The sequence below is a fragment of the Rhinolophus sinicus genome, chromosome 1 (assembly GCF_057876585.1).
Source record: "Rhinolophus sinicus isolate RSI-liver-muscle chromosome 1, RSI-T2T, whole genome shotgun sequence".
Classification (NCBI taxonomy): Eukaryota; Metazoa; Chordata; class Mammalia; order Chiroptera; family Rhinolophidae; genus Rhinolophus; species Rhinolophus sinicus.
Window position 1 is genome coordinate 85,382,417 of NC_142501.1, and position 144,179 is coordinate 85,526,595.

A 144,179-nucleotide genomic window follows, 5' to 3' on the forward strand; every position below is an offset into this window, starting at 1 on the left:
GAGTCAGAAATGAGCATGATCCAGAACTGTGAGGAAACCAGCCAGTGTGAAACAATGAGTTATTTTCATTTATTCAATAAAAATTTATTGAGTAACTACTAGTTTCTAGTAACCTAGTAGGTGAGAGAGAAACGTGATAAATAATGTATTGTTTTGTTCTCAAAAACCTCATTTGTCTAGCTAGAGAAACTCTATTGGTAAGGAATTGTGTTCAATTTCCTGAAGAAGCAATATGACTGTTACGGGCTGAGTCAGAGATTCCAAACAGATGTACTGTATAGCACATTCCTATTTTGCCAATGGGTTATAGGTGTGACAAGATAATGCCCACCCCCCATTCCTCTACTGAAAGTGGAGAGAACATTTTGAATATTCAACTTTGTCTATGAGTTGCCTTTTCCTTAAAAGTGTCAAATATTATCATTTTTCTATATTTTGTGATGTAAAAAAAAAATCAGGAACACTGGCTTTACCAAACGTCTGATATTTTGTCATATTCAAAAAATTCATAGTACACAGCCAGAATGATACAGAAGTTTCATAATGTCACAATAGCTTCCTTTTATTTTTTTGTTTCATCATTCTTCATATACGGCTTTATTTCCATGGTTGCCACATGACTTCAAAATGGCCGCTCTGTGTCTAGTCTCTCATCTATAGTCCTAACATGCCCATATTAGGAAACCAAAGTTTATTCAGAAATCACCAATGCTCCAAATTGTTCTCACTGATCAGAAATGCATCATGTGAGTAACCTTAGCTGCCAGAGATTCTGGAGAATATAGGTTTTTAGCTGAATACAGACTACTCAAAATATAATGATACTAATTTTAGTAAGAACAAAGGGGGGATCACTTTTCTCCACATCCTTGCCAACACTTGTTTGTTGATTTATTGATGATAGTCATTCTGACATGTGTGAAGTGGTATCTCATCACAGTTCTAATTGGCATTTCTCTGAAGGTTAGGGATGTTTAGCATCTTTTCATATGTCAATTGGCTAGCTGTATTTCCTCTTTAGAGAAATGTCTATTCAGATTTTCAGCTCATTTTTTAATCAGATTGACTTGTTTTTTTGTGATGTTAAGCTGTATGAGGTCTTTACATCACTTGGATATTAACCCCTTGTAGGATGTATCATTGACAAATATCTTCTCCCATTCAGATAAAGACAAATACCATATGATCTCACTTATATGTGGAATCTTAAGAGCAAAATAAATGAACAACAACAACAAAAAAAACCAGAAACATACTCATAGATACAGAGAACAAACTGATGGTTGCCACCTGAGAGGGAGTTTAGGAGGGCTAGGTGACAAAGGTGAAAGGATTAAGAAGTACAAAATGGCAGTTACAAAATAGTCTTGGGATGTCAAGTACAGCATAGGGAATATAGTCAATGATATTGTAATAACTGTGTATGCCAAGTGGGTACTAGATTTATTGGAGAAATTATTTTGTAAGTTATATAAATGCCTAACTACTATGCTATATATCTGAAACTAACACAATATTGAATGTCAATTGTAATTGAAAAATAAGAAAACATTAATTTTTTTAATAATATTTTTAAAAAGACAAATAAATAAATTAAATAAAAGATAAAATGTAGGAATGATAATTGGTCTGTTGGGTCTGCTCCAGAGGCTAATAAATAAGCAAACAATTACAATGGCATGTATTAACTTAAGCAATATACAGAATATCTTGGGGCGAAAAGTGAAGGCATACACTAATTTTGCCTGAAGAGATAATAGATGTTTTATAAATGGCAGGGAAATTGAACAGAGTCTTGAATCTAAAGAATTAACTTAGTATAAACCCAAACTAAGACAGGACATAAATCCCAAGGAAGTGAAATATATGGCTGGAAATTTGAGTTTCATAGCCAAAAAGTCGAAGACATCTGCTAATCTTTGTTTTTTGAGGTCCAGAAGCTTATATCTGCACAAGGATGCTTCCTTTGTATTTCTGGATCTGTTATTTGTGGCTCCAGGACCAATGCTTGGAGAAGAAAAATTTTACAAAGAGAATCAATGGCAGACCTCAATAAGAGTGGCATAGCTCATCCACTGGGATGACTACTATTGACAACATAGAAAATAAGTCCTGGTAAGAACGTGGAGACATTGGCACCCTTGTTCACTGTTGGTAGGAATGTCAAATGGCACAGCTATTGTGGAAAACCATATGGTGGTTCCTCAAAAAATTAAGAATCTGAGATAGCAATTCCACTACTGGTTATATACCAAAAAGAACTGAAAGCAGAGTCTCAAAGAGGTATTTGTACAGCCATGTTTATAGCAGCATATTCGCAATAGCCAAAAGATGGAAGCAACCTTAGTATCCATCAGCAGATAAATGGATAAAAGTAAACAAAATGTGGCATATACATATATGGAATATTATTCTGCTTTAAAAAGGGAGGAAATTCTGAAACATACAACAACATAGATAAGCCTTGAAGACAATATGCTAAGCAAAATAGGATAGTCACAAAAAGACAAATGCAATGTGATTCTACTTATATATGAGGTACCTCGAGCAGTCAACATCATAGAGACAGAAAATAGAATGGTGGTTTCCAGGGGCTGGTGGGAGAGAGGAATCAGTAGTGATGGTTTAATATTTATAGAATCTTAGTTTTGCAAGGTGAAAGAGTACTGGAGATTAGTTGAACACAGTATGAATGTATTTAACTGCTACTGAGTAGTACACTTAAAAAGAGTTAAGATGGTAAAATAAAGAAATTTAAGGTTGAATGCTTCACACTACAACAATTTTCCATTATCCCAGAGCTTTATACCTCTAGAATTTTTGTAGTAGTGTATGTTTAGTCATGATTTTAAAATATTACTTTTTAATATTGCATATAATGTATTTTTCAAACATTGGTACTATAAAAGAAATATCCTAGAAAATAGGGAGAGAAAAAAAAGAGTAGCGGCACATGTTGCATGATTTTCTACCTTGTCTACCATTTTAACACCATGGTGAAAACATTGCTCACACAGTCAGGGGTTGCTTTGGAATGAAAGTTATTATTCTAGAGATAAGTTCAAAATAGAAATCTAATTCTTTCCTACTTGTCTGGAGTAGGAAGTGACAAGTACCTGAAGGAGAAATGAATTGTCTTTACAGAGGTACCCGTGTTTTTTGTTGTTGTTGTTGTTTTGTTGTTTTGGTTGTTTTTTGGTTTCTTTTTGCAAGAAGAATGCAGGCAGGACAGAGTATGAAAGGAACACTGTTTCTGGGAAAAGAAAGAGTATGTGCTAAAGCATGGAGGCATCAGAGAGGATGGCATTTCAGAATGTGAAAATGATGCAATATGACAAGTCCTTAAGGTGCATAAGAAAGAGTTACTAGAAATGAGATCAGAAAGGTAGGCAGAGATGTTGAGTGCTTCCTATGTGTCAACCACGTACATGTGTTACTTTGATTCATCCTTACAACTCTCCCATGAGAGAGGTACTATTAACGTCCCCATACTACAGATGAATAAAGTAAAACATGGGGAGATAAAGTGACAGTTAATATTATAAGAATGATTTGCCTCAGGCAGTGTGGGATTAATCGGCTTCATCTATGAGGGTATTGTCTTTTATGAAAAAGGCAATTCAATATAGCCAACAGCTAATACATATTTATTGGATGCAAGGTAGTCTAACTAATCCTTTACGTGTGTATCAGTACTGTCCAAAAAGAACTTTCCAGCACCAAGAAATAGATAGTTGAGTGGAATTCTTCCCAACTTATAGGGTCCCATTTAGAGGGACTGAGTTATCAGAGAGCGATGAATGGTAGGGGTATAACTTGAATCTAGGTCTTCTGTATTTTTCTACTAAAACAGCCTCATTTCTCTATAAGTTTGTTTGTTTGCTTGTTTTTTTGTGTGTTTGCTTGTTTCCTTTTCCACATCCATTACCTCTTTACATAGGTAAGAGGGTATGGCATATTGTTTGGTCTCATTAGCAACCTTTCAAAGGATTTATAGTAGTAGATCATATCTCTGAGATGACAATGAAAGCCACAGATGCTTCTCATGGTGATTTCTATTACTGATCGCAATTCAGTCCACTAAATGCCCAACCAAAGCTAATATGTGACTTGCAATTCTACTTTATTTCAGAAACATCCTTAACTTTACCATATATTTTTTCTATGATTCCTGTTTTGTGTAATCATATTTACTTTTTTCTTACAAGAAATTATCAAAAGGCTTTACTGGAACTCTGATGAAATATGTAGAGAGCTATTGACCCAAGTCATGATTTAATACCATGTTTTCCCCAAAATAAGACCTAACTGGAAAATAAGCCCTAGCATGATTTTTCAGGATGACATCCCCTGAACATAAGCCCTAATGCATCTTTTAGAGGAAAAATTAATATAAGACCCGGTCTTATTTTCGGGGAAACGGTACAGAGGAAAAAAGAACAAAGTGGAATAGGATAATTCATGGATAATTTTAATTTGGATATAAATTGAATTGTTTTAAAGATGAGAAAGCCTTGTTGAGAATTAATGGCTAATGCAAATTATAGAAAATTTTAAAATATTTATATCAGATAATTTAAATCCATCCACAATTAGCAGATTTTAATTAAGCACTTAATTAATATACCAGGTAATGAATAATATTACCAGGTAATATACCAGGTAATCTTTATCCACAAGCCTGGCTAGAACATTGGAAATAAAATGGTAATAGAGGGGATACAGCAGGCATGACAGAAGGCAGAGCACCGGAGGCAACATTAAGCGGGTGAGGGTGAGCCCTCCAGGTCCACGTGCTATGTGACTCCAGGAATACTTGCAGCCAAGCATAAGCCTCTTCTCACCTCTACCCTATGCAAGCACAGGCAAAAGAGTGTCTGGAGCAAACAGAAATGAAACAATCATAAGAGATGGGGCTGGGGGAGTTAAAACAAGAGGAGATGGGTTTTGGGATTAGAAGGAAAAAGGAAGAGAAGAAAAAGAAAGACTGAACAGTAATGTCAGATGCCAAGGTGATCAAGTGGAACGAGACAGGGAAATGGTTTAATTTACCAGTTAGAAAGTCATCGCTGACTTTCATGAGGGCCTTTTTTAGTAGAACAGTTTGGCTAGGAGCTGGGTTGAAATAGGTGGAGAACAAATAAGCAGAGGACAAGGAAGTGGAATGTAGTATGATTCGCTCTTCGAGATGTTTTTGTTAAGCGAGTGAGAGAGGACTGAATTTGTGAGGATTTGGGCTTTCTATGGCCTTCACCTTTTTCATACCTAATGGACGAGGTTATCCGGTGACAGTAAGGATGATGCAGGCAGAGCATGGAAGTCAGAATGGTTGAAAACTGAAGGGAACATGTGAGCAGTGTGTGCTTTAAAAGGCAAGGAGTATGTATATCAAAATGACAGAATTGCTCTGTGTTTATTTCTTAAAAACTGGATCTGTGGACGCAGAGTGCCTATGCTACAATGTATTTTGATGCACTATTTAGTACTCTCTGCCTAGAAGCAGGGAGCTCTTTGTTCCATGTGCCACAGGATTCCTGTTCCATTAAAGCTGTATTATGTCCAATATTAACACAAAAAATCTGAGATGCACAATTCCCAGACATGAAGAGCACATTTTGACAGACATATATGTAACAGAAGGCAGTATCCACTCAATATTATCAAAAATAAATGTGCACACCAGTTTCCCGAAGGCCAAAAGAACCTTTCAAAGTAAATTGATGGAGTTATAGACACTCTTTTTTAAATGAGGTGAAGAATCCATTTAAAACAATTTTATTAGACTTGTTTGATCTCTAGAACCTTCCTAGAATAAATGAATTCATTCTTTTGTACCAATTATCAAGTCCTAACTTGGGTAACTGTGATGTAGTCCACAGCCCATGAATTGTCTTTAATCTGCCCTTGGAAAAGCACCAAAGCACTACAAAGACTTAAACTGAAATTAAATTGTCTTCAAGCTGCAGACCAGACCAAAGTATGAGCTGGGAAATGCCATGTTAATACAATCTATTCTTTTAAATACTAGCCTAGACTAGAATTGCGTATTGTGGGTTTTCTTACCATTTATAACATGATCTCCAGCTATTTAGTGTAACTTTAGTTCACGAATAAATACTTTTCTTCCCATATGAGTATATCATGCCATCATTTGTGGGCTACAAACCTCTGTCAATCAGAGCATTGTACCAGACAGTCTGTACTTCCATTCTCCCTTGTAAAATTGCCACGGATTACGTCAAGTTGCAATTCCCCTCTGCGCACCAGATAATGAGCTGGCACATGTAGGAAAGATCAATGTCAAACAGAAGGGGGAGATAGTTTTGAAGCTATCACTTTCAGTTGCCATTTGATTCCACTTGCAGAAATCAATCTCCTCCTCCTTGACAACTCTGAATGTGTTATCACTTGCAGCTTTAGTTCATTGGATAACCAAGAGCTCCCTTTCACTCAGGAGAACATTTTCCATTAGAGTAAAATTGAAATGGAAAATTTTTGCAGTGGTGGGAAAAGAAGGTGGAACAAACAAGTAATCTATTGTATGTGTGAAAATGACGTATGCATGAGTATGTATGTAGGTATACATGTGTGGCTACAGAGTGGTTATGCATGAAAATAGCTACAAAGCTGATACCATCAACATTTACTTCTGAAAAACTCTCTGTGCTTGGAGACTGAAAGCAACTGCAACTGGGTCACAGCCTATTGTGTAAATGTTCAGTCTTACCCATGTGGATAATGGATATTAGTCAACTTTTAATTCACTGCGCTAATCCAGGAACAGAAACAAAAAATCTAGTATCTATTTGCTTTCATTTATGGTTGAGTTTTTATATTTGGAGAGAGAAAGTTCCCTGGTGATCTAAAAATGGATAATACTCCAAGAGAAATAATGAGACCAAATACAAACATCTTAACTACTGAACTTGGCCCTAGCTGACAAGCAAAAATAGATTTCAATACAAACTTGAAGGGTCAAAGCTGTAGAAGCCAAAGACCAAGTGGAGAAGGGAAGGATCTGCTGTTGCAGAAACCCTGCTTTGGAACACCCATCACAGAACAGTGTGAGAAGGCATTATGTGTATATTGCAACGGCCAACAGAAAGGAAAGTATAATTAGCAAAGGGATTAACCCATGCCAACTGAGAATTAAGACACTGATACAGGTAGAGGATCAAACCAAAGTGTGTAATTAAGGATAAAAGCAAGGATGCAGAAAGAAAGCATGAGCCATGGATATGCAGCATCAACTTCTGAAAACACTTAGGGAAGCCTAGGACGGTAAAGAAGGCAAATTATGTCTTGTGGTTACATTGGAAATTATCTACCATCAACCCACACTTGTTGGAGTAAAGTCATACCCTTCCTGTTCTGAAAGTGCCCTGTTCCTGTCAGAGCAAATAGCTGTGTTTGTCCTAGAACCAAATTGGTCTAATCACCTCATCACCCCATTCAAGGGGGAGAGATTCTGCCATAAGGTTATGGGGATGGCCAAACACCTGACAGTGGACAGGTGAGATTGACTGCAGTTTGTTAGTCACATATACTCACAGCCCAGGTTGGAGAACTGCACATGCAATGTAGGAATAGATGGGGGTTGCACTCGGGAGCAGAGTGAACCACTGGGTCCTGTGGGAGGTTTGTAGTATCAAGAGGGTGGGAGGACCCTTGGTGCTGTGGGAGAATGAGATTGGCATGTTTGAATAATCCCATGGGCTGGCAGGGAACTAAAAGCCACTACTCGGCATAAGCAGACCCTTTACTTGGTCCCCTTGATAAGGAGAGTTGTTTAGCCAGGAGATCTTATCTGTGGGAGCAGAATTGGGTGGGGAATCTGTGATGAGGCCATTTGAGGTCCTCCTGGTTTCACCAGATGTCAAGGTAGCAAACAATACTGGGCTTTAATGTCAGGTCTTACGCCACACACCTAAAGGGGACCAGAGTACCGGCCAACGTACCACTCCTGCTTTCTCCATTTAAAGCTTCCTTATTTCTTATCTCTGTGCTTGGAATATGTAACCTGTCTGACTGAGAAACATGATCTACCTAATCTCCCATCTTTCCCTCTACACTCAACTCACAGTTTGCAGGAGGCTATAAAATACAATGAAAATTTTGGTTTCTAGCAGCTTGCCTGCTGCTTTCATGGCTGTATGAGAAGCAGAAACAGATAGAGGTAGGAAAATAAGACAACAAAGTTCTTAATGTGATAGCAGCAAGTATTTGAAAATAAGATTTGGTATGCATGTGTTGCTGTGAAACTGCCTGGAGGGTGTGAGCACTTATTGCTGTTTTGGTTTTTTTTTCTTTCCAATACATCTTGAAAAATCCTCACTTAACTAGACAATATAAAAGGCGATGAAAAGGAAATTGATATCCATTGAATTACTCATTAGATAATATGTTATACAAAACAGGTGATACAACTAATTAGACAAAGTGCTACATGTGTGAAATATTCTACTTTTGGTGCATACAGTGCATTAATTCTTGTTTGTCTCTATTTGTACTTGGGGGTAATTCCCCATGTTGTCTCCCTGAAGATATTTAGCTTTCAACAATCGCATATACATTCAGATCTCATACACATATACATTCAGAAATTTTACTCTAGTAACTTGACATCATTTTTGTACTAAACACAAAATACTATCTACTTTAAAATTTTAGCAACTCCTTTACTGAGTCCCTCAAGCAGAAGTGATTGTGCCGTTATCTGATATTTAAAGTGCTCTGTTCCATTCTTTATCCCAGCACTAATCACACTGTAATGATGCCTTGTTGTGCCTGCCTCCCCTCTAGATGATGAACGTCTTAAAACCAGGCATGACCTTACTTCCTCCTCGTATTAACATCCTCATCATTAACAGTTGTCTAACATACAATATAGTCTAGTAATAAGTTTTTGTGGAATGAGTGAATGAGTTAATAAATGTCATCCGTCTAAACTTTGAATTACATAAACAAATGTCTATTTCACATTTCCACTGGAATATTAATTAGAGACTTCAAACTTAAGATATACAAAAGGCATCTTAATTTCCATTCCCTCACATATTATCAGCACTTCCTTTCTCCGGAAACGGCAGCACTACACACAGTTGCCCAAGCAAAACACTGTTCACCTCAACTAGAGGGACCTGTTCCCCAAGTCCATAATCCCCCCAACAGCACGTGCTGCCTACGTCCAGCGTGTAACACATATCCATGCACATATCTCCATTGCTGGTATCATCCCGTTAGTCCAAGCCACCGCCATTTTTTTGCCAGATCTCCTAATTTCCACTATTGCCCCAGTCTGGTCTCCACATAGCCTCGGGAAGGATCTTTTTAAAACATAAATCATATGTTACTTTTCTTCTTGATGCCCTCCATTAAATTTCCAGTATTTCCTGCATGAAAATACCTTGGCCTAAAGTGCCTTATATGTAGATCCTTTCTATTTTGCTTCCTTCATGTTCCTCTGACTGAATTTCCCTCAGTCTGTTCCAAATCCACTGGCCTCAGAGATCCTCAGATAGGTCCAGCTCATGTCATCATGTTGCTTTATTGATGAGTTGTTTCCTTTTCATGAATTACCTGCCCTCTAAATGTGTTCATGACACGTTGACTTTTGTCACTGAGGAGTCTGCTTAATTTCCATCTCCTAATTAATACCTTTCTGATGCCTCAATGTAAAGCAGCCCCTAGGTCATTCTCTTTAACGTCATCTGGCTTTATTTTGATCATATTTGTGATCATCTAAAATATTACTTGTTTACTTCTGCTGGTCTTTACTGTTCACAGCTAAATTCCCATGGCTTTGAATAGTGCCTAGCACATAAAAGACTTCCAGTAAATGATGTTTGGGAATGAATAAGTTCATGAATGCATTAAGAAACTGAATCGATGAATATATAAATGAGCTTGTGAATAAATGCATGGATAAAGGAATTTTATTTCTTGACATTTATATTATTTTGATTATATCACTGCTATATGAAATATTATGTATTACTAATTATGATTTATTCATCTCTATGAACTTTATGTGACCTATATACATTAATAAAATCTGATAAAAAGCAACCTTATAAACTCAGATGTATTGAGATTAAGAAAGACCCTTGACTTACTTTTTTTCCACTGCCATAATTCATAAGTATATTTTTTGAACTTCCTATTGCAAGTAGCTTTATTCTATTCTTCTTACCTTCTCTTTTCTTTATCCTTTATAACTTTCTAATGCTGAAGAATTCTCCTTTCCCCCCAGTTTTCTTCAAGAGTAAGATTATCAGGTGGGCAGTATTAGAGAGTATTTGAATCTTCTCAGGTAATCTAAATATTACTATATTTACTGAAGAAATTGAATTTGAAGTTAAAATCTTCTCCAAAAGAATTCTCCAGGCTCAGGTAGCCTCACTGATTAAGTCTACTAAACATCTAAGAAGCAAATAATACAAATTCTATACGAATTCTGCCAGAAAATTGTAGCGGAGGAAAACTTTCCAACTCCTTATGAGGCAAGTATTATTCTAATATCAAAATCAGGCAAAGATATAAGAAAAGTACAGATCAATATCTCTTGTGAACAAAGATAAAAAAAAATTCCTAATAAAATGTTAACAAATTGAATTGAATAATATATTAAAAGAATACATCATGAAAAAGTGGGTTTTATCTCAAAGGCGCAAGAAGCTTAATGCTTGAAAACAAGTCAATGTAATTCACTCTATTAACAGATTAAAAAAGAATACATATATATATATATATATATATATATATATATATATATATATATATATATGATCATCTCACTAGATACAGAAAAATTATTTGATGAAATCCAACACCCATTCTTTATTAAAAAATAAACAAAACTCCACTAATGAGGAATGGAAATTATTTTTAATTTAATAAAGGGGATCTATAATAAACTTACATCTAACATCATTCTTGATCGTGAAAGATTGAACTTACTTCCTAATATCACAAGCAAGGCCAGGACATCCACTATTCCTACTTCTATTGAACCTTGCACTGGAGATTTTAGCTAGAGCAGTAAGATAAGGAAAGGAAATAAAAGCAACCAGGAAATTTAAAAACTTTATGACAATATGATATTGGCATGAAAATAAACAAATAACTCAGTGTAAAGAAAATAGAATCCAGAAATAGACCCTCACATACGTGATCATTTAATTTTCAATAAAAGAGAAGAATATTCAGTGGAAAAGGATTGCCTTTTCAACAGATATATTGGAATAACTGGATTTCCATGTGAAAAAATAGTAATAATAAAGTTTGATCCATGCATCACTCCATACCCAAAAATGAACTCAATGTGCAGCATAGATCTAAATGTGAAATCAAAAACTAAAAACCTCTAGAAGAAAATACAGAAAAAGTCTTTGTGACTGTGGTAACTGAACAATAGGGAAAACATCCCAGCAACCATGGTTCTTATTTTTTAGTTGGGAATTTAAAATGGCATCAATAAGTTATTTCCTAATAGAATTAATTTACAAATATTAATAATTTACAAAAGTAAACGTTGGAAATATTTAGGTTTAGCATAATGAAGATTCTGCTCTAAGGTTCACTAATAATAAGTTTCTATTTTGTTTCCATTTTCTGCATATATTAAATTGGGCATATATTAAATAAGGGAAAGAAAGACATAGAACTAATTTATTGAGCAGAATAATGTCTATAGTTTTTCAAATAATTTTACCAACATTATTTTTTTTTTCACCTCAGCTCTTTGCATTCCCTGGAAATCTCTGGCTATTTCTCAACCTATATCTATGACAAGTTCCCTTCAGCTTACAGCTTTTCCCAGTGATATCCAGAACAGCTAGGAAACCAACCATTCAACAATGTTCCATGAGAAAACTCAGAGACACTTGGTTTTCCAAAGCTCTAAGAGGCGCCAACATCACTGAGAAGCTTGCCATCTGGCGGTGGAAGATGCTGTTACAGAACTGATATCAATGGAATATGATAAGATCTCAAAATAATAAAGACCAGCTGGTGGTGTTTAACTGTGAGAAGGCAGGTGGCTGCAATTATAGAAATAAGCAACAAACTTTGAAAGGCAGCCAGAAAATGGGGGTAGTGCTGACCTACAGAGAGATATGGAAATGGTTATATAGAATGCAATGCCCTAGAAGCAAGATGGACGGGCAATCCACAAGGGTTATTGCTCAATCTGTACAATAAAAATAACTCAAGGATGGATGATCAGGAAGCTAGGGGCATCCACTTCAATAAAAAAATATGACCCCTTGCCAGTTTCCAGAACTGAGCTGGATTTTAGACCCAGAACCAATTGGCTGAAGGAGAAGCCAGGTGCTCTTGAAGAGAACTCTGTAACACCATTACAAGTGTATATTGTGATTATTCTCTTGGTCTTTCTCCAAAGAAAACTATAGTATTTGATATAGGTAACTGCACTGGGAGAAGAGGAATATTCAGACTACTCAGACATTTGAAAATGTCTGACACAGAATCTGACTTGATACTGATATTTGGGAACTTGGAAGCCTTATTATGATGCCCCTGTTAGAATGAGGATGTATAGGGACCAGCTAACAGAATTCTGATTTAGGTTCAGCTCACCAGTAGGTCCATGGAGCTCATGGATCCACCCAGTGGTCATTTCCCCAGCCACCAAATGAATAATTAGAATGGTCATATTCTCTAGTTGGCAGAACTGATACATTTATTCTTTTGTCTGTGAGGTAAGAGCTATCAGAGTAGGGAAAGATAAGAGGAAGACTGAAAACTTCCCCCCTATTCAATCTGGCTAAGATACTAAACGTAAAATGATATGTACCCTGGGGATTGGCAAAGAGTGGCTCCACCTTTAAAGTACTAAATGATGCAGAGGTGATGGTACTGATGATATCTCCAAAAATAGCCTGGTTCCTACAAATATTACAATGATTTGGGTGGATTGCAGTAGATTACTTCAAACTCTACCGAGTAGTAGCTGCTGTTAAAGATGCAGCGAAGGTTACAGAAGAGATTGAAACAGTCTCAGTACATAGTATGTAGTTCTCTACGTGGCAAATGCATTCATTTTCATCCTTATTGCGAAGCAGAAGCAGAAGCAGGAGCAGAAGCAGACTGCCTTCTTATGGGACAGGAAATATTTTGCTAACTCTCCTACTCTTTGTCATAAGAGAGGCTGTACACACACACACACACACACACACACACACACACACACACACTCACGAATGAATGGCCTGGAAGCTTCATCAGGGGACTGAAATGAAAAGAAAAAATGATATATACACACACATACACATAGCTAGGATAAGGAGGCCTTGAGAAGAGGCACATGGATGGACATAAAGTAGATGTCACAAAGCAGGAGGATTTTTGTTTGATATGTTAATGCCTACTAAAGACTGTCCATCATTGAAAAGGCACTAAATAAACAATGCGACCAGTTGATGTCAATCGGTCCCTGCATCAACCACCCCAATGTTGGCACAATGGTACCCATGGTAGATATGATGGAAACTACTTATGACCAAAAGTATAGGCTTGTCCTCACCAAATCTGATCAAGTTACTGCGGAATGCCGACTTTGTCAGCAACGGAGCTCCTGATATGGTACCTCAGTGAAACAAACCAGCACTTAGTGGCAAGTAGATTCATTATATGGGGCCCCTCTACCCTGAAAGGAGCAACATATCATCTAGATTATTGACACACTTTTGTATTGGTTTGACTCTTCTATCCACAGGGTCCCAGCTCACAAAATGTGTTCTACCAACAAGGAATTCCACATAGTATCACTACAGTCCAAGGACACGCCTTATAGCAAAGGAGGTGCAGCAGTGATGTCTTATCCTAGGACCCACGGGTCACACCACATACTGTACCACTCAAACAGGCACAGATTCAGGGTGATGACCAAAAAGAATAGGGTCGCATTTTCCAGGTCACAAGAGACACTCTAATTTAACAATAATTGTATGGCGCTGTGGCCCAACAAATAGAGTACAGTATATGAACCCAAGAACCAAGAGATAGAAATAGGAGATTACCCTCATGTTTGGGGAATATACTCTTTTCCTTCTTGCGGCTCCATGCTCTGTGGACCTAGATGTTCTGGTTCCCAGAGAGAAACACTTTCACCATGGGATGCCACAATGTTTCCATGAAATTTTAAGCCATGACTTCCCTCTACTCACTTCAGGCTCCTCCAGTTAAAAAAAAAAAAAAAAAAAGAAGCAGTCCAGGAAAGGAGACACAATCTATAGTCTGGGGTAGCATCTCTTGGTCCTGTACTCATCAAACTCAATGGTAAATTAAAAAGTGTAGATTTTATATCCTGTACTATGGGTTCAGACCCCAAATGGATGTTAGTGTCACCAAGACCAGCAGACATGCCAGATGAACTTGAGGGGTGTCTAGAATTGGTAGTAATATAGGAAGATGGAGACTATCAGTTGTGGTCCGAAGAATAACTATAGCAAGGACTGTAGTATGTCCCACCAAATTTTCTGGAGATGCTGTTCCTAGATGAGTGAACGTATTTCATGAATTAAGTGGAGTTGAGTAACTGAAGGTGCAGATTATAGTGTAAACTGTGCTGCACCCCTCCCTTTCCTCTCAGGCCTGAGAAACTCATTCTCTCAGTTATTGGCAGTGTTCCCTGTCTGTGACTAACCATTGAGTCCCTGTCTAGAAATTATGCTTGGCCAAAGGGAAGTGCTTCACTCAAGGTTATGCCACCTCCCGGTGTTAGTCCTTGCCCAAAATCTGTCTAGTCAATGTGTTTGTATGAAGGTCCTACCCCATTGCTTCAATTTTGGACATATCTGAAAGGCCATCCTAGCTTCAGAGATCCCTCTGGAATCGACAAAGGCTTTTGTTGAAACTGTATCACGGTTAAACTTCTCCCTCTGCTCAATCCTCCCTCCTCCCTTCCCTAAAATTGTTCGAGAGCCCACCCCAATAAACCTCCTGCACACAAATCATCATTTAAAAGCTTATTTCTTGGGGAAATGAAATTATGAGACTGACAGATAATTTTCGTCCAATCAGAGATACCCTTTTGATCAGTAAATTTAACTTATTTACATTTATTGCAACTACAGTTGTATTATGACTGTCTTTAGCCACTTTATCTTATGTTTCATATTCAGCACATTTTCTATTTTCTTCTTTTTACCTACTTTTTGTTAATTTGAAAGTTACACATTTATTTATATTTTTTTCAATTGGACTTAATTCATTTAAGACTCATATTTATGTTTAATATTTCATATCAATTTTCTAAATGTATTATTATTTATATCTTCCTCATGGGAAAGATAAGTACTTAGTAGTGTATCCTACTTCTACGTCATGTTTGTACCATAGCATTTTGGTTCTGGATTGTCATTTATACACATTTTAGAGCACACTTTTTTAAAGAAAATATTAAATTCCACTAAATTATTTACTCAGCCTTACTTCCCATATATTGTCACATCCTCCTGGAATACTTACTCTTATTTTTAATGAGATACTTCCTCTGAGATTCTTTTTAAATACTATATTTCTGTGGTAAAAATTCTGAGGTCTTATATGCCTCAGAATAAGTGTTATGTTATTCTCACATTTATATAAAATTAGTCAAATACAAAATTCTACGTTACAGTTTCTTTTCTTTCTTTTGTAAACATTATTTCATTGTATCCTTATTTTAAAACTTTTTAAGAAGTTTTATATCAATATAAATCTTGTACCTATGGAAGTAATCTATTTTTTTTTAATCTATAAGATTTTAGAGCCTTCCCTTCCTCCTTCAAAGAATCAATATTCTTAAAATTCAGTTTAATGTTCTTAAGGTTTTTTTGTTGTTGCTGTTGTTGTTAGTTTTACAATGTTCTGTGTATTCTTTTTTGTTTGGCATTTTATATACTCAAAATAATGGTTTCTTCTTTTAATCTGAGAAATTAGGATAAATTATATTTTCCCATTTATTTCCTCCCATTTATTCATTGTTTATTTTGTTCTCTGTCATGGAAAATCCATCTTCTGAGACTTCTTCTAGCCTCCATATGTTTTACCTCTCCAGTTTTTATTTTGCACCTCTCTATATCCCTTATTTATCCCTTTCTAAGAGTTATTAAGAGCTTCTAAACCTAATCTTTCAATCCACTAATTTATTATTTGGCTATTTTCTTTCTGCTGTTCAATCTATTCATTGAGTTATTTGTTCAAATTATATATCTTATACCCAGTATTTTGAATTAGTCCTTGTTTATAACTGCATACTCCCTGCCATACCAGTATTTTTCTTTATCTCTTTGAAAACATTTTTGGTTTAATTCTTCTTTCATCTGGTCAAGGAATTCAGCTTCTTCTCATACAAGCTGTCGAATGTGTTGTCCCTTTTCAGTAGTGATTGCCTTTCTTCAGATAAGTTGTTATGCTCCCTGTGGTCAGTTTTTCCCCTGAACATATCAGCCATTGAGCCGATGACAAGTATGGTAGGAAGTAGCTAAAGCAGCTGAGACCCTACCTGGCAGCCTCCCATAAGTTTAGGACTTGGGAATGGAAGAGCCTTAAGGTAGATAGCCTTCACAAACTTGCCCACACCAGGAAATTCCTTGCATCTCCACCAATATTATCTTACTGGAATATAATTTTCTCACCTTCAGGCTTAGAAAAAGAGGTAGAGGTAGTAGTAAATGGCTGTGTCCAGCTAGTCTACTTTCACTTCTTGTTATCTGCACCTCACCTCAGCTAGGTATTACAATACAATTCCACCTTCAAGTTGAAATGACACTGCTATTTTTCATTCTTGCATTAATTACTGGCTAGGCAATGAAATGATATCGCCCAGGAAATATTGATTGCAGGAAGGGAGCAGGGAGATATTACAAGTAAAAATCTGCCTTTGTACCTCTGTCTCTCTCATTGTACCGGTCCTCTTCCACCTTGGGGGAAAGGCTATTTCCAACATTACACCTGAATATAACCAACTTCTGTTTCCCAAGATTGTTTCATAGTAAATGAATACTAATATCAAGAAATGAAAAGTACTGAATATTTAACAAGTCTGTAATGCAAACATTCTACTTAGATTCATCAATCTCCCTCCTGCTTCTGTGCCTCTCTAGAATTGGGCTCCGTGAGTGAGGCATAGCAGCTCATGTTAGTATGTCACCCTGTTCATCATTATTTGATCTGTGTCATTTAGACATATTCTTTAAAAATCAGATTTTTGAAAGCTCTTTCAAATTCTGAAAATATATAAATAACACCCATTTTTATATGTGAATTTCTTACCTGAAAATGGCATACATTAATCTATATACTTCATTTAATAGAAATAGAGACAAAGAAAAAACCTGAGGCAAATTAAGCATAAAACACCTCAAGCTTTAATTTTGGCACTATTTCAATTTTCAGTTTTTGTTTATGAGTCATATAATAATTTGCTTTAGATAAATTAATTAGTTGTATGTGTCAAGCTAGTTAAATGCATGCTAAATATTTTCCCAAGAGAACTAAGTTGAAACTGGGTGCTATTAAAACCTTCAAATGAACAAAACAAGTCACACATTATTAATTAGAACTGGTTAGTGAGACATATTTTTGGATGCTTGCCAAAGATAATTATGGAACTTCTTTTTTTATTGGAATAAGATGAGTTAATCAAGAAAAGGTAACTTAGCTCACTGTGGCCAAAGCTTGAAAGCATGGCCATAAACTATTCACCTTATCAGTATGGGTTAGAGTTGAAAAGCAAGTGAGGTCCAGAGATAATTCTTATGCTATACCTGATGTCCAATTTCTTCATTTTAAGTAAGTAAAAAATTGGATATCCAGGAAAATGATGTTATTGACCCAAAGTCACACTGCTAGTTGGTGGCAGAGCCAGAATTATGAAATAAATTTTATTCCTACCATGCTAAAAACACTGCTTATTCTGTGAGTTTTATTATACCTCATTCTACATTAAATCTAAATCATACTTTAATTTTGAAAAATTGTTATAAAATTTGTATAAAACTTTTAATAAAAATATGTTTCCAAATAATTGAGTCATTGCCAGGAAGGACTCATTGTCTTTCATAATGGATTTTTTTTCTGATTTATGCTTACTTAGAATCCACTCCCTCTTCTCTTCTTCTTTTGGTAGTTTAAAGAATTATTTTGCTCCATGATGCACAGCCATGGCAGGACTCTATTCAATATGTCCACTCCCTATTCCCTAACTCAATGAGTTCAATCAGATTCTCTCTTTCAAGGCTTTAAATCTTGAAAAGCATGATATAATGGCAGGAAAAAATTATCGGTTGGAGCATGTTCATTCTGAGTAGTTATGGCTATCTAGACCCACAGAAATTCCCCAAGTCTTAACTTTCTGGGAGTTTGATTCTCTGGTCTTGTCATCAAACTTCTAATTAAACTTCTCATTGCTCTTCTCGTCATCCAGCTAATTGATGTCCTTTTTTCTCTGCATACATTAATTAGACTCAGATTCTGTCTCTTGCAATCACTGGGTCTAACTGATGCAATTTCTATCTCTGTGCTTGAGGCAGGATGCAACCCTAATCAGATTGTGTGTGGCCAAGAGTGATATTGCTCTCAATAAGAATTGAGCCGGCACTCTTCATTTGTCCTACTGTTTCATTTGTTTTATTTTTTTGTTAAAAGCACAAACAACATACAATTGACAGAAAATCTTTACTTGTTAGCAAAACCTATCTATGACTACTGGAAATACCTAGCCATTATACTCACTTTAACTCAGTATCCAAATGAAAAGAAGTACTGTCTTAGTGCATGAGGCTCAAGAGAAATACATACGTCTTAAGGGGACTCTCCAAAGAAGACTCATAAAATGAAAATCTTAGACCTAGAAGGATTTAGTAATTCTGCTTTTAGTACTGAATTTTTACATGTCCATGATAGCATATACATATTTGAAAGAAATGGCAAACTGAATACATTTGTTTCAAGCAGATTCAAATAAGCCTAGACTGACCTGGGAACAGTCGAAAAATTATTCCAAGTCTACAACAAGCACTCACTAATTATTTTCAATCAGGGAAGTAGTTGGTAAAGGAGATGTGGGCAGAAGCATGCCAATATGGGAGAGTGAACAATGCTTTTGGAAACTGTAAGACATCCTGTTCTTTCCATTCTAACTGAAGAAATTGAATTACAAAGAGAAAAGAAGGAAGATGTGGAGGAGAATGAGAAGACAATGAAGAATAGGAAGAAACTAAAATTTATTACAGATATTAAGAATCTACTATGTGTCAGGTACATTCTAGGTGATAATATTAATTATCTCACTTATTCCTAACTACGCTGTGAGACATATTATTACGGTCATTTTATAGCTGAAGAAATCAGGGCTGGAAGAGATTAACTTTCCTAAGGTCACAAAACCTGTGAGTGAAAGATAGTTTTTAGAGTCTGATTAGAGTCTGTCCGATTCAAATTCCATGCTTATGCGACTGTTTCAGCTACTACTCAACTAATATTGCCACCATTACTACCATTACTATTAAGGCATAACTAGAAAGACTTCATATAAAGTGAGTGAGGAGTTGGTTGGAAAAACTTTACTAAAAGAAATGTACCTTCCGTCAGTGTGTCTTATGTACTGTTATGTTTTATCTGCTAGAATCTGATGTGCCAGAATCTGTATACTCTAGCTGAATTCTTGACCATTCTTCTTTCTCTTTCTCTTTTTTAGCACTCTTTTATTGAGCTAAAATTTTTTTTTAATTTAAAATTACTTCATTATAACAAATTTTGGCAAGGTGATTTTTGCTACCAAACCATAATAAGACCCAGTTGTATAGTCTATCTCTCCTTCGTTTTACTGAAACCAACACAGGCAGAACTGAGTCTTAAGAGCAGCATAGGAGTGGTGTGGTAGAAAGGAGGCATAGCAAATATTCATGTCACTTAATTACACTTATCTCCTGAAAACAGTCAAAAGTGGACCCTGTGTTACTTAAACTTTCTTCTGTCAGCAGTATAACATAATGGTTATGAGAGATGGATCAAAATACTTGATTCAAATCTGATTTTAAACTTAAAAAAAAAATTCTGTCTATACCTCAGGTTTCTCATCTACAAAGGATGCATAGGTTAAAAGAAGTCAATACATGAAAAATATTTGATGTTGTAGCTAGCAAATAGTACCTCTTAATAACTGTTACCTGTTATTTAAATTGGGATTATGCTAGCAGAGTACATGTTGCTTTTGGAAAATGTCAGGTATCCTGCTCATTCTATTCTAATTGAAGAATTGAATGACAAAGAGAAAAGGAGGAGGAGAGGGGCAGGGAGAGGAGGATTCTCTTTTCTTTGGGAAACCCTGAGTGGATCTCTAGGAGAGAGTAAAAACAACTGGCTTCCACTTTTTATACCTCTTCTGAGTGGTTATGTTGGACTGAGAATGAGATCGAATTCTTTATTTGAGGCAACATGTTTACTGTACATCAAAAGATGGTAAACAGAATTAAAATATGAATGCATGGAATAGATTAAAATGCGAGATAAAGTTTGGACTAATCTAATAAAAAACACATTTGAGTGAAAGAAATAAAAATAAAATCTGCATCTTCATGGATGAAATTTTAAATGAGTCTTTAAAAATGGTTCCAAACTTGTATCCATTCATCACATCAGAAGATCTTAAAAGATAAAAGGACGCACTAGCAATTTACAAGTATGCTTGGACTGGAAGTCCTTGATGATTCTATTAACACAGGCTTTGAAGTAGCTTAATACAAAGCACATACACTGTAGATTCAGCTTATGGTTGGCAAATATTCTAATAAAATTGATTCTGTTCATACCAAGGGAAATGGTCTAGTGATGGATCAAAAGGCCTTTAAAAAACAGTAAAATATTTTAGTATCTATATCTGCTTTCACAAATGTCAAAATATCAGCCAAAAAAAGTCTAAGCCTTTGTATAACTAAATCTCTTTATCAAGTGTGCCAGTATATTCCCTGGCAGAAAGAATAGGGCCTTGGGGAGAGAGAGGAAAAAGGCAAGGAGGAGGTGAGGGGAGACAAAGAGGGAGGAGATGAAATCATCCTTAAGAAAAAGTGCAGCTACCAGACTAGCCAGAACTAGATTTTGGTGGCGGAGAATGGACGCAGGATTCCATTTTGTCACTTTAGAGGAACTCTAGTTAATTATAGTGGCTTATAGTATTATTAGCATGGCAGCCAAGAAAAATCTCCAGTCCCTGAGTCACCATGATAGTTCCAACAAGAGCCAAATTAGTACAAAAATCCCTCCTCCCAACAGGAAGGAGTGGTCAGCGAGAACCCGCCTAGGAAGGCCCATAGTGCCACCCCTAAATCTTGAATATTTCATGCCCTCACCTAAGCCTTTTTGTCCTTCGGAACAGTTGCTCTTCTCCAGACTTGCCCATTCTCCCATCTTGAGTCTACTGAACTTTGTAAAATAAATCTACTGCTTGCTTGGCTCATTTGGTGGGTACTGGAATTCTTTCCTGCGATGAAAACCAAGAACCCATTTTTGGTAAAAGAAGTTCGAGCTGGGTGACCGCCCCAACTTGCCACTTCGGACAGGTGCCCCGTGCAAGGAGAGTGGGCAGGGAGTATCAACTTGACAGGATTAGTGTGAGGATCAAATCAGATTATCCATATAAAGTGCTTAGCGCGGTGTCTGGCACATAGTAAGCACTTAGTAAACGGTAGCAATTATTTTATTATACTCTATAGACAATGGGTATTCAAAGAAAATTATTGTTAATCATTGCAGTATTGTTTTTAAGCCTAAGATTTTGAAATAATTTAAATATCCTTCAATGGGAGGTAGTTTAAACAAAATCTAGTACAGCCTTGAAATTCTATAAACTTTATTTTTCTCCATTTCTCTGTTGTAAAATACACATAGCACAAACTTTACTACTTAACCATTTTTAAGTGTACAGTTCGGTGTTATTAAGTGTATCCGTATTGTTGAGCAACCATCACCACCATCCATGTCCAGAACTCTTCAACTTGTAAAAACTGAAACTCTATAAATTTAAAAAATGAGATGGATCTATAGATAATATCATAGAAACTTGTCTGTGATGTATTTCTAGAAGGAAAGTTATGGTATACTCTGAGTACATTTTTCATGAGGGAGAGAGAATGAATTACATATGGGATTATTCTGTCAGTACTATTATTCTGGAAATTTATTTTCCTCCTATTCAGTGGTTAATACAGGAGCTTCTCTGTTAGTGCAATGTGATAGTATAATAATAATAGTTACTATCTCATCATTATATTGATTAAAGGAATTAATACTTATATAGCAGTTAGATCACTGCTGGGCACTTAAGTGTCACAGAAATGTTTCTATTGATACAATGCAAATTTGGGAAAGACCTTTTAAGATAGATAGGAGAATAACAGACACTAAGTTACCTTTCAATTACCTTGATTTTATAAAACTGCTGCTACTATTACTAAGAATAAGAATAAAACAATGACAACAACAATAAAAGTAATAGCTAATATTTCTTGAACACCCCTTGTGTCAGGCACATAACCAGCATTATCTTATACAATGTTTACAAGGTTTTGGGATAGAATCTAATATCTCTGTTCCACATGTGAAGAAATGAATGCTAAGAGGCTAAGTAACTTGTTATCACATAGCTAACAAGTGTTAGAGCCAGGTTATAAGGTCACAAGTGTCCTTCTTCCAAAGGGTCCTTCTTAATTATCACTAAGCATCATGACACCATAATATACTGTATAAGTATATAAATGTCAATACACACTTGTGTGTTTATTGTACGTGTGTGTTCACACACACATATGTATTGTAATGTAACATAGAATCAGATCCAGGTACCCTGTTTCCCTGAAAATAAGCCATAGCTGGACAATAAGCTTCAATCCGTCTTTTGGAGCAAAAATTAATATAAGACCTGGCATCATATCATATCATATCATATCATATCATATCATATCATATCATATCATATCATATCATATCATATCATATCATATTATATGACCCGGTCTTATACTAAAAGACCGGGTGTTATATTAATTTTTGCTCTAAAAGACACATTAGAGCTGATTATCTGGCTAGGTCTTATTTTCGGGAAACACGGTATATGCCAAGTTTTAGAATGTTAAATAATTGACATTTCTAACAATGTGGTCTGAAGATACAAAAGGTTCACTCCATACTTCTTATTGTACTATAGTTATTTATTTATGTGCAGTCTTTCCTGGACAGGTACAGTTTTTTTCATCTTCTGGCTTAACATGTATCCTTCTGGCTTAACAAGTAGTGAGCACATAATAAATTTCACTAAATTTTGTAATACTGAAATAAAATTTAAAATTGGTTTAAAATAGCAAATCCTATAGTCTCCATTGTGCTTACATTTTTAGAGACCTTTCTATTTGGGATGTGACTTTCAAACTGAACCTCCTCTGTCTGCAGCTTCCTCAGGGTCCCTTCCCTTGTATATTTTCTGCACTGGTCCCTTATGAAGTTATCTATATGTGCCCTGTCCAGTGACCAAGACCTGTCTGGACATTTCCTAAGAAATTTCCACTTACTCAATTCACTAATTTGCTTCCCCCAAACTAAGATGCTAGGATTGACACTTTATGACTGAATATCTGTTTTTAATTTAAGACTTATTCTCCATTTCAGAATACCACTAGCCAAAACAGAACTTCTTCAAAATAACATTATAAACTCATTCCTCCATTCACGTCCCAAATTTTAGTCTTTCAACTCAAAAGAAATCCTCTGTGTTTTCAGATATTCAGGTCCATTTCCAAAGCTTCACTACAACATAAGGTCAAACACTTAGAGATAACTTCTTTGTATCTTTGCTTTTTGTCTGGAATGAGCAAAAGTTTCACAATTTGCTTCTGAAACTTAACCAGAAGAAATGCTTCATATTCTGTTGTAATTTCCCTGCTTCCTCTCTGCTGCTTTGTCTACTCTAATATATATCAGAAAAAAAAGAAAGAAAAAAACCCATATGCATAGATATGTGGTAAGCTGGATTTCTGTGAATTTTTGAATTGCCATTTCCCATTTCGGAGGAATCTCACAATGACCTTTATATCTCAACACTTTGGCCATCCCTCTGCATAGGGGGCTCTGTTTATATTGTGTTGGTCCCCCAGCGAACACATAAAATAAACTTTGTTCAGAACTTATCATTTTTTAAGCTTATGATAAAAAAGATGCATTCTAAAGCAAGGAAGAAAGTGATTTTATTCAACAGCAGTAAGGGTGACAGTTGTAGTAACCCTCTCTCCTCCCCCTCCTTCCCCTCCACCTTCTCCTCCTCCTTCGTCTCCTCCCCCTCCTCCTCCTCCTCCACCTTCTCCACCCCCTCCTTCTCCTCCACTTCCTCCTCCTCTCCTTCTCTTCCTCCTCCTCCTCCTTTCTCTTCTTCTTCTTCCTTTCCTCCTTCTTCTTCTTCCTCTCCTGCTCCTTCTCCTATTTATTGAGAGCAGATGCCAAGACAAGCACATTACATGTATCGTCTCAATTAATTTTTACAACTTCATTAAGTAAATAGTATCCGCATTTTATTGCTGAGAAACTGAGGCTCAGAGAGATTAATTGCCAAAGTGACACAATTAACTGCTTACCAATACGTGAGCCAAGGCCTCTTTGACTGTAATGCCAACATTAGTACTTACTATGATTCAATATTTTGTTTTTTTAATAATATGGTGGTTCTGCAGAAATGATAAGTAAATGAATCATCTCCAAGGTAAAGTTAATCATAAATCTCCTGGGGGATATGTTGTTACGTAACACGTCAATCGGTTCTGAATTCTAAAGGGTAAAACGAATGTGAAGAGGCAAGAACCAATACATGTAAGGTCAGTGTTTGCTGCTATTTGCTCTACTTCCAAAATTAAATGCTAATAAACTGACCAGGATTTCAAGGTCTTACTTGCCTTTCAATCTCACCTGGCTCCATTTTTCCCTTTACTTGTCTCTCCCCTCTCCAACATAAATGTCTTAATCTTTCTCCAACACAACAGTCTCAGGAATTTTACACACTATTCTCTTCTCCAGTATTCGACCATTCTCCTATCTCCTTGAATATTTAAACAGTTGACTCTTTCTTTAATTCTTGAAGTTTTCATGTAATCGTCACTTTCTGAAATGCTATTCCTGATCAATATACCTAAGAATGTCCCATCTTCCATTGCACACTGTTACACTGTTTGTTTCCCTCATAAGTGATAATTTGTGTTTTTTGTTTTGTTTTGTTTTTCCCCCCTAACTTTTTGTCTGCCTGGAAGCTTATTGGTTGACTGAGTGTCTGTTACCCTCTGTAAGCTTATAACATAGTAAAGAACAAAGCAAGACAAGAACTCAGGACATAAGGATGGTACTGTAGCGTTAGATAGCAAATGGTAAGTCCTGCAATACATGTTAAAAGAGTTTTTGAGCACTTTCCCATTTACTTTGGTGAGCTTCCTATTATTTAATTGTCTTAAATATGTTTCTAGATCAATTCAATATTTCCTGTTTACGTTTATGAGAATATTAATGACTTGTGATGGTACTGGCTTCTGAGTGAAAATGCAACTCTATTCATTTTGTTAACTTCATCTTGAAAATGCAGACCTTAATTGCTACACAAAGAATATGCCATGTTTTTGCCAGAACTGCTATATTTTTTGGTCTACTTAGCATATTGCACTTAAAACTACAACTGGATAATCTATGTTGATATTCTACTTCACATTGTGTCAGCAATAAAATTTTACGATGTTTTGTTTTGCCAACCAATTCAGTAGGGTAGTCTTGGTAATAATTTTTTTAAAGTTAATTAGGCCTGTGATGTGTCTGTGACACCTGCAAATATACCCAACTAATTTTGTCTTCAGATTGTCCTATTTCTCTCTAACATTTCTAATAGTCATTGGTTTAAGGAATGAATACACAACATTTTCTGATGTTAATTATCTTCAGACTGTGCCTATATAAATCAAGTACAACTGATATTTGGGGTATTTATGTAGATAATTACTGAGACAATTTGTTTACATAAAACTTATCCAGATAATTCAAGTTTAGGGCACATTTGTATGATTTGTTCTCATGGAAAAATACATATCTCAAACATATGTTATTTATGTGTGTGTGTGTGTGTGTGTGTGTGTGTAACAAAATTCAATAATTAATCCATTAAGTAAATAGTTATTGAGCACCTATAATATACCAGGTAGTGTTATAAGTCCTTCGGATAGTGTGTGTGTGGGGGTCGAAACAGACAAAAATACTCTTGGAACTTATTTTCCATGAAGGAAGAAGTTAGATAAAACATGTTAAATTAATAAAATATAAAATATGTTAAATGGTGATAACTGCCAAGGAGAAAACATAGAGCTGGAGAGAGGAAGACACAATTTAGGTGGACTGTAATTTTAGGGAAAATGGAGAAAATTTCACAGCAAGGGTGCATTTTGGTAAACTTATGAACAAAGTGAGCGTTCTGGGGTTTCACAATTCTGGGAAGAATCACTCTTGGCGGTGGAAACAGTGAGTTCAATGGTCCCAAAGGAATGTGCCTGGGATGCCAAGGAACAGGGCAAGTGGAGCGAACTGAGGTAATAGAGGAGGTCAGAGAGATGGGGGAGGGGTGCTGCAAATAGAGGATAGGGAAATGACAAAAATTAGTTAAAGAGACTTGAGAAGTGTGTCTATAAAGGTAGGAAAATACAGCAAATATGTTTCCTGGCAAAGTCACCACCATGGATAGATAAAATGAAGCCTGAGAAATGACCACTGAATGTAGCCATATAGATCTTATCTTCTGCATAAAAACTGTTATTTCTCCATAGTACTCTACATAGTCGTATAAAAATGAATCTCAAAAAAATATTGTAACAAGAGGAATGTAATCATTTACTTAAATTTTTATTATGTCTACTACTGCCTCAAATTGCTCTAGATTGAACTTTGAACATAGAAGCTGGTAGAAGAACAATTTCATACACGCCACCATCTTTAAAATAAACTAATATTTACAGAACACTTAATATCTATAATGGTTTATAAGTACATTATTGAATGTGTGATATTCTCCATGTGGGAATAGTAAATATTATCATTATTGTTTGTGTCGTTCTACAAATAATATTATCTGTAGTGTCATTCTACAGATACGGGACGAGAGCCTCTAAAGCAGGCAGTAGGCAGTTTCACTTTGCATGTATTGGAAATGGAGTTAAATTCCTGTCATCTGACTCCAAAAGCTCATTTTTTCCTCTGATACCATGCTGCTTTTGGTGTAAAACTGCATCCATTGACACAGAAAAGTAGAATATATATGTGTATGTGTGTAAGTTTATACAATGTGTATGTGTGTGTAAGTTTATACACATATGTGTGTATATATGTATGTATGTGTGTATGCACATACACGCTCGTATGTATATTCATATATAGTTGTCATTGTATCTGTCTTTTTATTGATCTGCTAACATTCTCTTAATCATTTTCCCCATCACCATCAGCAAGCAAGCATCTTGGAAGGAGACAGGGATTGCAATCTCTGTTGCAGGAGATAGAGCAAGTGCTTTGGAACCAGGGGCTAAAATTCCAGCTATTGCAATTTCTACCATTTGACCTCGGTCCAGTCGCTTATCATTTCTGGCTTCAATTTCTTTATCTGTATAATGAGGATTGTCATGTCTACTTTAAAATATTTTAAGCAGTCAAGACACACAATGTGTAAATCTATCTACTTACCCCTTCTAAAAGCTCTTCTAGTTACCATCAGTGTGTTTTCCCATACCACCCTTTCTCAGCATTTATCCCCCTTCATTATAACTATGAGCCTCCTGCATTGGCATTTGGAAGACAATCACTGCCATTTTCCCCATTTCCTCCCAAGAATATGGTAAAATGAAGATTACATAATAAGCCCATAGCATATGTTAAGTGTACAATAAATGATGATCAGTGTCATTATTATATTATCTAGATTCACAAAAAAATCAAACCCCTAATTTTAGTCGCAATGATAAAAGAGCTGATTGACAGAACTGCATTGTCATAGCAAGCATTTTGTATCCAATTTGAACCTTTTATCTACCATATGGCCGTGTTCCTGAATGACCTCGTAAAGATAATTGAGCGCTGCTGCTAGAACAAATCACTTCTAAACTAATCCTACAGAAAGCAAAACTCAAATTAAAGGTATCTAACTTTAGCTAGATATTCACTATTCGTAATATCTTCCAAGCTTCCTGGGCCACCATTCCTCTAAATGTTCCATGAATCTATCTGTCAGCTGCTCTTAAAGCAGAGCTGAATACATACTGCTGAACAAATGCTTGATGAGAAAATTAAAGAATAGGGGAATGAATAAATAAATGTGACAGTGATAATTTTTAGCAAAATCAAAATTAAAAAATAGAAATATTTGATATTTTTCTATCAAATTCCAGAAGAAGGACATTCCTGCTTTTTTTCTACAAAGAACATAATCTTTTTCTTCTAAAGCTGTGCATGCATGGTATAAAATGTTTTTCTCTTATTAATTTCCTTTCTACACCCAGTTTTTAGACAGCTGAAAATTATGAGTTTACAGAACAAGATGTACTTTCCATTCTTATTTTATGGCCAAGTACTATGGCCTGCACTATTATAAAAACAATTCTCAACTGTGCCTTATTAGACTATATTGTGCAATTTATATTCAGAAGATACTATCAGCACCAGGAAACAGACAAATTTAATGAAAGACATGGTGTTCCTGTTGTCCTAATAGTTATTAAAATGGAACTCTTCCCAGAAGACCTTTACAGTGTCTTTTCAAAGATATTCTGCATGTACTTTGATGGATCAATCGGGGACTCCAGATATGAATAGCAACATCAGAGATCTTAGAAACATACTGTACTTAGCTGGAAGGAGCCCTTATATTCATCCAGGCTGACTCCTTCATTTTACAGGTGAGACACTGAGGCTGACAAAGAATAACTATACAACCTATTTCATGTCTAAACTGTGGCTGGAATGGAGGGCCCCTGACAGCAAATCAAGGGTTCCTTTCATTTGTATTGTCATTAATGATAATAGTCTGGTAGGGCACATAAGCATTGCCAGATATATCCATGTCATCCTTAAAACAGCTCCAAAGGGCAGAGAGGAAAGATCTAATTTTCACCTTTTCTCAGATCAGAAACCACAGTCATAAGGGGAGAAGTAACTTAGTTACTATCTACTATTATATTCATGATTTATCTGTTTATGAATTTTTGTCTGTCCCTTGATAGACTGTAAGTTCCATGAGAGCAGGAAGCATGCTCATTCGGGGTACTGCTCGAACATGTCTAACACATAGAATTTATTCAATAAATATTTGTTAAATAAATGAATGTAAATTTACTAGATATGATAGGGGTTACAAAAATTTGTTAAAACTTAGGACTGACCTCTAAGATACAGACACACACACACACACACACACACACACTCACAGCATAAGACAGAATGTACTAAATGCCACACAAATGGCATAAAAAAGTTGTAAGACAGTTAAAACAGTTACTGGCACTCTTGCACTAGGGAGTGTGTGAAAATTGCTAAGTAGCTATGAAGCTTAAGTAACAAAGTAAGACAAATGTAGAAGACCCCTCAGAATTTGGTGATACCTTTCAGTTAAGCTCACTGACCCTGGGTGCTGGAGGGTAAGGATGGGCAGACTTGATGTAGGGAAACTGAGCCTGTGTGGAGCCTACAGAGAGAGTAAAACTCATGATCAATTGTGACGGTATTTGGAAGGCTAACCACATGCAGCCTAAGAATGATTAAAACATGTTTGATACATAAACCAACATTTTTTTCAGGGCTGTAGAGCAAAACTGGTAGGCAAATATTAAATAAGAGACTATTGATAATAAGAGTCTGGTTATGATTTATTGCCACGTCTTTGTGAAGAGAAGGTAGAAAAAAGGGAAAAGAGGGATAGGAGAAATGAAGGAAGGAAGGGAGGGAGGGAGGGAGTGAGGCAGGGAGGAAGGAAGGAAGGAAGGAGGGAAGGAAGGAAGGAAGGAAGGAAGGAAGGAAGGAAGGAAGGAAGGAAGGAAGGAAGGAAAGAAGAGAATAATGGAGGGAAAGAAAGAGAGGAGAAAGGAAGAAAAGAAGGAAGAGAGGTGTAGAGGGGGAGAGGGAGGGAAGGAGGATGAGGAGAGCAAGAATAAGGGAAGAAATCAACTATTTTGGGGACACCTACTCTACACCCAATACTGTGTACACAGTGCTTTTACGTATGGTTTTTATTTAATCCTCACTACAACTCTCCACATTTAGATAAGAAAATTAATGTTCAAAGTAGTTAAGTCAACCTTCCAAATATCCTTAGAGTGAAGTAGAAACAGTATTCAATGGGAGTCTGTCAGCTCCAAAACCATTTCACCACATGCACTTTCCATCCACTTTGTACAGTTGCATTATACAGTTTTACATTAAAAAAAAAAAAAAGCTTCAGCAATTACAGAGCCTCTTCACATAATAGCCATATCCCGACTTTTTAATAACCCTTAAGATGGTGTGTTCTTATCCTTATTTTATAGGTGAAGAAACTAAAGATCAAAGAGGTGGTTTAAAGGCACATGCTTACATATAGCTACACGGGGATCAAAGCCATGGTTTGTGACTCTCACTGGACGATCTTTCATACCATGACATGTATTGAAATCCATTACACATGTTCATAGCACGTCCATACCCACAGAGCGCCTGCTACAGGGCCTTTCCAAGTCTGGTCCTCGCAAAAAACTCAAAAAGAAGCCAATTCATTTGCATTTCATAGATGACAACACTGGCACAGATCTCTCTATTCATAACTACTCTATAAAAACAGAAAAATGTAAAGTAAATATTGAAATTCAAAGACAGAAATAGAGAGGAGGAGGAAGAAGAGGAGGAGAGAAATTCTCAGGACATAAAGGGCAATGTTTTACTTATCATGCCACATCGTGCCTCGTTGTCAAGTTAACTAAGCTAATACTTTAAGCTTTTCTCCACCACTCATAATCATCCTTTAGCTACATTCAAAAAGTTATCAAATCTCGAGGAGTCCCTATAGAACAGTAATAAACCCAGAGTTGGTGAGTCTTAGCCTAAGTCGTTTGTTAGCTCTGAGATAATTCCTTGACTTCCTTCTCCCTCATCAACCTACTGCTACTTGCCGAGATGCTCAGGAAATATAAGGAAGAAGCAGAAAGATTGTGAGACTCTTCATTTACAAGATGTTCTTAGAAGATCTCTATGGAGTCTAACATCATCATGAAATTCTTTTAATAATTTGTTTTTAAAAGTTAAAAGCAGAACTAGGTTCATTGTGCAAATTTAGAAGATAAGACTTTTGTGCAAACACAAACCAAACGAACATTTTACTGAGACTTCATTGGGAGTTCCCATAAATTCACAGACATAAATTTAAAATCTTCACCGACACTTGCCTGGAAGTGCCCTTCCTTCCCACTTGTGCTTCTCAACTTCTTTTTAGTAAAGTCTTTCCAAGCTCCCCAGAGTTAAACATTTCCCTCTTCAGCTTCCAGAGAACTTTAGATTCCAACCATGATAACGTTTAAAGCATATTTTGTATTTATTCGTTGATGCATTTCCCACGTAGATCACAAATTTCTTCAAGTCAGGGTTCAAGTCCTTTCGCCTATATAAAATGTTTAATAAATGTCTGTTTAACGAATAGATTAACTTGAGCATTATTTTCTGTGGTGGAAAGCAGTAATGAATTCCAGAAAGAGCAGGAAGTAGCATTGGTTAAGTTGAATTTTTTAAACTGGCTACCTGAGTACCAACCGGGGATTCAGGTTCAGAGAAGCACACAACACCAATGTGAGAGTTTTGGTGACAGTAATAATAATACCTATATTTAGTGCTTGGCAAAGTCCGAACAGCTGATAAGCAGCAACATTTATTTGTTAGAACTCTATGATGTCATTATTAATGTATTATTTTAAATATTTGTATTAATATATGTATGTATTAATTTTATGTTACATAATAATTATATAATTAACATGTTAAACATTGAACATAAAATATGTTCTTCATATTATCATTCCCATTTCACAGATGGGGAAACTGAGGTACAGAGACGTTAATTTAAATACTTTTCCACAACATCCTAGCATATCTAGGACATGGTGCCACCTGCCTTGATAAAGGTTAAGTTTTCAGACTATGACGCTAACTCAGGTAGGCCTCACACTGTCCTGTCAGGGACTAGCACGTGGGAAAGCACCTTCCAGTGCCTGACGTGTATGTACCTCTTCTGGAAACAAGAGAGCAGCGGTCCAGTATATCGACAAGTTCCTCCTTGTATGAGCTGGCAGGATTCTTTAGTGGTTGCTTTTCTTTACATATGGATTTAAAACCAAAATGCTGTCTGGAGACCACAAATTATGCAGAGTGTTGAGTACCCAGTGTCTGTTCCATCCAGAGGTGAGGTGTGGGCAATGCAGCACTGAGGAGAGGTGAGAACACCTGTGCTCCATCCCAGCAGTCTGACCTTAGCCTGCTGATGACGTCAAGCCTGCCTGCCCTCACTCCTCCCAGGCCACGGACTTGACCTGTTTGTTTCTACTCCGACATTTGGATGGAGGGTTGAAATTGAATTTCATTATACAATTGTATTTCTGATATAGGAGGACAGTATCCCATCATTTGTTTGTTCATTCATTCATTCGTTCATTCATACTTTCACTCTTTCAGTGTTCTATGCCCATACAGTTAGTGAAGAGTGTTCATTCGTCACCGATTAAGAACATTAACACGTCCATATTCTGTCCCCATTCAGTTGATTAAGCACATTCATTATTGTTGATTAAGAGCATTTGTTCATTTTGGTAAAAAGCATTTCTCAGTATTCTGCCTCCATACAACTGGTTAAAAGCACAGGGCTTGACTATTAGACACTTTCTCATTATAAATACACAATTTCCTAGTTGTCTTACCTTGAACAAATTTATTTCTGTCTGTCTCTAAAACTCATTGTCTCACTGTAAAACCAAGTAAAATAAGACTTTTTCATAAGATGGTTCAACAACTAAAGGAGATGATATAAGTAAAGCTCTTAACACGGCAACCTAGGTAGTGCTCAATAAAGTGTAGCTGGGAATATTAATTTTATTATCTACTTTCGTAAGAATGAAAACAGTAAAGACACTCTATAAAAAAAAAAAAAAAAAAGATAAATTGAGACATAGTGCCTAACTATAAGTCATCTACGTCACCAGAAGCCTAGTGGTTTTCAAGACTGGAAAAAAACTGGATAGGAGATTAACTAATTAGAGACCATAAATATTAACCCAGCTTGCAAGTATTTGACAACAAAATACAAGATAACAGAAAAATAGAAATAAAATATTTTTACATATAAAGAGATAAACATACAAATGGCAACATTGAAAATGTTAATAAAGACTATTTTTTAAATTGGTTGATAATGGTAAAAACACAAAATATACATTAAATGTGATAACTCACTTGATTATGAAAGAACACATTCTTCATTAAAAATAAGTCATGTGTGTTATCTGTCCACTGATGTGCAATGTCATTTAAGACATTCCATCATTCTCTGCTTGAGCACTCTTCTGTAATCTGATGAGGTGTCCAGGGAAGAGACAATGATAGCCAAGGCATTAAAATGTAATCAAGATATGCAAATTCATATCTAAATGTGATTTGCTAGGAAAAGAAATTAATCTAGGCATGGTCAAATAAACAATGTGTAATATGGATAATTAATCACCAAATTAGCAGCTGCAGTCCCTTGAGGAAATTATGCAAATCGAAAAGGCCCCCATCTACTGACACAATTAGACCTCGTAATGGCAAACTCTCAACAAAATAGCCCTGGGGAACATCGCAAAACAAATAGCCCAATCAACCTGAGTGTCCCAAACTCCAATGGAACATTCAATATTATTTAATATTGTTTCTTCCCAGTTTAAGCTTATCGGGAAAGACTCCATCCTATTTTGCTGGAAAATATTCTAAGATTTCACACTATGGATGGCTCATTATGTGGTGCCCTCAAAGTTTAGCTTGCCTCTCTCCATCAAATATCTTATTAATGAAATCTGAAATCATGCAAATGAGAAGCCTTCATGAATGAGGAAAGGCCAATTATGTATCTCCTGTCAGTAATAGCAAAATCAAGGGAATATTGATGCACCATGAAAATGTGTGCCCTCTGTGGCGTGATGTCATCCATTTATTATATCAGCAGCAAAGAAAGGATCTCTACACTTTCCAGATAATAAATATTGTTATCTCAAGTAAGAGTATTTTACTTGATCTCCAAGAGTGCCGTCCCATGCCTGTCCCGAAAACATATAGCAAAGTAATTCTACCTTTGTTCCTTCTACTCCACCTACACAAAAACAGGTGGCAAAGTTATTCCTACAGAATTCTCTTTGAGATTGGGCTTAACAGAATCCATGAGACTCTACTGTTAAATCCCCCACCACCACACCCACCAATATGACTACCTTTAGAGAAATACCAAAGCTTTCCGAAAAGAAATAAAAGATGCCTCACCCCCAGAAAAGGGTTTATTAGGTACTTTCTTATTACAATTTTTCTGCTTAAAAGACTAGTCACAGAGAAGGAATCGTATTAGTGCTATGGTTGCTGATGGTTAATATTGCTTGGCAATATGTTTAGTGCTGCCACTTACCTCATTTACTCCTCCAACCACCCTAACATGTCCAAGGTCAAAAACCTAAGAATTAGCAAACCTTGGATGCAGATTCTTGGTCTCCTGACTCTGCAGGTGGCATGCTAAATGCCACGCTCACTGCTATGTGAAATGATACAACCTAGGTCCCGCAGTCAGGAAATAGCTAAGTTGGGAATAAAATGCAGCTGTCCTGTCCACTCTGCTCAGCTTGTCCATGTTCAGAAAACCGTACCTGATGTGACAGCAGATGCCACTTATGCTGCTCATGTCTGGTTCCTCAGGCTGTGTAGAGGACAGGATTGAGCCTCCTGGAAGGTAATGAAGGCCCTGACCCTGAAAAGAGGGAATTATAGCTGTGACTTATACTTTTGCCTGTTTAACCCTCATTTCTCTTTTATATTTCCAAATTTAAGAGTCCAGTAAAAGCCAGACGGGGGCTGGCATCATCTTCCCTGTAAGAGAGTTATGTAAGAAGCCATAGATAAGCATCATAAACTACAGTAATGACATACCCCCTACTCTCATTAGCAAATGTAAAAGCCTGCATTTCGAATCACAGTCTCCTAGTATTTTGAACGGTGGAAGTATGATTAGAAGTCATCTCATCTAGTGGTGTTCAAACAATGCTCTGTAGAGTGTGAGGGATTCTGAAATGTGCCACAGGGGCCATGGTGGGGATGAGTGGGAGAGAGAGGGCAGAAGTCGGGCCCCCCATCAAGCTTCAACCAAAGCAAGTCCACATCTTTCTCTCTTATAGATTGGATAAATACGTGTGATATCCTTTGAAGAAAAGGCTTCATGGCTCTTTATACTAATAAAGTATTTTATTAATGTCCTCCTTGTCCAATGTTCTCTAGTTATGTGAGAATCATCCGATGTAAGTGAACTCCCCAAGGCCACACCTGAGTGACCGGTGTCCCAGCACTGTCAGTGCCTACTGCCATCTTGGTATTAAATCTTGTATATGATCCAGCAGTGTCTGTGACTCTCTCTACAAATTCCTTCCCTGGTCAGCATTATTACTCTTTTCCTAATTTTCATCTTTAAGAGTTTTAAGAGTCAGTTGGGGTCAAATACTGATTTGACAAGTGAATCTGATGACCAAGTTCTTCCTTTCATAGTCAAGAATTTGTATAGAGAGAAACAGCCTTGTCTTTTCTAGCTCTGTACCTTTATAACAGCATGATCCATTGACTTAGCACACCCCCAATTCCTAGCCCCCTACCACTTTTCCATAATGACCCAGGATTTTCCTGCTTGTCTGAACCATTCTAGCCTGACCACTGGCTCCACTGCCCATGTGTGATCTCACTCTAGTCCTTTGGATCTCATCTATATACCTGATTTCTCCTTCTGAATCTTAGTTCTACTCAAGAACGTTGGCTAAGAATATGAGAATCTTAGTTGTACCTCTTACCAACTGTATAACCTTGATTAGCATTGTTGGAAATAAATTAGATTAGATTATTTGTAATCATAAATCCACTGCTAAAATACTAGTTATTTAAACTCTTTGGATCCTGATTTTATAGTTGATACAATTAGGATAATAATATCTGCTTCACCTTCCTTTAGAGTTGCTACAGATATAACATGAGCTGATATATATGTATGTTCTTTGTAAACTGTATTCTATACCAAAGAAATATATCATGATTTCTAAACCTGGTCTCAGTTACAGCATCCCTATGTGATAATATAAAACTGTAAGAAACACCTTGCCTTATTCAAATGTTTCTTTTAAGTTTTCCTAAACTGCATAACCTTGAATTTTCTATATACTCAGATACGAAATCCTTGGACTTTATGACATTTCTTTGATGAGGGAGAAGAAAATAACACAAGAAATCCTACCTAAGGAAGGAGTCAGAAACATCAAAGCAGGTAAGTATAATATGAGAAGAAGTGCTCATACCCCAAACATGTTGACTGAAAATTTGTATTATCACAAAGTAGGGACATCAACCACGTTCTTTCAGAACAAAGTCTAAGGGTAAGGTTCTAAGTCAAGAAAAAACAAGCTGAGCAGGAAAACTAGAAAACTAAACTGGAGATTTGATTGTGTCTAATCTCAAATTAATTTTAAATATTGTTTTGCGTCAGACTCCATACACACAAACATATATATCAACACACACGCATACCCTGTACACTCTCCCACATGCCAAATAAATCATTATCATAAAGTGTATAACCCTGGTTTTGCTATCTGAAAGATATGACATGAGTAAGAACCAAGCAGCTTACTTAATACCGCCTGTTGGACACATTCTTTTGGAATAAGTTGTGACGAAGAGAACCTCATTAATTGGGTCAAGCCATGTCCTTGATTCCAAGAAAACTTAGTACAAAAATGTCAACGCAGAGTATGTTTGCTGTTTTAGCCACATGATGACAAACATAAATTTAATTTTTTCCATTAGCTGATTAAAGCTATTATTATTATTTTAATATCAAGCAAGGAGATCCAAACTAGAAGGTAATTGCTGCAGTCAAGCTAGGGGAGACTGGAAAAGTAAAGAAAGACCTAGAAAACCACTTGAGTAATTGATAGTAAACTCCTCTCTTTAATTTTTGTTATTTTAGCAGCAGTTCCTTTGTCCTCATGCTTCCTAATTGTTCTCCTTTCTTTCTTCCTTTCTTCTGGGGTTTCCACCAATTCTCTATCAACTGTGGTTTTTCAGCAAAGTTCACTATTATTATTATTATTGTTGTTGTTGTTATTATTAGGTTGGTGCAAAAGTAATTGCAGTTTTTGCAATTATTTTTAACTTTTAAACTACAATTAGTTTTACACCAATCTAATATTATTTAGTTGTATATTATTTGGGAGAAAGATAAACAAGAAAATTTCAAGCATATCTGGTGTTTGGCTTAGACTTGGAAATAGCACAAGACTCATGGAAAGAAGCCACTTTAAGGATAGAAGTACACATGTTTTCTACATTTCTACATACAGAAGTATGATGGATGTTTTGCATGGGAAGGTGACATAGCAGCATCATACTTTGTGGGTAAACGATGGAATAAGTCCATGTAGTACAAGTTTTTGTTTGTTTGTTTAATTCCAAAATGTGTTTTTATGGAAAAGGAATATTGGTAAAGAGGCTTGACTAGGCCTCCAAAATGACTACATGATGGCTGAGTCTACTGTGGACTTTTAGCTTGCTTAATAAATAGGTTGGATGGCTTCTTAATTAATACAGACTCTATGCTAAAAATGCCTGAGAATCCCTAAGGAAACAGCCAATGTGTACAGGTCATCAGTGTAGGGGGCAAAAGTCATAGGGGAGTCATCTAGAACTGAGGCATAAAAACAACAGCCTTTTTTATTTTCTCTCTTTTTTTTTTTTTTTTTCATTTAGGCGAAGAACATAGGATAAATCCCCAAATAAAAAACTTCCTCATATGGTCAAAAAGCACAAGCATCTGTTTGGTTTTCTAACTCTGGTACAACTTATTTTCCTACCTTCTTTTCACTTTTCAAATGTCAGCTATCATATTGGAGATGTTTAGGGCTTGCCAAATATTGCTAGTGCTGCTCTCTATCCCCTGCCAACCCTTCAAGATGGAGAGTTTGAAATACCCTACAAGGTAACGAACCATGACCTGCTGACGTGCTTGCTGAAGCCAAAGAGAATACAGAAAAAGTAGCGGAAGAAGGCAATAATAAATCCTAGCTACAACTATGTGACCAGTTACAGAAACAAGGACTATAATTGTCAAGAATATTTTCTCCTTGTTTTGTCATAAATATGTTTGTATGTGTATACAACTTTAAGAAAATATATATTTTTAAATTTTCTTCCCTTTTTAGTTCCTTGTCATGCAACATAAGATGTTGATTGACTTTATATCATAGTATTTAATTTACAGGATATGAAGGAGAAAGGTAAACATCACTCAAGGACTTTACCTCCTCTTTTGAGGAAACAGTTAGTGCATTTTTGGTTGTATCATGTTAGGTGGAATGATGTCTTTATTTGACAGTTAAGTATGTGTAAAGGAGACATGTATGGATGCCCAATTGACAAGGGGTAAACTTACGATGGTTAATTTTATGTGTCAACTTGACTGGGCCACAGATATTTGGTCAAATATCATTCTGGGTATTTCTGTAAGGGTGTTTTAGATGAGTTTAACACTTAAATTGGTAGGTTGACTGAGTTCAACAGATTTTTCTCCCTAATGTAGGTGGACCTCATCCAAACAGTTAAGTAGAGGAAAAAGGGTGACTTTCCCCAGAGTAAGAGAGAATTCTTCCTGCCTGACTGCCTTCAAACTGGAACACTGCTTTTTTTTGTACTTTGTTTGTTTGTTTGTTTTTGAACTGGAATTGGCTCTCTTGGGTTCCAGCTTGCTGATTTAGTTTGCAGATTTGGGTACTACCTCAGCTCCATAATCATATAAGCCAATTCCTCATAATAAATCTCGATAAATGATAGATAGATAGATAAATAGATAGATAGATAGATAGATAGATAGATAGATAGATAGATAGATAGATAGATAGATAGGATAAGATAGATAGATAGATAGATAGATCGATCGATCGATCGATCGATAGATAGATAGATAGCTGTCTATCAATCAGTATATCTATATCATATTGATTCTGTTTCTCTGGAGAACCTTGATTAGTATAGATTTTGAAAGAGAAGTAAGGCACCTCCTACATCCCTTTTCCCTTCTGCTGTAGTGAACATAGAAATCATGGCCTTTCTGTGGCATGACTCAACATGGAGGACACCTGACCTTTATCAGACTTCACCTAAGTAAGGAACAAACCTTATGTCACATCACTGAGATAGGTGACACCAAGTATCCTAATACAATATTTTGAGATCTAGGCTTTATTCTATGTCCAAGGAAATGAGATTAAAATTAAGATAGGCTAAGATGTACAACCCCCAAATCAGATCCTATCATCTGATGGGTACAAATAACTGTACAGTGAAATCAATGAACTAACACTCCTATCATTGTTCTCACTTATAAGTTGCAGAACCACTAGGCTCTTTATGATTCCTACAGGCATTCTAGGATATCCACAAGGAATGCTACAAGTGTATTTGCAACCCAAATTATCACTATAATGCATGTGTGGTACCCATCATGTTCTGCTTCTGCTCTGGATCTCCCTTTTGAGGAATGATGCCCAACAAGTTGCTTGAACAGCCTGTTCATTTATGCTATCCCTGATAACACCATGTGCAACAAGAGGGCTGCCTCTCATTGTTATCAAAACCACATTTTTGGTTTTTCAGCAGAGGTCGGGACAACTCACATCTCCTAATGTTTGCTAATTTTTGTCATTTGGATACCAACACAAAATGTGCTATATAAAAATTTTTGATCTCTTATCAAAATAGGTTCTTTAACACTAACTGATGAAAAACAATAATAAAAGCAAAGAGTTTGAAGGAAAAGAAATTATACCATTCCCCTCTATTCATTTCCCTCTCTATTACAACAAAACTACTTCAATTTTCTTGACCTACAAAATAAATCCCACATACATTTCAATGAATGTGCACATATAATGATGTATGGTACAAGTAAATACAAGAAAGAAAATAACTATTAAAAATTATCTTTTAGTGATGTTAGAAACATGGAACTATGAGAGGGCACCTTGATCTCTCCCCTGAATTTAAAACAAGTTAAACAGCTATAATTCAACACAAAAACATCTCTGAGAGATCTGCACATCAAAACATCTAAAGGTGAGCAAATCAGGGAAAACAGTGGAGACGGGAAGGAAGAAGAGCAGATATGGATACCACGGACACAGCCCAGGAGATCACTGTGGGTCTCGGGAGAGGGGAGGACTTGGGCTGCAGGAGCACTCTCTATGGGCCTGAACGTTCCTGCCTGAGTGATCATTGTATAAGATAGTTGAACCCGGTGATCAGGGCAGAGACCTCGGGCCAGAGACCCAATATAGGAGAGTGACAGCTGTGTTCTAGCAGCCACCATTGCCAGGCAGAAAACAAAGCCACAGAGCTGGCCGCCTCCCCCGAACCTCCCAGAGCTCATCTTCCCACACCCTCCCACAGGTAGCAGCAGGCACCAGAAGAAACTGTAGTAGTGAGTGTCAGGTTAAAGAGCAGAATATCTATAACCCTGAGAACTGGACAGACAGTTCCTGAGTGGCAGACGCACACTGCAGCCAATCCCAATGACAAGAGTGGAGATACAGAGGCAAGACTGGTGAAGTCTGGCAGTAGCCATTACTGGGAGGAGAACAAAGCCATAAATACACCAGCCACCTCTCTCAGCCCACCTTGCCACCACCTTTCATGGCTGATACAAAAGAGGGCACTGGGACACTTCAAGCAGTGCAGCATGACATCGGGCTGCAATGGCAGCACTGGGATTTCAGGGGCTCAGAGCTCCATTGCTCACCATACTCTTCCACGGAGGTGGTGCCCTGAGAACAAACTGACCTGGTCAAAGAAGAGAAGCCTATCTTTCCAAGGAATGTAAGGGATCTCCCACTACCCAGCAGAGATCTGAAAACCCAGCCAGAGGAGTGCAAAAGAAAATAAAACACTCCAGTGCTACCAACTGAAAAACAAAAGAAAGACCGCTTCTTAACACACTGCTGTGGAATTCATTCCTGTAGATGCTTAAGAAGATAAATAATCCATCAATTACCAAGAACAACCAAGGTAACAAGGCAGCTCAGAAAGAAAATAAAAAATCTCCAGATAATAAACTTAAAGACATGGAAATATGTGACTTAAATGACAGAGAATTCAAGACTGAAGTTCTGAAAAAACTCAATGAGATGCAAGAAAATACAGATAGACAATTTAATGAACTCAGAAATAAAATCAAAGAAGAAAATGAATATTTTACCAAAGAGATTGAAATTTTAAAAAGGAAACAAATCAAAATTCTGGAGCTGAAGAACTCAATAAAAGCAGTCAAGAATGAAATAGCCAGCTTAGGAAATAGAGCTGACCAGACAGAGGAAAGAATTAATGATATTGAAGATAGAAATCTGGAAATGATGCAGATGGAAGAAGAGAGAGACATGAGAGTTAAGAGAAATAAAAGAACTCTACAAGAACTAGCTGACTCAATCAGAAAGAACAATAAAAGAATAATGGGCGTACAAGAAGAAGAAGAGAGGAAGAGGGAACAGAGAGTCTATTCAAACAAATAGTTGACAAGAACTTCCCAAACCTATGAAAAGAACTGGATCGCTGAATCCAAGAAACAAAAAGAACACCTAGTTATCTCAATTCAACAAAGCCTTCTCCAAAGCACATTATATTAAAATTGTCAAAAATTAATGACAAAGAAAGAATCCTCAAGGCAGCCAAGGAAAAGAATATGGTAATCTATAAAGGAAAGCCCATTATACTATCATCACATTTTTCAGCATAAAATCTACAATCTAGGAGGAAGTAGAATCAAATATTCAAACTGTTAAAAGAGATAATTATCAGCCAAGCATCAGATATCCAGCAAAGTTATCCTCTAGATAAGAAGAAGAAATAAAGTCCTTACCAGACGATCAGAAGCTGAGGTAATTTTCCTCCACAAGGCCTTCATAACAGGAAATACTGAAGAATGTTATTATACCTGAAACAAAGAGACAAAAGGATACAAAACTCTGAGTCAGGGATACAAACACAAAGAAACAATGGAGATATGGAAATACCAGAAAACAAAAGATAAATTGGCTATAGGAAATCTTCATATGTCAATAATCACCCTAAATGTAAATTGACTGAACTCCAAAAAAGACACACAGTAACAGATTGAATCAAAAGACAAACCCAACCATATGCTGCTCTCAAGAGACACATCTCATTACAAAGACAAACCCAGGCTCAAAGTGAAACAGTGGAAAACAATACTCCAAATAAATGGCATTCAGACAAAAGCAAGAGTAGCCATACATACATCTGTTGAAAGAGACTTCAAAATACTAAAGATAACAGAGACAAAGATGGACATTTCATAATGATAAAGGGGAAAATACATCAAGAAGACATAACACTGATCAATATGTATGCTCCCAGTCAGAGAGCACAAAAATATATAGAGCAACCACTGACAGAACTAAACGGAGAGACTGACAAAACACAATTATACGAGGGGACCTAAATACTCCATTGACAGCTATGAAAAGATCATACAAGACAAGAAAATCAGTTAGGAAATAACAGCCTTAAATGACACAGTAGACCAATGGATGTAATTGACATTTACAGAGCCTTTTATCCCAGAACACTTAATTATACATTCTCTACTGCACATGGACCATTCTCAAGTATAGCTCATATGTTGGAACACAAAACTAGCCTCAGCAAATTTAAGAAGATTAAAATCATACCAAGCATATTTTCTGACCTCAATTCTTTGAAATTGGAGATCAACTACAAAAAGAAAGCAGCAAAACGAACAAATATGTGGAAATTAGACAACAGGCTACTAAAGAACAATTGGGTCAAACAAGAAATAAAAGGAGAGAACAAATGATACATAGAAACAAATGTGAATGAAAATACATCAAATGAAAAATTATTGGAATGCAGTGATAGAAATATTAAGAGGCAAATATATATTACAAGCCTATCTTGAGTAACAAGAAAAATTCAAAATAAACAACCTAACATTACATCTTAAAGAACTAGTAAAAGAAGAACAAGTGAAACCCAAAGTCAGAAGGAAAAAGGAAATAATAAAAATTAGAGTAGAATTAAATGCAATAGAGAAAAGACAAAAGAAAAAATTAATGCAACAAAGGGTTGGTTCTTTGAAAAGATTGATAAAATTGACAAACCCTGGCTAGAAAAATCAGGAAAAAAGAGAAAGACATAAATAAACAAAATCAGATATGAAAGAGGAGATGATACAACAGATACCACAGAAACACAAAGGATCATGAGAATACCATAAACAGCTATATGCTACCACATTCAATTATCTAGAAGACACGGACAAGTACTTAGAAATATATAATCTTCCTAGACTGAACATGAAGAATTGGAAAATCTAAATAGACTGATCAACAGTAAGGGAATTGAAACAATCACCCAAAACCTCCCCAAAACAAAAGGACCAGATGGCTTCGCTAGTGAATTTTACCAAACATTCAAAGACGATTTGATACCTGTCCTCTTCAAACTCTTCCAAAAAATTGAAGAAGAGGCAATACTTCCTAAATCATTTTATGAGGCCAACATTACCCTTATACCAAAATCTGGTTAGGATAACACAAGAAAAGAAAACTACAGACCAATATCTCTGATGAATACAGACACAAAAATCCTAAACAAAATACTAGCAAATGGAATACAATACATTAAAAGGGTTTTACATCACAATCAAGTGAGGTTGATTCCAGAGTTATAAGGATGATTCAATATATGCAAATCAATCAGTGTGATACACCACATAAACAAAATAAAAGATAAAAATCATATGATCACATCAATAGATGCAGAAAAAGCATTTCACAAGAACACCATCCATTTATGATTAAAGCACTTAATTATTACTTTTTGCTGATGACATGATTCTTTATGTAGAACACCCTAAAAACTCTACCAAAAAACTATTAGAAACAATAAGCAAGTTGCAGGATACAAAATCAATGTATAAAAATCCATTGAGCTCCTATACACTGACAATGAAGTTTCAAAAAAAAAGAAAGAAAAAGAAAAAATTCCTTTTGCAATTGCAACAAAAAGAATAAAATATGTAGGAATAAACTAAACAAAGGATGTGAAAGACCTATACACTGAAAACTATAAGACAGTGTTAAAATAATTTGAAGACACAAAGAGATGGAAAGATATTCTATATTCTTGGATTGGAAGAATCAACATAGTTAAAATGGCCATATTACCCAAAGCACTATACAATCAAAAGTAATCCCATCAAAATTCTAATGGCATGTTTCAAAGAAATAGAACAAAATATCATCAGATTTTTATGGAATCACTAAAGACTCTGAATAGCCAAAGCAATCCTATGAAAAAGAACAAGGCCAGAGGTCTCACACTACCTGACTTCACCTTGTACTACAGAGCAACAATAATCAAAACAGCATGGTACTGGCAGACAAACAGATACACAGACCAATGGAATAGAATTGAGAACCCAGAAACAAACAAACATATGAGGCATGATCAAACAATACGGTGATATTTAAATAAAATGAAAAAATTATTACAGTAAAAGACACATTACCATTAATCGCCTTCAAAATACTTCCCCTCACTTCCAATACACTTATTCCATCGTTCTTGCCACTTTCTGAAGTAGTTCTGAAACTTCTCTTTTGTGAGTGTCTTTAGTTGTGCTGTCCTGGCTGCTTCGATGTCCTCAATCATTTGACTTTGGGGAAGAGCCAGAAGTCACACCGTGCCAGATCCAGTGAATAAGGTGGAAGAAGACACATGCTAATGTTTTCATTTGACAGAAATTGTCATACCAGAAGCAATGTGTGACACAGAGCGCTGTCATGATGGAGGATGATTTACGACACACTTTAAAACTCACCTTTTCTCAACCGTGGCTCACACCTGACTGACTGCACCAAACAAGTTGAAACTTGTCACACACTGTTACTAAAGTTCAACATGCCGCTTCCCATATTGAAGATCCCTGCCTTTCTGTTGGATGGCACTCGCCAGCAGCATTCACCTTATTTTGTGATCACAATGGAAAGGCTCCCTGACACACATTGTTCTGGTATTGCAATTTGTGTCAAATAAAAACATTATGGTGTGTCCTCATCCACCTTATTCACCAGATCTGGCACCTTGTGACTTCTGGGTCTTCCCCAAAGTAAAAATGACAATGAAATGTAAATGTTTTGAATTGATTTAGGACATCAAGGCAGCCATGACAGTGCAACTAAAGACATTCATGAAAGAGGACTTCCAAAACTGCTTCAGAAAGTGGCAAGAATGATGGAATAAGTATGTTTGAAGTGAGGGGGAATATTTTAAGGGGGATTAAAGACAATGCGTCTTTTACTGTAAATTTTTTTTAATTTAAACATTCACCTTATTTTCTGATCATACCATGGCCAGATAACTTTTGACAAAGGAGCCAAAAACATGGACAAAAAAAACCAAAAAAAAAAAACCTCTTCAATAATTGATGCTGAGAACATTCGAAAGTCACATTCAAATAATGAAACTAGAATGCTGTCATCATACACCAAAATGAATTCAAAATGGATCAAAGACCTAAATATAAGACTTGAAACAATAAATTCCATTGAAGAAAGCACAGGTACTAAACTGTGAATTTTGGGTTTAGAGAGGATTTTATGAATTTGACCTCAAAAGCAAGGGAAGTTAAAGCTAAAATAAATGAATGGGACTATATCAAATAAGAAGGTTCTGCACAGCAAAAATAGCCACCAGCCAAACAAAGAGGCAACCAATCAAAGGGGAGAAGATACTGTCAAACACACATTTGATAAGGGACTAATATCCAAAATATATGAAAAACTCATACAACTCAACAACAACAAAAATAAACAATCCAATTTAAAAATGGTCAGAGAACCTGAACAGACACTTCTCCCAAGAAGGCATACAAATGGCCAACAGATATATAAAAAGATGCTCAGCTTCACTAGCTGTTAGGGAAATGCAAATCAAAACCACTATGAGATACCACCTCACATCTGTTAGAATGGCTACTGTCAACAAGAGAAGTAACAAGTGCTGGAGAGGATGTGGAAAAAACAAATCTTCATATACTGCTGGTGGGAATGTAAACTGATACAGCCACTATGGAAAACATTATGGAGGTTTCTCAAAAAATTTAAGAACAGAATTACCATATGACCCAGCAATCCCACGTCTCAGTATCTACTCAAAAAATCTGAAAACATTTGTCCCTAAAGATAAATGTATCCCTATGTTCATTGAAGCATTACTCACAGTGACCAAGACATGGAAACAATTGACATATACATCAATAGTTGATTGGACAAGGAAAATGTGGTACATATACACAATGGAATACTACTCTGACATAAGAAAAGAAGAAATTATGCCCTTTATGAAAACATAGATGGATCTTGAGATTATCACACTAAGTGAAGTAAGTCAGACGGAAAAAGTTGAGAACTGTATGACTCCACTCACATGTGGGATATAAAACTGAAAGCAACAAAAGAACAAGACAAACAAAAAGTCATGGAACCCATAGACACAGACAACAGTTTAGTGGTTATCAGAGGGTAAAGGGGGTGGGGCAGTGGTAGAAGAGGGTAAATGGGGTCAAATATATGGTGATGGAAGAATTGACTTTGGGTAGTGAACACAATGCAATATATATATGATGCATTATAGAATTGCACACTTGAAACCTATATAATTTTACTAACAAATGTCACCCCAATAAATTTAATTAAAAACATTTTAAAAGAGAAAAACAATTATTTTACAATGTTAAAAAGTAAAGCTATTTTTTAAATTCATATGATTGCAAAAACTCATAATTATTTTCCCCAATTACTCTAAATTTTATCTTCTTCATGCCTGAGTATCATCATGCACTTCTCACCTTTTCTATCATTGTTCTATAACATATAAAAGATGTACATTTTCACCTAGTCATGTAAATAAACTAAGCTACTGAAGCATTAAAATAAATGCAAATTACAAAAAACATCAAAAGAACTGGTGATATTTAATAGCTCCAAACATCAGAAGACAACACATCTTGAATTATATCCTGCAATAGTTATTTATAATGGTTCAGATCAGAGTAGTTCCAAAAGAAAGACAAAATCTGCAACAGAGGTAAGTGATTCTATATGCATCCTATAATAAATGTTTCCATGATACGATTATAATGATTGCATTTTCATCTAATTGTTATTGAAAAGATATCACCCAGCACTCAGAAGCATTGAATTACTTGAAAGTGAATCTCTTCAAAAAAATATTTTAATTAAGATAAACTTGCTATATTTTTTCTCAAATTTCTGAATGATGCCATTGTACACTGATATACAGAGGCTGCCAAAAAATGTACACGCATTTTAAGAAAGGAAAAATCTATTAAAATTACAGTATTTAATATATACCGATAACAAAAGATGAATACAAGTCAGGTGTATACATTTTTTTGGCACCTCCGGTTCATACCTTTTATTTTCCAAAACACATATTTATGTAAAAAACTACATTAATCCTTATTAGTTGCTATGAATATGAAACTCAGACTTAGAATATTGATGTTTTGTTTTATTTTCTTAAAATGTGTTCCTGGGCCCAGTTCCAACTCGTATGTGAAGGCATCTCCGCACCAACAAGCTATTCTGAGACACCATCAGGGAGTTCAAAAATTCCGCCCAGTTCTGACAGATCTACATGGAGATAGCATCAGATTCCATAAGTAATGTGCTCAGTCCCCTAAGACCACCCTCCGCTTCAGATGCCAATCACAAGCCCAGGCTGTTACCTGCAGCTCTGACCAGTCCACTATACATTAGAGGTTCCAATGACCCCTCCAACTCAGGATGCCAATCACAAGCCCAGATCATTACCTGCACTTCTGACTGACTGGCTATAAATCAGAGGTTTCCAAGACCACCTCCTCATGTGCTTTACAGAAATCAGGAAACCTGTTTACTCACTAGGTTACTTATTTATTATAAAAGAATATGACTCAGGAACAGCCAGATGGAATAAATTGATAGGACAAGGTAGGGGGAAAGGGCCAGGAGCTTCCGTGCCTTCTTCTGGGGGGCCACTGTACCTAAATCTCCACATGTTTACCTATCTGGAAGCTCTCTAAACCCAATCCTTTTGGATTTTTATGGAGGCTTCAGTTGCATAGGCATGATTGATTAACTCACTGACCATTGGTGATTGATTAAACCTCCAGCCCTCTCCTCTCCCAGGAGTTTAGGGTGAGACTGAAAGTTCCAACTCTCTAATCACATGGTTCCCCTGGCAACCAACCTCCATCCCTAGGTGGGATCCAAAAGTCACCTCATTAACATAACAAAATACGTTTTTTATTACTTTCAACATTTAGGAAATTCTGGGGGATTTGTGAGCTATTAGCCAGGATTGGACTAAGAGGAAATGTATATGAGAAATATCTTTTGATTATCTGAGTGACCAAATATATATTTTTCTTACAAATCACAATACCACAGTACTACTTCGCAGTTAACACATAATAGTGTACCAGAGGGTACAGCAATGTGGAGATAAACATTTCTCAAATGTGTGTCCTTCTCGAAGTATTTACCAGATGATTTAAAGCACAAAGAGCATTTTTTAATTGGTTTTCTCTCATTTACTCTCAAAAAGCATCAAGAACCAGCACCTGCAGAAAGAGATCGGAAATGATAGACTATCTAGAAGTTAACAGGAAAGTACACAGTGACAAGACAAGAATAATTTATTTTTAATGGTGGTTGCTTAAATAGTTGTGATTTCTTTAGATGACCTCTCCATGCTACGATGTTGTCATCCTTCCAGCTCCTATCTGTTGCTTCTCAGGAGAGATGTGGGCATGAGGGCTGATGGCTGTGTTTAGATTTGACTATGCATTAATGTTGGCATCTGATAGCCTAAGAAAATCTTGTTCTGACTGGCTACAGTCACCTCCAAGATTCTGTAAGTCAGCAGTTGTTTCACCAAGTACATCTTGAGTATTCAGATTTCTTTTTTGTTCCTATATGTGCCTTTGTGGAAGTTCTTTCCCTTTTAGAAACTAAAAGTTTTCAGAGTAGGCTTTCAGGTCACATTAAAAATATATTACTTATAATTATTTTCACTTGATTTTGCTTGTGTTTTCCTCCTTGCACTCACCAACACTTAGGACAACCTAGAGATCATTTCTATTTATGCTCTAAACTGATGATCTTGATTTTTATTCTGAGCTGTACTGAAAGGAATGATTAGCTCCACTGGGAAAACTAGCTACTGTTTTGGGGTAAGCCATTCTATGGTTTCACTTAAAATAACTGCAGTATGATTTGCTCATGATGTGTTAAAATTTTCATGGCAGCAGAGTTTAGCATCTTTAAAAGTGAATGGCAGTTGTTTAAGCGTGTTATGGAAAAGTTGATGACCATTTTTCAGAAGCAGAAAGTAAAAGCAGAAATTAACAAAATGGGTAAATACCTGGAACTTAGATTTTTCTTAAATATGCCCCAAGAAAGGAGAATTGACACACTAATTTCTTTTTCTCCATACACCTTAACAGAAAATGACACAGAGATATTTGTTTTTGTTTCCCTTATCAAATGAAAATATCATGTCCTTTGTTAGTCAGTTGAAGGCTTAGTGGGAGAACTATGATGATAAAAATGCTTACTACTTTTAACTCAATTCGGGGTTGAGTGTCTATATAAAAGTCTGCCCAAAGTAGATATGCATTAATCTTTCCAATACCATCTAGCTCCTAAGCACAACTCTGAAAGATTTATAAACTTAAAGAGTAGAAGTCAGGATATGGAAATTAATTTTGCGAGAATATCGGAAGTTTGATTCTTTATACATACATATACATATATGCTCACATTTATGTATACACATATATGCATATACCATATACATATATATATGGTTGAGAGTAAAGCAAATGCACTAATCTCTGCCTACCCAATTGTAATTGCTTAAATCTTACTCCATTTTATCTTTTTCTCTAGACTTTCCCTTTATAGCTTACTTTAGTCAATGTTTATATTGAATATTTTATTTAGAAATTTTATGTTTATAGAAAAAACACACTTGATAATGAAACCAATGATTTATGTTTTACTTCCTAATCTATGACTAGGAAGATGAATAGTGAAGTTAACACACTGTCCCAAATGGAGATAACAATTTTTATTTCAGGCAGAGTTCCAACAGGTCATGGCTTGTTTGAAAGACTTAACATATTTTCATACAGATATAATATATTTTTTAAAAAGACCTACAAATGTATGTTGGAATAGCTTACAGATGCGGTGCAATAAATATAGCCCAGCAGCACATCAATGGATGGTCAGTGCTGGGGAAGGAAGATATTGTAAATAAAATGGAAGATCCTCAAGAGGAACAGCCCTTAAATGAGTGTTCAGGAGCCGAGAAGAGCAGCAACAGAAGCTAACATCCTGGGTCAAGGTGAAACTAAACCTTTAATATTGGAAAGATAAACTGAGGTAAGCTTGAGGCAGTACATATATAAAGTTACAATCTGCTGAGGTATTATAGGAAGTTTTGCACCCAATTTGGCAATACCGTGTTTTCCCTTAATAACGATTAATGTAGAACAGTTATAATTATAACAGCTATGTTACTGATAGTTTTGTTATATACTGATACAGATGATTCTGTCTAGGGAAATGTGATTTAGGGGCTTCTGAAGTCATGCAAGTTCCATTCTGAGTTTTTGTCCTCTTTGAGGGAGCCCGTTACACATTTTGAGAGAACCTTTGTTGGCACAGTGGAGACAGGGATTTTTAGCACACAGTATTTGGCCCTAGATGAACTGTATGTTTGCCTATTATGTTCTCACATGGGGTTCCTTTCAAGAACAGCACCTCATCACCTCAAGTCTTGTTTCTCTAGAATCAGAGAGAGAGAATCAGGGCCAATTTCATGTTCTAGTTCCACCTCTCCCTCCATTCATCAAATTGCTCCCCAATACTTAATATATACTTATCATATTTCAGGACATATAAAACAGAAGTCTTCATCAAAACATAGCATGTTTTGATGTGAGTTCTCTCTGCGCAGAGAACTATATGGAACCTGTTTCTCATAGACATGCAGACTTTGAAATGAAAATAGGACAAAATATCAGCTATAAAAGATACACGTCCACCAGTCTTGAGATAACTCTAACTTCCCTTCGAGTTTTCCCAAATATTTTGGGGAATTCCATCTGGGCTTATTCTTATTGTAGCACTTATTACAAATGAAGTAAAAATGCATTTTTTTGTGATGTTTCCCATTATACTCTAAGCTCTTCGATGGAGAGGTGTCATACTTCATTTATTTTTTCATTCTATTCCATCTTCTCTGCTTCCAAAATATATCTCTTTTCTAATTCCTTTTCACCAGCTTCTCCACTACAACCCTACACCACGTGCTCATCATCTTTTGTTTGGATTCATATAATAGCCACTTAAGTGGTCTTCCTCATCCTGTTCTTATCCCTCTATAGTCTTCCCTACAAAATGCAGCTGGAAGGATGTTCTAAAACTTATATTCAAATCATTGTCCTTAATAAATCCCTCAAGTAAGTTTCAGTAGAAAGAATGATAAAAGCCAAGCCCTTTACCCACTTTTGTCTCTAACATATTTCTTTTCATTTTTCTCTTAGTTTGTACATGTTGGGAAAAATGGCTTTCATTCTCTTTCTTAAACATTCTACATGTATTGCCAATTAACGTCTGTGCCCTTGCCTGCGCTGCTTAGATTCTCCGCTACAAGATTTTTTCATGATTGCTTCCTTCTAGTCACTCAGGTCTTAACTCAAATGTCACCCTTCAGGGCGATCTTCCCTGACTCTAGATAAAGTTGCTCACCTGCCTCCATCACTCTTCCTCATATTTCCCTACTTTATTTCTTTCATAGCACATTTTGGTATCAGAAATGATAATATATTTTAATGTGTTTATTGTCTATGTCATTACACTTAAATTCCTTGAGAACAGAGACTTTATTCTGCTCATTACTGTATTCTCAGTAGTTGGACCTGTGCCTGATAAATAGTAGATGCTTAATGAATGTTTTGACTGACTGGTAAAGAGTTTGTCTCATTAATCACTCTACCTCCAGTGGCCAGCACAACACTAGACACATCGGAAGTATGCATTGATTGAATTTGTGCTTTCCCCGAGAATTAATTTTCTTGAAAATGATGTGGTATTGTGGATTGAATTGCATTCCCCCAGAAGCATATGTTACATTCCTAACCCCTGGTATCTGTGAATGTGACCTTATTTGGAAATAAGGTCTTTGTAGCTGTAATCAAGTTAAGATGAGGTCATTCTCTATTAAGGTGGCCCTTACTCCAGTATGACTAGTGTCCTTCTAAGAAGAGAAAAGACAGAAACAGACACACAGGGAAAACACGGTGTGACAGTGGAAGTGGAGATGAGGATAATGTGTCTACAATCCAAGGATTGCTGGCACCACCAGAAGTTACAGGAAAGGCAGGAAACTGACTCTTCCACAGTGCTCTCCAGAAAGAACGGAACTTGCTAACACATTGATTTTAGACTTGTGGTCTTCAGAAGGGTGAAAGAATAAATTTCAGTTGTTTTAAGGCATCCAGTTTGTGATACTTTTTTAGGGCAGTCCTAGGAAACTAACACAAATGGCAAAGAGAAAAAGAAAAGGTTAGGAAGATAAATAAGGATTAAAATGAAAGGTGCCAATTTCCTTTACTATCGTTTCTGTTATGAGATGTAAGGTGTCCTGGTTTTCATTATGTGCTAGTCATGTAATTTTAGGTACACATTTTAACTTCTCTGAGCCTGTTTTCTCATTTATAAAATATGGTTTATAATGTGGTTATAAAGCTCATTTTATAGGATTATTAATTACAAAATAGTTAATGTTGTGCACGTAGAACAGTGTCCAGTATGTGGTAGATGTTCAATAAGTATTAGTCAACATTTTTACTCAGGGGCTGAAAACTGTGACTGTGAGTAAAGACTGGTACCATATCAGCATTTTACTCAACAATTTATTCCTCTAGAAAACATTTATGACTTGCAAGCGTTGTACTTCTCACTTTGTCCCAATGCCAGGTTGAGTTCTTTGAACACCTTCTCTTTGCAAGGACTAAGGAATTTGGACTCAGATGTCAGCTTAATACCAAGGTTCAAAATAATATCATAAGAATTATTTCTGTCTAAACTTAGACAGAGATATATGAGGTAATGCCCGAGTCTGCAAGATCAGGATGTAGATGAGATTCATCAATATGTCTGGTGAGGCAGGTACATTACTATCAGTAGTAGATACTGTAATATGCTGCCCAGGTTCCCTGTCAGGGCTGCGGAACATAATTATCTGGTGGCTTCAAGTGCTTTTGGCCGTTAGTGCGTCCTGGAACTTGCTTGTCTAAAGAAAACCAACTCACTTAAAGCTGTGTCCTCTTCCATGGGCAGCCTGCATCCAAAATTGGCTGTTGTAGAGGTACAAAGACTCAGTCTCTCCTCCCCCACTCAACACTACTCTGAAGGCTCATCCCACTTTAGAGTTCTTCATAAGATCAGCTGAGACCTTTCCTGAGTCTGATTAAGGCCACCTTTCCCCTCTGCTCAATCCTACTTCTTTTTCTTCCCCACAGGTATTATTGAACCCAAGAGCAGTCCCAAGTACACTTCTAATATTCAAATCTCTGTCTCAAAGTCTTCTTCAAGGGGAATTTAACCTATAACACCATCTGAAACTAACCAACCAACCTAACACAAGTCAATTAGCTCACATGAACTTTTAGAGCCTAAATACTTGCCAGAAAGAAATTTGAAACTTTGGTCTAAATATGAATAAGATGAGCTCATTTGCCACAAGGGGGGAAAAAAACAAGTAAAAGGAAAAACAGTTGTCCATAATTTATGCACATAAAATAAAATGTGAATGCATCCTCTTTTCATTATATCATTCAACTGTTGAGTCTAAACAGTAAAATTTGCAAGTCAAAAAAGCATTGCTTATTATGTTGATAGACACATAAAAATGGATGAATAGAAAGAAAGCAGACAATGTTAGAACCTTCAGCTGATACCACCTTTACATCTCTGTGGCACGTTGGTGGTTATAAAGCCTTTCATATGTGTGCTTTCATTTGGATTTTATTTTAGTGCTGACAGAGATGAAGAACAGGTATCATTATTCCCCGTTCAGAAATGAGAAAACTGAACTTCTGAGGTGTTTTCCTCAAAGTCCAGTGGAAGAGATAAGAATCTCTTCTAAGCTTCTAACAAAGAGCCCATTGCTTCTTGAGTCTCCCTGTATAAAACAACCGAAACAGTAGAGACAACATATTCATTCATGAGATAATTAGGAAACAAAAGGTTTCGATCACATGGACAGATACTTGCTAGGTGGTACTGACTCTGAATTCTTTAGTGTCCAAGGAAGGTAAGGGAAATGTTGGAAGGGGATTAATAAAAAAGTTACCTGGGGGGTGGGCCGGTTGGCTCAGTTGGTTAGAGGGCAGTGCTCATAACACCAACGTTGCCAGTTCAATTCCCACATGGACCAGGGAGCTGTGCCCTCCACAACTAGATTGAAAAACAACGACTTGACTTGGAGCTGATAGGCCCTGGAAAAACACACTGTTCTCCAATATTCCCCAATAAAAATTAAAAAAAAAAAAAAAAAAAGAACGTGATCTAAGAAGACTTTGTTGTTCTTGTTGATGTATCCTGGTGCTAAAGCTAGCATTTATTTTCAGGTATCAGTGGCACATGTTTTGCATGCATTATATAAATTCATCCCAGGAACACTCCTGTGAGGTAGGTGCTAATTAGCATACTGGAGATAAGTGCTGTAATAAAGGTTAAGTATTAAGGAGGGCTTGCTTTCAAATCCCGCCTCCATGCTCATGTGACCTCTGCTTATGTTTTTTTGAAATCTCTAAGCATCAGTTATCTCTTCTCTAAAGGAATGAGTGGGTGGATAATTATGCTTATTGCATAATGTTATTGTGAAGATTAAGAGAGGTAAACCATGAAAAGTACATAGCACATAATATAACCTCAATAAATGATAGTTGTATCCAATTTACTAATGAAGGAATATGAGCACAGAAAGATTAATAACTTGCCTTAGATCATACAGTTTACTAGTGGTAGTAGATTTTCCAGATTCCCTTAGCTTAATATTTCTTTTGTGACAGAATTTACCATCAGCTCATTTTTCTGACATCTTTAAATGAGACATTGTTGGGACACACAGGAGGTGGTCCCTGTGACCACATTATAATTGAAACTCCGCTCAGTGGAAAATAGCAGGTGGCCCTTACTGCTGTGAATTTCTCCTCCAGTATGGTGAAGAGCCAGTATTCTCCAGGGCCTCTCTCTCAATTATGCTCTAGATCTCTGGTTGGTAGCCATTGTCTTAAGCTATTGATGTCCTAGGTATATGCAGAGGCATGGGAATGCTGGGAAACACAAGAGGGAAGGGTCCTTTGTGGACGGACAGATGGATTCAAATTCAGGAAATATAAAAATCTAGTTCAGAAGATATTTCATATTCAGTATATTCACTTTCCAAGCACTGAAGCTTTTCAGAATGGAAAGGTGGTGCTCGGATTAAACTTTTTTTTTTTTAAATCCTCCCCAAACACCATTATTAAACTGATCTTAATACATTTCCTATTAACTAGAATGATCTGAAATTCTGAATCCATCATGCAAGACATGAATAGAATTGGACTGCACACTAAAAATGTGCATACTACAATTTGTTATATACATTTGCCTAGATCACTTTTAAAACAATTAAATGGTGAGCCAGTGACTAAATTACCACACAGTATTCTCCATTTAATTTCAAGGTTGAAGTGTCTTTCTATCATAAATGTGGGTAAAACCCTAGAATGCTGAGGGACAGAATGGGAATTAATGGCTCTTTCTGTTGTTTTGATTTCCACATATTTGATGGCTTTGTGTCATTTGAATAATTGTAAGCTTCCAGCATACTGATAAGATTCACCTACCTTATCATTTGTGTTTGAAGTGCTGATCAATTAAAGCTTCTCTAAAAAAAAAAAAAAGAAAGAAAAAGAAAAAAGAAAACAACAAAAATCATCCCACCCAGCATCAACAAAGCGTAGGTTACTACTAGCTGTCTCTACTCTCCGTTGATTACATGGATGTTGTTGGTTCTCTGATTTACTGGCAGCACTAAGAGTGCATATCTCCTAATTCACTTACAAAGAAATACAGATTTCTTAAAATGGGAAAATTTGATTTCTTCTTTTGTCGTGTCCTATAAGAAAACTGTGATGGTTAATTTTATGGATCAAGTTGGCTAGGCCTTGGTGCCCAGTCAAATGTTATTCTGGGTAGCTCTGTGAGGATGTTTTAGATGAGATTAACATTAAAACCAGAGGATTTTGAGTAAAGCAATTTGCCCTCCCTTGTGTGGGTGAGTCTCATCCAATCTGTTGAAGGCCTGAGTAGAACAAAAAGATTAACCACCCCAGAACAAAAGGAAATTCTGCAACAGATGGACTTTGGACTTGAACTGCAACATTGGCTATTCTGTGGGTCTCCAGTCTGATAGGCAACCCTGTAGATTCTCCATAATAGCCTGAGCCAATTCTTTAAAATAAATCTCTTTCTATATATGTACACATCCTATTGGTTCTGTTTCTCTGGAGAACCCTAATACAGAAGGTAATTAACAGAGAATGACTGCATCTATTTTACAACTATAGAAAGAAGGACTAGGGTCACTTAAATGTCTAGAATGTTATCCTGAAGAAGATAATAGACATTTCATGTAAAAAGTCTGTGGTCAAATATGTTTAAGAAATATGGAATTAAACAAAATGAATCAAGTTTCTTTACAGTAGGAATCCAGAGTTAAAAATGAAGAAGATTAACTGGGAAAACTGGAGAGACAGGGAGAGAAATCCAGGCAGGGGACTATCACAAATAAAGGCAAGTGAGTGTGCATGAAGTAAGGGGTTCTGCAGTTAGTTCAGTTTCCTCAGAATCTGGATGCAGGGGTTAGATCAGCATCACCCTCTTGGCACCCCCTCCAGAGGCTTCCTTCACATGTGGGTATACTTCATACTACTTGCTGTGGTCTATAAGAGCACAGGCACTTTTCCATGCTTACCTCTCTGACCTCTCCCCCTACTGCATTCCTCTCTGGGGGCTGGTTTTCTGTTTCCCCCAGGGCATCAAGCTCATCCCCATCTTAAGGTCTTTGTACATCTCTCCACTGTCCACTGACACCACTGAAATGAGATCATCGCCTTACTGGCTCCTTCTCATTACTCAGGGGTTCCTCTGTTAAAGAGATCTTTCTTGTGCATCCTACCTAGAGAACAAGAACCTTTTTTATCTCTTCCTCTCTCATACTTTCCTCTGTTTTATTTTCTTTTATTTTTTGAATCAGTATCAGTATCATATTTATTTGTTCACTTTTAATGCCTGTCATTTGAGCACTTAAAAGCCACCTAAAATATATTGCTTGGTCTGAAATCACTTATTAATGTACTTATCAATCAAGCGTTTTACTGACACCATGGCAACAAGAGGCATTACGATTGAGGGTTATTCATAAGGTGGTCACATTCAGAAGTTGAAGTGGGAGGGGAGCTTGTTAGGACCAGAAAAGGTCCCAAGTTCACGGGTAAAATTCAGCTGGAAATGAGGAGAAGCACAGCAGCAAAGTGGAAAGAGGGACAAGTCAAGTTACTGAAGAGAGAGGGTGACCCAGGCTACACCATAAAGAAAGCAGCGCTGACCAAGCCAATCCAGTAAACATGATGGCTTGAGATTATGCAGACACGTCCTAGAAAATAGTGCACAGACAGCCAATAGAAACAGGCATCAACCTGGAGCAGAAGATAAAATTGGTAAAAGTACTATATCCAAAGTTCAGTACATGTAGTACCATTGGCAGGATGATTCTAAATAGTATACAGATAGATTTCTTAAGAAATTATTAGTTGAGTATTTGCTAATGTGTGCTAGAATACCTGAACATATGAAAATGATGATTTCATGATATAATGAAAATTTTTTTTAATTCATCAATTTAACACACAAAAAAATGTTGAGAGTGAAATTTTGCAGTGAATATGCAACTATAGAAGAAAATATTCATGAAGAAAGCAAATAAAAGATGATTTTAGAATATGAGGTTAAAGAAAATGGAACATATTTTGCCTTCCACACCATTTTCCTGAACAGTGTCTTTATCTCAACATATAACAAATTTAAAGCCTGGATCCCAAGCCACAAAGCCTTCTAGCTATAATCTGCCATCTAGATTCTAGCACTTTCCTAACTCTATAGACTTAAGCATGGCACAAAGAAAAGATCCTTGAACTTAGACGTGTAAACCGTGGCTCTACCACTTATTAGATGCATAACACATAGAAAGAGACCGAACTCCGATTCACAGCTCCCATAATGTGTGTGCGGAATATGTGCCTGTTGAATCTGACCTCAGTCCACTCTCTCCCAGCCACCTTTTCTGGTCTGTCACTCCCTTTCGATTCCTTCTATTTTCCACTGATTCCTCCCCCATTTTGTCTGTCAGAATCACCTTGGATCTTGGGAGAATGCAGCTTCCTGGGACCATGCCTAGACATTCTGATTTCCGTAGGTCTATGGTGGCCTCAGATAATCTGCATTCTAACAAGCACCCTTGTGTTTATGAAGCAGAGGAGACATATTCGGAAATACCCCTCAGATTGCAGTATCAGCATGAAAGCTCTACAAAGTGGTACATAGTTATCATTATTATTGTGAATCAGTGTCCTTTTCCTTCCCTCCTCTCCGTCTCCTAACTTTCTATACCTTCCTGTCTATTGCCCCACTTGCTTTTTTCTTTCCATGGTTGTTTAGCCCAGCTATCCATCTTGGCTTCCCCAGCTCATCTATCACACTTTCAACCCTGTGGCTGCCTTTGCCATTCCCTCCAGATTAATAAACTCCCAAGAGAAAGACAGGTCATTACTATTGAAAAAAACACATAACTAGCTACACAATACACATCTGACTTTGGATGGAAAAATAAAAGATACCTCTGAAGTCAAGAGCTCCAGTCTACCGAATTCTATGTTCTCAGAGTCTGGAGAAGATCCAGCTAACCCCAGATAGTAATTGTTCAGCTGCCCCTTGCAGCTGCTCTCAAAGCCTGTGAGTAGGTAATCAGTGATGCACTTCTCAAAAAAGCTAATAAGGTTAATATCTATTTTAGGGGAAAATCTAAGAAAAGGAAAGTGGAGAAGAGCCATAATTAGAGTACTGAGGGTTCCTCTTTTATTTCCTGTGACAGAATCCAAAACTGATTACGGACTCCTTGGCAAGTGCCAGCTGAGGTGGTGGGTTTTGAATAGTTGTTATAACACCACACATAAAGGAAGACAGAGCTAGCCTTCTCTTCCACATCCCCTTTGCTGCAGCATGTTCTCCTCCCCCAAGTCCTCCCAGAAGGTCTGAGCACAAGCTCTTTTATGCACACATATCCTGCTGAGGGCTGCAGAGTCACAAAACACCCCAGAAAAACAACACCCAGCACACAATATGTGCATTGTTTTGATTGAGACATTGCTGTTTGAAATGCATTTATGGCTGCCTCTTGTAAAGACTCCTCCACATTAGAAGAAAAAAGTAACAGATATGTTGTAAATAGAGGCCCAGACATCTTTACACTTAAATTACAGTCACGTCATCCCAGTACTATCCAATCTTTCAATTATAGTCATTAATTGAGGATGTAACCCAGAAACAATTACATCCATGAAATTCTAATGAGTCTCCTGTAGTTAATAAAAAAAAGAAAACAATGGGAAATGAATGCATGCTGATGCTGAAGTCTAATCCAATTCTGTCGATTAAAACAAAGAACAGCATTTTTGTAACATATAAATCTGATTCCTTTTCCTCTACCCAGTTTCATTTCTCAGAGAGTGACAGACTCTCTGCATAGATTTGCTTATCTAACAAGTTTATCGAGTTGCTCTCTCAATTATATCCAGAGCAAATCTTGAAAACTCACCAGTGGGGAATATATTTTGCTCAGGGATCCATTTTAGAGAGTATCATATTTCCACATGAAAAGTCCATTCTTTATTTACCTTACTTAAGTAAGGTAATATTTTCCATATTTTTAGTATGACAAAAATATTAATTATGATTCTGGAAGAACATGGTGGCAGCTGAATTCTGAATATTTCTCCTTCTCCTAGAAATAGAGCAATAGAATAATGAAAAGAAAAAGAACAACAAAAAAATCACAAACTCCATTTGTATTTCAAATAGGAAACAAAGAAAACCCACAAATTTCAAATTACTATGTGTACCTGGTGCCAAAAACAACTAAAACCACAGAGCCAGGCAGGAAGGCCCCAGAGCAGTCATGATGCAGTAGTAGGGAAGATCAGGGAGTGCTGACACTGCAGAGACCAATCCCAGAAACCAACAGCAAAATAAATATCTACTCTCCAAAAGGTGAGGGTCCCAAACTGTGGGCCAAGTGCTTTGAACAGCATTGAAAGACAATTGAGCATGAGAACTGGGGATGGAAGACTTAAAAATTGCCCAGACAAGAGCAGAGGAGAATGTATTTAGAAAATGTTAGTAAGATTCTACTTTGGATAGAGGGCTAAAAAAGGAAATCCTCCAGGGCCAAGTTATGTTTCAAGAGGCAAAGGAAGGATGTCTACATATCTGTGTCACACTATAAGAAAGAATATTTGAACCTAGGGCTCATTTGCAAGAGAAACTCATTTCTGAATATTTTTTATTTTTTTCTGTAGATCTTTAATGGTTGGCTGAGACATGTGTTTTAAATTGATCAGTGTCTATACAGATGCCCATACCATCCTATCTTGAGTTATGAATCAGGAAATCTACCCCTGCCCATCCTACTCCACCTTATACTTCCAAGGACACTTTCTCTCATTTACGAGTATATATGAGAACCAAAAAAGGAAAAGGTAAAGACAAAGAAAATAAACATAGTGTAAGAAAAAACTGAAAATAATATAGAAAAAGTTTCCAACAGAAAGGAACACTCACCAAAATTATCTTACTATATAGTAGATAAAAATTGTAATCCAGTATTCCAATAAGAATTTTTTAAATAACAGTGGATTATTTACAGCTATAAAGGAAAATCACAAAACAAAAATACAAGAGTTTTGGGATAACAAATTCAGGCAGTAAGAGGTAATGGCCAGAAAAATGGGAAAAGAAAAAAAGGAATTGACGAAACTCAAGGGGAAAAAGTATAAAATTATTTCAAAAAATGGAAGAGAATGATGACAAATAAGTATAGTAAAAGTTCTACAAATAGAAGTAAAAGAAACAAAGAGGGAGATTCAAGATGGCAGAGTAGATAAACACTGTGCCTGTGTGCTTCTGTGAACACATTAAAATTACAACTAAATTATGGAACAATCAGCCTGGAGAACCATCTGACTTCTAGCCAAACAGAAGTCCTGTAATTAAAATATAAGAAGAAGCCATGTCAAGACTGGTAGGAGGCATGAAGATGTAGAATGGGCCGTAAACCTCAGTGGGGTGGTTGAGAATCTGGAAGAATATCTCAGCCACAGAAGTTTCCCCTGAAAGAGCAAGGACTCCAACCCTGTACCAGGCTCCCCAGCCCAGAATACTGGTGCTGGGAAGAGGAGTGCCCATAAAATCAGTCTGTGAAACACAGTGGGAATTCTGGGTGGGATGGAAGGCTACAGGAAATCCAGACGTCCTCTTAAGTGGCCAATGCACAGACTCACTAGCTTGCAGGCACTCACCTTGAGTTCTGGTGGACAGACAGTCACTCAGGGAGTTTAGAAGGCATATGGGGGGGCAGACTGAGGTGTATGGCTTCTCTGCAAGAACTGGAGAACAGTAATTATTTTCCCTGTGACAGGTCTTCCTCCATGCAGCCAGCAGTTGGGCACCATCTTTCCTGTGTTGACTCCTCTCCTTTACAGCCAAATCTGAATCTGATTGGTATGGTGAGCTCCACTGCTCCACCCTGCTGACTCACTGGGACCCCACCCCACCCAACTCCCCAAATGTGGCAGGTACTTTCTCAGCCTGCAGGCAGCCCTGCCTGCATTGTCTTTTCAGAAAACTATTGGGAGTCCGGCAGGCCCTAGGTGAGTGGTGACTGGCCTCCGGTGTGCTGAGATTTTTGTTTAGTCACTCCAAGCTCAGCACTGGCACCAATCAAAGTCTACATTAACTTGATGACTACAACTCTTCCCACTCTAGTGATTCCCTGACACCCTGACTCACCCAACTTGTATACCTCATGAGTCTCTATCAGTGACTGAACCTTAAGGGAGCAGGCAGATGGCAGGGTGTCCTGGTTTTTTGTGAAGCTACGTAGTGCCCTGTATTGGTGGCAGACATCCTCTGTTCCCAGCATAGACTCTCCCACATGCCACCAGGATTAGCACAGACAGCAACCAACTCTGGATCACTTTACAGCTGCCACCAGGTAGCCCTGGCTGATCACAGCAGTGGGTGACCTGGGCCTGCACTGTAGCCCCACCCAAGAGGACCCTGAATCAACATACTTGGAGGCTGGCTTTAGGCCACAACAGAGCACCACCCCATTAACCCCACAATTGGCTTACACAAAGGGCAGTCTCAACAGGCACAAGAGCCTGCTGGGGCTAATCTCACTCAGTGGGATAATCTTCCTGCACAGCAGCCCATAAGTTATGAATGTGGCCAAACTCCATAGTCAATTGGCCTGAGGGTCAATCCCACCCACTAACATGTCAATAGCAATCAAGTCTCAGTTATAACAAGAGGGCAAACACAACCCACACAAGGGACACTCCTGGAGCACCCAGAACAGGTGACCAGGGAGACTGTGTCAGGGTTCACAGGGCACCCACTACTTAAAGCCACTCTGCCAAGAGTGGGAGACATAGCAGGTCTACCAAATACAAAGAAACAAGTACAGAGAGATAGCCAAAGTGAAGGAACAAAGAAATGCATCCCAAATGAAAGAACAGGAAAGAAACTCCAAAAAAGAGCCAAATGAAATGGAGGCAAGCAACCTACCAGAGGCAGAGTTCAAAACAATGGTTAAAAGAATGCTCAAGGAACTTAGCTGGAACTTTGACAAAGAGATAACAAGCATAAAAAAGACATAGGAACCATTAAAAAAAAACAGTCAGAAATGAAGAATATATTAACTGAAATGAAGAATGCACTAGAAGGTATCACCGTCAGACTAGATGAAGCAGAAGATTGAATCAATGATTTTGAAGACAAGGAAAGAGAAAACATCTAATTAGAATAGAACAAAAAAGTAGTTTAAGAGACCTCTGGGATTACATCAAGCATAACAACATTCACATCACAAGGTTACCAGAAGGACAAGAAATAAAGCAAAGGATTAAGAAAGTATTTGAAGATAAGGGGAAGGTGAGAGGTTTTGGGAACGTACAGAGGGATAGTGGATGGGGGGAGGGGGGTTCACACAGTGTGAGGGATATAAATGATAAACATCTAAGTTTTGCTTTGTCTTGTGCACCTGAAACTAATTTAAAAAAAAAAAAAAAAAAAAGAATTTGAAAGCCAAAAAAAAAAAAAAAAAAAGCAAGTATTTGAAGAAATTATGACTAAAAACTTTCCTAACCTCGTGAAGAAAATAGACATAGAAGTCCAGGAAGTGCAGAGAGTCCTAAACAGGATAAACCCAAACAGTTCCACACCGAGACACATTAAAATTAAAATGGCAAAGGTTAAAGACAAAGAAAGAATCCTAAAAGTAGCAAGAGAAAGGAAACTAGTAACTTATAAGGGAGCCCCCATAAGACTGTCAGCTGATTTCTTAACAGAAACTTTGCAGGCCAGAACGGATTGGCAGGAAATATTCAAAGTGATGAAAAGTGAAGACCTACAACCAAGACTACTCTAAACAGCAAGGCCATCATTTAAAATCAAAGAACAGATAAAGAGCTTCCCAGATGAAAGAAAAAGAAAATGCTAAAGCACGTCATCCCCACAAAACCTCTAACATTTATTGTAATAGTGGTTTTGTGGGGATGACGTGCTTTAGCGTTTTCTTGTCTGAGAAGCACTTTATCTGTTCTCTAAGATGGAAAAAAAATATTGAAATTATGAATAATAAAATGGCAATACCTACACATCTATCAACAATTACTTTCAATATAAATGAATTAAATGCTCCAATCAAAAGACATAGGAAGTCTGAATGGATAAGAAAACAAAACCCTTACATATGCTGCCTACAAGAAACTCACTTCAGATTAAAGGACACACATAGACAGAAAGCAAAGGAATGGGGAAAATATGTTTCATAAAAACAGAAATGGACCAAAAAAAAAACAACACACAAAAAGCTTTGGTGGCAATACTTATACTAGACAAAATAGACTTTTAATCAAAGGCTATAACAACAGACAAATAAGTGCCCATTAATCCCACTTCAGGGTATTTATCCAAGGAACCTCAGAACACTACTTCGAGGGGATGTGTACATTCATATGTACCTTGCAGCACTGTTTACAGTGGCCAACATATGGAGACAGTCTGAGTGTCTGTCAATGGAAAATGGATAAAGAGAAGGTGGTGCATATATACAATGGAATATTGCTTGGCCATGGAAGGGAATGGGTTCTTGCCATCTGTGGTGGCATAGATGGACCGGGGGCAGGGGGTATTGTGCTTAGTGGAACATGTCAGAGAAAGATAGATGCAATGTGATTTCACTTATATGTGGAATAAAAAGAACAAAATTAACAAACAAAACAGAAACAAATTGATAAATACAGAAAATATTTTGATGGTTGCCTGATGGGAGGGGGTTTGGAGTGTGGGTAGAAAAAGGGGAAGGGATTAAGAAATATAAATTTGTAATTACAAAATAATCATGGTGTTATAAAGTAAAGCATAAAGAATATAATCAATGATATGGTAATAATTATGTATTGTGCCAGGTGGGTACTAGACTATTCACAGGGATCACTTCTTAAATTATAGAAATGTCTAACCACTATGCTGTATACCTGAAATTAATATCAAATAACATTAAATGTCAACTTTAATTGAGAAATTCAAAAAGGGGGAAAAGGTGAAGGGAAATAAGAGGTCTAAATTTCCATGTATAAAACAAAGAATTCATAGGAATGTAATGTAGAGCATTAGAAATATAGTCAGTAATATTGTCATAACATGGTACAGTGTCACATGGTTGTTCTTGTGGTGATCACTTCTTTAGGTATATAAATGTTGAATAACATGGTGTACACCTGAAACTAATATAATATTATATGTTAGCTATACTTTTTATAAAAATCTTTTTAAAAATAAACAAATAAAGAAATTAAAATAAATTATTAAATGATGATATTGAAGACAGATAATTTAGTACATATGTAATTGAGGGTTCCAAGGAAGAAAATAAATGGAAATGTATTAATGTTTTAAAATATCATTTAAAAGTTATTTGAACTAAAAGAAGTTATGAATCTATATATTGAATCCATGTGCCAAGACAAATTGGCCCCCACACATATTTAATGAAATTACTGGGCTTTAAAGATAAAGAAAAATTTCACTGGATAGGCATAAACATCAATACTATTTGGGGAAAAAATATAAAGTTAGTATCTGATATGACCTGAATGTCTGTGTCTTCCAAAATTTGTATGTTAAATCTTAATATCCAACCTAATGGTATTAGGAGATGGAAACTTTCTAAAGTGAGTAGGTCGTGAGGGTGGAGCCTTCGTGAATGGAATCAATGCCCTTATAACAGTGGCTCCAGATAACTTTTAACCCCTTCCCCATGTAAGGATACAACAAGGAAGGCTGCAACCCAGAAAAGGGCTCACCCTACCATACTGGCACCCTGATCTTAGATTTCCAGTATCCAGAAGTGTGAAAAATACATTTCTCTTGATTATAAGTTACTTAGTCTCTGAAATTTTATTATAGAAGCCAGAACAGGCTAAGACAGTATCAGACTTTTCCTACAGTATCTTTGAGTGCCAGAAGACAGTGAAGAAACACCTACAAGATGTTTAAGGGAGGAATGTCTAAGCCATAAAAGAAAATCAGGTTTGGTAATCTTAACATCGGATTACATAGAAAGTAAATCAAAAATTGTTAGAAAAGAATAAAGAAAGCAAGAAAGAGAGAGAGGGAGGGAGGGAGGGAGGGAGGGAGGGAGGGAAGGAAGGAAGGAAGGAAGGAAGGAAGGAAGGAAGGAAGGAAGGAAGGAAGGAAGGAAGGAAGGAAGGAAGGAAGGAAGGAAAAGAAAAAAGAGGGAGAATGAAAGGGAGAAAATAAAGAAAGAGAAAGAGTGAGGCACTTTAAAATAGTTAAGATTGCAATTAACAATGAATATATAATAGTAATGATTATACATGAAATACTAAAGTGCAACTTTAAAAAGGGAAGACCATAGAGAATACATTCTCTTTTCATTTGCACTATTTTGATTAATGGAAACACAGAGAAATTTGCCTCAGTCAGAAATAAGGCAAGGATATCCACATTCACCATTACATTTAACATTATACTGAGGTTCATAGCCAAGCCTTTGTGCAATAGTACAAAATTAGAGTAATAATTTTTTTAAAATCCCCAAAATTAGAAAAGAAGAGGTAAAACTTTTTTTTTGCTGACTATCTGATTGTATAACTGGTAACCCAAAAGAATCAAACACACAAAAAAAGGAAGTGAGAGAATTCAACCTTTAGGTTTGCAGGGTATAGTAATAATATACAGAAATCAGTAACATTCATTAAACCATAAACAACCATTTGGGATATAAAATAAAAGACCAATTTATAAAGGAAACAGAAAAAAATGTCTAAGAAAAATACTTTGGCACATTGTATTTTCTAAAAAATGACTTCAGCACTATCTCTTATTCCACATACTCTTAAAATGTGACTTAGACACACAATCAAGATGTGGGATCCATGTCCCTCCCCTTGAAAGTGGATGGGCTTGTGACTATGGTGTAAATAATGTTATGTGACTTATGAAGTTAAGTTGTCAAAGTTGATAGAGCTTCCATCAACTATGAGACACTTGTCTTTGGAGCCCTGGCACCATGTAAGATGTCCAACACCACCATGCTGAGAGGCTTCTCAAGCGACATAGAGGCCATTTCTAGATGTGTAGGTGACAGCCCCAGCTGATTCCTGACAATAGTCAGTATCAAATGCTAGAAATGTGAATGAAGATTAGCTCCAAATAATGTGTGCTGCCAGCCCCAGTTTTTGATTCATCTCCAGTTTTCAAGTCTTTTCAACTTATATGGAGAAGAGAGAGAGCAATCGCTGTTCTTTTCTTTCTAAAAGTGGTTGTTTTACACCACAAAGTTTCGGTGGTTCTGTAGCATTAATGACTGTTAGAAATACTTAATAAGACCTTTCTGAGAAAAATTTTACATCAGTTCTGAAAGACACAAAAGTATACTAGACAAAGGGAAAGATAAGCCATGATTTTTTCTGTTTTCAGGTTTGCTTGTTTTGCTGATAGGGCAGTGTTTGTTTATTGTTGCTATTGTTTTGTTTTCTTTTGGAACTAACAAACTTGATTCTAAAATACATATGAAAGTATAAAAAAGTAAAACTATTTTGAAAAACTATGAAAAAATGACAGATAAATTATTGGTACAAACACTATCAGATATTGAATCATATCACTAAGCTTTTATAATAAAACAATAGATTCACTAACAGATAGAAAAACCAATAAAACAGAATATAAAACCCAGAACTAGATCCAAATATCTAGTCCAGAAGTAGGAATGTAGCATGTAATAAAGGTGACATTTTCAAATAGAAGGATAAAAATACATGGTATTGAGCCAACTGGGCAGCCAGCTGGAAAAAAGACAAATTGGACCCATACCTCTAATCAAACACCAGAATACTCTCTAAATATATAAAAATGGAATATCAGAAGTAAAACCTAGAAGTACTAGACTAAAACAAGAATAAATTCCTTTATAACGTTGGGGAGGCAGGGGGTGAAGCCTGTTTGTGAATAAAAAGACAGAAATCTTAACAGAAAAAATAAATTTAAATATGTAAGAATAAGAAAATCTCATGACAAACATATCAATTCAAAGACAAAGGTAAATAAAATAAAATAAATATTTGCAATTTACACCAGAGACACAGGGTTAGTCCCTTTAATGAAAATAGTATTTACAGACCCCGATCTGGTATTGGGGTACCTATAGTAGTTGTTGTCATTGCTTTCAGGACTTTTTAGTGGATGGACCTAATACCTATATAGATAACAAATATAAAAGTATATTAGAAAAATGAGAATTAATGATGATTTTATAATGTTTGGCAGTTCACATTTCAAATTACAGGTTTTTAAATTAATTTGATTTTATAATTTTTTCATGTACTAAAAATATTGATTTCTACAATACTAGCAATATGTTTAAAATAACAATAATAATGCACCTAAACAAGTCTATTGAATTCAGTTAAATATTTTTTTAAATATGTGTTCGTAGAATATATCTTATTAGGCTTATACAGTAAAAATGCTGCATTTTTCAATCACATGATTGTTTTTGTCTGTGTGGTTATTCTACACACTATATAAAATTAAGACTATTTGTTTAATCTTTAGTCAATGTTTAGTGATTTTCGTTTATTTTTATTTTTTTTAATTTTGTGAAACATTAATTGATTTCAGAATAAAAACATAATGCAGTGTATATTCAGAGAAGTCTTCCTTCTACCCTAGTTCCTTTGCCTTTTATTCTCTCTCTCCCCTTATAAGAAAGAAAGAATTTTCCAAAACTTTTTTTTCCACTTAAACAAATACTCTGGAGTCACCTCATATCAGTTAATGAGATCTCCCTCATTGCATTTTACAGAAGATTGGTACTGTATTATATAGACATAATTTGTTGAACCAGTTCACTATAAATGGACATATAGGTTGTTTCCAGGCTTTTGCTATTTTAAATATTGTCAGAATCAATATACTTATACACACATTATTATGTATTTTTTGCAAGGGGATCTTCAGGTAGATTTCTAGAAAAAAATTGCTAGATAAAAGAAAAAAGACATAGTTTGCTGGATATTTCCAAATTCCTTCAGAATGACATTTTGCATTCCCACCATCAATAAATGAAAGTGTCTGTTTCCCCAGAGCCTTGCCAAATTGTCTACGGTCAAAGTCCTCAACGTATTATTTCACTGGTTTTTTTCTCCTGCAAATCAGTCATTGTGAGTAAATTTAAGCATCTCGCTCATAGGTTTTGTGTCTGTTTGCATTTTTTTTTTTAAGTTGTCCATTATTAGTATTTTTCTCCTCATTTTTAGGAAACTAATATGTATTAGGAATTTTTTATCTTTATGTTATAAGTTGAAGATGTTTTCCAATGTGCCATTAATAATTATACTTTGCTTATTGTTTTATTTTTTTACATAAAAAGGTTTGTCTAAAAAATATTTTGTGGTACATTCTCAAGTTCTCAGTACAATGATAACTTCCAGTTATGAATCTCCAATCCAGGCTTTGACCCTGAACTCCAGACATGTAGTTCTAGCTGCCTACTCAGAGTCCCCACTAGGATAAAACAGGACATGTGATTCTCTTTTACCTCCTTCAGCCTTCCCAAATGGTTCATGGCAACCCTATCTTTCTAGTAGTCCCAGATTTTTAAGAGTGGCTCCCTGTACTTTCCTTCCTCTGTCTAATTGGTCAACAAACCTTCCTGGCTTTAGCTTCAAATTAGCTTCAGAATTTGCCCACTTTTCAGAGTCTTCACTGTAACATCTTGGTCCAAGAACAGACCATCTCTTAAATCGATTACTGCAAAAATCTCCTTACTCTGTTTCCACATTTGCCCTCCCAATTGTATATTCTCCAGACATTAACTAAAATAATCCTGTTAAAATATTGATCAGATAATTTCATCTTCCTTCTAAAAACCTTCAGGTGTACAAGTGAAAGCAAAGTAATTCCATTGGCCTAGAAGACCCCACACAATCCAGGCTATTTCCACCTATCTCTCAGACTTCATCTCCTGTTTACCTCCCTCCCTGTGGAGCTTGCTTGCAAAAATGACTGGCCTCCTCGGTGTTATTGGAATGTACTAGCTAGTGTTCCTCGTCAGTTTCTACAACTGCTTCTCATTCTCTCTGGTACTCTTTTCCAAAGATACCAGCACCATTCACTCCCTTGTCTCTGTGAGACCTTTACTCTAAATGCACCATAGAAATGAGGATTCCCCTGTTCACTCTGGGAGAATCACACCACCCAACTCCAAATTCCCTCTCTCTGAACTGTCTCCTCCTTAACATGAATTACCAAATGAATTTAATCAACTATAGATTTACTTACTTTGCTTCTCATTGTTTTCTATACACACACCCACAAACAGCACACAAAACATACAGGGTTCTAAGCCCTGCCAAAGGTTGTGATTTCTGTGTATTTACTAACTGCTGCCTATAGTTGCTGCACCTAGAGTAGTGCCTGTCAGAGAACCAGGGCTTAATACATATTGTTAAATAAATGAATGAATGAGTGAAGTAGATGGATAGATGGATAGAGGAAATCAGGTAATCTTTTCTCTATAAAGTCCTATTACATTGAAGGGTTATTTTTCCATCACCACTCCTAGCCCTAAAGCCCTTTTATTTCACATTTGCCACTTGACTTGACTGATGAATCCATATTTTACAACTCTTACACTGCAATTACTTATTTTCCTTTTCCTTTTAAACTAATCACTGTGAGAAACAAAGAAAACCTCATTTGGTTCAAGAAAGAAAAAACAGTATTATGCAATGAAAATAACTGGCACTTTTTCTGAGAGTTTACTAAGCCTGAGGTGCTGTAACTTTATAAGTATCAACTTAACAAATCCTCACAAAAACCTTGAGCAAAAGCACATAGCTATTCTGTGTAGCACATGGATTCAAATAACAAAATCTATCCCCAGAACCCAAGTGCTTAGCACTATCACAAAACTGTCTCTATATTCTTATGCTGTGGAAAGTATTACTACTCCCATTTTAAAGATGAGGAAATTGAAACACTAGATTTTTAAAAACTTCCACTTTTTTAAAGCCAAGAAGTATAATCAGAGCTAAAGCCACACTTTTACCCATAATGTGTACTAACTTCCACTATGTTGTTCTTTAAGGAAAAATGAATATTATAATATGCTTTAGCACTAGATAAATCCATCCATTTATCCATTTATTTATTCATCCAGAGAATCATCATATATTTACCGTTACCTGTTATGGCAACAGATTCTATACTCATCAATGGGAATACAAAAGTGAACAGGACATACAAAATCTTCACCTTCAGGGAGTTATTAATCCAGGAAGGTAATATTTGGGGGTATTTAGGAAAGTAAGCACATGACAGCCATTCCAAGCACTCATGGTAGGCTATTTACCATGATAGATATTGGTGCCAGAGAGACTTATTCAAATTTATAACTATTCTATAAATTTGAATTTGTTTTTTACATTAGCAACCACACTAAAAATGCTGTGGGCAATATTAATTGTCTTATCAATACTTACAGATAAAGGATTAACATTTACAGAGAATGAAACAGTAATTAGGAAAGACAATATATCGTGTGTGTGGTTTTTTTTGTTTTCTTTTTTTTTTTTTCTGGTTAAGAAATTCCTAACTGGAAGCAACAGACTTCTGAGAAATTGCATTTTCAAGCTCCGAGTACATCTATTTTCAGAGCATTTTCACTCATGGAAAATTAGCTGCCTTTCTTTGGAAACCTCTGAAAATGGACATTATAAATATAGTAGAATGACACTTATGATTCCTATGAAAAGAAAAACAAATAAATAATTCCCCTTCAGCTAAGGGACCAGTAAGTAAACAGTTCACATAAATCCATGTGCAATTATAGCTCTTCTGGTCTTTTGGAACTCTTCTGAATGTTTGTGTTCTTGCAGGGGTCAGGAGTTGAACAGGAATTGCATATGCTGTCCTCCTCCATAATCATATAGAGGCAATGTTATTTCTAATGCTGCCCTACGGTTTGGTGAAATGTGGAGGCTAACCATCTGTCATCAATAATGCTGTCGAAAAGATCTGGAAAGCGTTTGATCGGGGGGTTGGCAGCATGTCATCTGTTAAAATATTGTTGGAGGCAAACTTGGGAAGTTCTGATGCATTTAAAGGAGACACAAATGTCTCAGCACATGGGCGGCCTAAAACTGGTATGGGGAAGTGTTTTATTTAATAGATGCACAGATTTCAGTGCAAATCAATAAAGAAAAGCAGCATTGCTGTGTTTGTATATTCAAGCATATACGCTAGGCTCCACAATAGAGCACTTTTCAAGACTCTGAAAAGATGGTGTGGGAAGGAGCATCTGTTGAACACATTAAGGAAAACTTCTTTGGCACTGAAAGAGAAACTGGAGCATATGAGAGATCAGAGGAAAGGCCTGCTTGAAAATTAGGCATCAAGAGACAAAGTAGGATTCTGCTTATCAGTCAAAGGCAAATGGGTTTGATAAACGTATGCCATTTCAGACCCCAACGTGTTAACATTAGGTCGGAAGAAAAGAGAGAAAAGTCAGGGTGGGGTCGGGGTGGAGATAAAATGCAGGGACATGAAGGATGAAGAGTCCAATTAAAGAGAAGACATGGGTCATTTATAAGAAGGGCTTGATGGAAATATCAGGGAACGTTTCTCATTCCAGGTTCTGGAAAGCAGCCAGACTAAGCTGACCATGGATATCAGAAAATTACCTCAGGATCTAGTGGGCTCAGCTTTCAGAGGGTTTCTGGGTATGTTTCTCAAGTCCTTTGGAAGCTGTGGAAATTCACCAGATGCATCTATGTTAGTCAGAGAGCCTAATAAACACCCAACAGCAAAGATTTCAAACCAAACCGACTTACATACAGAAATACTGACAACAAGGGTCTAAATTAATCTGTGGTTACTATGTTGTATCAGTGGAGTGTGATTATAAGCACTTTTGATTAAAACATTAAGGACATTTTTTGGTGGAAAAGATAAGGTGTCAGAGAGAAAAATTATGCCACATGAGGATTTCCCTCTATTCAGAATAGTTTTGTAAGAAATGATTTAGACTTTTTTAAAAGATGGCTTGGATTGACGGAAGAATCCTGGCTTAAATAAACAAAAAGTAAAAACCTTTTTCTTTTTTTCTGTTAAATTTCTGTGGAATGTAGGTGAATCTGTGCCTCACTTTTTTTTCTATAAAATGGGGGTAACAATGTTGATTTCACAGGACTATAGTAAGGTTGTGCTATGAGCAGCCAAAATCAACCAATATTTAATACAAGGTCAAATCAAGTCAAAACTTAATTTGCATTTTCTTAAATAGCACATGATATTTATATATATATATATATATATATATATATGTGTGTGTGTGTGTATATATATACATATATACATATATACACACATATATATGTATGTACATATATACGTGTATATATATATATGCATATGTATGTATCATATATACATACATATATATGCATATATGTACATATATAGGTAATGATTACCCCTTAAATGAGGCATTTTCTTTCATGGAAATTTATAAGAAAGAGATAAACACTCATCAATCTGTATTGGTTTAATGAAGCCTGATTGGAAGACAGGTGATGACTTAAATAACTTCAGGAATATGGCCCCTTCTAGTTTATATCGCTTTATGTTCAATTTATCATTTATAATTATACCTCTTTTATATAGTTAGTAATATATCTCAGTGAAGTGTATGTATGTGTTCTTAAGCCACCTGTAAATTAGAAATTCTTTTACCATTGATAAAAAGAATGAAGATTGTTTCATCTACAACTTTAAGTACATTTGATTGCCAAATTATTATCTAAAGAGAGAACTGCATGAAAGAAGATGGGAAGTGTCTCCATCATCAATGTTTCACATACTCAAAGGGGGGCAAAAGAATGTTTTCTTTCAACATTAGTATGTGCCTTAGGGACATGATGCTTTAACAAGAAAGGGCAAGAGGAATTCAATACCAAAACTGGAAAACAGAAAGTAATGAGGCAAAAGCACTGTCTTATGGGATTTGTGTTTGATACACACACACACACACACACACACACACACACACACACACACACATTCCTCTCTCCCTGATTGACTTCCTCATCTTATTAACACAATTCTGATATACCTTCCTAAATAATAAGCAGGAATGTGCTAAGAAATAAAGTTTAATTTTAGTCTTGCTTTTGATTAAGGGTTAAAACATATGTACATACTCACAAATAAATCCATTAATTTCCTCTACAACATGTGGTACAATTCCAGACCAAACAAAATATATTTTGAGATTCATTTTTTTTTTAATCACTGTTTTCTTTCATAAGTAAGAAAACCCAGAGTTGGCTCTAATTATGTATGTATTTGCATATGTTACAGCTCAACACAGAACTCTAACAACCCCTTGGCAGGGAAGAATAGTTAGCAAACTCAAAAACATTTTTGTTCTCTTAAGTAATGACTTAATTAATGCATCTGTCTTGATTATAGCTTTAATAAATGAAGTATCTTTCATTTTTACCAGTACATTTGAACTTTCCACATCTTATACCCTAGAATTAAACCAGACAGTTTTGTTTAAATAAGCAACCAAAAAATATCACCCTGGGAATACACACATCAAATCACTATATCAAGCAACATTAGTCATTCAAAGAAATAAGTGCTGAGCTTTATAGTAATGAATACATTATTGTATATCACTTTTTAGGCTGTAAGAACTGAAGACAAATATAATCCTTATTTTTCCTCAATAATAAATTAACAAGGGGAAGTGGGTGAACTGAAGCAATTAGGCAAACAGAAGAGGCTTCATAAACATGACAGTTAACATTCTTTGAGCACTTAGTATGTACCAGGCACTGTTTTAAGCACATTACATGATTTCATTGATGTGATTCTCACAATAGCAATCATGTAAGGTCAGTAGGGTAACCTCGTTCTAAAATGAAATCACAGAAAGCCAAGAGTCTAAGTCACTTGACCATAGTAACCAAGTTGCTGGAGCCAGGATTCAAACTCAGGCTCAGGGTGACTCCAGGCCTGGGGGAGACACACATACACTTTCACAAACATTTCCAAATCTAAATTCATAGATTTTATTTATAACTTGCTTTGTGTTATTGTGTTTTAAAAACTTCTGTGTAGAGAGAATCAATGAAATGTTGACTGTTGTATTTGTCAGGGTTCTCCAGAGAGATAGAACCACTAGGAATTGCATATATAGAGAGAGATTTATTTTAAGGAATTGGTTCATGAGATCGTGGAGGCTACCAAGTCCAAAGTCTTCAGAGTAGGTCAGCAGACTGGGGTCCAGGGAAGAGTTGCAGTATGTGGCCCAAGGCTGTATCCTGGCAGAATGTCCTCTTCCTGGGGAGGTTAATCTCTTTCCTATTAAGACCTTCAGCTGATTGGACGAGGCCCTCCCATGTTAGGAAGGATAACTGCTTTACTGAAAGTCTACTGATGTAGATGTTAACCTCAACTGAAAAATACCTTCACAGAGACATCTAGGATATTTTTTGACCAAATATCTGGGTACTAGGGCCTTGCCTAGTTGACATATAAAATTAACGATCACAGCTCTACTATTTATGTGTTTGTATATTGATAAGTTATAGCTGAAAACAAATAAAAAACTCTTCAACAGGGAAAAAATAGTTAGCTAACTGTGAAGCAATACTTACTGAGCACCTGCTCCTTGTGACACAAGTGTGCGAGGTATTGCAACTATGAATAAAATCCCAAGGTTCAAGGTTCTCGTAATCTGAGTGGGGATAGGTCAAGGAGAGAGCGACAGAAACATATGAAACCAACTATATTACATTGTGCTGAGTTTTAATTAAGGGGTTGGGACAGCATTCTGAAGGAAGATAAGAGAAAGAGGAAGGTACTTCCTCACGCCCACTCCAGGAGCTGAGAAGAATGCCAAAGATGAGACAATGCTTGAGCCTATGGAGGTGGAAGAAGGCCACCAGGAAGAGAAAGCCAAAGAACAAGTATGTGAAAACACAAACACAGGCAGGAGGTTAAGGATTTGTACGAAACATCATGAAATTGGAGCATGACATTCATGATGAAGAGATTGGAACAACTTTATAAGTCCCAGGATAAAGTTTGGGCTTTATCCTGAATGAATCTTAAACGAAGTTGAATTTTCCAACAGAGGGGATGCCATGATCATAGAGCCATTTCAGAGCTTCCATAACAAATTACCATACACTTTGTGGCTCAAGGTGGCAGTAAGGCCACACTCCCTCTGGAGGCTCCAAGGGAGAATCTTTCTTGCCTCTCCCAGCTCCTGGTGGCCCCTGGCATTCCTGGGCTGTGGCAGCATCACCCTGACCTTGGCCTCAGTGTTCACATGTCCTTCTTCCCTATTTGTATCTAAATGTGTCTTATTCTGTCTCTTATAGGACACGCTCACCTTAATCCAGTATGACCTGATCTCGATTATTACTTTAAGTACCTATTTCCAAATAAAAGACCCTATTTCCAAATAAAAGAGAATTCTGAGGTTCCAGATGGACACACATTTTAAAAAATCTTAAATTTGAAGGTCATTAGTAATATACAAGGGAAGAAGTAGAACATAAGGTAGGAAATATGCCTTTGGTGAAAAGGAGAACGGACACTGTTACCTGTTTCACAGCAGGAGGCAGATATCTCATAGGAGACTAAGACACATGGACAGCAACAGCGAGAGAGCAGTGTCGGTGGTGTTAAGAAAGGAGTTTCAATCAGGGAAGGCGAGTAGTGTTACAAACTTCAACAAAGGATGAGAACTGGAGCTACTCTCACAGTGTGTTACATTTGCTTTAACCAAGTGGCTGGATTGTAGCATTGGTGCCCACATCTGCTGCAGGGAGATGAAGAACAAATAAAGACTTAGGAAGTGGAGATACACAAAACTGTTAAGTGAGAAATCAAGTTGTTAAACAATTTGCATAGCAAGATCCAGAATAAAAATCTATTTAAGTACGAGGTATGACAAGTTCTCTAACTCATCCTAGAAAAATGCATACCTCATTGCTGAATATCACTACAGTCACCTAGGAGTACTCCCTTTGGGAAGCTGTGCACCGATGCCAGCACCTAGTACACTCTTCAAAGCAATCTTGGAACTCTTTTTCTGGAATGGCCATCAGAGTTGTCATCATATTACCCTTGATGTCCCGAATGTCATCCAAATGTCTTCCTTTCAATATTTCCTTTATCATCAAGTAAAGAAAGAAGTCACTGGGGGCCAGATCAGGTGAGTAGGGAGGGTGTTTCAATACAGTTATTTGTTTACTGGCTAAAAACTCCCTCACAGACAGTGACGTGGGAGCTGGTGGGAGCTGGTGCATTGTTGTGATGCAAGAGCCATGAATTACTGGCAAAAAGTTCAGGTCCTCTAACGTTTTCATGCAGCTTTTTCAGCACTTCCAAATAGTAAACTTGGTTACCTGTTTGTCCAGTTCGTACAAATTCATAATGAATAATCCTTCTGATAGCAAAAAAGGTTAGCAACATCTTTGCAACAAGTTCGCGAAATTCATTGTCACACCTTGTACACCTCAACCACAAAAAGTACTAACATATTTATTGCTTATTCGCTAGTGAAACTTACTATAAGGTCTTAAATGCACTTATATTAACATGATTAATTTTCACAGAAATTCACTGAGGGGTTGCTCTTATATATTTTGCACAGGGGAAATGAAGGCAGAGAGAGGTGAGTTTACTTAGCCAATGTCACATACTTGATGCATGACAGAGCAAGCATTTAAATCTTGAGTCTAACTCTGGATGCGGTTTACTTAAGCCAATAGTATACTGCCCTCCATCATTTCAACAGTTTTCTCTAGGTGATGGGATTGTGAGTGGTGTTTATTTTTCTTTTCATAATTCTTAAGTATTTTTGCAAATTTTCTACATTCATTTTATAATAAAAAAAAGATTTAAGTAATATATTTATAAAGAAAGTGGAGCTAATGAGTATATATCTTTCAAAGATATGGAAGGAAGAGAAGGTTGCAGTAATTTGATGAGTGAGTAACATTAAAGAAGAGCATTAATTTTTTTTCCACTTTTTTTCATTAAGATGGCTTACACCAATTTGAAGGCAAAGACTCAGTGGAGAAAGAGAAATCAAAGATACAACAAAGAAGATAAGGGAGGGAGCAGAGGGCAGAAGGGAGCAGAATATGGGTTGTAAGTTTTGAGAAGTAGTGTTCCTGCAGGACACATGTGAAAGAATGGTCTAGACCGAGTGTCAAAGTTGGAGAGGCACTGAGGTATGAAAGAGCCAGCTGTTTCCATGGATTCCAAGGAATCTGGAGCATAAGCATGAGGGTGAAATTTTTTAAAACGAGTAATAGCTTTGCAAGGGATAAGGAGAGCATCAAAGGAAAGGAGCTCTGGAAAGTTAGTCTAAAATACAAATTTTGAGGTTCAGAGAACAGAAGTTGAGGAAATCCATGAATTGAATGTCTATTTTTTTTCCAGTGGATAAATTCAGTTGTAAAATTTCTTGATAAAATTGAGGAGGCAATGGTTTGGTTAAAGATAAGTAAGTGTAAGATTTGGGAAACCTTCAGGTGGAATGGAAAGCTTGGTGATGAATACATGTGAATAGCTGATTGGAAGGAGAATCCATTTTTACCACTGTAGCAGTGATCTGTTCACTTACATGCAAGCTCTCACAGTGCAGGAATTCATCCCTGTGGCTCAATGCTTCAAACACAATCTAGAAAAAAGGTAAATACTCTTAATTATAAAAGCTTGGGATGGGTTTTCTCCTACCATTATCAACTTATGGATAAAATGGGGCATAGAAATTGCAGTGACTCTAAGTTCACTGGTTCTTGCTCCCACCCCCTAAATAGAACTTTCTAGCCTCTAAATGCTCAAGCTGTGGAAGTCATGAAGCTCACCAAGAAACGAGTGGGTGATGGAATCCTGGCTTCATCATGAATCAGGTATGTGACATTGGCCAAGTAACCTCACCTCTCTATGCCTTCATTTCCCCTGTGCAAAATGTATGACAGCAACCCCTCAGGGGATTTCTTTGAAAATAAAAAAGGTGGATGATGCCTATAAATATTCAAGTTATACATCTGTGAGGTAGAATAAGCCCTGTCCCTGTTCTCAGGACAGAAGCCTGAGCTAGCAATTCCTTGTTTTTTGACAGCCAAAGATGTCTGTAAGTCTATCAAACAGCCTGGCTGGCTTAATTTGATTTTCTACTTCTTTTCCACTGTGTGTAACATGATCAGCCTCAGGAAAACTTGTTCACTTCTATCTGATTCCACTGCCACCAGCATGTCTCAAAATTGTTGAGTGCACCAAAATAATATTTGATGGCAAGGTTGATTTGACATGAAGTCAAAACAAATGACTTAAAATACTTCTATTTCTTTCTCCACACAATATCAAACAACCAATTAAACTGACTACAAGTTCAGACACTTAAGTTCACGAACTTGCCACCGTGTGTTTACATCGGCAGCACTGTACAAACAGCTCAGTAAAGTTTCATAACCTTGGTACATCAGTGTCTCACAGCTGTGTTCATGTTCACATGTGGCGGTGTCTTGTTGAGTGGTGGTCACTATTGTTGTTGCATTTTTTGTGTGTGCTGTCTCAAGAACGTCTGAGCTTGAATTAGAGCACTGGACAAACATTAAATTTCTTGTTAAACTTGGCAAGAGTGGAAGTGACATCAGGGACATGTTAGTCCAAGTTTAGGGGGATAATGCCATGAAGAAAATGGCAGTGTACAAATGGATTAAACGTTTTACTGAGGGGAACGAACATGTCACTGATGAAGAGAGGTCGGGGTGGCTGGTAACAAGCAGAACTGACGAAAACATTGCAAAAATTCATCAAGTTGTGCATCAAAATCATCAGCTGACTGTGAGAAGCACAGCAGACCAAGTAAACATCAATAGAGAAACAGGAAAATCTTAACTGAAAATCTTGGCATGAGAAAGGTGTGTGCAAAATGGTCCCAAAGGAGTTCTTGCATTACGACAATGCACCAGCTCACACAGCACTGTCTGTAAGGGAGTTTTTAGCCAGTAAACAAATAACTGTGTTGGAACACCCTCCCTACTCACCTGTTCTGGCCCCCAATGACTTCTTTCTTTACGTGAAGTTAAAGGAAATATTGAAAGGAAGACATTTTGTTGACATTCACGACATCAAGGTTAATATGACGACAGCTCTGATGGCCATTCCAGAAAAAGAGTTCCCAATTTGCTTAGACACTGGCGTCGGTGCATAGCTTCCCAAGGGGAGAACTTCGAAAGTGACCGTAGTGATATTCAGCAATGAGGTATATAGCACTTTTTCTAGGATGAGTTCACGAATGTAATCGTCAGAACTCGTATGTCAGGAATTATGTATCTGTTGGTGGTGGTTTATCAATCATGTTTTTTTATTGTCTTTTTCTATAACTAAATTGGTGAAATTGATGATCACATCACTGTTGGGTGTTTAGGAAAGCCAGGCTAAGTGGGGAAATTTAATTTTGTGACTCCTGGACCATGTAGCTTTGTCTCTTTAAAAGGCAATTGTGAGGTTAGGAATTAATTAAACTTTGTAGGACAGTTTTCTGAGCAATGTGGAATGCTATGTATAGTGTAACGTTCTTGTTTTATTACAGATGGCCATAAAAGCCTTCTTTAATAAAGATTTATGGAATTTGACTTATTTGAATTTGTAGCCAGGGCCCCAAACTTAAATTGCAAACCTTCAAGGGAAATGCTGGAAAAGATGTTGCAATTAAACATGCCACTTCAAGAATTCATCACAGCATGCCTCCAGGAGTGCATGTGTCTGAGCATCACAAGCTTCCAGAGACAACAGGAGCTTCGTAAGCATACCATCTCTCTGTGTCAGTGTGTCAGTTACATGTGACTTAGTCTCAAAAAAAAAAAAAAATTAACTTTAAAAAGTTACAATCTCCCTTAGAAAAAAAGATTAGTGTTTTCTATAACAAGATTCACAGACTCTGGGCATTGACTGATGCCTTTTTCCTCTCAAAACGCGCGGGGGTGGGTGGGGCTGAGAATGCAGGGCTTTACTTTGGAAATGGACCCAAGTCCCATGCGTCACATTTATTTCCCTTTCAGTCTGAATTTCTCTGACCGGTCATAAAAGGTACAGTCAACCTTTCCTAAATAACTAATGCTGGGAACATGTATTATACCTAGCTCCTTAAATTATGAAAATGACAAGTACATAAAATTTTCTATGCAAGCACTCTAGTAATTTACTTAGCAAGCAGCCTGAGCAAAAGGAGGAGCTGAATGAGTTCTACTGCTGGGTTACACACATCAAAATTTTATTAAGTTTCTGACCTAATATCCCCCTTGTTTCATTGATTAGGAAAGTCATGGGTGGACCTCGTCATTCTCAGAAGAACTGTAATTGTGAAATCTGAGCAGTCTACATATTTTTTTTTGCCCAAGTGTTCTTTTCAAGTCTCATTAGATTATCATGAGTGTTACAGCTGAGCTAATTTTTTTTCTAAGAAATGAACTTTTAAAATTGCACATTATAAAAGTGACTTCTAGAGTTACCACGGCAGTTTCATGATCATACACAGAGATGAACATTATCCCAGCTATGGCTGACCTACCCAGGACTGTCAGAAAATTCCTCATAAAGTGCATTCTCCAGTAGGGCTCACAAGGCTTGCTAGATCAAGTGCCTAGACTTTTAGTCTAACAATTTTAAGTGAAAAGCTTCTATCATATACTGCACATATCTCTGGTGCCTTAAATGTATTCTTGATGACTTTGGGTCTCTGCTATCAATAGCTTATTGTACTTAGAGTTACACACAGTACTGTTTGATTTTTTCAGTCTCCGTTTTCATCTCAGTTTGCCATCTGCTTAGGATGACCAGGGACATTAAAATTTATTTCAGATCCTGAGAGAGTAAGTTTTTGCCCCCACCTCCCAGAAAAGGTAGATTTATATAAAGATGTCACTTGGACAATCCAGGTCCTTTGTTGGGGGCTTGGCAGGCAGAAATGGCAGATCTGTGCAAACATGCAATGTAGTTGGTCTCTGAACCCTCTTTCTATAGGCAGGATTGGTATTTTGTCCTGGCTTCCCAACACTCATAGTCCAAGGTAAATCACTCCTACCCCTTTAGATTTCTGGTGGATTATTTCTTAATGCCCCTGTACCTCATACCTTATGTAGTTCCTTAAAACGTTTAGAAGTTCCTTAGAAGTTTCTAGGGCCCTGAGCTCGGGGTTGAGGACACAGATCCTGCTTAACCTCTCTAGGCCTCAGTTTTCTCATCTTTAAAATAATGTTATGAAGATGAAATGCAATTATATATTTGGAAGATAGAGTACAGTCTCTAACTCTGAGGAAGAGTTCAATCAATGAAAACTATTATATGTATGGAACATGATAGCAGTTGTAGAAAAAAAATGATAAAAATTATTGTAAATACAATAATTTTTAGTACCTTGAACTTTATTTTTGTTGAAGTATTGAGCTGCCATGAAATGATTTATTTACTTGTCTGTGTGGTGTCTTTTTGTATTTAGGACTATATGAAGTCTGTAATAAGAAATTATAGTAGTCTATTCTATAAGGAAACTCGTAATGAAATTAGAGATTACAAGTGTCTGACATAATGCATTAGGCACAAATTGTGGGGGTGGCTTAGTAAAAAAAATTGTGACTTTGGCTTCAGAGAGAACTAAGTTAAATTACTGCCTGAATCACTAGCATAGCTCTAGACCCTCGGGGCTTTACTCATCATCTCTGCCCCTGTGTTTTCTTATCTCTAAAGTAAGGATAATAATATCCCCTTCCTAGATTAGAAAAACATTGTACATTGTAAGTACGTAATAAAGTTGTTGTCATTATTTCATTTCTAGATATAATTACATTTAAAATAAGAATCTCACTTTTCTGTATGCGGATGCAACTGTAAAATAAAATCTGAGTCTACTCCCTGCTGAATTATGGCTCACCAGAAAGAATTACATCTAAAATTACAGAGTGGGGTTCTCCACTATTACTAAAGCAGTAGATCATCAATCATATTTCAAGTTAGGCAAAACACGCTTCCCTCCCCTATTCTTTTCAAGTGTAGAAAAATAGTAAATACATGGAAGCAATTGACATTTATCATCCACTGGCCACAATAATTGGGCCTTCCTTTACTTCCTCCTGCTTGTCTCACTTCCTTCAAGTTTTGCCCAAAAGTTACCTTTACAATGGAAAGTCTTATTTAAAACTGCAACCCTCTACTCACTCCCAACCCTGCTCTCTATGACACTTATCACTTCCAACCTGCTGCACAATTTACTTTTTAAAATATTCATTGCCAATGTTTGCACACAAGACCATAAGCTGCACAAAGGTAGACTTGTTTTTCACTGGTTATATCTCAAATACTTAAAGCAGTTACCTGACGTTCAATAATATTTATTAAATATATGAATAAAGTTTTAGTATTGCTTTCCAGAGCCTCTATTTAGAAAGAAAAACAACAACAACAAAATTAATATTGTTATGTTGGGACTAAATTTATAAAAGTTATTAAAGACTAATTCAAATTAATAATAAATTAAATTAACAATATATTATGCAAAAACCAAGTGAGCCTGTTTTTATTCATTATTTTGAGCCTTTAATTTTTTTTTCAACTAAAACTCCTGGTTTTAGTTGAATCATACTCTTATCCTCATTTGATCATTCTGCAGTGATGTTTTCTGCACATGGATCTTAACATAGCTATGAAGACCTTGGTATGTATTTGACATTCTGTTTTCAATTATATTTCCTCAAGGACATGCTCTTCCATACCTGTCCTGCTCTGGGAATTAACTAGGTAGTATAATCTTAAGAATCATAAATACCTATGGAAGCTGGCATCAATCATACAATGTTGTATTTTAATGAATGAAACATTTTGTGTCTCTAGGAAGATTCACAAAGGTGGTCTAGATCCGTGTTTTCTCAACTTTAGTGTCTGCAGGTTACCCGGGAACCTTCCAAAAATGCCTATTAAGAGCAAGTAGATCTCAGGTACGGCTCTAAATTCTGCATTTCTAATCAGTTCCTAGGTGATGCTGATGCTATTGATACAAAACAAGGGCCTAGATTAAGTTTTTGTTTTTAATTTACATTGACCACATTCACATTTCCTCCTGAGTTGAACTTCAGTTTTATTTCTAAAGGGCAGTAATGAGAGAACTTACACACTCTTTTTTTTTTTTTTAAGTTTAAAACTCAAGTCTGGTAACAATTTTACTCAACAATATTAATTATGGATTTCAAGTTAGCATACAAAAGCATTTAGTATAAAATAGGAGAGTGTTAGTTTTTAGGAACGATTTAAAGACAGATGTAGGTTTTATTCTCTAATGAGGTTCAAATTTAGGACTGTAATGAGCCTCACTGAAAGAGTGAAGCAGGAAATGGCAGATTTGTTTTGATAGAGACCAAGAATTTTAAGTGTGTGTTGGCTTTACACTGTCTTTGAAACTCTGTGCTATGAAAACACAGGAGCCAGGAAATGAGCCCAGCCAAGTGATTCCACTCTGTAAAGATGTCAAAGTCAGTTCTCAGCAATATTCAAATGTGCCTTTTTCAGAAGTGAATGAGGAAAGTCTTCTATCATTTGTAACTGAGAAAACTAAGAGCACTATTTTCTTGTAACTCATCCACTGTCCCTCAACAGGAAGCATCTTTCTTCCTGAAGGCAGCTGAAACTTATATTTCTTGTTCTAGCTCAGGCTTTGTTTTGTGTGTGTGTGTGTGTGTGTGTGTGTGTGTGTGTGTGTGTGTGTGTGTGTGTTTTCTGAAATTGGGCAAAAGGACTGATTAAACTAATTTTTCTTTGTTCCTTTAAGACAAATAAACTCGCTTAGAAGAATCGGGGGTGTATGTGGAGGAGCCTGACTGATGCTGGTGTCTCAGCACCTCACAGTTCCTTATTTTAACTCAGAATTATAAAAGAGTAATTGCTTTGACCCAACTGCCCTGTGGTGGACTGGTCTGAGTTCCCAATTAGTTGCCGGGAGATTAGGTTCTGCATGTCTGCTGACCAAGCATTCTCCTAGCTATTAGTAACTGTCTTCACTTGGAGTTCTAGTTTATGACTCAGTGCAACTCTCATGTTTGGGCTGGGCAACATTAAAGTTCTTACTTAATCCAACATGATGCAATCTAACTGGAAACAGACTATGTTCCCCTTTTCTTAAAATATTTGCTAATGGACATCAGAAATATGGCGGCATGATCGGTGTTCCTTGATATCCCCCCTTGAAGTTACAACAAATCAAACAGCTACTTATATAATTCAACAAAAGTTTCCCTACACAGCACACAAACACATCACAGAGATCCGCACATCAAAACATCTGAAGGTGGGTGAATGGGGCAAACAAGGGAGGGGGAAGGGAGAAGTGCAGAGATAAGGGCCACACGATGCAGCCCAGAGTTCACTGTGGTCCCCGGAGGGAGGGGAATTGAGCCTGCAGATGCTCTCTCTGTGGCCCCAGCCATTCTAGCTGAAGGATGATCATATAATAGGGCTGGGCACAGTGATGGAGCAGAGACTTCAGGGCAAAGACTGAATGCAGAAATGTGACAACTGCAGTCTAACAGCCCTCAATGCCAGACCAAAAAAAAAAGTGCCAGGGAGCCTGGACACCTCCCCACAACCTCCCAGGGCTCACATCCCTCACACGTTCACAGTGTTAGCAGTGGACTCCAGAGAAAACCTGTAGCAGTGTCAGATTAAAGAGCAGAAAATATCTACAGCCCTGAGAACTGGAAAGACACTTCCTGAGTGGCAGATGGCAGTGTGCATAATTCCTGTGACAAGGGAGGAGCTATAGGGGCAAGGCAGCTGTGGTCTGGCAGTTGCTATTACTCGGAGGAGAACAAAGCCACAAACACACCAACTGCCTCTCCCAGCCCACCCCAACCCCACCTTTTACTGCTAATCACAGTGGGGGCACCCAGGGATACTGAGGCACACAACCCTGCATCTGGCTGCAGGGGCAGCACTGAGATTTCAGGGGTTCAGAACCCCATCAACAACCACTTCTTCTTATGGGGGTGGGGCCCTGAGACAAAGGCAACCTGTACACAGAGGAGAAGCCCTCCTCCCCAGGAAATCTCCCACTATGCAAGAAGCCAGAACAGCCCAAGAAAAAATAAAACACACCAGTGCAAGAGAAAATAAAACTCTCCAGTACTACCTACTGGAAAACAAAATAAGACCTATTCATATAAACCTACGGCAGAATTCACTCCTGTAGATGCCTAGGAAAAGAAATAATCCATGAATTGCTATGAATAACCAAGGTAACACGGTAGGTCAGAAAGAAAATGAAAAATATCCAGAGAATGAACTTAAAGACATGGAAATATGTGACTTAAATGACAGAGAATTCAAGATTGAAGTTCTGAAAAAACTTAATGAGATGCAAGAAAACACAGATAGACAAGTTAATGAACTCAGAAATAAAATCAAAGAACAAAATAAATATTTTACCAAAGAGATTGAAATTTTAAAAGAGAACAAAATAGACATTATGGAGCTGAAAAACTCAGTAAAAGAGATGAAGAATGAAATAGCCAGCTTAGGAAATAGAGATGACCAGATGTAGCAAAGAATTAGTGATATCAAAGATAGAAATCTGGAAATGATGCAGCTGGAAGAAGAGAGAGATTTGAGATTTAAAAGAAGTGAGAGAACTCTACCAGAACTACCTGACTCCATCAGAAAGAGCAATATAAGAATAATGGGTATACAAGAAGAAGAGAGGGAGAAGGGCACAGAAAGGCTATTTAGACAAATAATAAATGAGAAGTTCCCAAACCTATAGAACAAACTGGATCCTCGAATCTAAGAAGCAAACAGACCACATAATTACCTCAATCCTAATGGGCCTCCTCCAAGCAGCACATTATATTGAAGCTGTCAAAAATTAATGACAAAGAAAGACTCCTCAAGGCAGCCAGGAAAAAGAAGGCGGTAACCTACACAAGAAAGCCCATTAGATTATCATCAGAATTTTCAACAGAAACTTTACAAGCCAGGAGGAAGTAGAATTAAATATTCAAATTATAGAAAGAGAGAAATTACCAGCCAAAAATTATATATCCTGCAAAGTTATCCTTTAAATATGAAGGAGGAATAAAGACCTTACCAGATATACAGAAGCTGAGGGAATTTTATACCATTAAGCCTGCTTTATAGGAAATATTGAAGGGGTCTATTCAACCTGAAACAAAAAGACAAAAGGATACAGAACTATTAGCAAGGTTACTAAAGACAGACAGAAGCAGGAAATGGCAACCCTTATAAAGAATAGGGCAATACACACTTAAACATAACATAAAGGGTAAAGAAGATAAAAAACATTAAAAAAGAAAAAGAGAAGACAGTTTGCTATGCAACTCAGAAATCAACACACAGCACAAATAGGGATAATTTGTGACAACAAAAACAGAAAAGGGGAGGGAGTAAAGGTCTGAATTTGCAAAGGGAAATGGAGATAAGAGCATATACTGTATATATGAAACTTTCTTTTACATAAACTTATGTTAAACACTCAAAAAAAAAAAAATCCACAACTGAGACACATAACATAAAAAAGAGGAAACAGAGGGGAAAGAAATCATAGAATAACATCAAGCTAAAATGACAGACAGAAACACAAAGGCAAAGAAAAAATGGAGATACAGAACTACCAGAAAAAAAAGATAAAATGGCTATAGGAAATCCTCATATAGCAATAATCACCTTAAATGTAAACAGACTGAATTCACCAACAAAAAGTCACAGAATAGCAGATTGGATCAAAAGACAAAGCCCAACCATATGCTGTCTTCAAGAGACACTTCTCAGTTACAAAGACAAATATAGACTCAAAGTGAAAGAGTGGAAAACAATATTCCAAACAAATGGCATTCAGAGAAAACAAGTGTAGTCATACTTATATCTGATGAAAGAGACTTCAAAATACAAAAGGTAACAAAAGATAAAACTGGACATTTCATCATGACAAAGAGGACAATACATCAAGATGACATAACACTAATCAATATATATGCTCCCGATCAGTAAAGTTGCGGGATACAAAATCAATGTATAAAAATCCATTGCATTCTTATATATTAACAATGAAATTTCAGAAAAGGAAACAAACAAAAAAATATTCCTTTCTCAATTGCAACAAAAGGAATAAAGTATCTAGGAATAAACGTAACAAAGGACGGACGTGAAGGACCTATACACTGAAAACTATGACATTTTTAAAAGAAATTGAAGAAGATACAAAGAAATGGAAAGCTATCCCATGTCCATGGATTGGAAGAATCAACATAGCTAAAATGATGATATTACCCAAAGAAATATAAAGAGTTAATTCAATTTCCATCAAAATGGCCAAAGGCATTTTTTTTCCAAAAAATAGAAAAGAAAAAACAAAAAACAAAAAACATCAGATTTGTATGGAAATACAAAACTCCAAATAGCCAAAGCAATCTTAAGAAAAAAGAACAAGGCTGGCGGTATCACACTCTGTGAATTCAATTTGTACTACAAAGTGACAGTAATCAAAACAGCGTGGTATTGGCAGGAAAACTGACACACAAAAATGGAACAGAAATGAGGATCCATAAATAAACCCACATATACATAGGCAGATAAATTTTGACAAGGGAGCCAAAAACATAAAATGGAAAAAAGAAAGCCTCTTCAATAAATGGTGCTGGAAAGATTTGAAAGTCACGTGCAAAAGAATGAAACTAGACTGCTACCTGTCACCATGTACCAAAATGAACTCAAAATGGATCAAAGACCTAAACATAAGAACTGAAATAATAAATTACATAGAAGAAAGCATATGGGTTTAAACTTACAGATCTTGGGTTCAGAAATAATTTTATGAATTTGACCTTAAAGGCAAGGGAAGTAAAAGCTAAAATAAATGAATGGGACTACATCAAATAGAAAGCTTCTGCACAGCAAAAGAAACCATCAACAAAATCAAGAGGCAACAAACTGAATGGGAAAAATATTTGCAAACAACACCTCCGATAAGGGGTTAATATCCAAAATATATAAAGAACTCATACAACTCAAGAACAAAAAGACAACAATCCAATTAAAACATGAACAGAGGACATAAAGAGAAACTTCTCCCAACAAGACATACAATCGGCCAACAGATACATGAAAAAATGTTCATGTTCACTAGCTATTAGGGAAATGCAAATCAAAACCACAATGAGATACCACCTCACACCAGTTAGAATGACTATTGTCAATAACACAAGTAATAACAAGTGTTGGAGAGGCTGTGGAGAAAAAGGAACCCTCATACACTGCTGGTGGGAAAGTAAACTGGTACAGCCACTATGGAAAAGAGTGGAGATTCCTCAAAAAATTAAGAATAGAATTACCATATGACCCAGCAATCCCTCTTATGGTTATCTACCCAAAAAATCTGAAAACACATAGTCGTAAAGATATATGTACCCCTAACGTTCATTGCAGCATTATTCATGGTTGCCAAGACATGAAAATAGACAGTTTCCTTCGATAGATGATTGGATAAAGAAAATGTGGTACATATATACAATGGAATATTACTCAGCCATAACAAAAGATGAAATACTGCCATTTGCGACAACAACATGGATGGATCTTGAGATTTTCATGCTAAGAGCAATAAGTGAGGAGGAAGAAGTCGAGAACCATATGACTTCACTCATATGTTAAATATAAAATTGAAAGCAATGAACAAACAAGGCAAACAAAAACTCATAGAGACACAGAAAACAGTTTAGTGGTTACCAGAACGTAAGGGGGAGGGGAGATAGTAGAAAAAGGTAAAGTGGGTCAAATATATGGTGATGCAGGAGTGCTGACTGTAGGTGTTGAACACACAATGCAATATACAGATGATGTATTATAGAAATGTACACTTGAAACATATAATGTTACTAACCAATGTCACCGTAATACATTTAATAAATAAAAAAACATATTTACTAATGTCACTGTGACTGGAGAAGTTAGGGAAAAATTAAGGAAGGAAATAAAATTATGGCTTAATTTGGGATTTTAATATAACAGAGTTTGGGAATTCTTATTGTCGTACTACTGCATTGCCACTGAAGTATTTGCCTTTGAAATTGGGTAAACTAAGCTTAAAGTTTGCATGATACAAATTAGGTGTAACATGTCAAGATCTCATAATTCTTCTCTGACAGAACATCTGTCTTCTGATTGAAAGCTGGAAGACCATGTGGCAACTGAAAGATGAGATTATTTACGACAAAATCAACCTCAGTAGTTAATGTAACACTCAAAGCAGGGGTTCTTAACATAGGAGTTACGCCTAGACGCTTCTGAAATTGTATAGAAGTGGGTACATTGATTTCCATCAGATTGTCAAATGGTTTTGTGCTTTCTCCCAAGGTGAACAACCATTTCACTTGTGTCTATCAAAATTTAAAACAGTCATGACTTTGAGCACAGGTTCCATTTCCAGGAATCTATCCTACCTAAATATTCACCTAGTAAACAAATCTGAAGTACAAGAAATTTTTTCTGAGTTCTTTGTAATAGTGAAACAATATAAAGAATTTAAATATCTGTCCATAGAAAATAGTTTGAAATATTATAGCACATTTGTATTGTGGAATACTATACTGCCATTAAAAATAAAGTTCACATGCAACACTGTCTAAGATGTACTGTTATTTTAAGAGTCTTGTTCATCATATAATCAATTAAGCATCTATAATATTCTAGACACTGTATTTGGTACTAGGGATAAAAGTGAGGAAATACTGACCCTCCTCTATTTTCATTTTACTTGAGGCCTAGATGAGATCAACATGTATTTATAATATTTGGATAAAAATATTAGTGTTTCCTTGTAGTTGTGTTTTTGCATATACGAGGTCTGACAATTAAGTTCACAAACTCATCCTAGTAAAAGTGTTACACACCTCATTGCTGAATATCACTAAGGTCACCTTCAAAGTATTCCCCTTGGTAAGCTATGCACTGATGCCAGTGCCTAGTCAACCCTTCAAAGCAATTCTGGAACTCTTTTTCTGGAATAGCTATGAGTTGTCATCATATTATCCTTGATGTCCAGAATGTCATCATAATGTCTTCCTTTCAATATTTCCTTTGTCTTTGGGTAAAGAAAGACGTCATTGGGGGCCAGATCAGGTGAGTAGGGAGAGTGTTCCAATACAGTTATTTGTTTACTGGCTAAAAACTTCCTCACAGACAGTGCGGTGTGAGCTGGTGCATTGTCATGATGCAAGAGCCATGAATTGTTGGTGAAAAGTTCAGGTCATCTAACTTTTTCAAAAAGCCTTTTCAGCACTTCCAAATAGTAAACTTGGTTACCTGTCTGTCCAGTTGGTACAAATTCATAACAAATAATCCCTCTGATATCAAAAAAGATTAGCCACATCGTTTTGACTCTTGATTCGGACTGATGGAACTTTTTTGGTAGTGGAAAATTGGCTGACTTCCATTGAGCACTTCGACACTTTGTTTCAGTGTCATATTGGTACACCCAGGTTTCATCACCAGTGATAACCCAACCCAAAAACATCATATTGCCTCTCCAAAAGGTCTTGGCAAACGTTGACTCTCCTTTGTTTTTGCTTGTCAGTGAGCTCCTTTGGACCATTTTTGCACACACCTTTCTCACGCCAAGATTTTCAGTTAAGATTTTCTGTTTCTCTATAGATGTTTACTTGGTCTGCTATTCTCACAGTGCAGCTGACAATTTTGACGCACAATTTGATGAATTTTTGAAATGTTTTCGTAAGTTCTGCTCATTACTTGCCGCCCTGACCTGTCTTCACCAGTGACGCATTCTCTCCCCTCAGAAAAACATTTAATCGACTTGTACAGTCATTTTCTTCATGGTATACCCATAAATTTGGACTATCTTGTCCCTGATTTCACTTCCACTCTTGCCAAGTTTAACAAGAAATTTAATGTTTGTTCGTTGCTCTAATTCAAGCTCAGGCATTCTCGTGAAGGCACACAAAAACACACAATAATGAATGCCACTCAGCAAGACACTGCCACATGTCGACTGGAACACAGCTGTGAGACACTGATATACCAAGGTTATGAAACCTTACTGAGCTGTTTGTACAGTGCTGCCAATGTAAATGCATGGTGGCAAGTTTGCTAACTTAATTGTCAGACTTCATTCATATCAAAAGTTTGGCAGGATATATATCAAGAAACAAAATTTGAATATCTGGGATTTGAAAAGGAGGACATGAGAAAAGATTTTCAATTTTTCCTTTTATTTTGTTTGAATTTCATTTAAAAGCCTATATTGCTTTTGTAATATGTAAATATTTTTAACCATCTATTTAAACCTTTAGGGAGGGAAACATATTGCTTTTAAACTGAGTACATAACTAGTTATTATAGTCTTCATACACTAACAAAACAACCTGTAGGCTTTTTTTAAACCAATTTTTTGACTGATCTTTAATAGTTAGTTGAACTATTATTTTGTATTTAAGACAATTTTTAAAGCTGTCCCCTGAATCTCAATTCCACTCTCTTGGTTACATTGCAGACATATCAGATAGTTTCTCAATCCATAGTGTTGCTTGGCATACAAAATACCAACCTCAATCCTGGAAGAATAAACAATTATTTGGGTTAAATCTGCAAATGTTTTGACAAGTATCTAACCATGAACCACATGCTCTTCTTGGAGACCTTTTCTGCTATGTGTTCAATTTCCTGAATACATTTTTTCACTCTCTACAACTCAGGCCTCAATATTTGAGTACCATTTATATCATGTTTCACTAATGTAAGTCTTTGTGGAGACGTCTATAAAGATATTGTGCCTACTATGTGATTTTGTCATCTACTGACTCTTCCATGAAAGCAGTACAACATACTCATATGTGTTGATTGAGCTCTACTGGGGACCATGCCAAGGGAGCTGGAATAGAGGATTTCATGAATGGTATTTGAGCATTACCAAAAAAGTCACACACAAAAAAATTAATCTTATAGGTTATCCCCAGAGATAGAGTTCCCTAATATTCATCATTATCAATTCTCCTTTTCTTCTGGGGACATAGGATTGTCACACACTTCACCCACCTTATCGTTTTGTGGGGCCACAAGCTAGTTCTGGCCAGTGGATGGGGCAAAAACTAATATGCATGAATTCCAAGCCAAAACCCTTAACTGATAGGAAAAATCCTTCCAATACGCCTTTCCCTCCAATGATGAATTTGAAAGCCATACTACAGCTGGAGTATGCCACTGCAAGGTGAAGGTGCATGATGGCAATGCCTTTTTCAGCCTGTATCCCTGAATGTCCTTCATGGATGCTAGCTGCCTTTGGAGAGTAGCCAGGACCATAAGCATGCAAAATAGTCCTGTGTTAACAATTGAGTCGTCAGTGGTGTTTCTTCTTGCTGCACAATCCGGCCTGTCTGGACTAACATAGCCATGCCCAGGCCCAATCAAATTTTAGTTTCCTTTAATTTAGTTTTGTTTAAAAGATTATTTTTAAGAGTCTGCTATGTACTAGGCACTGTGTTGGATACCAGGAATACAAAGATGAAAAATCTCTAAGCTGAAGGAGCATTTGCATGAGAACCACCTGAAATGCTGCTAAAAATAAAAATTCCTAGAACCTACTTCCGATTTATTAGAAGAGAATATGCAGGCATGGGGACTCAGAACACGCTTGTCAGATAAGTCTTGGGCCCCTCCATGTTGGGACTGATCTAATGGTAAATAAGGGCACATGGGTTCTTTTTATCTATTTATGTAGGTATAATGGTAAGGTATTGTGCCTACCTATGAGTGCTGCCTAACAAACCTAACGGAACCATTCAGCCATGTGTTCTGGGCAGGTCTATTTCAATGACCGTACAAACACATCTTTGCTTAAAACAGATGTCAGATCTCCATTTCCAAAATGAATGGAAGAATTGAAGGGATTTTCATTGTCATGGACCTTTTGCTAATTTAAATTTTTTAAAAAGCCACTGATTTTTAAGCGACTATAAATTGCTAATCTTAATTTATAAATGCATAAATTTTAAACATCAATAATAAGGTAGTGGTGCCATGGCTGAAATGGTGATAAATATTTTTAAAGGAGCTTCTTGAATCTGGATGTGGGTATGAAAACAGAAACCCCTTATTTTTAAACATCCATTTGTTGAAAGAAATTGAAACCAAAAGACGTCTCACTCTTCTAGCAAGACCATTTATACTCTGACAATGGTAGGGAGATGTTCTTATCCATATGATAATTACAAGCTTTCCACGCATTCGTGTCTTTGTTGTAGTACTGATCCAAACAGAATGTACTTTGCAGATCAATAAATAATTATCATATACAGTATTTGTACAATTCCCATCACTTAGCTGTCTGCAGCCTGTCAACTACATTTGGGCAGAACTTAGAATGTGAATGAACACAAATAGCTTGTCATGACCCGTAAAGAGTTTCATGAGATGGGGAGGCAGGAAAGCTCTCTTTTTACCATCCTGATGACAACAGAAACTGGAATAATCTGGAAGGGACACAAAAATTTAGCTCCACAGTCTCGATTTCCAGACCCACTGTAAATTGATTTTCTGTCAAAAAGATGTACAGCTCTTGGAGCATGCTGCCTGGATTCTTATTTATTTATATATTTATTTACTCATTCATTTATTTTGCGGTGAGGTAGCTGTGGCTGCCAAGTGAAATAAGCTTCTGGGGTACTAGAATACGTCAAAGCCTTTAAAATGCACACCCTGTATGGAAAACACTCCTTTAAGAATGAGGTAAAAATCATTATGGGAGTTAGATGGTTCATGTCTACTGTGAACTTTGCATGGATGTGAACATACATATTAATAACTTACTGAAAAAATGAAGGTTTTGGAATTAGTCAGGATTCTACAGTGGGTGAGACACTCTATAGGTACAATCCAGTGGAAATAAACCAGGAAATCATATATTACTATCTAAATCCCATTTGATCACCTTCCCTTATAACATTATTTTTCCCTCCAGGGAAAGAGGGAAGTGACAGCTCCAACGTCTTATGAGCAGCTAGAAAAGCACAACAATAATTTATGTAGTGATCGCTGCTCCCGATTAGTCACTAGCCGGGGGATCACTGCATAAATTATATAAATGTCTAACCATTATACCGTACACCTGAAATTAATATAAAATACTATTGAATGTCAATTGTAAATAAAAGAAAATAACTTTAAAAAATAATAAATAAATAAACACAATAATAGTAAGACAGTAATTTATTTCAAGAGCTCTAAAGAGATTTGTGGTGCATATTAACATAGGAAAGGCTCTGAGAAGTCCTGTGGGATGACACGTTTCCTAAGTTTATTCAACTGTTTCTTTTACCATCTATTAACTTCCCACATAATATATGGAAAATAAGGCCTGATTATCATTCCGTATCTGAAAATAGAGGTAAAAGACACACACCTCTCAATCACCATAATTTGTACACATGCTGTTCTTTTTACCTAGATTTTTTTCTCCCCAATCTCATATTGCTATCCCAGCTTTAATAAGCTCAAGCTTACCTCTACCCTAGGTCACAAGTTAGTTATCACTTTGCCTGGGAAGTTGGGCCTCACACCCCAACTATACACACCTGCGCTGTTTCTCCCCTAACCCAGTACTTCTGCCATAGCTGCAATCACCTTCCATTACAATGATGTGTTTAATGATCTTGCTGCCCTGATGGATGATAAGCTCCATAGACTCATAAGCTCTTCTGTTTGCTCAATATTTTAGCTCCAGCATCTCATATGGTTCTTGGCACATCACAAATATGAAAGAGATATTTATTAGATTTAAATGAATATCTTGAACCACTGGTTTAGAGAAATGTTCCTGGAGGTTTTAGATGAAGAGAGCTACAGATTCTCAGTAAATTATTAGGTTTTTGATGTGAGTCAGTTATATTAGGCCACATAAATGGCTGTATTTTATTTTACTTTATTTTATTTACTTTTTATCTTTTGTTTTACTTTACCTTATTTAATTTAAATCTATGCTTATCCTGAGGTAACAGTATAGTTTACCAGCTAAAGCCAGCTGTTCCCCGTCTCTGAGAGCTGCAACACCATATCCTACTTGGCCTGATTCCATGCACTCATCTCTCCCTCAAAATGCCACATGATGTGTATTTCATATTTACATTTCAATAAACTTACTTGGACATGTTTATGCACTATAGCTACTCACAAACTACTGAGATGTCCACCGGAATGGCATCTAGTAGAAAAAGCATCCAGTAGACTTGAGGCTGGTTCCTGCTTCTTACTATGGGTCTAATACTCAGGGAAAGTAGGTTTTGTTGTATCCTACGTGACTCTCTGAAGACACATTCTCAAGAAGCATGTATTATAGCATAACTATATTGACTGATGTTTCTTAAATGTTTTAGTGGCACTGCTATGGAGTGGGGTCCTGGCTGAACAGTCTTTGTTCTTGGATTAGTTTAGTAAATCTGGTATCCTTGAACCATCTGTCACCATGCTTCAGTTTCTCTGGACAATGTTTAATACTGAATCTCCGTGCTAGTTAATTTTATGTATCACCTCGACTGGGCTAAGACATACCCAGATAGCTAGTGAAACATTTATTTCTGGGTATGACTGTGAGGGTGTTTGGAGAATCGATTATTAGCATTTGAATTGGTAGACTGAGTAAAGATCACCCTCAGTAGTGTGGGTGAGCATCATTCAATCTGTTGATGGCCTGAATAGAACATAAACATGGAGGAAGAGTGAATTTGTTCTCTCTACTTGAGCTGGGACATCCAACATCTCCTGTCCTTGGACACCAGCACTTCTCTTTCTTGGGTCCTTAGACTCCACTCACATCATTGGCTCCCCTGATTCACAATCCTTTGGGCTAGGACTAGAACTGGACTACTGGCTATGCTGGGCCTACAGTTATGGAGGGCAGACATGGGACTTTTCAGCCTCCACAGTCATGTGAGCCAATCCCTTATTATAAGTTTTTTATCTATCTATCTATCTATCTATCTATCTATCTATCTATCTATCTATCATCTATCTATCTATCTATCTATAGATCTATCTATCGTCTTATCTCTCTCCCTCTTCCTCCCTCCCTCTTCTGTCCTCTCTCTATCTATCGTCCTATTGGTTCTATTCTTTGGAGAGCACTGACGAATACACTCTCCTTACAAGATAAACTAATTTATTTAGTCAATAAATATTTTGACTAAACATGGTGCTAGGTGTTATACCTATAGAGTTAAGGTTGATAATCTCTAAGAAATGTGGATATAGATACTTTGAAAAAAGAAAGCAAAAGCTATAAGTGAAAATGACATGGGTGAGAAGAGAGTTTACATTTGGTATCGACTTCTTAGATTGCAATTATAAAACAATGTCTGCCCTTTAGTGAGGGACAAAGCAGAGCATGTATTTGGGAGTTAGTAGAAACCTTTTGTCTTTGGAACTGACTCATTAATGCTTTCCTATGATTATATCTACACATTTGCCTCTGCATAGTGAGAGGAATTGTCCAGAATAATTTTTATATGGCTTAGAGAAATATATGGCATTGTCTGTGGGCTATTTGGAGCCCCAATTTGATGTGAAAATAAAATTGACTTAAAAGAAAATAGACAGAAACAACAGCAAAACAGAATTTAGAGCATATATTACAGAATATATTACAACTTAGAAAAATTGAATAAAACAAATTGAAAACAAAATGCATAAAATTATTCCGAGTGGCTGTTTGATAGGCTATTTCTTATTACTGTTATGAATTTTCAAAATTTTGTATAGTGGCAAGGACTTATAAATTTTAAATTTTATTTCATTTATCTCAATTATACAATTAAAACATGCATTCTTTCTGTACTTATACAAAATTATAATACTTTGCTTTTTAAAAAAATCAGGATGCACTGGTTAGACCTAATATAGAGTGTCATGCATAATGTGAGACCTTCCCTCTGCATTATCCCTGGACTATGTGCCTTTACATGAAAGAGCATTAATTAAGGAGTCTACAAGTTCCAGCATGAATGTCCTGAGAGCGTCCTACATCGCTTACCCATCCTCACTGCACCCTGACCCTGCACACACACACACACACACACACACACACACACACACACACACCCTCTGTCAGTACCCTGTTGTGTCATAACAGTCTCCTTCCCTCAGTTATCCTCTCTAACATCTCTGCAGCCTTGCCCATACAACTACCTTTCTCATCTTTTGAACCACTCTCTCGGCTCATGTAAACACACTTGGAAACATAATTTTCACCCATTGTAATGAAGCACACTACTATGTTAGTGGTACATTTTTGCATATACATTATGATCTCTCACTATGAAACAACTGTTCATTTAGACTTAATAATGGAAAATGATTTATCCAGTTTATTCCCAATATTCATATTTTATTTATATTGTAATTAGCTTGATGCATGTCAGAAAGATGGAGGGCCATTTGCATTTTCTATGGATAGGTTTCTGTTTTCCCTGTACCTTTCAGCTACCCATTAATAAGTTTTAGTAAAAAATAAAAGGAGGCCCAAGTGAAAGGTGGAATCTCTGTACTCTCCATACAAGTCTTTTGCAAATATAAAATTACTGCAAAATAAAACGTTTTAAAAAAATACCAGAAAGAAGAGAAAGAAAACCAGAAGCATAGATAGGAGAAAGAAAAGAGCAAGGAAGAAGGTGAAGAGAAAGCAAAGAGTGTGGTTTTATGGACCACGGGACAGCAGACCTTCGTACATTAATGATAGTCATTACGCCTGCATTTGTGTGTGTCTGATGATTTGTGGCAATCAGTTTTTAGTATTGAGGCATAGTGTTAATTAGGGCTTATGCACCTCTAAGTCAATTAAATTTGGTTTATTAATGCATAATTCAATATTGTTATGTATAGCAGAACACTTAAAAGGATTTTAAAATTCTATCTTCTGATGTGGACTGAAATATTTCAAGGAAACACCCACTATCAAGTGAGTGAAAATGAATAATTATGAAAGCCCTAACACCCCACAGTTGAGCAGACAAGACAGCTGCTATTATTAAGCACTCCAGATTGAAAGTATGGATTCTATCATTATAAGAACAAAGACAGTGCTGTGATAATTACGGAAACGCTCCAGCTTCCATTTTTGCTAATGTTTTTAGTAGAATATTTAAAGCCACAAAAGGTTAAGATAGAGAGTTCAATATCTGTATCTTGTTACTCATTTAGATGAATGCATTTTTCTACAAATTGTAATCATAACAGAGCTTGAAATCTCTGTAACATCATGTTAAGAAAGAGCCGATTTGGACAAGAAATTAAAAGATAATAAACAGTGTAGACTCGGTGAGGGTAATACTGTTTAATGTCAGTGGTGATTGAAACTATCTTCTAGATGACTGAAGCTTTGTTGGCCTCGTCTGTTTATATTAATTTCTGCTTTTCAAAGGCCATTATCTTAAATTGCATGTTATATAACTTGTGCCGCCTCCGTCCAGCCCACAGCACCACTTCTAAAGCAACTTGACGATGCATATTATAGGAAAAAATCTTTCCTAGGCTCAGCATTCAAGGAGATTACAATCTCGAGACTGTAATGGGAATGGATTAAACTTTGTACAATTTCCTTTTGTCCCATGAATTCAATCCCGTTGTGCTATTTTCTATACTTCTTTCAATCTTTGTCACAGAAATGATCTATGAAAGTGTTAGCACTGCTTAAAGGACCCTGTCCTGGTTTTAACCCAGTCAGGATCTTACAGTTGGATTGGGTCTGAATTTTTCCTCCCTGAGAAAACAAAGCAAGAAGACTGGGACAAACCCACCCAACAGATGAAAGAACACGGAAAAGGTTATTGTCCTTGAGCTCAGGCAGGCTTAACAAGGACAATCAATGATCTTCATGTTGATCTCAGATGGAAAAAAAGAAAACAAAGCAGAAAAGTCACAACATAAATCCAATCTTGTGACTGCAATTGAACTCATCTGTAAGAGGGAGACTGACGCAGTAAAAAGGTCCTTCATTCTCAGCACAGCTTCAGGTTTTCAGATTCCAATCGCAGACTCTTCCTCAGATAGAAGCCTTTCCATGTTTTCATTAACTACCAGTCTTACCTCTGAGATTAAGATGGAATCATTCTAATGTTGATGGTGTCCATATTGCTTTGAAATGACCCACACCACCAGAGAAAACAAAAACATGCATATTAAGGAGAATAAGAGAATTGCTCCCTCAGAAGTTGATTTTGTTTTGATCTTTAGAAGGTCTTTGATGTCAGGCAAAGATGTTGCATCCAGTGCACGTCTTTGGTACTTTGGTTGCATGCAAATTAAACTCATTTGGTTGAAGTTAAAAAGTAAAATATTTACTACTTATTTTTATATTGACTTCAAGTAATTCCATGACCACTGATAAATAACTAATTCCTCCAAATAAAATCCACACGAGTTACCACATTAAAGTATGCAGAGATAAAGAACTACATGCTATAATTTGGCTGAAACCAAAAGTTGTTCATCTTTTATTATGTTAACTGTTTGGTTTAGAATAATTCATTTTCAGGCACATGTTTTTCAAGTGGCACCTGCTTTCCAAGTAGCTACATGGAGCATAGGATTAGGGATCAGGAAACCAAGCCTATAGGTGAAAAAATCTTGGATGGGCTAGCGATTTTCACCACATGTTATCAAGGATCAGCATTATTTATTGGACCAGAGATTTGGTCTATGCTCCTTTTCAGGACCAATTCAGAAATAGGACCATTAGACTTCAGTCCTATCACAAATCCATATAGAGAATCAGTGAATCTTTCTGAGAAGAGATTTACCAACAGGGAGACTAGCCTTCACCCCCACTTTATCCTGATTTACACTCATATGCCATGTTGCTGCAAAATCTTCAATAGACATAGATTACACAATCATACGGTATGCCAACCAGTGGCCACAGACTGGAGTAATGGGTCCTCCATTCAGACCTTATCCCTTTTCTTCCCCCAGGATTTTTCCTAAAAATAAAAATTGGTGGAACTGAAGAGCCAACTAATAATATTAATTCATATTTGCTGAGTGTTTATTTTGCGTTAGGCACTACTAAGTCACTTTACATTTGAATATCCTTACAGTTCTATGTCATTTCTGAGGGAGATACTATTATTATTGCACCATTTTACAAAAACAAAACAATACAGAAAAAAAAAAAAAAAAACTGAAGCTCAGACTAGATACATAATTTACCGATGTTAGCACAACTAGGAAATAGGCAATCTAGGTCCAAAATTAATGCTTAATTAGTAATTTTACTGCCTCTCTACACTTCTCTTGCTGTTTATATTGAGCTATCTTATCTTGTTAACTGACTAATAGGAGGAGTTGCCAAGGCTTCCTAAACCTTAAATTTGACTAAACTTTTATTTAAAAAACTGTATCATTGAAAAGGTATTGAGGCATCATGATTGAAGACTGTTGCTATGTCTATTCTGATAGGTAGGCCATTTTTGCTTATTCCAAGCACAAAAATATCTAATGAACTGCCACAAGAAAAGAAAATAAACAGTTATAAATACAGGTAGAGATAACAATATACACACAGACATCAGGTCAACCATCTAAACTAGAAGATGGGAAATTACATTTTTGCAATTACAACCAAATCAGAGACTGAAAACAATCTTAATTTAAATGCACAGCTTTTAACCTTATAAACTACTCATTATGCTCCATTATTTTATATTGTAATGCAAAGCACGTCCTTGTACACGTGAAACAATTCTCCTTTTATTAATTTTCTGATGCTAGTCCATTCGAATTTTATTATTATCTCTTATGTGTGGACTGCACTGATGTTCTTAATATAGGGCTATCTGGAAACAGGACGAGCCTGAGGCATGGAAACAGGACTAGCAAGGCATGGGAACTCTCAGTTGCAACCATTATTTCTGTGTAATAGTCCTTGCCCTTTAAATATCTTCTTACATGCAGTGGTACATCAAGAGTTGCATAATTTCCCAAAGTTTTGTAATAGAGTTTAACATTTCCTAAAATAACAGTACTTACATTATATTGTTCCTGTGCCTAAAACCATTGTCAATTTCTCAAAAAAATAAAATAAAATAAATGCACCAATTCTTTAGAAATAATTGTTTCCACATTTTGGAGAGCTGGAAATTACTGATAGAATTTAGAAAGATAGTAATGCAATTTAGTAAACAACATGCATAATAAATATTGACAATTAAATTGTTTTATTATAGACTAAACTGTTGTCATTTGGAATATGGTTTAATTCCCTTTTAGAAACAGTAAAGACTATGGTTAGCAATGAGAGTAGTACTGGCTATTAAGGGGAGTTTTAGAATGCTATGGAGGGCAGTTTTTAGTTGTATCAGTGATGAGTGTGCTAAGAAATTTAATAAGTGGGGATGATGCCCTGTGAATATGCAGAGTTGTCCTAGTCAATTTTTAAATATCTTCCCAGACTTCCAAATTCAGGCATGAGATGGAATAATTTATCTTCTAGTCATGCATATTATTTTAATAAAATTACTTTCCTTTTATTTCTTAAAATTATTAATGCTAGGATATTACATTGACTTTTAAAATTACATGGTTGAATAATATTGAATGTCAACTATAATTATATATATATATAGTCATGGGATATATAAAGTACAGCATAGGGAATATAGTCAATGGTATAGTAATAGCTATATACAATGTCAGTGGGGTAGTAGACTGGGTGGGGTATCACTTTGCTAGGGGTATAAATGTCTAATTATTATGTTGTTTGTAAACCTGAAACTAATTTTAAAAGCCAAAAAAATAAATAAAAGCTTTTGCACACACAAAGAATTACATGGTTGATAGTTTTGTCATCTAATTTGATTTTAGTCAAGTAAAGAGTACATTACAAAATATTTGTTATAAAAAGATGTTTTACCTCATACAGCTGAGATCCACAGGGTAAGAAATGAAGAAGGCATTAGGGTAGAAAAGCATAAGATTAAATCTTAGAAACTCCTAAATCAGAAAATGTCCAAAAAAGGTATTATGATGGCAACTTATACAGGGTAAAATCTACTGATATCATGTCATGTTGTAATGCCAAAGTTTGATTTAATATCTTGACTTTCTCAGCTCTCTTAGTGAACCAGGAAGCAAATGTTGATTTCAGTGATATTTTCAGTGGCTTCTAGGAATACCATTTCAAACTGCTCAGAAAAAGTTTTTCACTGATATTTGTTTATGCCAGATTTTTGTTGTGTGTTGATAGTGGTGGTGGTGGCTTCATGTCCACTTTAGCTTCTCTTGAGACTTACCTATGACATTTCCAAATGGAACCTCCTAAAGGTAAAGCAACATCTAAGAAAATCAATAAAAAATCCTTGTATTAGGCTCAAACTTTGAAGTATTTACATTGCTTTCTATTTTATCCCATTAGGGCTATATGACTGAAGTCTTGCCCCAAAATGTGGCTTTTGGAATAAGCTTCAACTACTCAATGCACCAGGTGCAAGAAATGCCCATGGGTATCAAAGAAGGCTCGTTTTAGAGAACAAGTAGGATGAAGGCATATGTAACCATCCCTACTGGGATTCTATCAATCTTCTTAATAATTCAATCACCTGAATAATAATAATGCTTAAAATACACTCACCTTTGTATCTATTTTACTCATTAAACAAATATTGACATCTAGCTATATGCTACAGAATCATCTTCAAAGGACATCTTTTTATGAATTTTTTCCTCTGAAGCCAAAGGGTGATAAATGCAGATAAAATGTAATACAAAAAAAAAAAGCATCTTATTAATTAAAACCCTAAATTGAACAACATAATAGGATTGTTTCTAAACAGTATATCAGTTCTAGGGAATTAACATAAAACTAACTCATAGGAGACAGCTAAAAACAAATAAACAATAACAACAGCAAAAAAAAAAAAAAAAAAAACAAACAAAAAAACACCTTAGCTCTAATTTAATATAGTGAAAAGTAGGCCTGAGTCAAGAATCAGGACTGATCCTGCATGTAAGAACTCTCAGGAGACTAAGTCATAGATCAGCTGCTTGATAAAAACAGGTACAATCATGTCAGATAATCATTGGTAGGTGGTGAATTGTCCTTTATCTAAAGTAAGGACATTTCTGTTCTAAATAAATAGGGCAGACCTCAATGATAAAGGAACAGTTTCCATTAGATAGTATAGCATAAACACTGAATAAATTCTTGTTCCTTTCCTTTTTGTATACAGTCAGCCTTCTCTGAGTAGCAATTGTTTTACCTACATCCCAGACCTAAGGATGCCATCGTGACATTGTGATCTTATTGGAGTATTTCCTAGGCTTCCTCAATAAAATGTTTCCAAACATCTTTTGAAATAGGTAACTTTTCAGAGGGACCTTCTTGCCTTTTTTATTCTGGCTTTTACAAGTTTTACATCAAAAAGTGTGTGTGTGTGTGTGTGTGTGTGTGAGTGTGTGTGTGTGTCACATGAAATACAGTTTGGTTACTACCAAGAACATTCTGTAAACAAAGACTAAAATAAGAGATGTAGTCAAGAGTCAGGAAGTGGATGGGATCAGAACCAAAGTGCAAGTATAAGTGAGCACGGCTCAGGATGTATGGCCCGAATACTACTGGTAGAATGTTGTCATCTAATGTGCAAACTCGTATGTCTGGAGATGTCAAGCCGGATAAAAGTGTAAGCTCAAGATGTACTTAGGTGACTACAGCATAGTATGGGATGGTCCAGAACCAAACAGTTGCAATTATGGGGAAGCAATCATATACAATCTACCAAAATAGTTACATTTGGTTGTATGAGTGGTGCACTGCACAGGTCTAGGGGACACTTCACATGTTAGCTGCGATGTGTTTGTATATTAATTATAAATTTATGGCAGATAATAAGAACATATCAAATTCACATAAAGTTGCTCTATAGGCTAAATTGGTACTAACTATCATTCTTGTATATATAGTATGCATGTAAGATTAAAATTTATAAAGGAAACCCAGTTACCTTAACCTCTGATCAATATTAACAACTATGCTCTTCAAAAATGGACAATACATTTGTGGTTGTCATGAAATTGGACATTTCATCTTTTGTCCACAATAGATGCAGACAAGCAAGTTACCCATGTAGCTATAGTAACCAACATTTTGTAGTTTATGATTTAGGTTAAATAGATTCTCAACCTACAACCTGATTCACAAGAGCTAAAATTTCTATTCTCTTATTAAAAATGTTCCTCTCTTAGAATTGTATTCAAAATTCTAAAGAAACCTCCCAAATTTCTTTCATTTTTCTCTCTCTCTTTCTTCTTCTTCCTCCCTCCCTCTCTCTCTTCCCTGCCTCCCCTTTTCCTTGAGATAAGTTGTGAAATTTGAGAAGTTCTTTGAATTTTCTTAAAATACATGATTTGTATGATAGAGAGAGACCAAAGAGAGAAAAAGATCACAAGGGAGCACATTTTAGTAAATGGACTTCAGATGTTGAGGAAAGGAGGCAGAGGACAGCTCTATTAACAGTGTTTTAACAACATGGTTCCTGTCACCCCTATTGTGGGATTGATTAACCAATGGTTTATTTTATAATTTGAAAGCCAAACTAAAGGTGAAAGAAAACTCCTTCTGTCTTGCCAATAATTCCAAGCTTGGAGATGTACATATTCCCATGGGAGGCACACAGCAGGTGTGAAGCATGGGGCTATTGCCTTTGGCTGTTGATTACTCTCTGTGTAATTTGAAAGCTTTCTATTCCCACAGCTTCATGTAATATATCAACAGTAATAAATTCTTAACTATTATCAGGCCTACTAAAGGTTTGGCCACTGTAACAGATGTCTTCTCAATTTCACGTTGTGGGCTCTTATTCACCCCTTCTTCTGGAAAATACCTTACATAAAAATCTACTATTAGTGTGTCTAATGTGATGTTTACATCCAATGGTGACATTAGTTATCAATCTCTAAATTAAATAGTTAATTAACCATAATGAGTCAACACATCAGCACTGAGTCAGCATACTTTATCCCCACTAGAGTTTATGGCTAAGATTACTAAATGATGCACAATGAAACTCTAAGGTATACTTTTGTTTTTAGTATTTGGAATGACCCATTTTCTGATTATGCATTTAAAGACATTTTTTTGTCTTAGAGTCCTAGATATTTTGTCTTAGATTTTTGTCTTAGAGATATTCCATCACTGGGCAGAAAATGTAAATATCTTCACCAGATTCAGCAGTAACCCTGTTGGCTGGCTTCGGACCAAGCTGGGGACATCACCCAGCTGCATCCAAAGATGATACACACAGAGGGCAGACTGGGCAGGCACCAGAACCTGTTAAAGCAAATCTGGTTCTAAAGAGTCAGCCCTTGTACCACAGCTCCACTACTGTAGTCATGGCCAGTCATCACAACAAATCAGCCTGTGGTTCAATCCCTCTCACTGATGTGCAAACAGCAACCAAGGCTCAACTACAACAGGAGGACACATACAACACACACAGTGAACACTCCTGTAGCACCCAGCTCTGGTGACCAGGGAGACTACACTACTGGGCCTCACAGGACACCTACTAACTAAGGCCTCTCTACTAATACAGGGAGGTATAGTAGCCCTATCCAATACTAGAAACAAACACAGGGAGGCAGCCAAAATGGGAAGACAAAGAAACATATCTCAAATAAAAAACAAACAAACAAAAAAAAAAACCAACAGAACAAAGCTCCAGAAAAAGAATTAAACAAAATGGAGACAAGCACTCTACCAGACGCAGAGTTCAAAACACTGGTTATAAGGATGCTCAGTGATTTCAGTGAGAACTTCAACAAAGAGGTAATAAACATAAAAATTGTGACAGAAACATAACAAAAGAACCAGTCAGAAATAAAGAATACAATACAAGAAATTAAGAATACATGAGGGAATCCACAGTAGATTACATGAAGCAGAGGCTTGAATCAGTGATTTGGATGATATGGTAGCATAGAATACCCAATCAGAAGAGCAAAAAGAAAAAAAAAATCCAAAAACATGAGGAAAGCATAAGGGGCAACATCAAGCATACCAACATGCACATTTTATGGGTACCAGAAGGAAAAGAGACAGAACAAGGAATTAAAAACCTATTTGAAGAAATAATGACAGAAACTTCCCTAACCTGGTGAAGGAAATAGACATACAAGCCCAGGAAGCACAGAGAGTCCCAAACAACATGAACCCAAAGAGGCCCACATCAAGATACACCATAATTAAAATGCCAAAGATTAAAGACAAAGAGAGAATCTTAAAAGTAGCAGGAGCAAAGCAGTTAGCATCCTACAAGGGAGATCCCATAAGGCTATCAGCTGATTTCTCAACAGAAATCTTGCAGGCCAGAGGGATTGGCTGAAAATAATCAAAGTGATGAAAAACAGGGACCTACAACCAAGATTACTCTATCCAGCAAAGCTATTATTTAGAATCAAAGGACAAAGAGCTTCCCAGGCAAGAAAAAGCTAAAGGAGTTCATCACCACTAAACCAATATTACAAAGAATCTTACAGGGACTTCTTTAGGATGAAAAGAAAAAATCAAAAATATTAATAGTAAAATGGCAATAATTACATATTTATCAACAATTACTTTAAATATAAATGGATTAAACGTTCCAAACAAAAGATAGGGTAACTGAATGGATAAGAAAAAAAGACCCTTACATATGCTGCTTACAAGAGACTCAGTTCAGATCGAAAGGCACACACAGATAGAAACTGAAGAGATGGGAAAAAGATATTTCATGAAAATGGAAATGGAATAAAAAAGCTGAGGTAGCAATAGTTATACAGACAACATAGATTTTAAAACAAAGGCTATAAGAAGAGACTAAGAAGGAACCACTAATGCCACCTCTGGGTATTTATCTCAAGAAACCCAACATGCTACTTCAAGGGACATGTGCATCCATATGTTCATTGCAGCATTGCTTACAATAGCCAAGATACAGAGGCATCCTCTGTGTCCATCAATGGAAGAATGGCTAAAGAGTAGGTGGTACATATAAACAATGAAATATTGCTCTGCCACAGAAGGGAATGGGTTCTTGCCACCTGTGATAGCATGGATGGACCTGGAGGGTATTGTGCTCAGTGGAGTGTCATCAGACAGAGAAAGACAGATGCAGTGTGATTTCACTTGCATGAGGAATCTAAAGAACAACATTACCAAACAAAGAAAACAGAAAGAAACTCATAAATACAGAGAACATTTTTATGGTTGCCAAATGGGAGGGGGATTGGGGTGAGTAAAAAGGGAAGGTGATTAAGAAATACAAATTGGTGTTACACAGTAGTCATGGAGATGTAGGGTATAGTATAACGAATATAGTCAATAATATAGTAATAACTATGTATGGTGTCATATCGGTACTAGATTTGTTGGGGTGATAGATGGGAGGGGTTTGAGGGCAGGATAATAAATGTGCAGGGATAAGAAATACAAACTGATAGTTACAAAATAATCATGAGGATGTAAAGGAAGCATAGGGAATATAGTTAATAATATAGTAATAAGTATGCATAGTGCCAGATGAGTATTAGATTAGTCAAGGGGATCGCTTCTTAAATTATACAAATATCTAACCACTGTGCTATATACCTGAAATTAATATAAAATAATATTAAATGTCAAAATAAATAAAAGTGTAAAAAATCTGTTTCCCTTATTTGAGTTTGAATGCTTTTTAAAGAGCTTACACTATTTCTTTTTTCATTTGCATGTTTTCTTATTTCTCTGACAGTAAGTGGAAGGTGAGCTGGAAAGAACTGTGAAAAATATATACTGGGTTTGGCTGAGTCTGAGATCTCCATAAAAAGTTCCATTTTCTAGCATCTGAGATCAATTTCTTATAATGGTATTGAAAAAAACACCTGTTGATGGATAACTAGGAAGCTTTAAAGCTATCTATTCTACCAAGTTATCTCCCATTGACTTACATTTATCCTTTACTCCATTAGGAAGTATATTTAGTTGTATTAAAACCAATTTATCAAATAACATGGCTTGGACTGAGTCCAACTTGTTCAAGGATGTGTGATTGAGAAGTTGCAAGCCTAAAGAACCCACCAGGTGGGACATAGGTTTAATGACTTACCGAAAGGGGAGAGTCTGGTGGTGGCCGGCCGGTCAGGTAGTGATTTGCACCCAGGCAGAGAAGAAACAAGGTTAAATAGGTACAGCAAAAGAAGGAGCATTCCCTGAGAAAAATCATCTGGCAGGCCCTATAGGCCTGTTCTCATGCACACAGCATCCCAAGAAGCCGGGAGGCCTTGACAGCTGGCCAGTATACAGAACTGGGTAGCTGATAAGCAGCGTTTCCATGGAGCCAGGAGACTTTGCCTGCCTGCTAGGTTACCTGTCTGTGGACCAGGTCCCTACAGACATAAAGAAAGATGCCTAAATATTAACATTGACTTTTTGTATGTATCAAAGATCCTGGGTTTAATTGGAGAGCGAGTGGCCCTTTTCTATTAGAAAACTAGAAATATCCAGAGGATAGGGAGGACATAGAAAAGCATTTTCTATCAGCAGATCAAAGGTCGTTTGCTTAGTGGTTAGGTCCCCAGCAATAAGACTACCCGGCTGCAAATACTAATTAATTCTTATTTAAACCCCAAGCAATATACTTTATATTTCTATAACTGAGTTTCCTCATCTACAAAATGGGTATCATAGCAGTACCTCGCATTACTGTGAAGTTTTAGTGCAAAGTTCTTAAACAGTAAGTACTGAAGGGCATTAGCTATTAATACAATATAGGATAAGGATACCCAGCATTTAGAAAAGTCAGACTTGATCCACCAGGAGCCTGCATGAATTCCACTTTCTCAGAGGTGGGAGGAGGATTTTTCACTTAAATGAATGTTCGAACAATAGAACTGTGTGAAAACTGAACACAGTCAGAGCTCCATCACCAAAAGTCTTCAGGAAGCCTGACTATATCTTTAGCATGGATAATGAACAGATAAACCCCAAATCAGATCAGCTGTTTTCTAGTTGACCAGGCACCCCTTCTAACTGGAAGATTTGATTATTTTCTCCAAGTTTTGAGATTGTTGGAAGGGAAAGCCAGAGGACTACTAGGATACATTGGTACATAGGGGACATTATTTGATTGTAAATTCTTAAAGAAGAGCTGCAGTTGTGTTCCTTTTTCTACAGGGAATCCTAGCCAGAGAATGTTGGCTCTGACAGCAGGTTTAGAAAGACTCGTATATCTAGTAAGATTTTGAGTGCTACCACATTTGATAAAATCTAGCTAATATGCTCCCGGTGACTATAGGGTTGTCAGATTCTGAAAGAAATCAGTCTTCATCCTCAACATTACCACACAGGTTACTTCTCAGGCCACAGAGAGTCAACCCCTAGCTGGGTGCCTGGAGTCCCATAAGCTCCTTCATTTCTTTTCTTTGCTACTTTTTCTGCAGTCTCCAGATTTCATCCTGCTGTAATACTTCGTGATCAAAGTCCTATCCTAGAAGGAATATGTTAGATCCTTACACCTTCAGAAAGGATCAGCTATATATCAAAGTCTCTGCTAATATTGAGTGCCTCTTCTAGCAAAATCCTAATGCTTGAGTATGATTTTAAAAAGAAAAAAAGACTGTCCATTGCAACAGTGAGGATACAAGGAGCATAGGCAAGAGAACCACATCCTGCCACAAACTGATAGAGAATTAGGAGAGCCTCTCTGAAATCACACTGGATTCTGATATCCCACAATGCTCTAACTCCTTTCACCAATCTTGGAAACTGCAGCTTTGTTTCTGCTAAACCAAGGACACTCTCTAATCAGATACAGTTTGCCCAGAAATCAGTTGGTAAAAAAGAGATCAGTGCTTCAGTCAATTTTAAGAAAATTTGGGTGATCTAGAAGTCTAGATTATAAAGTAATAATGGTAAAGAGAAAAAAGAGAGTGAGGAGGGGGTAGAAAAAAATTAAAGAAAAGGAAAGGGAAAGGGAAACTATAAAATAAAATCTATAGCCTGAATAAACACAGCCTATTCAAAAAGTGCAGAGAACTCAACTTGCTATATTTAAAGTAATTTCTATGTTTCACGTGAGTGACACTATTTAGCACTGTTCCTTTTTCTTTAAATTGTGTATCAGTGATTTAAAAAAAAATGGAAGAAAACCTTCTGATTTTTCCCATTTTAGATTAAATAATTCAATACAGTGTCTCAAAAAGTGAAATCTAATCTCACATGACCTCTAAGGTCTTTTTGATCTCTCCTCCTCAAGATGCTACGAGTCTATGAAATGCTTAACACGCAACCCAAATCTGCCATGACCAAGTTGATTTCAGATTTCCATTGTTACCAGGCTTGTGGACTAGATGGATACAGGCTCCATAGAGTGGTTTATAATTTATCTGGTTGTCTTTCTGTGCTTAATCCATCTGTGGGAGTGACAGCTTGACATAATCACTAGCTTCAAATAAGCAATTCCATTCACTACCAGTTTTTAATTTTATTTCCTCATTCCTTTATTGATGCATTAAAATGCTGGTTAATCTGTAGAGCACAGGCAAGCCCAGTGTTGTCAGTATTAATTTCACACTATTGCATCTTCATGTTTGGTCCTACCCAGTAATTAAAGGAAATCATTATAAAGTTGAAATTAAGCTGGAAGTATAATCCTTGCACGAAACCAATAGATGATTCATTGCAATCTTTATTATTTTCTTCACATAGCAAAGATTTTCCTTCTGTGCTAAAATATTTAGCCATATGCATTTCTTTGTCAGTGTCTCTTTTGTTTTATAATGTGCAACCTCCCCCCAAAAAAATCTATGAGGTGTAATAAAAAAATACAGTGAATGTTTAAATAAAAACAATGTATTACAGTAAAAGACACATTGCCATTAATCCTCCCCAAAATACTACTCCCTTACTTTGAACACACTCACCCCATTGTCCTTGCTACTTTCTGAAGCAGTTCTCGAAGTCCTTTTTCATGAGTATCTTTAGTTGCACTATCATGGCTGCCTCAACGTCCTGAATCATTTTGACTTTGGGGAAGAACCAGAAGTCACATGATGCCAGATCTGGTGAGTAAGGTGGATGAGGACACACCGTAAGTGACAAGAATGATGTGAAAAGTGTGTTTGAAGCAAGGGGGAGTATTTTGAGGGGAATTAATGGCAATGTGTCTTTTACTGTAATAATTTTTTTTTTTTTTTAAACATTCACCATATTGTTTGATCACCTCTTGTATCCTCTATGCAGATGGGAGTTTTTCTTTTAACTTTGCTAAGATTTCAATTTGCTAAGAGCAGTGGTTCTCAAATTGTGGTCCCTGGAGGAGCAGCATTAAAATCCTATGGAGTGTTAGTCATTTTGGCTGTTATAACAAAATAGCATAGACTGAGTGGCATATAAACAGAAATGTATGTCTCACAACTCTGAAAGTCCAAGATCAGAGTATCAGAATGGTCATGTTCTGGTGAGAGTCCTATTCTAGTTTGCAGAGTACCGACTTCTCATTGTATCATCACACTGCAGAGAGAGTGTGAGAGAACTCTGGGGTTCTTTCATAAGGGCACTAATTCCACTCACGAGGGCTCCACTCTTATGACCTAAGTACCTCCCACGGGCCCCACCTTCTAACACCATCACATTGGGGGTTAGGATTTTAACAGATAAATTTCAGCAAGGGGAGATTGGGGGACACAAACATTCGGTTCATAACACATGGGGTCTTGTGAAAGTGCAAATTCTACCAAATCAGTAACTCTGGGGCTGGGGCCCAACAATCCGTGTTTCAGTGAGCCTCTTAAGTAATTCTAATGTATGCTAAACCACTGATTTAGAGTTTTTAAAGTATTTCACACACTATACCTACTTTTCTCCTCATGACAGCCTACAGAGTGACATCATTAACCTTATTATATAAATAAAGAAAGGGAAGCTCAGAAAACCTCAAGGACTAGCTTAATTCATGGAACTAGTAAATTGTACAACCACAATCTAAACCTGAAATGTAACAATGTTCTTTCTATCACCAATATTCTTTCAGGGATTCTAAAAATATCTCAGAGGAAAAATCATGTGGCGGTTCAATGTATAAATTAGATAAAAATCATATATATTTTTAATTGAAGTGAAGCAGGGAAATTCAAAGCCATATCCACTTTACTCTACTCCCTATTCCCACCCTCACCCCCATATACACACATTGTCATTTATTCCCATGATGGACACTCAGCCATCTTTTGGTAAATACTTCAAACCATAATACACAGGCTCCATTTTAAATCCTGTCCAGATTGGTAAATGCCTTGAATGTAATGATAAAGAATTTGAGCTTTACCTGTGAATCAATGGTTTTGCTCTTTTGGGCTATGGATTTTTTTTTTATTTTTTATTTTTTGAGGGAGGACTAGAATTTTGCAAGAGGTCTACCAATCTAGAAGCATAGTAAGCAGTGATTTTAGAGAGGATGAATAATATCTCTTTCAAATTTGTAATATAAATCTTCAAATGGCAAGTGATTAATATTATATTTATCTAAGAGTACACTAAATTCAGAGTAATTTTATGATGTCCTGGATTTTCTCAAGCAACAGACACCAAAATTTCAACTACTAGTACATAGGGGTTTGCAGAATTATTGATGTTAAAAGGGAAATTCAGACTCAAAGTTAGATAATTTTGCCATATATGCTTCTTCCTGGTTCTCTATAATCTATGCACCACCCCTCCTGTTCCTAGTCAAATTCAGGGTTGCCTTTATTATCCAAATAACTTAGGTAGCTATATAATTTATCATCCAGACTAGGATTTTTTTAAGAGTGAAAGAGGGCACTGTTAATATTAATAATTACACTGGGATGGCTACCATAAAGCAGGGCAACCCTAAGCAAACAGGGAGGTATGGGGTCCCAGTTCCTTTCCTGCCTCTGGGATCTCTTTTCCTACATACAGTTTGCTTGGTTTATGCACAATGCTGGTCATGTCACTCTCTTGCTCAAAGTCTCCTCATTCCCTGACACAATAAAACTTAGATTCTTTATGCTGACATTTAAGATTCTGCAAGATCTCAGGGTGTTTATTTTAATCATTTTCTCCAGTCATAACAGGCTATATAATGTTAGAGGCCTGGTACAAAATAAAAAGTAGGGTTCCTTGCTCAAAAGTTATTAGAATTTAAATATGGCAACAAAAGAGCAATAAAGCAAGCCGTGTGGAACTGCACAAGTCACACACCCATGGACTCTGGCCTGTCCTCCAATCAAACCAGACCCTCCACTAGCGCCATAAATATCTGGCATTTCCCCACCTGTCTCAGGTCCTCCTCAGAATGCTTCATCCCTAATTTCTCTCCTTTGAAACTCAGTTTGTGTTTTAAAGTCCATCTTAGAAACTATTTCTTCTTTCATAAAGTATGTCTCCATTCTGCTAATTTCTTCTTCCTTAAAGCCCTATTCTTATTTTGTTTGCATACTTCTCTGAGGTTTTGTTATATTGCCTTAATCATCTTCTTATATTATCTTAATCACTCTCACCAGCTAGTTTCCAGTTCAATTTAGTTATATAAACATAGAAAGAATTCTAAGCATGTTTGCTAAATGAATACATTGGTAAATTTTTAAAATTCACTTTCTTTCCAAATATGTAGAATATTATTGAAACCGAGTCCAAGCTCATACAGCTCGCCACATGACAGCCAGTAAGTTGAGTGACAAGGTGTTGAGGCAAGGAAAAGTGACTTTATTCAGAAAGCCAGCGAGCCACGAAGATGGCAGACTAGCATCCTAAAGACAGATCTCGGGAAGGTACTGAATTAAGGCTTCTTTTCTGTGAAAGGAAGGGGAAATGGGAGGGGCAAGAGGTGACGGATGGCTGCAGACATCTGGGCTCCAGCAGGGGTCTGAGGAAGATTGTTGAACTTCTTTGTTCTTAGTCTATTGGCCCTGGTTGATATGAGTCTGGTCACGAGATTATTGAATCTCTGACAAATAATTATTATTTTTGTATATACTTCCCTTATCTTCTTGGGAGAAGCACCTTCTGGTAAGGGGCTGTTTTTGTGAAACTGAAGCCGCAAGCAGCATTCCTCTAATGATTAGCCTGTCTATGTGCAAGACTAAGTAGGCTGAAGATGATGGCAACAAAGCAGGCTTGGAATCACAGAGGCTGAGTATTTCACTCTTTCACATTATTTGCTGACAATGTCCCAATTTCATCATGCATTTTTCAACATTACCTAAGTACGAGATCTGACAATTAAGTTTGCGAATTTGTTGCAACGATGTTGCTAATCTTTTTTGATATCAGAGGAATTATTCATTATGAATTTGTACCAACTGCAAAAACAGTTAACCAAGTTTACAACTTGGGAGTGCTGAAAAGGCTGCATGAAAAAGTTAGACAACCTGAACTTTTTTCCAATAATTCGTGGTTCTTGCATCACGACTACTATGTACCAGCTCACACGACACTGTTTGTGAGGGAGTATTTAGACAGTAAACAAATAACTGTGTTGGAACACCCTCCCTACTCACCTGACCTGGCCCCCAATGACTTCTTTCTTTATCCAAAGATAAAGAAATATTGAAAGGAAGACATTTTGATGGCATAAAGTACATCAAGGGTAATACAATGACAGCTCTGATGACCATTCCAGAAAAAGAGTTCCAAAATTGTTTTCAACGGTGGACTAGGCACTGGCATCAGTGCATAGCTTCCCAAGGGGAGTACTTTGAAGGTGACTGTAGTGATATCAGAAATGAGGTATATAGCACTTTTTCTAGGATGAATTCATGAACTTAATTGTCTGACTTTGTATGTATTGGTTTATCCTCAGCAGAGAAAAATTCTTTAATTTATATTTTAATATATACATAATACTATCCAAAATTCCCCTTCTTCTTATGCCTTATAGAAAAGGGAAATATTATTCCCTAGGCACATATCAAGTGTCAAACAATGTAATAAAAACTCACAAAATGTATCTAATTTACTGCTTGCAAAATCCATGTATTAACATGCCTATGTTACAAATAAAGAAACTAAGACTTGAATAACATCATAGGAATGGCGGCAGTGAGGTGGTCTTCTTGAGTTCTCCTCTGGAACTTACCACAAATTGAACATTTATAACCCATCAAAGGACTCTCTGCTCATCACACAGAACAGCTAGGAGTCTCATTCTAGGATTACTTGAAGGTGAGCAAACTGAGCAAGCAGGGGAAGAGGGAAGGGAATGAAGTGGAGACACAGCTGCATCCATGGTTGCAGAGATGCAGGGGGTCCCAGGACAGAACAGAGACCGCAAGAGCCAGGAGGTGGGCTCTTTCCCTGCATCCCACAACTAATCTCTCCTGCCAAGAGAGCAGCATATCCAGCTTTTGAGGCAGTAACCTCAGCTGAGCCCTCCAGCTGGGCCCTAGGTCAGACAAAGGAAATAAACACCATACCTGGGCCCCTCACCCCACTCTCCAAAATCCTACCCTCACCCTTCCAGAGACTCAACCTGGCCTGTGAACTGAAGAGTAGTGTCAGATTACAGAGGAGCAGTAGTACTCAGGATCTGGGAAGACCCGGTTTGCAGGTGCTTTGACCCAGGGAAGAGGCTGGGAAGAGTGTGACACAGCTGGGCTGAGAAAGAGAAGACTCCTCCATCCCCAACCCCCACCTTGGCAGGGCAATTATAGCTGCACACAGGGGTCAGCAGCAGGTGGCAGAGGCAACTCTGGGCTTTCAGCAGCTCAGAAATCTCCTGCCCGCCACACACACACACACACACACACACACACACACACACACACACGGAAGAAGTGCCCTAAGACTCAGAAGACCTGGACACAATGCTGGTTGTGTTACTCCAGTGCGAATATGTGAAGGCAAGAGCACATATCAAACTACCATCCAGACCCCAAAGCCCCACTCATCTAGAACTGCAGTGCCAGGATCACTCTGGGCACCAGGTGGCCAGTCTGCCTGCACAAGATGCAGAGGACTCTTTGGTACAGCAGAGGACAACCTGGAGATTACTTGGTAGGCTTAAGCCAAGATTGGTGCTGCTTCTCTCTTTTTTTTTTTAATTAGTTTCAGGTACACAAGACAAAGTAATACTTAGACGTTTATCATTTATATCCCTCACACTGTGTGAACCCCCCTCCCCCCCTCCACTATCCCTCTGACATCGCATACAGCTATTACATTTCCACCATCTCTATTCCTAACACTGCACTCCGCTTCTTGTAAGTATATACATACATATATATATATATATATATATACATATATATATAAAATTATAGTTGGCATTCATTATTGTTCAGCTTCAGGTGTCCAGTACAGTGATCAGGCATCTACATCATCCCTGAGGTGGTCTCCCAAAGGGGACACATGTCCACCGGATACCTTACAAAATCTTTACATTATTGATTACGTTCCCCAACTTAATTTTCAAAACCCCTTGGCCATCTTGTGGTTACTGACTGTTTTCTAATCTCCTCACCTTTCTCCTTATCCCCAACCCCCCGCCCATCTAGCAACCCTCAGTTTTTCCTCTATATCTCCAAAACTATTTCTGATTAGTTCATTCACTTATTCTTTTCTTTAGATTCCACATATAAGTGAGATCATATGGTATTTGTCTTTCTCCGTCTGACTTATTTCATTTAACATAATGTTCTCTATGTTCATCCATATTGTTGCAAATGGTAAGATTTCTTTCTTCTTTATGGCTGTGTAATACTCCATTGTATAAATGTACCACGGTTTCTTAATCCAGTCATCTAAAAATGGGCATTTCAGTTGTTTCCATATCTTGGCTATTGTGTATAGTGCTGCAATAAACATAGGAGTGCATAAAGATTTTTGAATTAGAGTTTTGGATTTCTCCGGATAGACACCTAGGAGTGGGATTGCTGGATCATAAGGTAGTTCCATTTTCAGATTTTGAGATACCTCCATACTGTTTTCCATAGTGGCTGCACCAATCTGCAATCCCACAAACAGTGCACAAGGGGTCCCTTTCTCCACATTCGCGCCAGCACTTGTTGATTTATTGATGATAGTCATCTTGACTAGGGTGAGGTGGTATCTCATTGTGGTTTTGATTTGCATTTCTCTGATGGTTAGTGATGTTGAGCATTTTTTCGTATGTCTATTTGCCATTTGTATGTCCTCTTTGGAGAAATGTCTCTTCAGGTCTTCTGCCCATTTTTCAATTGGGTTGTTTGTTTTTTTGGAGTTGAGTTGAGTGAGTTTTTTATAAATTTGTGATATTAACCCTTTGTCAGATATATCATTGGCAAATATCTTCTCCCATTCAGTAGGATCCCTTTTTGTTTTATTGATGGTTTCCTTTGCTGTGAAAAAACTTTTTAGTTTCATGTAATCCCACATGTTTATTTTTTCTCTTACTTCCCTCGTGCGAGGGGCTATATCAGTAAAAATCTTACTCTGGGTAATGTCTGTGAAGTTTCTTCCTATATTTTCTCCTAGGAATTTTATGTTTTCAGATCTTACATTTAAGTCTTTAAGCCATTTTGAATTTATTTTTGTATGCGGTGTAAGGAGGTGATCCAACTTCATCTTTTTGCATGTGTCTGTCCAGGTTTCCCAGCACCATTTATTGAATAGACAGTCTTTACCTCACTGTATATTCTTGCTTCCATTGTCGTAGATTAAATGGCTATATAGGCATAGATTTATTTCTGGACTCTCTATTCTGTTCCATTGATCTATGGGTCTGTTTTTATGCCAGTACCATGCTGTTTTGATTACTGTAGCCTTGTAGTATAATTTGATGTCAGGTATTGTTATACCTCCCACTTTATTCTTATTTCTCAAGATTGCTGAGGATATCCGGGGTCTTTTATGGTCCCATATAAATTTTAGGATTATATGTTCTATATCTGTGAAAAATGTCGTTGGTAGTTTGATAGGAATTGAATTGAATATGTATATTGCCTTAGGCAGTATGGACATTTTAACTATGTTAATTCTTCCCACCCATGAACATGGTATGTGTTTCCATCTATTTGTATCTTCTTTCATTTCTTTCTTCAGTGTCTTATAATTTTCTGAGTACAGATCTTTTACTTCTTTGGCTAAATTTATTCCCAGGTATTTTACAGTCTTTGGAGCAATTGTAAATGGGATTGTTTTCTTAATTTCTCCTTCTGATATTTTATTATTGGTATATACAAATGCAACTGATTTCTGAATATTAATTTTATATCCTGCTAGTTTACTAAATTAATCTATCAGCTCTAATAGTTTCTTGGTGGAGTCTTTAGGGTTCTCTCTATATAATATCATGTCATCTGCATATAATGACAATTTTACTTCCTCCTTACCAATTTGGATGCCTTTTATTTATTTTTCTTGTCTGATTGCTGTGGCTAGAACTTCCAGCACTATGTTGAATAGAAGTGGAGAAAGTGGGCAACCTTGCCTTATTCCTGATCTTAAGGAGAATGGTTTTATGGCGCTGCTTTTTTTGTTTTGTTTTGTTTTTTTTTATTTTTGAAGTTTTTGCCTGTTGAGTGTGGGTTATCAATTGTTTTCACATATGAGTGTATTTGTTTTTTTCTCAGTTGTTGTTATTGTTGTGCTTGGTGATTTGCTTTGTTCTGAAATTGCCCTACACCATGGCCCAGCCCAAGAGGCACAAGATTCAACACACTCAGAGGCCAACTCCAGACCAAACCAGAGTATTACCGGGTTTGACCTACAAGTGACACACCCAGAGGGAATTCTTCATAGGCACAAGAGCCCATAGGGGCTAAACCTCATTTGAGCAGTCAACCCTCACGTAGCAGATCATCCACTGTGGGACAGAGTAAATTCTCACAACTATTCAGCCTAGGAGTCAATCCCACCTACTGACAAGCCAAAAGCAATTAAAGCTCAACTTCAACAGGACAATATACACAACACAAGGGTCACCTTTGGAGCACACACACAGGAGAATAGGGAAGTGGTGCAAGTCAAATATAAATGACACATACTACATAAGATTACCCAGCAAAAACCAAGAACCCTAGGGGATCTACCTAATACATCGAAGCAAACACAGAGAGTCAGCCAGAATGGGGAAACAAAGAAACATGTCCCAAATAAAAGAACAGAAGAAACCTCCAGAATTGGAACAAAATGAAATAGAGGTAACCAACCTATCAGAGACAGAGTTCAGAACACTGATGACAAGAATGCTTAAGGAGCTTAGTGACAACATAAAGAAGGATAGAGAAATCAAAATGAACAACCAGTTAGAACTCAAGAGTACAATAACTGAAATAAAGAACACACTTGAAGGAATTACCAGCAGGTTAGATGAGGCAAAGGATCGTATCAGCGACATAGAATACAAGTTAGCAGAGATCACCCAAGTGGAAAAACAAAAAGAAAAAAGAATAAAAAACAACGAAAATGGTTTAAGATACCTCTGGGATAACATCAAGAACAACAACATGTTCATTATAGGAATACCAGAAGGTGAAGAGAGGGAGCAAGGGATCGAGAACATATTTGAAATAATGATGACCAAAAACTTCCCTAACCTGGTGAAGGAAACCGACATACAAGCCCAGGAGGTGCAGAGAGTTCCAACCAGGATGAACCCAAACAAGTCCACACCAAGACACATTATAGTTAAATTGGCAAAGTTTAAAGACAAAGAGAATCTTAAAAGCAGCAAGAGAAAGACAGTGAGTTACATACAAGTGAACTCCCATAAGACTATCAAATGACTTTTCTACGGAAAGGAAGTGGCATGAAGTACTCAAAGTGATGAAAAACAAAGGCCTACAACCTAGATTGCTTTATCCAGCAAGGCTATCATTTAAAATTGAAGGAGAGATAAAGAGCTTCCCAGAAAAGAATAAGCTAAAGGAATTTATTACCATCAAGCCAGTATTGCAGGAAATATTAAAAGGGCTTCTATAAACAGAAGAAAGATGAAAACAATCTAACTACAAATAAAAAAATAAATGGCAATAACTATGTACCTATCAATAATCACTTTAAATGTAAATGGATTAAATGCTCCAATCAAAAGACATAGGATGGCTAAGTGGATAAGAAAGCAAGACCCTTGTGTATGCTGTACACAAGTGACCCATCTCAGATCAAAAGACACACAAAGTGAAGGGTTGGAGTAAGATATTTCATGCAAATGGAAATGAAGAAAAAGCTGGAGTAACAATGCTTATATCTGACAAAATAGACTTTAAAATGAAGAATATATTAAAAGATAAAGATGGGCACTATATTATAATAAAGGGATTGATCCGACAAGAGGACATAACCCTAGTAACCATCTATGCACCCAACATAGCAGCACCTAAGTACATAAAACAGATATTAACTGACATAAAGACAGAGATCAACAGTAACACTATCATAGTAGGGGACTTCAACACACATTTGACAGCAAGGGACAGGTCTTCCAGACAGAAAATCAATATGGAACCAATGTCCTTATATGACACATTGGACCGGTTGGATTTAATCAATATTTTCAGAGCATTTCACCCCAAAGCTGTAGAATACACATTCTTCTCGAGCGCACATGGAACATTTTCCAAGACAGACCACATGTTAGGCCACAAAACAAATCTCGATAAATTTAAGAAAATTGAAATCATACCAATTGTCTTCTTTGACCACAGTGCTTATGAAATTAGAAATCAACTACAGGAAATAAAAACTGGAAGACACACAAATACATGGAGGCTGAATAATATGTTACTTAATAATGAATGGGTCAAAAATGAGATCAAGGAATAAATCAAAAGATATCTTGAGACAAACGAAAATGAAAACACGATGACCCAAAATCTATGGGATGCAGTGAAAACAGTCCTAAGAGGGAAATTCATAGCAATGCAGGCCTACCTAAAGAAACAAGAAAAATCACAAATTAACAGTTTATCCTTACACTTAAGGGATCTGGAAAAGGAACAGCAAAATAAGCCCAAAGGGAGTAGAAAGAAGGAGATAATAAAGATCAGAGTGGAAATAAATGAAACAGAGACCAAAAAAAAAAAAAAAAAAATGTAGTACAAAAGATCAATGAATCCAAGAGCTGGTTTTTAAAGAAGATAAACTAAATCAACAAACCTTTAGCCAGATTCATAAAAAAAAAAAAAAGAAAAGAAAAAGAAATAAAAAGAAATGAAAAGAGAGAGAGAGAGAGAGCCCAAATTAATAAAATCAGAAATGGAAGAGGAGAAGTGAAAACAGACACCACAGAAATACAAAAAAATTTAAGAAATTACTATGATCAACCATATGCCAACAAATTAGACAATCTGGAAGAAATGGACAATTTTCTAGAAGCATACAACCTTTCCAAGGCTAACTCAAGAAGAAACAGAAAATCTGAATAGACTGATTACCACCAAAGAAAATGAGTCAGTAATTAACAAGCTCCCAACAAACACAATCCCTGGACTAGATGGTTTTACAGGTGAATTTTACAAAACATTCAAAAAAGAATTATCACCTATTCTCCTCAAGTTCTTCCGTAAAATTCAGACAGAGGGAAGGCTCCCAAATTTTTTTTACGAGGCCACTATCACCCTGATCCCAAAATCAGACAAAGACATTACTAAAAAAGAAAACTACAGGCCAATATCTCTAATGAACATAGATGCAAAAATCCTCAACAAAATATTAGCAAACAGAATTCAGCAATACATTAAAAAGATCATACACCATGATCAAGTGGGATTCATTCGTGGTATGCAAGGTTGGTTCAACATCTGCAAATCAATTAATGTGATACATGACATTAACAAAATGAAAAAAAATTCATATGATCATATCAATAGATGCAGAAAAAGCATTTGACAAAATCCAGCAGCCATTTATGATAAAAACCCTTAAGAAAGTGGGAATAGAGGGATCACATCTCAACATAATAAAAGTCTTATATGAGAAACCAACAGCTAACATCATATTCAACGGGGAAAAACTAAAACCATTCCCATTGAGATCAGAACAAGGCAAGGTTGCCCACTTTCTCCACTTATATTCAACATAGTTCTGGATGTTCTAGCCATGGCAATCAGACAAAAAAAAAGAAATAAAAGGCATCAAAATTGGTAAGGAGGAAGTAAAATTGTCATTATATGCAGATGACATGATACTATATAGAGAGAACCCAAAAAACTACACACAAAAAAAAAACTATTAGAACTGATAAATGAATTTAGTAAAGTAGCAGGATATAAAATTAACATTCAGAATCAGTTGCATTTGTATATACCAATAATAAAATATCAGAAGGAGAAATTAGAAAACAATCCCATTTACAATTGCTTAAAAGACTATAAAATACCTAGGAATAAATTTAACCAAAGAAGTAAAAGAGCTATACTCAGAAAATTATAAGACACTCAAGAGAGAAATTAAAGAAGATACAAATAGATGGAAACACATACCATGCTCATGGATAGGAAGAATTAATATCATTAAAATGTCTAAGGCAATATACAGGTCCAATGCAATTCTTATCAAACTACCAAGGACATTTTTCACAGAAATAGAACATATAATCCTAAAATTTATATGGAACCATAAAGACCCCGGATAGCCTCAGCAATCTTGAGAAATAAGAACAAAGTGGGAGGTATAATGATACCTGATATCAAATTATACTACAAGGCTACAATAATCAAAACAGCATGATACTGGCATAAAAACAGACACACAGATCAATGGAACAGAATAGAGAGACCAGAAATAAATCCATGCCTATATGGTCATTTAATCTACAACAATGGAAGCAAGAATTTACAGTGGAGTAAAAACAGTCTATTCAATAAATATAGTGCTGGGAAACCTGGACAGACACATGCAAAAAAATGAAGCTGGACTAGCTCCTTACATCATATACAAGAATAAGTTCAAAATGGATTGAAGACTTAAATGTAAGATCTGAAACCATAAAATTCCTGGAAAAAAATACAGGAAAAAAGTTTACAGACATTACCTGGAGTAAGATTTTTACTGATATATCCCCTTCGTCGAATCCGCATTCATAAGTACTTGATTTTTCTGAGTAGACGTTGGTCTTTGGGAGTCAAAATGCAATAGTTACAAGTAACAGGGCCAGGAAGGTATTTGTTAGAAGGGTTAATATGAAGTTTATTATTCTTTTTTGGGGTTTACTGAAACGAATTGATTGGAAGTCAATCGTGCTATTTAATACTAAAAGAATAGGATCCTCATCAATAGATAGATACGTATAGGAATAGTCATACGACATCTACAAAGTGTCAGTACCAGGCAGCACCTTCACATCCGAAATGGTGTTTAGATGTGAAGCTAAATTTTAGTTGAGGTAGAAAACATATGATAAGGAAAGTTGAGCCAATAATGATGTGTAGGCCATGGAATCCAGTAAAGAATGTTGAGCTGTATACTCCGTCTGCAATTGTGAAGGAAGTTTCGTGGTACTCTGACGCCAGTAGCAGGGTGAAATAGAGTCCGAGGAAGATAGTAATAAATAGGGCTTGAAGTATGTGGTTGCGATTTCCTTCTATTGGGCAAGGGAAGTAAGAGAAAAAATAAATATGCGGGATTACATCAAACTAAAAAGTTTTTTCACAGCAAAGGAAACCATCAATAAAACAAAAAGGGATCCTACTGAATGGGAGAAGATATTTGCCAATGATATATCCGATAAGGGGTTAATATCCAAAATTTATGAAAAACTCACTCAACTTAACTCCAAAAAAACAAACAACCCAGTTAAAAAATGGGTAGAGGGCATGAAGAGACATTTTTCTAAAGAGGACATATGAAAAAATGCTCAGCCTCACTAATCATTAGAGAAATGCAAATCAAAACCACAATGAGATACCACCTCACCCAAGTCAAAATGGTTACCATCAATAAACCAACAAACAAAAAGTGCTGGTGAGGATGTGGAGAAAAGGGAACCCTTGTGCACTGTTGGTGGGATTGCAGATTGGTGCAACCACCATCGAAAACAATATGGAGGTATCTCAAAAAACTGAAAATGGAATTACCTTATGACCCAGCAATTCCACTCCTAGGTATCTTTCTGGAGAAATCCAAAACTCTAATTCGAAAAAATTTATGCAGCCATATGTTTATTGCAGCACTATGCACAATAGCCAAGACATGGAAACAACCGAAATACCCATTGGTGGATGACTGGATTAAGAAACTGTGGTACATTTATACAACGGAGTATTACAGAGCCATAAAGAAGAATGAAATCCTACGATTTGCAACAATATAAATGGACCTAGAAAACTTTATGCTAACTGAAATAAGTCAGATGGAGAAAGACAAATAGTATATGATCTCACTTATATATGGTATCTAAAGAAAAGAATAAATGAATGAACTAATCAGAAACAGTCTCAGAGACATAGAGGAAAAACTGAGGGTTGCTAGATGGGATGGGGGGTGGGGATAAAATGAAAGGTGAGGAGATTAGAAAGCACAATTTGTAATCACAAGGTTGCCATGGGGATACGAAAGTCATTTGGGGGAATGTAATCAATAATGTTGTAATGATTTGGTAGGGTATCCAATGGACACTTGTCTTATTAGGGAGACCACCTCAGGGATGATGTAGATGCCTGATCACTGCACTGAAGCTGAACACCTGAAGCTGAAGCTGAACAATAATGAATGTTAACTATAATTATATAGATAGATAGATAGATAGATAGATAGATAGATAGATACATACATACATACATACATACATACATACATACATACATACATACATATATATTTACAAGAAGCAGAGTACAACATTAGGAATAGAGATGGTGGAAATGTAATGGCTGTGTGCGATATCAGAGAGGTAGTAGATTGGGGGAGGGGCGTTATCACTGTGTGAGGGGTATAAATGATAAATGTATAACTATTACATTGTTTTGTACACCTGAAACTAATTTTTAAAAAATTAATTAATTAATTAACTAATTAAAAAAAAACAAAAAACTAAGACTTAAGAGGTAAAGCCCCCTGTCCAAAATCACACAGCCAGTGAAAGAGTCAGGATTCAGAACAATACCTACCTGTCTCCTGTTTAGGCCTCCCACCATACAACACTGCTGTTCTAGGAGCAGCTCATTATGTGATATGTGGTGACAGTTTGTCAATGTAACATTCAGTTTATGAAAAAATGACAATAAACAGATAGGAGCAATGATTGAGCCTTTCCACCATGGCATCCACCTGGCTGCATCTTTTCCCTATGTTTGAGATAAAAAGATGAGCCATCCTCAGGATGTGGTCCATTCTGAAGCTACTCTAGGAGATTGGGTGGCCTGGCAGGGGGTTCAGGGGTACCCATACAATCGTGATCTCCTCTCCCTTCTGATTATAAGTGGGCAAATTACAACTTTATGCTGACCCTAGTAATGTTCGGCAGCCTCTAAATATTTATTGGCTAAAAATGAATAAACGGAGACATTATAAAACTCCTGAGAAATACACCTCAGCTAATAAATCCATATGGATATAAACACTCAGGATCCCACAAGGGTCCACAGAGTCCCTCCCCCACCCAATGGCAGCCTCCCTTAGGCAAGGACAGTTTCTTTACAGAGCTCTCAAATCTTGATTACAACATACCCTTGAGTTCTTGGTGATGTTAAAGATCTTGACTTTGGACCAGAATTCATAATCATGATTTGCCTAATAACTGTGAAGCCCCAAGATTCACACTCAGAATCAAAGCATTATTATTTTCATTCGATACTTAGAAAATGGCTGATGCTAAAGAGAAAAGTATTCATAGTTATGAGAAGCTCACTTTAGGGCAATTACTCTGGATTGGAAGTGAGAGTCTGCGGTCCCTTGGGAATGGGAACAGGGCTGAACAATCAGAGGAAGGGTTATGCCTAACTGATTAATAAGAAACCTCCATGTTTTAAATGAGGAGGCCCTTGTAAACTCAACAGTGCCCCTGGAATGAGTGGGCCTCTTAACACATAGTTTAGAGACCTGCGCTCCCTTTTCTTTTCAGCTCCCAGGTTATCTGAGAGCTTACAGCTTCATTTCTAAGGTAGATCACAGAGACAGTAATCAGTGAGACTATTTCGCCTCTAATTCTGACACTAATCTGATCCATTCTTTAAGATTCAGCCCAATAAACTTTAATTTAAAAAAAAAAAGGATTCAGCTTCAAAGTCAAATTTCTCTGAAGTTTCCCGCAATTCCCAAAAAAAAGATGCAAAATACTAAGGTAGAAAAGATTATGAATCTTGGATCAAGTTCAAATGCTGACTCTGACCTACTTGCTGGTGACCCTGGGCATATGACTTAACCTCTCTGAGCCTCACATAGCTCTCATGATGATGCTCACCCAATCAGATTTGTTTGTGATGGTACTTCATTTTAAATGTTGGCTCCCTGCCCCCTCACAGCATCCCCACTGTAACCACACCATCATTAACATATATTAGACTTTGCCTGTAATCGTGCTTAAATATATATGACTTGTCTCCTATGATGTAAACTGTTTTTCAAGAGCGGAGATGTGCATACTTACAGGCTTGGAGTACCTTATGCAGCATATGTTCAGTCCACGCTCTTTGCAAAGTACTAAATTAAATTATTTTTTATTCATGGAAAAGAAATGAACTTTGCTTCAAAGGTCAAAGAAGGCAATCACTAATATAGACATTTCCCAAAGAAGATATACAAATGGCCAAAGGTTATATAAAAAGATTCTCAACATCATTAATCATCAGGGAAATGCAAATAAAAAACACAATGAAATCAGCTCATACCTTTTAGGATGGCTATTATTTAAAAAAGGAAAAGAAAGAAAGAAAATAAATATTGGCAAGGATGTAGATAAATTGGAACCCTTGTGCACTGTTTGTGGGAATATAAATGGTGAAACCACTATGGAATTTTCTTATAAATTAAAAATAGAACTACCATCTGATCCAGCAATCCACGTCTGGATATTTATCAAAAAAAAAAAAAAAAAAAAGGAAACAAAATCTCCATGAGCTAATTGCACTCCAATGTTCATTGAAGATTTCATTACAATAGCCAAGAAAAGGAGACAATCCAAATGTCCATAGACAAATAAATGGATCAAGAAAATATAGTATATACATACAATGGAGTATTACTTTAAAAAAACAAGGAACTCTTGGCATATGCTATGTGATGAAACTTGAGGACGTTATGTTAAATGAAATAAGCCAGCCACAGAAGGATAAATGCTGCATGATTCCATTTATTTGAGAGTAATCAAACTCATAAAAACAGAAAGTGGATTGGTAGTTGCTGGGGCTGTGGAGGAAGAAATGGGGAGTTGCTGTTCAAATGGATATAGAGTGTGTCATGCAAGATGAAAAATCTCTAGAGATCTGCTATACAATGCCTTGCACATAGTTAACACTACTGTACACTTAAAATTTTAGAGGGTAGATTTCATGGTATCTGTTTTTTACCACAATTAAACAATAACTATTATTAATAATTTATTGCTAGTCCTAATGTCTTGTAAATCTTTTCACATTTAGTACTTTCATTTGAAAACAATCTTGAAGGAAGGGAACTATATTTAGTGCCTTGCTACTTTAGTACACTAGGACTAAAGAAAGTCAACGTGTAGTCTTCCCTGACCAGAACCTGCCTCTAGAACAGTGGTTCTTTACCTGATTATCACAACAGTTCAAGGAGGTGTACCAAAAGGAAAAGCATATATAGTTGAAGAGCTCAGGCTAAGGAGGCAAATCCCAATCTCATCTCTTACTGGCTTTTCCTTTGAGCAAATTACATGGGCTTTGGGAGCCTTCATTTACTCAGATGTAAAATGAGGATAATACTAATGCTTTTCTCAGAGCATTGTTATAACAATTAAATGAGATAATACATCTAAAGCACCTCACTCAGTCAATATAACTATTACTGTTAATTTGTACACACAGTAGGTAAAGAACTCAGGTGCAAATGACTGTGCGTGCGTGTGTGTGCGTGTGTGTGTGTGTATAATTGGCTTGTTTTATACAGGTTAACCTTATGAAAGCAGGTTCCTCACTCTTCTATTACTGTTCAAATAACTATTTCATGATGTATGTATTTTGTCAAGTTCAAATTTATTTTCAAAGTGGGTCATTTTAATCTTTTCATCTATAAATTATGAACTCTTTTAAGACAAATTACATGCCCTTTTTTTCTTATCTCCTCTCATCTTTACCTCAGTACCTAGTAGATTTCTATTGTAGTAGGCTCTCAGTACCATTTTTTTGAATGCATAAATATTTATAAATTCAATTTTTTTTAAAAAAAGTACTGCAAGTATTCCATCAGAAGAGAACAGAACTCATTCACTTCTTCTTCAAGCATTTCAAATTCAGCATACTTTAACTGGAATATTTATGTAAACATTTGCCTTCTGAGGACGCTATTGATGGAAGTGTTTCTATTATATATAGCTATACAGTCAGGAGGATTATAAGAGGCCTGACAGTTCATTTATTATGATTTCCATGTTTATAAAATAGAAAATTAAAATGCAAATTGACCTAGAGAATGGCTTATTGAGGACTCAGGCCATGGTCTTCTAGTTTCTGTGCTCAGAGGCATTTGAGCAAGACCCTGGCCTCACTACAGCCAAGGCCATAGCTAATGTAACACTTTCAATGGACCTTAGAGTATTTCTGTCTATGGGGAAAGAAATACATTAGCATTTACTCCATCATACTGTCTTAAAATCTCTCTCCTCCAATTACACACACACACACACACACACACACACACACACACACACACACACACTTTCAGACTCAGCCGAGGAACACTTGTAAAGTCTGTCTGACCACCAGAGGGCCACCAAGAGAATGGACAAGTCTGGAACAAACTCCTGCCTAAAACACACCCCTCATTCTGTCAAGGAAACAATTGTGTAGATTACTAGAATATGAAAAATATGGCCTTTCAGAAACTGGAATCTTTGTTTAAATGACAGTACTATAGTTGCAAAACTGTAATTCTGTCAGTAAAATACAATGTAGCCTACGAATTTAGATTCAATACATTGTCATTCACTAACTGAATTCTAATTATCATTTCACTTCAACAGTGACTGGGTATTTTATAATTTAAGAAATTATTATTAAGTTTTGATGAGATAAATGGTATTGTGGATGTTTTTTGTAAGCCTTTAGCCTTTAGAAATATGTTTTAACTATATATGGATAAAAATGAGATACTGTTCACAGTTTGCTTCAAAATACTTCAAGAAGGAAGAAGTATATGGGGAAACAGATTAAATAAATATGGCTATGTTCATTATAATTATCCAAACAACACAAAATATTTTGCATACTATCTGTATACTTATGTAATATAACTTTATATTTAAATGACATAGATAGATGGGTAAAGGCTACCCTTTACCCATAGATAATTGATAACCCTCAACTGTAAATAATAGCTAGATTTGTAGGATAGGATTACAGAAAATTTTTATCTTCTTTAAGTCTTTTTGCATTTTTCATAACAAATATGTGTGAATAATATAACCAGAGAGACGCTATAAACACAAAGTATTAAAATATTTTAAGTATTTGGAGACATTAAAAAATTGTATAAAAATGAATATATGTATACATAGCTACATCCATTTCCCTCTCGTATGTTATAGAATGTGGCCTTATTAAATCACGGCTGGAATTTAATGATGGGTTAGATGTTTCATATGCAAACTACAGGCAGATTCCTTCTTTCCTCCAAGTATATTTATGCCTTCAGGTTTTCTTAGAATAGTAGTTTTCAACCAAGGAAGATCCCTCCCACCCAGGGGATATTTGGCCATGTTTGGCAACATATTTAGTTGTCACAATCTGGGGGGAAGGTGCTGCTGGCATCTAGTGGGTTGAGTCCCCGGATGCTGCACAACATCCTACAATGCACAGGACAACCTTCACAACACAGAACTTTCCAGCCCGAATTATCAATAGCACCAAAGGTAAACAATCCTGCCTTAAAGTCATGTGATTTCAGAGCTGGAAGCAGTCCTAGTTCTACATAATACCTTCATATTTGAGATCAAATGCTAGAAATAGCTTTTTTCCCTCAATAAGTATAAAGTCAAATACTATCTGCCAGTGAATTAGACCTGAACCAAGGAAAACCATGTTGAAACTAGCTCACAGTAAACATTTCTTCTGAGATTTATACTATTTTGTGGTATCTAGAGACCTCAAGTAGGAAGATGCTGAACTCAAAGATATTAGTATTGTTAATTTTGGCCTTTCTCTTGTGCAAAGTATTCATCAAATTTATGGAAATTAATACAGACGGTACTTGCTACAATAAGAAACCTCATCCTTGCTCCAGAACTTGGCTCAAAATTTGTTGTTCAGTTAGACATGTGGAAGGAGATTTTCCTAAGAAGATTTGTTGTGAACGTCCATGGCCATTTGTAAACATGGGAGATCGATTCAGAGACCAGTTTTTCAGCAGTTTTAAATTGAACTCTCCCAAAATTTTTGACATTACACGAGAGCCTCCACAGAGTTGTACAGTGGAACAGAAATAACAAGGCAAACCTACTGTACTTAATGTTAGAGAAATAATATAAGTATTTCCAAACCTCAGTATTGCCAACATAATATCATAACAAAGACATACAGTTTCAATACATTAGTGATTTATGCACGCATTTTAAATAGTCCCTCATGTAGAAAATCAAGCCCAAAACACCCCTCAGAGATCCATGGATCTGAGCATGGAGCTTCAATGGCTGCTGACATCACAAAAATAGAGGTGATCAGACATTTCATGCCTCCATTTGAAAGAATGCATCATATCCATGTGTCTGCCCTTACCTTCCCCCACCAACAAAACAAAACAAAACTTGAATCTAATCAAGTTTCTAACTATCAATTTACCCAAAATCCAGTCAATTAGAAATCCTATGGATCAAATTACCTGTGTCCTTTCATAAATAGGTTGCAGGAAATAATTTCAAAAGAAGTGAAGATGGAGAAAATGTTTAAATGAAAAAGACTTAAACAGCAGGCAAAAGACTTGTAGCAAGCAAAATAAACCCTGGTGTTTAGGAAAACACATCTGGGTGATAAAGCTGTAAAAAAAATGAAACAAAGCGATTCAAGTCCAGCAGAGTGGTTTCATTTAGGAAGGAAGAAGAGAGGTCTGTGGTTGAGACAGAAAACCTGGAAGGTCTCTTGGGCAACTGTCGAAAGTCTATTTCTTAACCTGAGTGATAGACACAACATAACAATGCATTAAGTTCTACATGTGTTTTATGCAGTTTCCTATATATTTTATAATACACATTTTTTTTATTTTGCAATACATATTTTACTAACATTTTTGTTTTGTAACAAAAATTATTTTCTATAAGCAAACCACTAATATTTGCTTAAACGTCTCAGGTTATCTTATACATAGCATTGAGGGAAAGGCATCTAAAAGTCACATGCAATGCGCATGGTATCAGAGGGTAGGCATTGCCCACTCAGATGACAACATGGAAGCAGGATTTGAATTGAATGCTCTCAAACTACACTTTCAACACACGGCCTTTGCCTCACATTCACACACGCTTACCACCTTAACTGACACAAGCTGGAAAAAAGATGACTTTCTCATACAAAAGTTAGGTATTCCCATAATTGTGGGGTTTACTCATGATTTCTATGACAGTTTACCACCATTGGAAACACGTATCTCTAATCCGTCATGTGTAACGATAAGTACTACATGTTTAGCAAAATTACATTTAACATTTCATTAAATATACACAGTCAAATGGGTGACATTTCAAAGGCCCTAGTGACTGGTCATGTGCTGGAATTGTTTAGATAAGTTACTCTGATCGCGTTGCTCATTTGTAGCCAACGCTCAATTATCCATGGGTAGCTTATACACGTGAGACACTGCATTAAAATTCACATCAACAGTCATTGCTTCTAGTTTGCAGATGTGAGTCTGGGGGGATGCTTTAGAAAGCATCTGCTTTTTTGTACCCTGTTTCACAGATGAGGAAAACGAAACTCAAGACTTGGCCAGGGTCAATCATCTGATAAAAGGCAAAAAGATGCACCTAGAATCCAGTTCGCTTGATGCCAAGACCAACGTCACAGCCACCAACAACTTTTGAACAATATGCACACTCTGTTCTTTTTCAGGTTTTTTAGGATCTTACATGTTTTTAGTGATTTTTGCATCACACATATTACTTGTGACCCAGAAATACTACCACTACTATGTGGAGGAAAACTGTGCTTCAAAGGAAAAACACACATTGACTATAGCACACCCCTTTCCAATTTAAAATTTTGATTCTATTTTACAACTCTACACAGTGTGCATTCAGTTGTTCTCCCTTCTCCACTGTGGAAGAGGCTGGTTTTGCCTGCATTTTCACATTCATTTTAATATTTTCAATCTATAAATGCATCTATTCTTTGGATTCTTTTTTTAACTTATAGTATCTGTTTAGTTCCCTCATTGATTAATGAGTTAAATGAAATTTAACACATGTTCATTTTTATATCTGTATGAAACTCATGATTTACCTGTTTGTTTGTTTTTTAAAGATTATCTTTCAACAGTTACTGCTACTACTACTAGTATAACAATTTCTACTACCAGAAATACTAATACTATTGAAGTAACAAGAGGTTTTGCGTTATCAGAAGTTCACCATATTCTCCAAATTGGGTGAATATTTCACTTGCACTAGAATGTGAAATCTTCACAAAATTCCTAAGAGGTAGGTACGTCCTCGTACCAACCTATTTTACAAATGAGGAACCTGAGGCACAGAGAGCTCAGTTCACCTGCTCCAGGTAACACAGCTGGTGTCATGCCTTGACCTTGATGCCCAGTTGCATCAGACTCCAGAACTCATATTCTTATTCATAACACCATATTGATTGTCAGCACAACCACTTAAGCCAAATTATTTTCCCCACTAGAGAATGGAAGCAGAAATACTGACTATTTAGAGAGAAGTTGGACAACTTAAGCTAAGCTGATGTTTTGTACCAGTTTATTATATGACTGTTCTTATATCTAGCCTGAAACATAAAACTGAATCTGGGTGGGGATAAGGGGGTAATCAGCACTAGGTCAGGACAAGGAAGTCAAATCTATTTAACTCTTCCAACGTTTATTTATATGTTTCGATCATCATATTAAAAATATTTTGAATGCCTAAGGTACCACAAGAAAAAAATATTCTCCATGTGGCAATAAAAAAAGTGTTAGAATTTTGCTATCAGAAGTTATCTATTTTCTAATTTTCCTCATTGTTAAAAATTATGATTAGACAATATTACCAAATCCAATAAAATATAACTAAATTAAACACAAATGCACCCCTATGTATCCAACAGAGACACTTTGTAAAGGGTATTTGTAAATATTTTCAGACAATAAAACAATATGGCGCTTTCTGACCTCATTATTTGTCCTTATTAACCTTTGCGGCATTGCCCATCTTTTGGCCTTTTACTTTTCCTTTCTGAATCTTACCAGATTTTTCCATCTTCTAGACTATCATGGAATTCTTTCATGTTTTCCTTTTTTTTAACTGATCACATACCACCTTTATTTATTATCAGAGCCATTTCCCCCTGTAGTTTTGCCTGCAGGGCACTAGGCAGAGGACTAAAAAGTGATGTGGTAGCTTCAAGGCATAGATTCAATTCTCTCATGTATCCGCTAATGGAAACATTCTCCCAGTGAGAATTTGGACCTCTAATTTGTCAGAACCTAAGGTTGAGATGATGAGAAATACAAATCCACACATGGATTATTCATTAAGAACAATGATGAGAGAGGCTAATGCTACTTCCACCATCATTCCCCGACTCATGTGTTCTAGCTATTGGGTCAGCATATGTCAGTCATGGATTCAACACACAGCCCACACTCTGCAAAGGGTTTTCCCTGAGGATCACTGAGGCTTTTTCCTATACTTATCTTCTCAATCTCATATTCCATTGTTCATCAAGTGTGACACATTTTGCCTCCTAAATATTCCTCACACTTAATCGCAGTATCACTATTTTATTTCCAGTCTTTATCATTTATTTGGCCTTTGCAATGCATCCTAATAGTCCTTTTCCTTCTCATCTCTCATCCATTTTCAGTGCTGCCAATAAGAATGATCCAAAAGAAATGCCCTTCACCCCGATTTCTTTCTGGACCTGCTTCTAATCTCTATTAGCTTTTTACTACATTACTCATGATCCTATCCACAGCTTCAGCTGGCTTTTCAAAATTGACCACTGGCATTCCTTCCTGCTTACTTTGGCAACATTCAAATCCTCCCTCTGGCTACACTGCCTCGTGCTGTCCTAGTGTGGTCTAGACCTGGACAAGGACAGCTACGTCTGGACTGGACTCCTGTGCATAACCCTCTTGCCAAATGTGCCCTGGTCTGCCAAGAAGGATCTGGACAGTTCATACCACTGAACTGGATAAGTTCTTTCATACCATGGATGCTGTGTATATGCCATTCTGTCTGTTTAAATGCCCTTCCCTGCTTCCTAGTTGCAGGATCAGTAGTCAAGAATCAGCTCATATATTGAGCTGATTCTCAATATTCTCTATAATGAAAATACTAAGGCTATCCTATACTGCCTGACACATATCAGTAGTATAATAATTGTCACCTTAATAATAACACAACAGTAACACAATAACATAGCACTTATTAAATGCCTATTGTATACTTGTCTCTGTGTTAATCGCTATCCTATGTGAACCAGTAAAACTATGGGTTTCTTAAGGAGAGGAGCCCATTCTCTTCTTATTCAATGTCTAACAAACAGTTTAAGTCAAGCCTTCATGATTGGTGTTCATAAATAATTGCTGAACTTAATCACACTGAATTGTTTGTGACACTTTCAGTTAACCATCTTTCTTTCTACATGGTTAACAAAAGAGTAATTCTTTCATATTAAGTCACTTTACACATTAAAATTTCAAGCTTAATTCTTGCCAGGGATTCATGCTTCCAAACTGGTTTCAGTCTTGCATAACGGTTGCATTGACCCTGATTGTAGCTTTTTGTCTCAACAATAACAGCTTCCCGGGCAACAGAAAGAACTTTCAAACTTGTTAGCTCAATAGGGATTGGTGAAGGTGAGGGCAGAGGCCAGCGGGCAAACACCCCCTTCGCACTTGGCACATGGAGTGTTTGCTGTCCTTTCTGTTTTGTATGCCAGGGCCTCTGTTTAACTGAGTTAAGGATTAAAGTATTGAACAAGCAAAGAATTGCTCAACTCCCTGGGCAGGTGGGTCTCATTCAGTATTTGACAGGTAAGTCTGTCATTTGAGTATGCTCTGTATTTGTTGGGAAATCTCAGTATGGCCTGTGTACAAAGTCTTTTCTGCTCACCAGAGTTTAAAACACTTAGTAGTCTGCTCCTGGAAAACTAAGAGCCTGCCTTGCCTCCCACATTGAAGCCTGAAACAAATTAAGTTTCCATCTCTCCCCTTGCTATTTGGGTTTTAACAATCTCAAAAGCAGTCGGGTAAACAGGCAGACAAGACTCCACTTGAGTACAGCCCTATTTATAATCTAAAGCTAAGGACTTTATGGAATTACAGACCAGGCTGGGGCATGTTAGATCTATAGTAAAGAATCAAAGAATTGCAATTTAGAGGCGAGGGTAGGGCAAGCTAGTACTGCTGAATGAAAATGGATGCAATTTTCAACATGTCTTGATGTGAGAATGAGGTCAGAAAAGCTATGGTGTTCAGAAAGAGGTCTGTGTCACAGCAGAGTGGTAATGGGCCTATGTAAATTAAAGATCTAAGCCAGTGTGCAAAGCACGTTTTCAACAAGTAAATAATGCCATTTAAGGAAACTGATTGCTAAAGCAGCCTCATTGCCTAATATGAGCCTAGTCAATCATTCAACAAATATTTACTGCCTGATCTTGGAGCTGGCACTGCAATACACGTAATGTGATGGTGAGCCATAACCCCTGCCCTGGGGTTCCAATAGTTTTATAAAGAGCACTAGCAAAAAACAAATATAAAAATATATTTTTTTCAAACCTACAATTTGTAATAAGGGCCTGAAAGAATTTTTTTTTTATAAAAGTGTTGTGCTGTTTCTATTGATACAGTTACTTGGGCAAAGTGTACAAAAATACTTCTACTCTGATCAATATCTGTACAGTACTTATCCCCCAAAATTCTCTCTCTCTCTCTCTCTCTCTCTCTCTCTCTCTCTCTCTCTCTCTCTCTCTCTCTCTCTTGCGTGCGCGCACGTACACACACACCAGATCCCAAACCTTGTGCCACCTCATTCTGACGTCTGTCCCAACCACTAGTTTTGACTGCTTTGGACTTTCACATCTTTCAACATGGGAAACTGGAGGGTCTGAATTTTATTTATGAAGGACACAACTGCCAATTAAAATATGGTTCTAAGCTTAGAGTTTACAAGTTTAATTTGTCTAGCTCAAGATGATATAAATCACATAAAGTAAATGACTGACCAGTTTTCCTATTTCATTTAGCCCACGTAACCATGGATTCTGATTGCATATTGTTGGTAATAATTATAATGTCACCTTCACACCGACTGTAGTAACTGTTAACAGGCTGCCAAAAAAATATTATATAGGAAAAAAAATGAAGTGGAAATGACATGAAGTTATAAGAAACAAAATCATCATTAAAAGATAAAAACCTAAGAGTACATGGGGACAGAGTCCTAGAGAGCAGTTTCCAGTCTCTCTGCCTTATGTGGAAAGGTGCTGGCTTGGGTAGATGAACATCAGCTGTGAATAGTTGGCCGTCAGCTGTAACCAGTTAGCCATTAGCCACTAATATAACTGCCATGGCTAAGTTAGCAGGTACAGATTGCAGCTAGCAGGGTTGGTTGGTTGGCAGAGAAGCGAACTGTGGATAGCGGCTAGCAAGTGCGGTAGGCAAGCGGATTACACTGTGGATCATGCTGATCCTACTTCCTGTGTCTCACCTGGCCGCCAGCAAGACCGGGGTGCAGGAAGACGCCTTGTTAGGGTACTGGCGGATGTATTCTTTTGTGTCTCAACCAGCCACCATCGAGAATATAGTGGTATGACTCCCCTATCTATGGCTCCATTGTTGTTCCTTTTTGGCCTCACCATGTCCTGCGTTCTTGTGTGGGTAGTGGGAGCTGAGTCCCTGCATTACAGAGTATCACATGCAGAATCAATCCCTGTTGAAAAAATGATCCATACATAATGTTAAAGAAAGATTATCTCTCAGACAGAACATTCCTGCCCATCCTCTCATCCAAAACAAATCCTAATAAAATCTGGATTTAAAAGAGTCAGGTGCCTAGCTGTGTGTCACACCTTCTGTGATTGTTCATGAGTATTTATCCTTATGACATTAGATTGTTAATTCTCCAACACAAATATCCATTTAAATGCTCTTTTTCATATACCATAAACATACAATCAGATGAATTGTGCCTTCCATTTCTTCAACTAGAAAAATTAAATAAAACCAACAATGGCTTTTAAAATTTTTCTTTTGCTCTCTTTCTTGGTTTTAAATAAACCTGTGATATATAGATTTGAATTAACTTGTGGGTCATGACATACTATCAACACTGATCCATGCAGGGCCCTCTTTTATTTTATTTATACTCATTCATTCATGTCAATAATTAACATCTGTGAACCCAATACCCATGACAAAACCTAGAACAATTAAAATTGTTTACACAAAATGGTTAGAGGGAGATCCAAGATGGTGGTGTAGATAAACACTGTGCATACTTCCTTCCATGAACACATTAAAATTACAACTAATTATAAAACAATCAACCTGGAGAACTATCTGAAGTCTGGCTGAACAAAAGTTTTATAAGTAAGGATATAAAGAAGAAGCCATATTGAGACTTGTAGGAGGGGCAGAGACATGAATGGGCCCAAAAACTCTATGTGGTGTTTGAGAACACAGAGGGATATCTTAGCTACAGAGGATCCCCCTCGAGGAGCAAGAGGCTCCAGTCCCACACCAGCCCAGAGTACGGCTTCTGGGAAGAGGACCCCCCACAACATCCATCTGTGAAAAACAGTGGGGATTCTGAATGACCGAGGAGGACAGAAGGCTGTGGAAAGCCTAGATGTCTTTTTAAAGGGCCCACGCACTCACTCACTCACAGGCACTCACCCTGGAATCCGTGGTTATCAGAGACATATAGGGGGAGGGGGGCACACCGAGGTGTGTGGCTTCAGAGTGAGGGCTGGAGGACAGTCTTCATGTTCCCTATGAGGGGTCCTTCTCCTCAGCAGCTGGCAGGTGCCATCTTTCCTGTGGTAAGCCTTCCCCCACAGGCTAAATATGAATCTGATTGGCTTGGTGAGCTCCTCTGCTACACCTTGCTGACTCCCTGAGACCCTGCCCCACCCAACTCTCCCGATGCTGGAGGCACTTTCTCTAAGAGCAGCCAGCACACCCTCACTGCATTCTTTCTTGGAAAACTATTGGAGTCTATGAGCCCCAGGCAGGCAACAGCTGGTCTTGGTGTGTCCTGGGAGTTTTGCTGAGTAGCTCCAGAATCAGCACTGGCACCAATCCAGAGTCTACATTAACCTGGTGACCACAGCTCTTCCCACTCCAGTGACTCCCTGAGACCCCTACTCACCCAATTCGCATATCTCACAAGGCTTTATCAGTGGCTGAACCTTAAGGCAGCAGCAGGTACCAACAGGCCTTGGGGTGTCTTGGTATTTTGTGAAGCTATGCTAGGCCCGGTACTGGTGGCAGACTTCCTTGGTTCGCAGTGTAGCTTTCCCCATGTGCCTCCATGGTTAGCACCAGCAGCAAACAACTGTGGATCACTTTGTAGCTTATACCAAGTAGTCCCCAGCCAGTCACAAGCAGTAAGTGATCTGGGCCTGCACCAGAGCCCCTCTCAAGAGGCCTAGAACTAACATACTTGGAGGTTGGCTTCAGACCAGAGCAGAGCACTGCCCAATTATCCCTACAGCTGGCACACACAATGGTGGTCTCAACAGGCATCAGAGCCCATTGGGGCTAATCCCACTCAGGGGTTAAGCCCCACCAGAGCAGCTTTTAAAATGTGGACATGGCCAAACCCCACATCCAATCATCCTGAGCATCAATCCCAGTCACTGATATGCCAATAGCAATCAAGGCTCAACTATAACAGGAGGGCACACACAACCCACACAAGGGACACTCCTGCAATACCTGGAGCAGGTGACCAGGAAGACTGTGTCAGGGCCCCACAGGGTACCTACTACTTAAGGCCACCTGGCCAAGATTGGGAGACATAAGAGATCTACCTAATACATAGAAAGAAACAGAGACAGCCAAAATGTGGGAACAAAGAAATACGTTCCAAATAAAGAACAGAAAAAAACTACAGAAAAGGAACTAAACAAAATGGAGGTAAGCAACCTATCAGATACAAAGTTAAAAACAATAGTTATAAAGATGGTCAAGGAACTTCAACAAAGAGATAGCAAGCATTAAAAAGGACATAGAAAACATAAAAATGAACCAGTCAGAAGTGAGGGAAATGTAACTAAAATGAAGAATGAACTAAAAGGAATCACTAGCAGACTAGACGAAGCAGAGGATCGAATCAGTGATTTGGATGACAAGGTAGCAGAAAACGATCAACCAGAGCAGCAAAAAGAAAAAAGAATCTGCAAAAATGAGGATAGTTTGAGACCTCTGGGACATCAAGTGTAACAACATCCACATCAGAGGAGTACCAGAAGGAGAAGAGAGAAAGCAAGGGATTGAGAACATATTTGAAGAAATAATGACTGAAAATTTTCCTAACCTAATAAAGGAAATAAATATACAAGTCCAGAAAGCACAGAGTCCCAAATAAGAGGAACTCAAACAGGCCCACACCAAGACACATTATAATTAGAATGGCAAAAAGTTAAAGACAAAGGGAGAATTCTAAACGCAGCCAGAGAAAGGGAACTAGTAACTTATAAGGGAGCTCCCATAAGATTGTCAGCTGATTTCTCAACAGAACTTTCAGGCCAGAAGGGATAAGCACAAAATATTTAGCATGATGTAAAGCAAGGACCTACAACCAAGATTACTCTACCCAGAAAAGCTATCTAGGATTGAAGGACAGATAAAGAGCTTCCCAGACAAGAAAAAGCTAAAGGAGTTCATCACCACCAAACCAGTATTATAAGGAATATTAGAGAGATTTCTTTAAGATGGAAAAAAATGTTCAAAATTATGAAAAATAAAATGTCAACATGCACATATCTATCAACAAATACTTTCAATATAAGTGGAGTAAATGCTCCACTCAAAAGACATACAATGGCTGAATGGATAAGAAAACAAAACCCTTACATAAGCTAGCTACAAAAGACTCACTTCAGATTGAAAGACACACAGATGGAAAGTAAAGAGATGGAAAAAGATATTTCATGAAAATGGAAACAACAAAAAGCTGGGGTAGCAATGCTTATACCAGATGAAATAGACTTTAAAACAACATCTATAACAAGAGACAAAGAAGGGCCCAGTAATTCCTCTTCAGGGTATGTATCTAAAGAAACCCAAATTCTACTTCAAGGAGACATGTACACCCATATGTTCATTATTTACAATGGCCAAGATATGGAGGCAGCCTGGGTGTCCATTGATGGATGAGTAGATAGAGTAGGTGGTACGTATATACAATGGAATATTGCTCAGACATGGAAGGGAATGGGTTCTTGCCATCTGCAGCATCTGGGATGGACCTGGAGGGTCCTGTGCTGAGTAGAGGATGTCAGACAGAAACAGACAGATGCCATGTGATTTTGTTTATATGTGGAATCTAAAGAACAAAATAAACTATCAAAACAGACACAACCTCATAGATACAGAGAACATATTGATGGTTGCCAGATGGATGGGGGTTTGGAGGTGAGTGAAAAAGGGAAAGGAATTAAGAAGTATAAGTTGGTTGCTACATGGTAATCATGGGGATGTACAGTATAGCATAAGGAATATAGTCAATAATATTGTAATAATTATGTATGGTGTTATATTGGTACTATATTTGTTTGAGGTGATAGATGAAAGGGCATTGGGGAGCAGGGTGAACAAGTGAAGGGATTAAGGTTTACAAACTAGTAGTTACAAAATAGTCATGGGGATGTAAAGTACAGCATAGGGAATATAGTCAATAATATTGTGATAGCATGGTACGGTGTCAGATGTTTGCTGGACTTATCATGGTGATCACTTCTTTAGGTATATAAATGTTAAATAATTATGATGTATACCTGAAGCTAACATAATATTGTATGTTAGCTATATTTTAATAAAATTCTTAAAAAATAAAATAAATTGGGGGAAAAGTTAATGGTTAAAAAAAGAAAACACATAAATTTTAAAAAGTTGTTTATACATATCCTCGCATTCTTTCTCTCTTGTCCTCCCGCCTACAGCTCCAACCCACGTTATCGATCATAGAGCCTTTTAATTTTCATTCCTGTGTTTTTAAATAATAGTTTTACTCCATATAGCATACGGTTAAGTAATATTTTTTATATTGAACTATTACATCACTTTTTTGTAAAGGCTATTATGTTATATACAACTTCTGAGATTTTTTTTTTCACTCAACAATAGGTATGATTAATCCATGTTGTATATAGCTGTGGTTCATTTATTTTCACCACTGTGTAATATCACATTTATGAATGATTTGTTTTATCTGTTCTCCCTTGATGGTTACTTGCATTTTATACAAAACATTTACTTCATTTTCTTTTTGTTATTATGAACAGTATTGCTCTAAACATTTCCTATATGTAGCTCATGATGCACATAAGCAAGGCTCAGTTGAAATTTTGTATAGGCGAGGGACTGATAGGTCATATGATTTGTGAATGTTCATTTTCACAAGATAATGACAAATTGTTTCCCTAAGTGGTTGTACCATTTTATTCTCTTACCAACAATGTATGACACATTATTAATCTACATCTTGCCGATAATTGGTTTCATCAAACTTTTAACTGTTTCAATCAAATGTATGTAAAATGACATTTCCTTGTAGTCATGATTTATATAATAGTAACCTAATTACTACCAAATTTAGCTATCTTTTCATATACATGTTGTCCAATGGCTTTCCAGTTGGTTTATTAGATAGACATTTGTACTAAGTGGCTTAATAGTGAGTAGTTGTTTCTGGGTTGGAAAGTCTTTCTAGCCAACCCAGAATATTAGCTTTTTCATAAGTAACACATGTATAGTCATTCTATGTATATACTTTGACCTGTATGGCTGATCTATTTGCCTGTTGTGTATTTATAGCTATACCACCTAGTAACTCCAAAATTTCCAGAGTGAATGTTGGTGAATCCCAAAAGCAAGGGATGTCCTCTGAATGTTGCGGATCTTTTCATTTATATATGGAAATCAGTTCCAACTTGTCGGAGGTTTGTGTGAATTATGGAATTGAATTATGTCAGATGGAGGATTTGCTCTTTAGGTGGGTGAAGAGTTTTTTTTCAATGTCTTCAAACATGTCTATGCTCCTCTGGGGACTGAGACATATAGATCTACATTAAAGACCTCACAAAAGACAATTTTCTATTTCT

At 36.7% G+C, this 144,179-nt stretch overlaps 1 long non-coding RNA gene across 1 annotated transcript; it reads right to left on the bottom strand.

Annotated features, from left to right (window-relative positions):
* Nucleotides 1-30,115: 30,115 nt before the first annotated feature.
* On the bottom strand, nt 30,116-87,499 carry LOC141568512 (uncharacterized). Its single transcript, XR_012491666.2, has 5 exons — nt 87,379-87,499; nt 79,144-79,200; nt 42,245-42,319; nt 34,956-35,056; nt 30,116-33,639 (listed from the first exon to the last, which is right to left on the bottom strand). It is a non-coding gene; the product is annotated as an uncharacterized LOC141568512 (long non-coding RNA).
* Between the last annotated feature and the right edge of the window lie 56,680 nt (nt 87,500-144,179).